The following is a 144,179-nucleotide window of genomic DNA, read 5'->3' as shown; positions in this document are numbered from 1 at the left end:
GGGGGTATGGGGAAACCCCCAGGGCTAGAGGATTAAGGGTGCAGGGAAACCCCTGGGGCCAGAGGATTGCTGTAGGGGTAAGTCCCCCCTCCTCTGGGGTGTGGAGAAACCACTGGAGCTGGCGGATTGGGAGTGCAGGGAAACCTGTAGATTTCTCACCCCTCTCAAGACCTAGGGATTGTGGCTGCCACAATCCCTAGACCCCTGGACCCTGGGGATAATGGCTGCCATGATTCCTAGGGCTCTGGGGTTTTATGCTGGGCCTGGTACACCCTTGCGGCTGGGAGCCCCATCAACTGACAAGGATCCCAGCCACAGGGGAGACCCTGCTACACGTTTAAATAAAAGCTTTATAGCAACCAGCTATAAAGTTAGTACATATTGTTGAGGTCTAACTTTATAGCTGGTTGGAGCTTTTTATGGCAGGGCAGCTACTTTGCATGTGTAGCTGGTCTCCAGGTAATTGCACAATATCTGTAACATGTAGAGAGGGCCTGTCTCTCTTAAACTCCCCAGCATAATATGCTCACTATCATACAATAGGCCAGGAATTACCCAGACCCTTCTCCAGCACTTCTGTTAAGGCTGGTCCCTGGGCAGCCAAGAGAGAGAATTGTATGGGGCCAGAAGGAAATAAGCCAAAGGGTGTGTGACTCGATGAGATGAATGCCGTGCAGAAATCTCCTCACTATACTGCCATATATCTATTTTTTGAGGTATAACTTTATAGCTAGTTGGAGCTTTTTATGGCATGATAGCTGCTTTGCATTTCTAGTCAAGCAGTGCTGAGGGAGTTACTTAACTTCATGGCTCATGATAATTTACCCAATCCCTTGTAAACTCTTCGTTCCACAGGTGGTTAACAATGCTTTCTTCTTTTTAATGGTCCTGATGTTCCACCATCAAGCTATCCTTTGTTCCATAATTCTGCTGCCCGTTAGCTGCTCCTGGTAATGAAACTCCTGTTTCACAGCCTTGCAGATTTGTTTTTAACTCATTCTAATGAGTTTTTGCTTCAATCTTAAACTGAATAATACAGCTGTAAATTCCCAGTGTATTAGTAAAGCTTCTTGGTTATTTTTCACTGGAGGAAAATGTGTTATTTTATATATGATGAATGCACCTCGCCATTTGCACCCCCTGTTTTAAATTCTATATCCAGCCATGGGTATGGTAGTTGCAGCACTATGATGGAAAATCAGCAATGCAGATTTAAACCTCCTCTGGATTGGCAGGAGGGAGGATGGGTGACCTGCATCCTCTGGTTCCTTGGCAAATGCCCAAACTACTTAACCATTGAGGCTAAAACATGGGAGAGTTCTCCTATGTTAATATATACTTGTCATGTATTTCTGGCAGCCTATGCTTCTGGGCCATAGAGGCTGGTATAAGTCAGCACAGGGCATGCATGTGTGGCTGCATATATGCTTAGCCGGTGTGTAGCCTACCAAACAAGCTCAGTCTGTGTGTACACACTTACATGTCCACACTGCTAAGGAAATACTGCTAATAGAAGAGTCCACCTATTACTTTCTATTTAGATTTTTATACTATGTCCATCATAGTGGCTGCTGAGTGTCTGCAAGCATCCCACCACTCTTTCTTTCCCATTTTCCACCATTTTCTTCCCTCATTAAACTAATCTGTAATCACTGTAATCACTAACAACACTGCCATAAATTGCAGGAGGAATAGGACTGGATTTAACTCTAGCCACTTTTGGATCTTGAAATCTAACATGGAACCTTTCTTGGCCCTCTGTTTTGGCTGATGCTCAAAGACAAAGAAAATCATGATATCTTGTATCTATTGCGGTTTATGGTAAAACTCCCATTGATTTCACCGTGTCCAGAATTTCAACCCAAATTTTGAAATACGCTATTAACAAATTGGAAAGACAATAAGCTCAGTGAATGAAGAGACCTCTTCAGAGCTGACACTATAGGGCAGGACTATACAGTTGGTCGCCTATTACTCCCTAAGCTTGATACACTATTTCTTTTGATAACCTTGATACATAATTATTTTTTTCTTAGCATTGGCTCTTGTGATTTGTCAGATTCGTCAGATTCTAGTATGTATCTTTGATATGTATAATGTAACATGTCATAGCAGGCAGCGAATTGGACATAAATTTGCAAGGCAATATGGCTACCAAGACTCCACATTGACTGAACTTCATGGAGCAGAGAAGTATTAATCTGTTACAATTCTAGCAAGACTCCTTCTGGAAGACTACCTTTATCACTTCTCTACTAGACTGTCATAGACAAATTGGAGGGAGTTCAGAGACAGTGACAAAACTAATTAAGGGGCTGGAGGGAAGGGGCTAGGCTTATGAGAAAAGGGATAAAGAACTAAGGCTAAGTACAGATGTTCAAAAAGCCCCTGCAGAAGCTCTCTAATTTATCACGTTTTGCTTAAAGCATGATATAAGCTTATAGTGGGAGCCCAGTGAACAGACATTCGCTGTTTGGTGGGAGAGGCTCAGAGCCTGCCCACACTGGTCAGTAGCTGAGGGCCTCCCAAGACTCCTCCCAGGAGGCTGCTGGAGTGGCTCCTCTCCCCACCCCACCCCTTGCTGCCTGGTGGCAACTGTCAGTAGTGGTTGGGGGAAGAGAGACCATGGCGTCCTTCCTCTGATGTAGCCCCAGCTGGGCAGCAGCACACCACTGTAGAAACATAGACTCTGGACCCCTCCTCCTCTCTGGCCAGCCTGCAGCTCTCAGCTGGTGAGGAGGAGGAGGCAGGGCCGGGATCAGAGGCTGTTGTTGACTCCAGGGCCAGCCCAGAGCTCAGGCAGAGCAGAGAGCTCTGCCTGAGGCTAGAGCGCAGCCCTGTGCAATGCAGCCTGGGATGGGAGCAATTACACCCTAAGTTAATCCTAGATGCAACCTGGCATAGATGTTTGATAAAGCACTTTCTGTTAGAGTGCTTAGGATAGTACACATCCATTGAGGGTTAACTTAGAGCACAATCCACCATTTTTGAAGTGGTCTAAGAGTCATAAATGTCTGTTCAGTTATAGTTTTAGATCAGTTTCTGCATGTTATAACACAATAGGTGTAATGTCTGTACCTAGCCTAAATGTGTACAATTATCTAAACAATTCTTAAGGAGAAGACATGATAACAGATGAAGGCTATAAACGTGAAGAAGAGAAAAAAATATTTGGTGTGGGATAATGAAATACACTAGAAGCATAGGAGTGATAGTGAAAAAAGGAAAATGTACACAACAGAAAATTTTTCCAGAGAGTGAGAGCTATATGACCATGGAATAGTCCTCCAAGTGAATTGGTGGAAGCTCCATCTCCAGAGATTTATTTAAATCTGGACTGTACAGAACATTAGAATATATTAAAATACATTGTAGGGAACAATCCTGCACTGTCAGGGGATGGACTAGATGACTTAATGCATCTTTTCCATTTCTAATTTCGATGATTCTATGGCTCATTAATTGCATATCTTACAAATGCAGTAAAATTTGATGGGAACTTAAAAAAAAAAGTGCTCACATTGTGAGAGAGCTGTCAGAATGAGAATAGACAATTTCATGTTCCTAAAAACCTGGGATTCGAGTACATCTCTGCTCAGTGTTGTTGTTGTTGTTGTTAGAATTATTCCATTCACATTTTTCTTTGAGATTTTTATATTGCATGTAACTGAGTGGAGGGGGACTGATAGTTTCCTGTGAGCGTGTCTCATGAACTGATACATTTCAGTGTTTTCCTCTGGAACACAAAATACACCCGGCACATCCACACAGAGATCTACTTGGGTAAACGTAGAAGACACCTGACTTTGCAGCAGTTATTACATGGGCCTCAGTCTTTTTTTTCCATTGAAGCCTATGATCATGCTATCATTGACTTTAACAGGAGTAGGAACCAAGTCCAGAGGGCTAAACAGCTGAGAGACCTGTCTCTGATGGTTCAGTCTTGCACCACTAAGTTCTATAGAAGGTTTGCCGGTGAAAGGAGAGCAATGCCTTGAGAAAACTTTGACTTATCCGATAAAGGATGAGCAAATCTCTAATCCTTCCTTTTACATCTATGATTAAAGTAAGGCTGTGGTGCAGCTCACCCTTGCATTCCAGACATACCACAGAGGGAACTTTTGGAATAATAGAAAGGCAGGGGTTGACTCTGCTTCCTAAAGACTTTGCTGTTGAGATTTTACACTGGAAAACGCTTGTTAGGCAGCTCATGCTTCTTTTTTGACCTTCTTGTCTAGAATACTGTAATAATGTTTAAAGAACAGCACAGTTAGATACAGCTGGCCAGTAACTCAGCTTTATGGTATCTTAGCAGAAAATTGAGTAAGGAGAAGAATCAGGCTGTACTAGCACATATACATAATATATATCATTTCACTAACTGCTCACTAAACACAAACCAAATCTTTTTCTTGCTGTCTAAACATGGGGCTGCTGAAAGTTAAGTCTCATCCTCCTAAATTTTAGCCTCAGTCTGTTAACTGCCTGTGCTCTGATCCTTCTCCCTGCAAACAGCAAAACACTTAAAAACAATTAGCATTTAAATTTGAACTTTTATTTGTATTCTTTTATTTATTGCCAAATGCTGGTTTCTCCAATATATTAGTGTTAAGGGCCACCTACTTTGTGAGAAGTTTTATAACACGACTATAATAATTAGATAGTCTTGAACCTGGCTAAAGATCTTTAAGTAGTGGGTAACTTACTTAGAGAGTCATATCTCCACAGTTTTTTTTGGTATTTTTTGTACTAGTCATTGAATAGAACAGCAACAACTGTATTAAAAGGAAATGCTCCTCAGATATGGTATTTTTCCACATAAATTAAATGAACACATGTAACAACACAGTTGGCATTGAATGAGGGACTGAGACGTAAGAAAAAATGCATGGTGTATCAGTCAGAACATACAGCAGAATGGTTGCTTAGAGACGAATTGGTTCAAAGGCATGACCTTTTGTAGGCTGCTATCTACTTCATCAGAAGCCATTTCAAGAGAAACCAGAGTTTCTGACATATCAGCATAACCCTCATCTCATACAAATCTGGTAAATTACAATTGGAGAGTCTTGCCCCTTGGTGCAGTGGGAAGGTTTATATGTTCCAGTGACTCTGAGAGCTGTCTTAGCAGGAGTTTTAGCTTCCAGTAGGGGCACCTGCTGGAAAGATCAAAAAAGATAGATCAAAAAAGGGGCACAGGAAAAGTAGATCATTGTCCCTCCAGGTTGGGGGTTGAGCATTAAGCCAACAACATAGAGATTATAAGGAAGTCACGTCAGGAAAAAGCATGGTAAATACTTGGCAGAGCCCTGTTTATGCCTAAGACATGTCTGATGGTGTGGGAAGGGTTCAGTTTCAGAGAATAGTTGAGCATCATAAATTAACATAAATTATGAAGGGAAAGACCCATTTATTTCCTCCCTACTTTCAGGACTGATTCCATGCCCCTGGCACTTGATGGGTTACTCTACTTGTAAATGTGAAGGTTCATTTCTGGGCTTTGAAGCTTCCTTGATTGCTGCAGAGCATTGTCCATTTTAAATTGTGACCAGTAGCCTAGGGCAGGCTGGGATTTTGAATCGGCTTTGAACTTGTACTTCCTGGTTAATTATGTACTGTATTGCAGGCTTGCTACTGGACCATGACTACTACATGTTTTAATATAAAACAACAGTAAAGTAGCACTACTATAGCATTGTTCACAAGGGCACTTTTATATAGCAACTGGTTTCAAAAGGTTTTGATGTCCTGCAAAGATCACCCTTGGGGGTGGAGTTTCTAATGCCTATTTCCAGCTGAAAGGTGAATTCCTTTTCTATTCATTGTTCTTTTCCATCTTCTGGGTTGCAGCAGTCATCACTCATCTGCTTCCTCCTCACTCTTCACATGTGAATGTACTGGCCCAGCCATAGTCTGCCCTAACTCTTACCTACACATGCTGGCATCAGTTTAGAGCCCATCTCCCTGACAGATGAAGTGAAGCTTTCAGTGGAGCTTTTCCACCCATAGTCTGGACAAATCTACCAGGGAACTTTTGCAGTATAGAGGCATTGCATATGTCCTCTGGCAAGAGGTGAGTATCATCTAGTCCAGGGGTGTCTAACCTTTTTGAATGTGGGGCTGGATCATAAACTTTTTATCACCCAGTGGGCCGGCAAGCCACATTCAAAGACCTCACAGGGAGCGGTATCACATCAGGAAGTGATGTCATGCGACCTTTGACACCAGTGAAGTTGCAGGAAGTGACAATGAAATGGGTCTGGAAATGTGGTTTAAAATCCAAAATAAAACAATATAAAAGGAACAATGAAATAATACCAAACACTTGACTAAAATAAACACTTTTGCATAATGCATAATGAAAGAAGCATAACGCAAGTTGACAGATCAAATGTGGAAAAGGTATCAGCCAGAGTGGAAACTAATCAAAGGTGGAGGGATGTGTCTCGGCGGGAGACACCTGCACGGTGCTTTGCAGCCTCCACCGCTCGCTGCCTTGGGGGTGGGCGGGCGGGGAGGGAGCGGGGGCTCCTCAGTGCATCTAAGAGGCTGCAAGAGAGACTCGCGGCTCAGCTGGGCATGGCTGCAGCTGCAGCCGGGCATGGAGCAGAGCGGGGTGGGGAGAACCGCTGCCATGTGCGAGAGCCCCAATCCAGGCTCCTCCTCGTCCTCCTGGCCGCAGCCTCCCGAGGATGTGCGGAAAAGGCTCCCTCCACTCCACTGCCGCCTGCTTTGCTGCCCCGGCGGCCGTGTGTGCCCGTGCCGCCCCCCCGCTCCTGCTTCAGCCCTGTGCAGCTTCGCTGCTGAGCCCCGGCCCCACGCCACCGCCTGCTTTCAAGGATGCCCAGTAAGTCGTCCGGGCACCAGGGAGCATATGTGTGCCCTGGCACTGCCGTGGGGCACTGCTCGCTGCGGGCTGCGTGTGAGAACCTTGTCCCTTCCCAGCCCTTCAGCAGCCATTAGGAAGCTGCTGATGGACTGGGGGAGGGACAAGGGGTGGGAACAAAAGTAAACTCTTTATTTTCATTTCCCATTGCAGCACCTTGGGCCTCAGAAAACGGCTTGGCAGGCTGCATGGCGGCCCGCGGTCCATATGTTGGACAAGCCAGATCTAGTCTACATCAGCATGTCTATTTATATTACCATAGTCTGTGTATGTATGAGTACTAGACTCCAAGAATCAGCTCTGAGGACTGAGTAGCTGGAGGGAATGACACAGATGTTGTCCTATCAAGAGAAGTCTTAAATGCAAAACACAATGTAAATGCAATTGTATTATAATATTTTATATACAACAGACAGACAATTCTCCCTATGTGTGCATGCACCCATAGACACATATATTTGCTGAAAATTCAATAACAGATACAGAATATTAAATACTTCATAGCCTAACCTTGCAGTTCGTGGTCAGTCATTAGTCAAGTCACCAATGGAAGTTTTGTCTGGACAGGGATGAAGTTTAGATTGCAGGATTAAGCTCATATCTACAAGTGAACTAAGTTATTTTGAGAAGCTGAGGATCCAAAGGGCTGGAGTCCTTATATAGACATATAGGAGGTATAAGGAGGGGGAGCCTCTCTATATCATGGAGCTCATATAATGTCCAGACAGATCTGCACTCAGAGGAACACAGGGATTTCTCTGTCAAATGGTACCTTAAAGAGAATGGGGAAGTGCAGGGACTGATGGAAAGAGCCAAGGCCCTATTTCATCTATGTGAGAGCTGACAGCAGTGGTCAACCATGTGGTGGAGGAATGTGAGTATATTGCAGCTCTTGGAAAGGGTATTACAATTTGTGTGTTGCCCCTGAACCAGGGAGCTCATTGATGTCCTTTATACTATCTATGTAAAGGCTGTGCATACAAGGCATGATCTAACACAACAGTGTAAAACCAGGAATCGTTCCACTCATCAATAATGTGCTACAAACAATATTGTTTTAAGAAAAAAAGTTAGATGAAAGATATTGATGCCATTTAAGTATTAGGAAGGCAATCTGAGACTATATTTAATATCCGTTTTCCTCTGAGGGACCCCCATGGCTGAGGAGATTGCCTCTGCCACTGCCAAGTTGCTCTGCATATGGGAAGGGGAAGGGGGGGCGGGGGGCTGAGGGGGCGAGGGCTGACTTCCCCCTTTGGGTCCCTGGCTCCAGGCATGCAGTCCAGGGGTGGGCGGCTGAGCTGGCATGGGCACAGGTGGCCACAGTGCCTCTTTCTCCCCCCAGGCCCTCCTCCCTGTCTAGGGCTTACTGGATGGGTGTGGCAGTGGTGAAGTGGTCCTGCTGCCTGCAGTATCCTGGGGCATGGCAGCATGGCACCTAGCTGCCTGGGCAGTGGTACTCTCCAGGAATAAGCTGCAGCTGCTTGTCACAGCATCCTTGGGCTGGTCTCCCCACTTGGAGCACACAAATGGAGTTGGCAGGGCAGGTGTCAGCCTGGGTTATCTTTACTGCCAGCTGAGGCTGAGGGCAGGGAGTGCACCAGGTCCTGCCACTGGTGCCCCAAAGCAGCCTCCCCCAAAGTATCCTTGTCAGCACTGGCCTGCAATGCTGGCTCCAGCAGCCTGCCTGTGCTGGAGTACACATGGCAGCCCTCACCAGGGTCCCTCACAGCCAGGATGTGGTCCAGCTGCCACATGAAGGGCATGGCTTTGTAGGCAGACTCGGACTGCCAGTTGTGGTCCATGATGCAGATCCACTGGACCCATGGGGCCTTGATCTTGATGGGGCACTGCTGCCCAGACCACTTTTGGTCTTGCTCCTGCATACGGGTTACAATGGCTTAATACATGTGGGTGTTTGCCTGGGTGCCCAGGGACCAGGAAGCTGGAGGTACAGCCCCCGAAGGTTAGGCCAGGGGTCTGAAGGTCAGCCTGGGCCAGCTACAGAGGCATCCCTGCCATGTGGGTGGAGGAACTCCCAGCCACGAGGCCCTGCTCCAGGCAGCAGGCTGGCCCCCTGCTGGTGTGGCTAACTGGGAGCAAATTTGCTCTCAGTCAGCATCTACATGTGTGCTACTGTGCGGTAGCTACTGCATGGTTAATCTACAGGTACTAGCTAATCACTCAGTAGACTAACTTACTGTGCAGTAAATGCTGTGCATGTGTACCTGGTGATGCTTTACTGCACATTAGTCTTATGCGCAGTAAAGCATCTCGTGTAGATGTGCCCCAAGAGTAGGGTCACTGAAATCAAGGGGTGTATGCAGAATCAGATCTGTAATGCAATTGTGTACCACTATAGTATACATGAGCTCTGCTCATCCTGGAGGTATTCTGGATGTATCTAGCACAGAAAGAGTCTTTGCAGGGGGAGGGGGTTGACTCTTTTGCTGGTAATTGAAAACTGATCAATTCACAAAGGGTGTTGAACTGAAACCAAAACCCAGTTTAAATGGTGTCTTGCTGGAAATTGGCAAGTCTGTCTACCCGTTTCACATCAATGCCTCCCTACTCAAACACTGTCTTTACTTGGCAGCACTACAAGACAGAATGAAAACATGCAGCTCTTCCCAAATTCCTGCCTGCTTTAGTTTACATATAAGATTAAATGATTTTTTTTTGTCCTGTTGTTGTACCTCCTGGGTTCCCACAGTACAGGATGTTTTATGCATAAATCATTTGTGGCTGACATGCTACCTATAATTTTCTCCAGAAACCAGTAATTTCTGAGTAAATTCACTATAATTTATGGCACAAAACACCTTGGAATGCTACAAATAACATTCTTCACTTGGAGTCCTAAACTGTTGGGTAGTATTGCTTTGCTGTACACTTATGAAACAACTGCTGTGTTTTTAGCTTAAAAGTGGTCACATTTCCACTCTTGTAAAATGATTAAACCAAGAGCCTTAAACACCTATCCACCTAGTTTGCAAAGTGCTGTAGAACATTCCAGACTGAAAGAGACTTCCTCTGGTCTTTCTTTTTACTATATTTTGTTCATAGACCTGAAGTGACCTGGTCATCCCACTGGAGTTAACCTGCCTTTATTTGCTGCAGTTTAACTGATTAATAAAAAGAAACTTCCTGTATGCCACAAGAGAAGTTTATTTGAGGAGATTAATAACTTTTTCAGTCACATATGGTCAAGTTCTGTTTACTTTTAGCTATATTTCAGAATTCTCAGGGGCTTTTTTGCTGGTAGCCTGTCAAAAACCACACATTTCATACTGATTTATCTGAAAACCTCTCCTGCTGGGCCTGGGGCTGCTCTTGTGTGAGTTGTTCACTTATCCAGTGACACGATAAGCCAAAAGCTTTTAACTTTTAATAGCTGGCTATATATAAGCATGTGCTACCCATATCCTCCACAACACGCAATAAGCCCAAAGTTCAGGGTGATTATATCAAACTGCTGTCCTGTTTTATATTGTTATCCTAAGATGTGCTAATGGCTATCTAAAATGGAGCTTTTGCATTCAGAGATCATCATGAATCTCCCACGAGCAATGGATATGCCAGGCACCCTCCTTCAGGGCTCCACAAAAAGAGCATCAAGCCCCTTTGTGTAGTAAAGATAACTCTAAACAAGGGAGGTTATGGAAAGGCAATGGGCTATGTGGTCAGAGATAAATAGGGATGGCAGAGGTAGTTCTTTAGTTGGAAATGGAGTGTGTGCACATGTGCCTGTGTGCGTGTGTGAGACCCTCAATGACAGACGGAGACTGAGCTCAGGAGCATTGGTTCAAAGAGCAACCTGAGCATGTAGCTCATGTCAACTTACAGGAGGAGAAGCTGGTGCTACCAGTGAAAGGCGACGCCCACTTAGTGACTGAGGCTGCCTATACTCATGCTGGCTCGTGTTTTAATTAGAACACAGCAGAGCAGACTCGATTCATCTAATTAGAACACTCCAGCATAGCCTCATTGTCACATGTATAAGCCCCTGTGGGTTTTTAAATGGCCGTTGGGGTGCTTTATCTAAACCTGATAAAGCACCCTGTCAAATGAGGTTTAGATACAGCATCCCATGAACATTTTTTAACCCACAGGGGCTTAATACATGTGATCATGCGACATTTTAATTAGAATGGCTCTCTGGGAACTGGTTTAATTAAAATGCCTCTCTCCACCTCCGAGCACATGTATAGGGACCCTGAAAGAGTGCTGAAGCAGGGGGATGACACAGACTGTTTATTTTTTGACTCCTGTACAAGTCTTAAGTGTGCAGGTTTTGTACAATGGCTCCACTGGGAAAGAAGAACAACATGTCCTCTGCTTCTCTCAGCAATGGATCACTCTTTCCCAGAGCTGCTGCTGCACACCTGCTAAGAATAGTGTTTCTGGCTCATCATTTTCCATAAGGGTGGACTCATTGGCGAAACACTTCCTGTACCTCTCTCCTTGTCTTATATAGGGGGGATTGGAGTACCACCTAGTTCCATGCTGCACCTCATGAGGCAGTTTGCATTGCTGTAAAGCATAGGTGATGCATGGGGGGGGCACATGCCCCCCCTGAGAGCGTTGGTCCCACCCCCCCAACAACAAGTGCTCTGGTACCCCCCTGAAATTGGCTCCACCAGCACTTCCGCCGCCACTGCCATGTTGCATGCAGAAGTGCTGGCACTTCTGCAATGCTGTGCTTGGTGACACGCCCCTCCCCCCCCCCCAGTTGCCCAGTTGTGCCCCTCTGGTGCCCCCCAGACTCGGGAGGCACCAGTTGCCCATGCTGTAAAGCATTTATCTCTGACTGCCAGGAAGGGTAGGGTCTTGTGCATAGCTATTCAATATCTGGCTTTCCTCACATAGGGGCATTATGCCAGTTCTGTTGCCTTTTGGCCTTTTTCATCTACTTTCAGCTGTTCTGCCAAACCAGCATCCTGTCCTCATTTTGTTTCTCTTGCAGGCCACTTCTTCCATAACACCTTCCATAAATTACAAGTCTTCTAGTAATCTATTTCATTTCTTTATCTGATGAACAAACTGCTCATTTCTGTGAAGGGAGGTGGGGAAGGGCACCAGAGATGAAGCTGGGAATCAGTCACTGAGAAAGTCAAGAGGACCAAATTGCAGATGGAGAGTGGGGGAGGAAAATTTAGTGTGTTTAACTTACAAAAACATATAGCCATACCTAACAAATAATGTGTGCCAGGCACAGTACTGCTGACCAACACCATTTTAATATTGTAGAATCATATTAAAAACAGGGCTGCAGGATCATCCTCCTCTGAACCATCTCATATAAATGCACATCTTACTTGTACTTAAAACTTCCAATGATGGAAGTTCTACAACCTGTCTAGTAATCTTTTGTTTAACTACCTTCCTGGCTAGAACGTTTTTTTTTTTTTAATTTCTAACCTAAATTTCCCATGTTGCAGTTTAAGCTTATTTCTTTTTGTCCTGTTGCCTGTTGACATAGGACATGGACAGAAGTCCCTTTACCCTTTATACCAGTGTAAACAGTGGCTTATTCTTCTTGGGTGCCTGTACACGGGATTGGGGTTTAGTCCCCTAAATTGAAACAGTGGGTTTTTAATTGTTCCCTGCTATGGCAAGGGGCCTGACCCTTTTTTTTTTTACAGAGCCTGCCCGCATCTCCTGTGGCTGGGGGGTGAGCTGCCAGCAGTCTGAGCACCCCCTGAGCTGCAGGGGCCCCCCAGTCCTTCTCTCTGCAATGGTGGCATCCCCCAGGGATGGCTGGGATGGCTGATAGCAGGTGGGTGCTGCCCCAGCTCAGGCTCAGGGAACAGTTGGATTGGGCTGGGTGCTGCCTGAAAGCTGGAGCAGCACACACCCACTAGCTGCCTGCCCAGGTGGCCATGGGTGCACCACCTCCATGGAGGGAAGAACCAGGGCCCCCTACAGCTCAGGGCCCACTGGCAGCTAGTCCCCGGCCATGGGAGAGGCAGGCAGGCACTGCCACAAAAAAAGAAAAAAGAAAAAAAGGATTGGGCCCCTTGCCTCTTCTTTCTTCAGCCCACCTATTCTGCTATGGCAGGGCTGGAGGGAGCAAGTTGTTAAAAGGGTGCAACACTACAAATAACTATGTTGCAAACTATACTACATGCAAATGTGATTTAGTTTGCAACGCAACAAACTCATTTACATCGGAATAAAAAACCTGTATGTGTAGTGTGACACAATTAAACTGCAAAAATGGGTAATTTTCATCATATGTACAAGTACCCCTTGAGTGTTTGGCGGATGATCTGGTGCAACTATTTTATCTGCCTGCCTACTCTTTACCAACAGTAAGTAAAGCTTAACTGCAGTACTTTATCTCTGAATAAAATTACTGCAGTTTAGTTTCCCTTACGGCTGTACAGGAGCAGATAGACAAAACAACAATATTCTGTTCTTCTGCATAGTGGTAATATTTGTCATGTTTTCTGAGACAATGAGGCCTGCTAGATTTGGGATTTGAACCTAGGACCATTGTGATAAGACTGAAACATTCTTTTGCAGTAAATATTCCTGGTGGATCCTTACGTTCTCCAATCAGGAAAATTCCCCTTTTGTTCAGTTATCTCTTAAATCTTGGTCTGCTCTGAATTCTCTTTGGAGTCAGCTTCTCTGACTGTCCAAGAGCTTAGCCAAAATGATTAGCCAGTCATGATGGGTAGTCTGCTTATCTTCTTCACTTCCTCACCAATTCATTCATCTTATTTCCTATCCTACTCTAGACAGTTTTTCTCTCCTAAACCACACCACTTCCCATTTTCTTCTGCTTGGAAAACATCCCACATATTTTGGGTGCTATTGCAAAGAATGATTAGGATTTAATGCATTGTGCAGATGAAACATTTCCAGTACTCATCATGTATGAGCACATTTATTGATCATACATATTTGCTAATCTAAATAAATTTAAATTTCCCCAGTGGTTTGGATTCATCAGTTATAAATGCACATTAAAGGCATCTTTCCTCTCTTTCTCCTGATTTGTTCAGCAGTGCACCCGTACGAGATAAAAGATTAAGCCAACCAAAACAAAGAATCAGCACTAGAAAGAGCTAATTAGATCTGTTTAAAATTAAAATATATATGTATAGTTTTCAAGAGCACTTCTGAGATCGCCTGAAATCCCTTTAACCTCAAGCCAAAGGCAAGCTTTGATTGTATAATAATTTTTATATTTTGTGTACTTCTCACCATTTACCTTAACATATATTATACTGGGTTTAACAGTCGTTCATATTTTTCATGATACAGTACTTGATTTAAAAAAAAAACCAGCAGCACATTTAAGAGCTTTGTAAATTTGGTTTTCATTAGCATGGATCTTCTCCATACATAAATACAATACTTTAAAAATGGACTTCTTAAAAGGAAATACAAGAGTTTTGATCAACATTTAACTGGTTGTTTAACACTAAGACTGCTGTACCAGTGTTTACCATGTTATCAAGACAAGTGATATCTCTTCTAAAGAGCTGTTTTCCTGCCTCTGCTTTTGCAAAAGCTGACATCTCATACAGCAGCTATGAAAACTCAGGCCTGGTTTATCCTTAAAAGTTTAGTGGGTATGGTTTGTCAGCTAGGAGTATGAAAAAATAACACTTCAACCATAACAGCTATGACAGTAGAAGTCTGATTATAGATACAGTTACCACCATAAGGACACATCTAAATGTGTATATTAATGCACTTGAATAAACTTCAGAGCTTATTGCCTCACAGTTTATTGCTCCCAGGCATGCGTCTTCATGTGCCCTAGGGATTGCAGCATGTTGAGCTGGGTCAGAGTAGCCCTGGGTGGCAGGGGGCTCTGGAGGCCAGCCTGCTAGCCTGGGGCTTCTCCCCACCCCCCAGCTCAATATGCTGAGGAAGGGCTTGCTGGGACACAAGGGTTCTCCATTGTGGGGCTAGCCAGCAGGCAGCCCCTGCACTGAGGCACCCTCATGCCCCAGACAGCCAGGGCAGCCTCTACACGTGTGCTGCTGAGGACACTTTTACTCTGCAGCAGGCGAGTACTTGTAAATTACTTTACTCCAGCCTAATAGGGGCACATGTGTAGACGTGCAATGATTTACTGCGCAGCTAATTAGTCTACTGCACAGTAAATGTCTCGTGTAGACACACCCCAAGAGTCCTTTATCAGTATAGTTTATTTTATTTGGAGAAATGGCCTAAGCTGTATTGGTAAAGGCAGCCTATCTACTAGGAGGGTTTGCCAGTCTTGTTTTCTAGTGCAGACAAGACCGTGATGATTTATGCACTACTCCCCAAAATTCAGATGCATCATAGAATCCGTGACCCTCACTGCTATCCCACATGACAAATCATTGGCGATTTTGTGGTCTCAGCCTTCCAGACAGCCCTGGTGTTTAACTTGGCAGCTCTTAAAGTTCTTAGTGGGATTCAACTGTTTACCAGCATGTCTACCACATGTAAACCCTTCAAAATGTCAAAAGTCACAGATTTCTAAAAGTGAAATATGGTCATCACAAAATTTGTGACTCCTGAGGCAGCTGTGACAAAAATGCAACCTTAATCACACACACTTCTTCAACTTCAAAGAAAATACAGCTTAATGATGGGCTAATCCTTTAGTAGGCGATTCCAGATCAGGCATTTTTCTTGGATCTGTTCTTGGAACATGTTTAAAGAAACCTTTCTGCTCTCCCCATTTGGAAAATGTTCTACATTCCAATGTCAAGACTAAGATCACTGCAGAATCTCTAATGCTATCTGGAGCGCAGTAATAAATGCCACAAGGGAAGGGATAAGGAGCTAGGGTCTTTGACCTAGCCTGTTTCATAGGATGGTTTGTTTTTTAAATATGTTTAGTATAATATTTATATGTTAAATGCTGAATATCTTTGTCTTCCGTTTCTTTCCACATTCTTTCAGGTTCTTTCATGGTTTTCAGGATCTGTCTGTGGTAAATAGGAGCAGAGGATAGGTGTGAATTTAAACTTATTTTTCCCTCCAGCCTCTCTCAAAACTGTACACTAGGACACTTCAAAGATGAGCTCATATTTCTTTGTTAAAGTATTAGTTTTTATGTAATACTTTACATTGCATGTAATAGTCTCTAAGATGCATAAGGAAAAGAAGCATTTGTGAACATGGAAATCAAGATTTTCAGTAACATGAGGTAAAATTTAAGCTTCTAAAGCCACAATTAGGCATTTTCATGTGGTCTACTTTTAGTAGTTTTGAATATCAGGTCACTTATTTAGGTGCCTAATAGTGAAATTTTCAGAGGTGCCTAAATTATTTGAGGACTTCCTTAGCTGCTTTTGAAAATCTCCCACTGAATTTGGGTGTAGGAGGTTGATATTTAGGTTCCTATTTCTGAAAATATTGGCCTGATGGTTTTCCCTTTCCTGACTGCAAATGGGCATGCTGATGTTTTATGCAGGTAAGTATTTGGATCATTTGGGTGTGTGGAGCTAATCACCAATCCACTGACAGCAGGGTAAGAGAATGGTGATCTGAAGCTATAAACAGACATCATCTTTGGAACAGGATCAGCTATAGTGGGATGTGTTGTGGCACCTGCTGCAAGCGGGGGACTACTGCAGGGACTTGCAGACATGGTCCCCAAATCAGGACACAGCAGCAAGATAACCCTGGCAGGTATCTGCAAACATGCCCTGGGAATTCTGCTTCAGGGGAATTCCTGTGGCATGCAATAAGAAAACACGTTTTCTCATTTAAGATGTCACAAAACTATGAATATCTTTAGTTGGGAAAATTTTTTGGACACTTGGGCATGTCCCCATAAGAGCATGTGTGTGGATTGTGGCTTCACAAACCTATCTGCGGTGCTGCAAAACACATGCACCGCACATGGAGGCATTCACTGTGCTGCTAATTAGCAGCATGGTGGGGTTCTTTTGACCCTGGGAGATCCCAGAGTCAAAAAAACTCATGCCAGAAAAAAACATTGTGGTGCACATGGCTCCAGTATGTGCTGCCCAAAATTGGAGCTTGGTCAGCATGAGCCATGCTCCAACTGCTGACCAGGTTCCACGTGCCTAGATTGTCACCTCTGCAGCCCGGGAAGGCCCCCAGGATCCCATATAAGGCTGCTGGGGCCAGCCCAGGTGTTGGCCCCAGCTTCCCCCACCCCACCTGGGGCAACTTGTCAAACACGAGAGTATGCATGCAGGGGCATTCCCCAGGGACTACTTCTTGTTCCTGGGGAATGCACATTCCCACTTGGAGTGCAACAATGGACTAGGATGTCTATTTGCTCACAACTTGTGCAAGCCACCATAAAAATGTTTATGGTGGTACAAGGGCAACATCTGTTTGAACCCTGAGTTTATATTGCTTAGATCCTGATTCTACAGTGGTGACTAATCCCTGGTGAAACGAGATAAGCAAACACTGGTTCAGCAATTGATTCAAAGTACCAATTTGGCCTGAGCTTTGCTGCTGGAGACTCCCTGGGTTACTGTGTCTGGATCCACATGCAAGGACTCAGGATTTGAAGATCCTTCTTGGTTTAGTTTGGTTCCAGGCACTGTCTTTTTCTTTGCCTAATAGCCTCACTCACTGGGTGTCGACTTTCTGTGTGGTACCCCTGCTTGCAATTGGGATCCTATGGTCCAGCCACACAGGCCAATAAGACCAGTGCTGCACCTGCCAATACTCTTCAGTAGCTTGTGCACCATTCCTGCATTGCACCCTTATGGGTAAGGGCCTACTTAAATCACAGTGAAACTAAACAATTTTCATGGGTTGTGTCATGACCCAGAGGTCTGATTTTTTTGTGTGTGCGCTTCGGCACTAAGAATTATCCCCGTGGGTTTACAACTTGGTTGCACGGAGGAGTTCTGCTGCGCGGAGAACCCGCGTGCAGGGAAGTGTTCCCGCCACTTTGCAGCAATCTTTGCAGGGTGCATTTCCTTTGCAGCACAGAAATGCACGGTGCAAAGGTTTCCCGCTCGTCGTATGCAAATTCGTGCCCCGCAATTGGCTAGTTCTAAATTATTCACACGTGGCGGCTAGCGATTGGCTTGCTAGCCGTATAAGAGGCTTGAGCAGTTTCCGCCCAAGCTGAAGAGGACTCCGCATCCATCTCGTGGGGACTCTGGGTGTGCGCGGCAGGGTAATAGAAACCCTGTGTGTCGCTCAGAGGAGTTTGGCGGCCTGATCCACCGCCCACCTCTTCCCGTCTTCGAACGGAGCCTACTATAAGACGGAACGACGAGTTTAATGCGCGCTTGTCCTGGACATCCGGAGTTTGTCTGCGTGGAGCCTAGCAACCTCCATGTGATTGTTCGTGTTCTGTCTGCGTGGAGCCTTGCAACCTCCACGTGTGTTCGTGTTTTTTGTTGTAACCGCAACTCAAGCAAGTTCTCAGCCTACACCACGACCATGTCGGTGTAAGTAAAATAATCTTAAAATCAACCGTTACGTGTTTGTGCCTAATTCTAGCTCGGCGCCCGCCCTCTCTGACCCGGCCTGCCCAGGCTGCTGGCCACAGCCCGCGTGCAGAGCGATGTAAGCGACCCGGGGTCTGACCCGGCGCGCACAGGTTGGTTGCGGCATAAAGAGCAAATTTCGTGGATATTTCCTGGATGTGCTCCACCAGCCCTGCCCCTAAGAGCTGATTGGTGGAAAGGCCCTGGTTGGGGAGAAAGGATGAGGTGGTAGCCAGCATCTTGTCTGCTAACTACCCTTCATGTGGCCCTGCCCTTTGATGCTCATTTGTGGAGAGGCCCTGGTAAGGTGAGGAGGGATTAGGGGGTAGCTGCCATCTTGTCTGCTGCCCTTTGTACTGCCCCACCAGCTGGCACCGTCCCTCCCCCCTGGGTGGGCTGCAAGGCTGGGTCATGGCAGTGAGGACCACTGGCTCCCACTGGCGAGCCAGCATTTTATTTTTATTAAGAGCTTTTTAGTTGGTTTTGTGAGCAATCCCAGATTTCACAGTTTCCACAAAATCTGCGAAATCTGGAATTGAGTAGCTACTACGTATGGGTGCTCTGTGGCTTTGTTTACCCTGTGGCACTAGCATGTACTGGGGAGTCTGGGACTGAGCACATCCTGTGCACCTGAGTATGCAGGCATTCTCCAGATCCAGAGGTTCATCAGTGAAACTCATTCTTGGTGCCTGCCCATGGGTATAAAATTTGTCATCGGAGCTCAAACAGCCTCACTGGCAAACTTAAGACTCTGGCGTGGGTCAAAGGACTCAGGGTGGGCAGGGCATGGTCATCCCCATCCTCCCCAAGGCTCATGGGTGACAATATAGACACGCCCAGTTTTTATAATTTAACTCTTCAGACACACGATGGCTGAAGCAAATAGGAAAGTGATTTTATACATTTTATATTTCATAGGAGAGACAGATCTGCAAAATAAAAACACCTGTAATCAATTCCCTGCCTCGGTCTCTTTGGCATTCTCTTGAACTTTCTTTGAATTTACCTTCCCACTAAGGCTTTCCTTTCCAGTTAGTAAATCTGATGCCAGAATCTGGCAACTTGCTCCCATCAGCATCAGCTGGTCCGACACTCAGAAGATTCCTGCGACCTCAGAACACATGCCTCCTTGCCTGTCCTGAATCTCTGACCCTCTGTTTTTTTTTTTTATCTATCCTTTGTTTCTGACACTGCTTTTTTCCATTTGTCAAAATTCTGTAGGCAAGTGAGAGAAAATGGGATTTAGCCAAGTGTTACCACCCATTATTCTGCCACAGCAAGGCCTATTCAGTCATTAATGATCCGTGATGACTGGCCTATTCCAGAAGGCAGGGTAGATATGCACCTTTATAAACTAACTAAATAAGATATAGCGCAAGCTTTGGTAAACCCAAGTTCACTTCATGAGATGTTGTGAAAGGACAGGACATGCAAAAAGGGTATAAGAAGGAGAGAGAAATTAGAATACAAGAGACAAGTTTGGGGGTGGAGGGAGGGGAAAAGAGAGAGAGAGAGCTGGGAAGAGTGCAGTCTAGGAGAGAAAAGCAAGCAAGCAGTAAACTCATAGGAACAAAGCGGGTTCCAAAACTAAATCTAGGTAATGACAGAAGAATCCATAGTTTCTCTTTAAACCATACTTAACACATGACCAACAGCTTGTGGATGGTTTCTTGGTGATGCTTTACTCTGCAGCTAATTAGTCTATGCTGCAGTAAAATGTGTGTGTAGATGGGCCTGGGTGTCTTTGCATCCTGCCCCCGCTTCTTGTAGCCCTTTGGTAGGCAAAGCTTCTTTCTACAATGCCCATGCATTCCAGTACTGAACATACACCTCTGGAAGGAAATGTGCCTAGGTGCTTTTGTCTCTATCCTTGACTGTAGGTACTATGTCTGCAGGGTAGATTATTGCTATAATTTTTTGGCTCTTTTTCTCCACTCCTGCCCTATTTGTTTCCTGTTACCTGCTCTCACAACATCCCTCACATTCTTTATTCTCCTATACCCTCTTTTCAGCTCCTCATTCTTTCCTCCTCTATGTCTCACTCTCTATCCTGCCTTCTTTCTCACCCTGTCATTGTTTCTCCATTCTTGTCCATTTCTTTGCTGTATATACTCCCCTCCTCTCTTGTCCTTTATGCCCAATTGCTTTTCTGCATCTTCTGTTTGCAGACTTTGGATCTGCCCTTCCTTAATGTCACTTTTCTTCCTCCTCCTTTTTTTTTTTTTATCTCTCCATGACACTTAATTCCACTGTACCTCATCTCAGCCCATTTCTTTTTGTGTACTGAATTTTACCAGTCTCACTAGTGGCTTGAGCACCAGTTGCTTCTTTCAAAAGTTTTCCCCTCTCTCCGGCTTTTCACTCCCTGCACAGGTTAGATTGCCTGCACTAAATGGAAATCCAATCTTCAGTCATGTATCAAACCAAAATGTAGCATTCTGGGAGCAACACCTTCCCTCCACACAGGGTAAGACCTTTATCACTAAAGCAATATTAAGGGTTTCAGTGAGAATTTAGAACTGCAGGATGCCTTCCTTTCCCCTGTTCCTTAAGACACAGGTTCAGTCAAGTGGGTCCACAGCAGAACTGATGATCAGTAAAAGCTGTGCCTTCCTTCTTTTTGTGCATCCACATCTAAGTCTCTTGCCTGTAATTTCCTGGTCTGTACCTAAGCAGAAAATTGATCTCTCTTTCTCTGCCCTCATGCTATGGTAGGTAGAGCATCATGCCATTGTCTGCTCTAATGAATCCTTTGCCTAACAAGCAGGCTGACACTAACATTAGGGCCTGTCAAAGTTATGCATAAAGTTTTTAATAAACAGTAGACTGAAGAGCAGATTGATATATTATTTTACAAACAGTGGATTGACATTATGTTCTCTGTTTTTATGATGACACAAGTAGTTCTCCACTGTACATCTTGCCTTTACTTCTTACTCTTTCCCTTATGACAGTGGTCACCAACCAGTGGATCTTGATCTACCAGTAGATCTTCGAACCTCTTGTGGTAGATCTCAAAGCCTCTTAGAGTTGATCTGAGGCTGGGGTGGGGGCTGAGTGCCCATGTACATGCACATGCCCCAGCCCAGCAGGTCATTCCTTGGGGAAGGAAGGGGCGGGGGCTAGATTGAGACCCCCATGGTGAGGGATAGTGCCACAGAGGCATGAGCAGGGGTAAGCTGAGTGAGGTCCCTGCCAGGTGGGACTTACCTGCTGGGGAGGGTTGCCCCCAAATAATTTTTTATCCCTCTGCCTCAATCTTCCCCCCCCCCCTGCACTTCCGTCCTATAGACTTACCTGCTGGAGGGGAGAAGGGGAGGGGAATGGCGGTGGTGGATGGTAGATCTTGGGTTGCTTTTAAATGCCAAAGGTGATCTACTTAAAAAGGTTGGAGAACACTGCCTTATGATGATCCACTTTGTGCTCTGGAAAACCAGCAGGCAGCAGCAGAATAATCTGGAGTGTATCTCTTGCCACACTATGATTTGGGAAGAAGATTCTTTATGAACCCAACCCTCATGAGTCCCCTTGCTGATATAAGGGAATCTACTTAGGCTTTAAATACAGTAAACATTTTAACCTATTGTTTTATACTGGCCCCTCAAGTGGCACTCCTTTTTCTACTGATCATGTATATTTTAGACTCTAATGTTACAGTGAAGTGACGCATTGTAGGGGAAATTCCAGTTACATTTTTTCAGTTGGTTCCCACTGGCTCCAGCTGACATCTCGGTTAGGGAACAATACACAGTGTCTGTACCAGGTCTCCAGCAGAGACTCCATGGAAGAGTTTAATGGTTCTACTAGGCTAGATAAGAAAAATATTAATCATTTATTTTTCTAAGCAGCAGCAACATGAGCAATGCTGTGTTGCACTGAATCCAAAGTACAGGCAGTGCCTCTTTTAAAGAACTTGTATTTCAAAACAAGATGGACAGATTTGACTACACAGGATGTACTGAGAAACCCAGAAGAGTACTTTAACTTTGTTGTTCATTTAAGTCTGTTGTAAAGAAAAAACAGTACTTTGGACATGGCAATTACTTACAGAATACTAGTGAGGCTACTAAATGAATGCAAATGATAGGGCTGATTTCTGGGCTTTTGAAGTAAACAAATGAGTATAATACTGAATTACACTATGTATATAGAAAGAGAGTCCAGTGGAGGGCAACAAAAATGGTTAGGGTGTTGAGGTGCATGATTTCAGAGGAGAGGCTGAGGGAACTGGACTTATTTAGTCTGGAGAATATAAGACTGAGAGGGGATTTAATAGCAGCCTTCAACCACCTGAAGGGTAGTGCCAAAGAAGATGGAGCTAGACTGTTCTCAGGGGTGGTAGTTAACAGAATGAGGAGCAACTGTGTCAAGTTGCAGCAAGATAAATTTAGGTTGGATATTAGGAAAAACCTTCACTAGGAGGGTAGTAAAACACTGGAACAAGTTAGCCAGAGAGGTTGTGGAATCTCCATCCTTGGAGGATTTTAAGACCCAGCTAAACAAAGCCTTGGCTGGGATGATCTAGTAAAGGACTGTTCAGCTTTCAGCAGTGCGTCCTGAGCTCCCTTCCAAACCTAACTTTCTGTGCTTCTGTGGTATATATGTGTGTATATCCGCACACACTATATATTCCTTCCACACGCACACCCTATAAAGAGCATAATACATTAGAAAGTTATGAAAAATTATAAGCAGACAAGGTTCTTTGGGTAAATATGATATCACATTTACCCAAAGAACCTTGTCTGCCTGTGTCCTTAAACCAACTCGGCTACAACCAGCACCCATGAAAACTATAATACACAGCTATCTTTTATATACTGCTGTCATTTTAATAAAGCCCAAAACAAAACAAAATCTGACTAAACCCTGATTTTCAAATAGCAGAAAGCAAACAAACTTCTTAGCAATGCTCTACATGTCCACAAAACTTCACTTAGCTGTCAATCTCTTCTGCTGTCTGTTTGAAGGACCCTTTGAAATGTATGTTGATGTTTTCTGCTGATTGGTAGGGACTATTAGAAGGGGGAAAAAAAAGAAAATCACTTGGTTCTGGCTGTGGCAAATAGTTTGAGGCATTGATATGCAGCTGGAACTTTTTGCTATACATTTTTTTTCTGTACAGCTAAATACTAATTATTCAGCTGAGCTTGGCTTTCCATGCTACCCAGTTTCTATGCCCCGGGGATGAAAATGATAGCTCTCAATGTTTATGACTAAGGTAATGTGGCAAATTGGCTTGGTAAAATTGGTCAATTTTGCACCTTTTAAAGGTATTAAAAATGTTTCTTCACGGTCATATTGGGACTATAATACACATCTGTTCTCTTGACCAAACTCCAGCAACACATATCAGTCACAGGGTTCAAAGCCTGCTTCCTGTGTACGATCTCGGTGGGAAAGCCACAAGATATCCACACAAGCCAGTTTTCTTTTTTTTTTTCATTTGGCCCCAGCAGTAACTATTTACTGTAGAAAAAGGATTTTACATTCTCAGTATTCTATGGGTTTAATGCTTCCATGGGAAAAATGTCAAGAGTAGGGTGGGAAATAAAGGCACAGGGAAGAGAGAAACTGAGAGATCTTATGCTTACTTTAAAAGGGATTGTTTTCATCAGAAAAACAACTACTGGAGGGCATGCCATGAATTGTGGGGGTGGGTCTTATCCTAAACTTAAAGGCAAACATCTCATGAGTTGAACTCAAGGTGCGTGAAATTCATGCTGAACTGCTGCTTTTCAAGTCTGACTGGATAAATTCACAAGGAGTGGGAGCCCCAAAAGGGATGGAAATATATCAAACTTAGGAGGAATGCTAAAAGGTCAGTGATTATCAGACATGTATATACCTGTGTGTTTTTGTGTGTGTATAATACATATATTTGGTACTGAAACAGATTTTCCATAATACAATAAGACAAGCATTAAGAGCTGAGAAAAGTGATGTCAGAAGCAGGCAAGAGCCCAGAAAAAAATGAAAAAGAGTGAGAGAGAGAAGAATTTAGAAAAAAAAAATCCATGGAACTTACACATTTAATCTGTACTTTAATTAGTATTTTTCCCATTTATTTTAATGATACGGAGAGGTAGTTAGCTGTGTTAGACTGAAGTCAGGAGGAAGAGAGGACAGGGTTGCATCTTGGAGGCTGGTTCAATGAAACATAAGCTTTCATAGGCACCAGCCTTCTTCATGTGATGTTATGAAGAAGGCCATCTCCTATGAAAGTTTATGCTTCTCTGAGTTATCTTTAAGGTGCCACTAGTTCTGCCTTCTTTAGTGATACAGGTGTAAGAACAACTCTGTCAGGAAGAGCGCTCAGGATAACACCTTTCTTTCCGTTTGTTGAGTAATTAACTTCCAAGGAACTCAAGCTACTGTATTAACATTAACAACTTCTCTATCAGTAATATTTCATACCCGCTTAATAGATTAATAAACTTGGTGGGTCAGATTTTTCAAAAGCTACATCCATCTTACAGGGGCAGGTAAGTAGCTAGTGGGCAGATCAGGTGCCTGTTGATTTTTAGAGGTCCTACCTATGCTGGAGAATGGTAGCATGTTAACTTCAGCATTGTCCTGCATGAGTGCTGAAAATACACATCATATTCACAGGTACAGTTGATCTGAAAAGAGTACAAGTTATTACCTTAACGCATGGGTTGCATGTGCCGTGAGCCATGCCATCTATTTCCATGAAAATCTCCATGTATATAGTACCAGCACAGGAAGCAAGATGTAGATCTTCAAAGATCTTTAATTTCAATGGGTGTTAGGTGACTGAATATCTTGGAAGATCTTGGCTCAGGTGCTGATGTGGCAGCCGCAACTGTACAATTAGCATGCTCCTTGCTGCCCTGTTGCTGGTTAAGTTTCTGTGTTCAATGGTTAAGTGTCCCAGGAAACTTTCACTACTACACTGGGCTGCACATATGTTAAATAGTATTATGAGCCTTCTTAATAAAATGTGTGTTATCATACCATTTTTGGAGGACAGCTGAGAAGAAACTATCATGGGCAGAATTCTATTTCATTTTTTGCATAATCCCTAGAAAACATATGGGGAGGAGGCTGCCAAAGTGTTAGCCCAATAGCAAGAGCAACTATAAACATGGGAGTGATAAGAAGGCTCTCACAGATAGACGCTGTAATTCAGGATGCACTGGTTTTGAGTGGATATCCAAGTATCTCATTCAGCAGATCTCTGGGAAACAGCCTGGGAGACTATAAACAGTTTTAGGGTAAATAGAAGGCCCAGGTTTCAAACAGGTTCTGGAGGGCAGAAAACCTTTTCCCTTGTTGAAGAATGGCGAGTAATTTTAATATTCTTGATCAATAGGGATCAACTTAATTTACAGGATCACCATGGTATCAAAAAATATGCAGTTGAGAGACAAGGTCCTAGCAGAAGTGGGTCCAGGATACATTTGAAATTATGTTGGGATGTCCAGACCCCTTTAGGAATTCAATCACTCCAGAGATAATAGGGAGACTCAAGTGATTTAGGAGAAGAACCCTGGAGATAAAAGGACTGGCCATACATCCTGCTTCTGCTGGGATGTTCCCATTTTAAACACCTGTCCCAAGCGCCCCGGAGTGATTTCAGTGTGGATGTGGGGGTGCAGTTCCACTCCCCTTTGGCTGTGCAGCACATGTACAGTGAATTATCTGAGCTCACTGGTGGGTCAGCATAGCTCTGAAACAAATGGGGTGAATGCTGCTGCTGCTTGCCTCAATTTTGGTGGCAGGCAATTGCAGGGGGGGGGGGGGAATTGAGCAGCAATAGCATTCATTCATGGGATTCAGAGCTGTGCTGTGCTGACCAGCCGGTGAGCACAGAGAACTGTGCATGCATCACACATCATACAGCTGAAGGGGTCTGTGGCAACCCCCCTACTCCAGGATCTGCCCGTGAACAGGACCAGATTAACACATAGGCAAACTAGGCACATGTCTAGGGCTCTGAGCTGTAGGGGCCCCTGGTCCTTCCCTCCACAGTGGCAGTGCGAATGGACCCATCTGCCTCCCTTCCCTTCCCTTCCTTTCCCTTCCCTTGGCCTTGCCATGGTGGTGGCTGCTTCCTAGTGGCAGCTCCAAGTCCCTCTATCTGCAGGTGGCAGTGCCCAGGTGGGAAGGGGGGTCTCAATTGGCCTGGGGCCCATGACTTTTTTGCCTGGGGCCCACTAAAGGGTTAATCCAGCCCTGCCTATGAGCATCCCATCATTTTCTTCAAACAAAGGCCTTTGTCCCATTTTTTGAAACCTTCCCACCAGGGGAGTATTCATTTGAAGAAACCAACAAGATGCCCAGGACAAGTGTTTAAAATGGGTGTTTCCCTCCTCTGCCACCCCTGACTCATCTGGTTAGCTCTGGCCGTCCCACAGCCCCAAGCTCATCACTGCATGCCACTAGACCCAGCTAGAAACAGCTGTGTGTGCTGGAGAGCAAGGGAGGGGAGGGGAACCTGTCCCATTTTGAGATTCAAGAAATATGAAAGGACATATATGTTATTTATTGGTATTTTTTCTGTAGGGGAAACTATTAAGCAAGGGGAAATCCTCAGGGCTCCTTAAGAATGCAGAGAATTTCGGCTTGATTTTCATGAGAGAAAAATAGAAGTACTAAACAGAAATAGAAATACTAACATATTATTCATCATTGAATTTATAGGGGAAAAAAAATCACATCTGCCATATTCTGTGCTAGCTCAGACTTTATAAAGGTAAATCATTATTTTCTACATTGTGGCAGGCCCTACAGCGTTTACCCTTAGGATTATACACAATATATGTCATGTGTATTTAGGAAGTGAGGTAGCTGGAGAAAATAGCTTGGACAAACTGTAGTATAGTGCAGGGGGGTTTTTTTTTTCCCTATTTCCATTTTCTCACAGAGTGATATGCTTAAAGCTCCAGTTGAAATAGTGGCTTTGGAAACTCTTGTCTTTCACCTGTGTGACCTGAAACAAAGTTCACTCTTGCCCTGAGCAAAATGATTTTGGTGATCTCTGTTCAGTCCCCATTAAACCCTGATTCATGTCATAAACCCACCATACATAATTCAGCAGCATTTGGCATGGGGTTGGGGGGGAGGCGGTTCACTACAAGAGATGCCCCAGGCTATGCTTGTATAAGACACCGAGTGAATCAGTTTGACCTGCAAAAATATGGTGATGCCATGAAGGAAAATCTGAGCCCAGCATAATAGAGTCTTTTAGAGCTGAGTGGGAACCCTTGTGATGTAGTCCAACAATGAATTTGCAACCAGATACCCCAGCCTCCTCTTTAATAACTGCTTGTATGTATCTGTGAAGATGTCTGTGGTATTGTGATGAATGTGCCTTTAAATGTGAATGCATTACTTCAAGGGAATCGTTCCCTCTTATTAGTATTGTGAACTTTGTCCTCAACTGCTAGACGGTGCATGAGTAGCCAGAAAAAGCTGGCCATATGTGAAGCCTGAAGCAGTATATTTCATTGTCTACTATTTTATATGTTTTGAGTTGTCCAGTTCTTTTGAACAGTGTATGTGATAAACTAATAAACCATCAGCTTTATATTATAAGAACCTGGAAATAATGAGGTCTTGGTTTTATGTATTATTTTAATGCTTGGGTGATATTCCAGAAAATCAGCACTATCCAAAAAAGGAACAAAATCCCATTTCCCATGCTACATATATGCCTGCTCATGAGTGCATATGTTCATGCACTGTGGTTTATTTAGAAGTTGTACAATTGCCTCTGGATGCAGATAAATGCTTTTTCTTCAACTCAGAGAATCTTAAAATCTGTCCCCAGTAACTATTCTTTGGGTATCTGTACATAAACTCAAGACTGAACTCTGACTTAAGTAGGAAAAAGAAAATGGGAGCATCTAGGTTAAATACTGCAGCATTTTCTGCTGGTCTCAGCAGAGCTGCTGCTTTACATGAACAGAAGAGCACTTGCTTCAAAAACACCTTAGTTCTAACTCGAGCATTGGCTTCCCCATTGAGTTAATTAATCTCTTAGGCTTGGAGATTAAGTGAATTTGGAAAGTGAGCAGAATTTGGTTCTCCTAGAGTTGCATACATTTGCCATTTGTGGTTAGGAAGAGAACCCTGAGACTGTTTATTCCATGATAGGAAAAACAATTTTTACTTTTCTTAAACATTGCTAGCTAGTTTATGATTCCTGGCACAAGTACAGTAAGTTTGAGCAACTAGTTTGTTTGTTCTAGCTAATTTATAGACGGGGGATATCCATTTTCTTTTTTCCCTTAAAGGGGTACTGTCATGTAATTTAAGCCCCAAATAAAACATTGCTTAAACCTGATAGAAATCAGGCAGAGAATATTCTCCAGACTCCAAAGAGCCAGGCTGGGGGTGTGCTAAATCCATCACTTTAGTGACAAGATATTAAAAGCAGTAGCTACTGTCATGTCTCTGTAATACTTTAGTTATCCAGCACAAGAGGCCCTTATTCAGGCAACAGAAGGGGTCTAAGATAACTAACAAATCTCATTCCAAGAACCAAGCCAATGTTATTAAACAAGCTTTTGACAAGCTCAGGAAGTAACTAATAAGCCATCCTATTGGCTTGTGCTAGCAAGAAACAGAAGGATAAAAATGCCATATTGAAGTAGTCAATTAAATTAAAATTAAATTAAAATTTAAGGCTTTACAATTTCAGAAATGGCCATAGAGATTTATTCTCTTCCATCCTTTCGAATTCAGCATATATGAGGTGAACTCCACCATGTGAATTTTTTATGGTTTTCCTTATTTTTAATATGCTTATTAGAAATGGGTGTTTTGGGTAAGAAGATAAAAGCTTTGGAAACTTGCAACTGGCCTGTAGGCAGTAAATAGTAAACTGGCCCTGCTCAGTGAATAGTATCCAAAATGGACTCTCTGTCTCTGAGGATTCATTGGTCACTGGAAAACCTTGTAGTTTATCTCACCTGCCAAGCATATCTTTCATCTTACCATATGGTATAGCCCTTTCATGATTACTTAAAGTAGGCCCAGATTAGGATACCCTTTGTGATGATAATACGTAGATGAGGCTGTGAAATAAAAAAGAGAAGGCTACAGAGTTTGCCTGTATTCCACAGTCAGAATAATGCAGAATCCATATGTGCTCTTTGTTACTCAGTTATGGCTCTTCTGTACTGGGTAGGACAATGCAGACAGGGGTGAAGGGGGCTTATTTGTTACTATGCAATTCCATTGAGTTACATAGTGGTGAATCATAGGACCACTGGAAGGAACCCCTCATGGGTCACTGAAGTTGCAGACAGAAGTGACAATTTTCACCTGATCTGGTCCCTGAAAGTGCTCTACAGCTATGACTGAACAGAAGTGCACAGATGCAAAGTGCTTTAAAAGGGTCTGATCCAATAAAAATCTGAACCCTTATTGTATGAGGGTTCAGATGAAGACATTTCAAAACATAGAATCTTCTGTAACTTCTGTCTGCCTGCTTCCCAGCCGTGAAGCTGTTTTCAGAATGGGAGGGGGGGAAAGGGAGAAGAGGGTGTTCAGTCTAGGGTTTTTTCAGTTGGTGCTGGGGGGTGGGACTCCAGTCAACGCTTCCCCGTTCCAGTGCTGGCTGGGGAACCCCTAGAACAAGGGTGGGCAAAATACAGCCCACGGGCTGAATTCGGCCCACCAGGCCATTCTGTCTGGCCCACACGGCCCCTAAAAAATTTAGAAAATGTTTATCTGCTCCTGTCAGCCTGTTGACAGGACAGGTTGCCTGTCAGCTGACAGGAGCTGGTGGCAGTAGGACCCAGAAGGAGCCTCAGCATGATGCAGCAGCCAATCCCTGTCCTATCCCCAGCCATTTCCCTGCCTTCCTGCCCCTGTGCTGCTCCAGCACCATGTGGCTCCCAGCCACAGCACTGAGGTGTGGGTGTAAGGAGGGGCTGTGTGTGTGTGTGTGTGTGTGTGTGTGTGTGTGTGTTGGGAGGGGCTGTGTGTGCATGTGTGTGTGTATTCATAGGGTGAGTCCCACATGCACACCCCACCATACACATGCACTCTTGCCCCCCTTGCACTGCCATACATGCAGACCACCACACCCATACCTGCTTACACACCCTAGCCACCCTCCCCACACACACCTCCCCTGACAAATCCCATATCCACCCACAAACCCCCATCCACCCAAGTGCAGGGGCAGGCAATTACTTCAGGTGGAGGGCCGCTTACCAAGTTTTGGCAAGATGTCAAGTGCCGCATGGGTAGCCCCACCCCTTGACAGGTGCCCTGCCCCCTGGTCAACATCTTGTGACTGGAAGTCCTTCTCCCTATCTCCTGACCTTTGCCACTAGACGTCCCTCCCCTTGCCCCCCAGAAGTACTCCTTTCAGCAAGGGATTTTGCTATCTTGGAACCAGAAAAATACCAAATTATATTAGAAAAAGTGAACATCTAAAACATGCCTTGATTTGATTTCAATTTTTTTTTGTCCTGGTTTACAGGTGTTTGTGTAGTGTATATAGAGGTGGTTGTATATAATAACTTAAAATTAAGTCTTACTCTTGTATATTGTGGGGGGTAGGGGGTGGGTATAGGTTTGTGGGGGGGCTGTGGGTGTGTGGGTATGTGGAGTGTGGGAGAGGGTGTGAGTGTGGGTGTGTGGGTGTGGGGTGAGGGAGCATGTGGGTGTGTGTGGGGATATGTGGGGTGTGGGTGGATATGGGATTTGTCAAGGGATGTGTGTGGGGGGAGGGTGGCTAGGGTGTGTGAGGGGGTATGGGTGTGGTGGTCTGCGTGTATGGCAGAGCAAGGGGGGCGAGGGTGCATGTGTATGGTGGGGTGTGCATGTGGGACTCACCCTATGAACACACGCATGCATACACACAAAGCCCCTCCTTACACACACACACACACACACACACACACAGCCCTACCAGCATGGTCCCATCCTCCCCAGTCTGGTGTTGCGGCTAGGAGCCACATGGTGCTGGAGCAGCGCAGGGGCAGGAAGGCAGGGAAATGGCTGGGGATGGGACGGGGATGGGCTACTGTGTTGTGGTATGGGTCCTTCTAGGTCCTACTGCCCCTGGCTCCTGTCAGCTTTGAAAGGCAACCAGGAGCAGATAAATATTTTCTAAATTTTTTTAGGGGCCCCATGAGCCAGATAGAATGGTCTGGCAGGCTGAATCTGGCCTGCAGGCCATATTTTGCCCACCCCTGGGATAGGGGGAAGGACTTCCAGTCACAAGACGTTGACCAGGGGCAGGGCACCTGTGAAGAGGCAGGGCTACCCATACGGCCCTTGACAGCTTGGCAAAACTTGGTAAGCGGCCCTCCACCCAAAATAGTTGCCTGCCCCTGCCCTAGAACAAGCTCTCTCCCTCTTTTCACCACTGCCCCCATTCTAAAAGAAGTGCCCTGCCTTGTGGGGGAGCATTGCTAAGGGAAACCTGCAGCTGGTTCCCCAACTCCCCCTCCCCCCTGGACCCAACAGTGAACTTGTGTTTGGTTTGGGGGGATCATTGTATAGCAAAAGCTTTGTTATCCGACACCTATGGGGAATGGGGGGTGCTGGATAACCAAGTATGCTGGTCACCTGAGAGGCCCAAACAGGAGTCTTTGCCTTTGCGGGCTGCCAGCCCTCCCTCTGCGTCTGGTGTGCCGCTGCCCCTCCCTGGTGTCAGTGTGCTGGGGGACGGGGAGGGGGGCCCCATGCAGGCTGCTTTGCCCTGGACCATGGGGGCTCGGCGAAACCGGAAGTACCACGGTGGGCACTTCCAGTTTCGCTTTTGCTGTGTTGACTGGCATTTCAGTTAATGGAGCATGCCGGTTTCTAAGGTGCTGGATAACGCGGCATTTACTGTAACTCAGAACACTTCCTGCAAAGCATTAAGAGTTATAGTGGGGAGCTACGATTCCCTGCTGTCATTACAAGTGACTATATTATGGTTAAAGGAATCCAGAATAGGAGGCACTGGCACTGTTTACATGCACATATGCACACCCCCCGTAATCTTGTGGGTGCCAGGAGCCCTGGTGGAGTGGGACAGTGTGGAGACCTACAGCCAGCCTCTACCCCCTGCATGCAGAAGCTGGACCTGGCTGGGAACAGCCTCTCCTCCTCTCCACCAGCAGCCACCCTGAGCCACCAAGCACAGCCTGGGCCATGGCAGTAGCTACAATGGCAAGGCACAAAGCTGCCAGCAGTGGGCGGTCACCCCTGCTCGCCCCTCACAGGAGCTCGAGCCCGAGCCCTGGCCTGCACCACTCCAGCTGATCCCCACTCCAGCCAGGAGGAGCATAGTCCAGCTAAGCCTAATCTCTTGTCCCTAGCTGCTGCTCAGCAGGAGCCAAGCCAGGCACTGCAGCCAGCAGCAGCCTTTGCCTCTGCCTACAGCAGCTGAATTTGGGACTTTAACTTCATTTTACACCAACTGGCCAGGACGCTGGGACAGCCTGTGAAATCGGGGGTCCCGGCCAATCCAGGATGTATGTTCACCTTATCTATCACTGACACTAACCTAGAATATTTAAAAATTCTTTATGGTAGCAGTGGTTCTTAATTATGAGTCTGTACTTGTATTATTGTAACTACAGGCTCTTTCTGATTCAGGTAGAGGTTTTTTTTTGTACTTCCTGAAATTCTGTATATGGCTATTGTGAAGTAAGGCATAGATTACTCAGACATAAATGCACAATGGATGCATGAATAATAAATAACTAGTGTCCTCAGTTTCTAGAATTCTTAAATTAGAAGGCAGTTCATTTTTATATGGAGTAATGTAGTCACTGCATTTGCAAACAGATCCATTGATGACTACAAAAATCCTAAACTTGCATTAGATATGGGCTCAAATCTGAATACTCTTTTCATAGCTGAATTGCCAAAATGTAGCCCCAAATCTACCAGAATCTTCCAATTAAGGTTTAGTTCTATGATGAGCCATCCTAGGATCCTAAATTTGGGTGCCCTTGAACTTTTTGAGGAAAGGAGTATATTATCTACACTTAAATAATAGTTTTGAAGCCCTTTCTCATTCACACATCAAAAAGGGCAGTTGTGCCTCTATTTTAGTGATTCTCAATTTAAGTACTGACAGATCTTTAGAAGGGTGATGTGGATAGTGCATGAGAAAGTAAATGCAGGCTTGTTTCTGCCTGACCACGCCTCTTTCCTCCCATCCCCACAGCCCAGTTTTTGTACAAAGAAGTAAGCACTGTAATACAGAAATTAGTTTTTGAAATGGGGTGCTGCTTAATTTGTAAAAGTTATGGGCAGGTGCCTTGAGTCTAAAAAGGTTGAGAACCACTGCTTTATTTTTTTCATATAATCATGCATTTTGATGGTATATATGTGGGTTTTAAAACAGCCAAATAGATGTACATGCATTCTTAAATTTCCACTAAAAAAATTGCCTCGGAAATCTTACCTACAAAGAACCATAAAATGATAGATAGCAATGAAAGAAGACCTAACATTTTATAGAGGGACTGGATTCAGTTACAGAAAAAGGCATAAAGGGGTTAAAAAAAAGTAAAAGGTGGCTATTTACCAAATTTTCTGCAAGGAATTTCTTTTGTCTCCCACTTGCAAGATCTCAGATCTGTTTATTTATTTTATTTATTTATTAGATTTATATGCCACCTTTCCCAACAACAGCTCCGTTGTACTTCTGGTCATGAAACAGGGCCCATCTACTTTTATGGACATGTGGGAAAAGGTTGGTTTCAGATCTGAGAACATAATGGTTGGATAAAGGGAAGGCTGGTTTGAAGAAGCACGGTTGATGAGTTTATTTATTGAGGATTTATTTTGTTTTCTGATAATGTGTCCTAAGTGCTCTACAAAGTACCCACAGCAGTGGAGAAACATTTAAAACTGTATTTGAATTAATTAATTTAATGAATGAATGATAGGAAGATCACATCATTATTGTTATTTTTAGTGATAAATGGGGGGAGGGGGGAGTAGGAAGCAAAGAAGTGCTGGTGTAGCTGGCTCCAGTCTAACACATGTTTATTTAAGTGACTATACAAACATAACCCTGTATGTCAGTTAAATCAGCAACATGTCAGTCGGCACTTCTGGTTACAGATTATTTCAGAGTCATTCATCATTCATAGCTATAAAAGACATTTACCCTCATTCAGCCAACCAATCAGGAGGAAGAGAAAATGGAACAGGAAAGAAGCACTAATAATTGTCCTTAGTTTCCTCTGAACTTTAGATACAACAATTCAATACATCCTGTGTGGTGGGATAGTGGAGAGTTTTTGCTGAACTAAACAGCTTCCTTCACTAGGTCCATAAGGGCAGGAGGAGGGAGAGAAAAAAGCAGAAAGGTAACCCTTTGTGTACCACTCTCTCTTGATCACCTTCTCTCTCTCTCTCTCTCTCTCTCTCTCTCTCTCTCTCTCTCTCTCGCTTGTGTTTGCAAGTTAGTAACTAAGGTTGGATTGTTTATGCTCTGATTTCAATCAATAGGGCCAATTTCTGCTTCCACTGAAGTCAATGCATATTTTCCAGTTGGCTTATACAAAACCAGGAGCTGGCTCCTAACAGAGAGTTGAAGCAGTGCAAGTAGGGTCTTGTGAGCGATTTCTACATTTGGTGATCCTCACCCTCAAAGAACAACTCCTTTTGTGATGATTAATCTATGTTGACTTTCTCTGGATACATGCGATTATAAAAAAGCATAGCATACTTCGTAACTTAGTGTTTTATCATACTGAAAAATGCTGGGTGGAAAATAGCTTAGGGGAAGTTATTTACTATCTAGCGGTCCCATGTGATGCCCAACTCCTGTGAGTTCCTTCCCATTTGTCCTGATGTATGGTCTGACCCTGCAAACTTGTATTTTCATGAATGGTCCCATTAAGATTAATAAGACTACTCACATGAGTGGGAGTATGTCCGACCTCAGAAGTACCTAAATAAAATGATCAGCCCATTCTTCTTTCTCTTTATAGTTAAAATTCTAAGTGCAACACTGCACCAAAAATTAGAGAGTTATCCAGGGTGTGTTGTAAAATGGACATATCTATTGCGATGTGATTGTCTTTTACTATTCTCTTTTCCTAGTGCTGTATGTATTCTCCATAGCTAAAGTCCTCCCTCATGTTTATTATTAGTTAACTATTTCCTAATGAACCCCTTCATTTATGAATAAAACTCAGCAGCAGTTATAGTCCCAGTGGAGACCAGTACAGTGCCCATCTGCTCTGGCACTTGCTTTCTATGCTGGCACTCTGTGCAACTCCCAGCCTCTCTCGTCCTAACAGTCTAAGGATCAATTTTCCAGTGGCAGCTTGAAAATAATAGTACAAAATGTATATTAATACAGAAATATATTGTGAAACTGTCCTTAAACAAACAAATGAGCCACTTTAAAATATTACAGCTATAAATGACCATGACAGTAGCACAGCACATATAATAAAAAATAACTACTGAAGAGAAGCTGCTGAATTACTATAGTAATAAACCAGATGTGATTATTATCATTTAACACGGTCATTGAATACCATGAATCCCTGAAGCCATTAAAATATTTATGATTAAACATTTGCTATTCCTTATAACAGAACATATAGTCTGGTACTAAAAAAGTGTTAAAGTATTATTTTGGCTAATATATGCCAATGCCATAATAATGGTCAGCTAACATAGGTCAAGCTTTCTAAAAGAAACTAACAGCTGGCTAGTTTACCCCCATTCCCATTATATGGTCAGCTACATCATATAGACTGGTATTATAAAATTATAACACCTATATACACCCCAATATGCTGAGATATAAGCAAGCAAATGCAAATATATGATATCATTTGTGTGGAAATGGGGATTTTTGGCTCTAAGGAACAGTAACAAATATTTAATTGTTCTAGGAAAAATATACTTAAGACTGGATAATAATCATATGCAAAAAATAGCCTGATTCTTTCCACAATTTTTAACTTGTAGTCATTATATGACTTATCTTCCACATTTTGGTTTGTAGGCATCATATATTTCTCTCTCAGAGTCCTAAGGGCTTTCATGCCTGTCTTTCTTATTTAAAAGTGCTCTGGTGAGCTCTTAAAGTGATATCAAATATTGTGAACTGCAGGTGAAAGATTCCCAGTATTGGTCTAAAGAGTGTGTGAAAATACTGTAATGAAATGGAGAGTCTGTATGTGCACTACTCCCCTCCGCAGGGAAGAGCTCAAGTTGTTCCTATGTGTTTCTTAGGGCTAATGGAGTTATCAGCTAATAAGATTCTCTTTTAGCTGAAGTGTGAGAGGTTTCTGTACTTTTGTGTTCTAACTTCACTGTCTCAGTGTGGCAGTATAGTGACAGCTGTGAATTCCTACATGGTCACAAATTTGTTACAGCTCTTTAATCTGTATTTCCTGATAAAAAGGAGGATTCCTATATGTATATTCTAAGGCAACAGCAGGAGCACTTTTTCCTCTCAACAAGTGACAAGTCATTATTTTGTTGGGCATCTCAGTACCCAAGCTTAGGAGTCTGTGGATTTAGCTGGGAGAGCCAGGTACCTAAAAGTTAGGTGGTGTGATGCTTAACAGACTAGGTTTAGGTTCCTGAAGTGGAACTTGGCATTTAAGCACTTAAGCTCAAAGTAATAATCCTCCAAATCCCCACCCTGCTGCTGTCTAGCCCTGAAGGCACCTGAACTCCAGAAGCACCTCCTTGTTTAACCTTAAAATTCCCCAAATGTACTGAGCTGTGCCTCTGTGCACTAGGTACTGCCCCATTTTGATAGTTCTGAACAGCCCATCCTCTGGTTCATGTCTAAGTCCAATCACAGCCACGAAATAGACAGTCTTCTAACTATATTCCTGGTAGGTGTTTGCAGAGAACACCTAACAGGATCAAACTTGACACAAAGTTCAGTGGCAGCTGCTGCTTTGTTTGAAAAGGGGACTGGAGATGGGGTAGTGCCACCTTCCTTATATAGGCTGTGGGTTAAAGCAAGATTGTTAAACCCATTTGGTCCCTCAGGCTGGATGAGTGGGATGGGGTTGGTCCCTGGGCCAAATCGGGTCCTATGGACACCCTGCTCCCCCCTACATGCCTGATCCAGAGCATGCAGCACCTGCCCAGCTTGGTCCAGGATGTTGACCCAAGCAGGTGCTGCATGTGGTACAGCCCGGGACCCAGCCCCAGTGATCAGTGTGAGTGGCACAGCCTGGGACTGACCCCAGTGAGTGCTGTGGGCAGCACATGTCCCAGGCCCTGCATGCAGGGCTGGTCCAATGCAGTGTTGCAGTCAACAGGGGGCAACACTGGGGTCCAGATTAGGGGGCTCTGTGGGCTAGATCTTGCCTGCAGGCTGCAAAACGGATACCTCTGACTTAGAGTAGTTGCCCAGGAAGTGGGAGAGCTGAGATTTATGAGATAGACACAGCCCTGAAACAGGTGGAACCTGAGGTCTGGCCCATATCTCAATGGGACTGAAGGTATCTCATTGCTATTTACTCATTCCATCCAATGAATATTAAATTCAAAGTGCAAAAGCACCATTGGGGGCAGGGCTGGAAGCCAGGGGCTCCCTCCTTTCCAGAGCAGCATCCTTCTGACTGAGCCACACTCTCTCTCATTTGCTCTGTTTCCAGTCGCACACATTTTCTGCTTTCTTTCCAGCCACACATACCATCTCTTCTTGGTTGCACAATAGGCCAGATTCAACAGAACAGGTGGAAATTCTTTTGGTAATACCTAGTCCATGACCTGGCAGTTAGCTCAGTGGGTTTGAATCCCTGTTGGTTGAGGATAGCCTAAAATATGGATCTCCCTATCTCTAGGCAAGTATTTGAACTATTAGTTTATTTGGCTAAACAGGTGGGGGTGGAGGAGGTTTTCCTTTGAAGGACCTAGCAAGTTGCATATGGGGAAGCAGCATCTAAAACTGCCTAAGTGACTGAAAATGTAATTTACAAAGCTAAAGCTAGCTGTGCAAATGCTGTTTGTCCATCAAAAGGAGAGTCAAAGTTAGACTCTTGTTTCTGATCCTAACCACCTCATAGTCAAACAAGGAGGCACTTATGAAGTTGAGGTATCTTCAAGGTTAGGCAAATCTAAGCAGAGGTTTGCAGAGGTCTCAAAATCAGATTTAGACACAAAATTCCACCTAAACGCCACTTTAGGTACCTCTTTCCTTTATTTGATCTCAGCCTGAGAGCTGAAGCTAGATCAGAGATCCATTGTGGTAGGCACTGTGCAGACATATTGTAGAGATTCAGATTCTGATGATCATGATATCCCTTTAAAGATAGCTTAAGGGACAGAGAATGTCTTGGGCAAAAAATCACTTATACAGATCTCAACTCAGCAACACGTTTTGTACCACACAGGAGATGGGGACAGAGGTAATAGGCAATTGCAAGCAAATTATCAACTGAATTACTTCCCTGAGGCAAACAAGCCAAAATCAGTGTTCCATGCATAAAGCCTGAGCAACTGAGTTTTGATGAGAACAGTAGGGGACCCAACCTACAAAGTATTGAGTAATTGGATCTGGATCTAGCAGGCTGCTTAAGTACATGCTTATCTGCAAGCAGGTGTATAGTGCCACTGAAGTCAAATTGCATGTGGTGTTTTAGGACTGCTACCATGGATTGATCCAATAGCCAGCTCCTTCCCCATAAGCCCTCTCAACAGATGCTTTGGGGATTAACAGAGAGGTACTTCTATACAGTGCTTGAAGAGGACACTGTCACACACCCATACTCAAAGTGATAGTGTCAGGAACATTAATGGGCCAGTGGTTTTCAGAGTGCTGACTGCTTTACACTAGAAACTGGAAGATCTATGATGTTTGAAAGCAAAAAAGCAGAGGCTTGATCTCAAGGCAAAAGAAGAAATAGACCGGATAAGAATGGAGCAGTAGAGGGATAAGAAATAAGCCACGGAAGACCAAGAAAACTATTGAAAATGAGAACACTGCAAATCAGTGCTTTAAACGTTGTAAAACAGAACATTTAGAACTTGTGAGAAGCTGTAAAAGTCTCACTTAATTTCAAACGTTATGCTGTGTCAAAAGGAAACTACACACACACATACACACACAGCTAATGCTAACATTTTCATAGATTTTACTTGGGCTGGTCTGTTTAGAATCGATTTAGGGCTCAATTCACTTGTCCTTACTCAAACAAAACTTTTGTTTAAACTGAAGGGAGCTTTTCTTGAGTCATGACTGGAGAGTTAAGCCTGTTAAGGGTAGGAGTGATATGTAATTAGCCATATTAGTCTGAAGTCAAATAGAAGTCAAGGTAGATTTGCACGTTAGACCAACCAAAAGGTAGGAGTGCAAATGTTATATGAGTACAATGCAATACCATAAGAGGGGTTTGAAGAGCACAATAAATAAGTTATCTGTTCTTCAACCTTTTAAATCTGTGTACCACTTGAACTCTTATGGATATCGTCCCAAATCCATATCATGCTCAGTCTCAGATTATTTTATTCCACAGACCATCAAGCTTACTCCTCTGGACAAGGGAGACTGTTCTAATAAGAGTGTGTGTGGCATTTGATTTTTCTTCTTCCTTTCAACCACCTGAAATAAATAAAAAGATGGTTGTAGGCTATAAATTAGGTATATCCCAGATTTTCTGGGACAGTGTTCAAGACTGAAACAGGAATATGATCAGGTTATCGCTGAATGGTGCTGAAGTCTCCTCAGCTGTTCTTGCACAGGTTCAGCACAAAATTGTCATAACTTTATTGTTATCAGCTGTTCTTATGACATTTTTACCATGAACCAAATTTCATGAGTACTTGCAAGATTTCAATTGCATTTAAATGGAAAACAGGCCCTTTCTAGTCACAGATCCATTCTGGAACCAGCACTGGCTCAGAGCCAAAGATCTGAATCCACTGCAAGACAAAGTTACTGACCATTGGCCCACTTACCTGGCATAGTTAAGACATACCAGTTTCTGTAATCAATTGCAGACAAGGAAATGATGTGGCCAGCATCACATCTGTCCATCTTTGACTCCCCTGCCTTTCCCTCAGTATCTAGTCCTTTACAGCTAGGATGGCATAGGCATCCTTTGGCATGCATCCAGAGCATGGCTCACTTTCATGTCTCTGGAAATGTAGTAAGATGCCTTAACTACTGTGCCCCCTCACCCTAGCAAGCCACCCCTTAACACACTAAAAGAGCTTGAAGTCATTTTAGGCTCATCTAAATTAAAAATAAGGCACAAAATGTTTCTCTGCTGCACTAAATTGAAGTCATTTAACTATCCCTAGCTGCAAATTTGATGTAAATGTAACCCTTCAGCTGGGCACCAGTCAGCAACAATAAGAGTTAGGTTCACATTTTGGGATACCCTATAAATTATACCAGTGGCTCAAGCCCCTACCCAGAAATCTGGGAACACTAAATTTGCTGGGGCATCCTGCATATACAAAACCCTCTCCTCGCAAGCAGTGTCAACACAAAAAAAAAAATTATTACAGAAAATAAAGGCAAAAAACCAAAAGAAAACACTAAGTATAATTTAAAAACATTATTAACTGCAAAGCAAGGTCAATAGGTGGCATGCTTTTGGGGAGGCTTCACCCATGTCCAGGAAGTCTGAGACTTGGGGCTCCCTAAAGGGTTGTTTTGTGGGCCTGCACCCCTATACCTGCCTTTCAGCAACTGGCTAGAGGGGGGGGGGGCCACACTGGAGAGTCCTATGAATTGCTCCTGGGGTTCACTGCACCATGGGGAGCTGCCTGAGAGCCTGGGTCCTTCTGCGTTGCCGGGGCCCCTCATTGCTTCTGGAGAAATGGTGGAGCGCCGACCTCCACTTCTGCATGGTAGCTTTGCGAGGTTAACTGCAGCTTTCATCAGCATACCGCACCCCAAAATTCCTAGTCCCAATCCCAGCTGTGGTGGGCACAAAGCTGCAAAAGAACTTGGAGAAAAGATCAGGCCTATCTTGGCTTGGGCATGAACTACAACTAGTGCCTGTCCACACTGCTTGGTTGGGGCATACACTACAAAAGGGACAAAAGGAGGCCCAGACCTATTTCAGTGGGCCTGGACTGGGCAGCAAAAGCCAGCCAGGCCTATACTGCACTGAGGCAGTATACAAGTGCCAGGTTTCACCGTGGCTCAAACCATGCCAGGCTCCACCCTGGCCCAAATCTGTCAGCCAAACATGGGTGGGGCTTAGCCACACAGCTAAGCTGAAATGCAAGCTGTGAAACAGCTAAGCTGTGAAACAACAAAAAGGGCCCAGACTTATGGCTGCAGTCTGGACATCTGGTCTCAGCTACACCACTCTACTGAGACACTACAGTTACAAAGCAGAGGGGGCCAGGCCCATCTGGCCAGTAATTGCCAGGACCCCATTCCTGACCAGATTAACACTCCCACGGTATTACCCCATTCAAGAGAAAAAAATAGAAAGAAGAAGGAAACGGGGGTCTCAAACTTTGAGACAGACTTTCTCTCCCAGTACCCGAGGGTTTCCCTTCACATTGCTTTCGCCAACCTCTCCAGCAAAGATGGGGGAGACCCCCACCCTGGGGAGAATTTTTTTCTGGTTCCCAATTCAGCTGTGCAGCTCTTAGCAGTCCCAGGAAAAAAGAGAGAAAAAAACAACCCTAGTTGAGTTGTTCTTATGGCTCAAACCGTGCCAGGCCCTGTCCGATTGCCATGCTCCAGCCTCTCTCGTACTCAGCCTGCCTGGAGAATCTTCTGATTCCTCTGGCCAATTAGGCCAGAGGATTTTACATAGCTGGCCAAAACAGCAGGGGCCATCTTGCCCACTTTAAAACACACATGCGCGCGCACGCACGCACACACACACACACACACACACACACACACACATCCAAAAGCACCCACTTTGCCATGCAAAACCTAAGTGTGTGTGGGTGTTACATAAGAACTCCATAATTTATGCATTATTACATTTAGAAATTAGTTTAAAGTTTGAAGTATAATGATAGATTCCCATATTTTATATTGTTTTAGTAGTCCGCTCCACTGTCTGTTTCCCAGATCGTCCCCTATATTGGAATTTGTTTTATGATAGTACTAGTTGCAAGATTTGCTTCTCCTTTTGATTCACCAGTTTTAAGACTACATAAAAACTTCTTGGAATTAATGGAAAATTAATTTGAAAAAATAAGTTGATAAGCAAGGTTTCACTCTTGAAGAACAAATTGTGGTTCCTGCTGTTCCAGTAGTGTTTCTCTTAGGTGCAGCAATCCTTCAACATGCTAGCCTTTATAGGAGGAGGGGCCTTTGCTGGCAAAAAAAATTACCTCGCATTTCCAGCCAGTGGCTAATATGTATGCATAAGTTCCCTGACCTACTCTACTATCCACCAGCCCAAGGACAGAGATCCAATGCCATAAAGTTATCCAGGAAGGGAATTTATACTGCTGACAAGCCTCCAAAACCATTCCTCTAGCTGAGGGACGTTGCTAACTGGAAGCTGCCCATGTCATGGGTGCACTTAATCAGGATACATCCTAATTGTAACTTTGTTGGCGGTGCTCCCTCCCCCTGCCCGGTGACAGTTAGAGCTGCCGCTCTATAAAGTAACACTCAAAGGACAGCTGCAGTGGAAGTATCACCTGGTCAGTTCTTGGTCACAGCAAGCCCCTTGTGCCTTCCTGTTCGAGGATGCTGAATTTATTCCAAGATCTGACTGCTGTTTTCTGACAAACAGCAACACAACAAAGATACTTCCAGTGGGAATATTCAGAAAAATTCAAAATGTCTCTCTCTGTGCATTTGGACCAGAAAGCCTGATTTTAATTGGCTTTTATTCTCACGTGGACAGACAAGGACATACCATATGGAGCTGGGTGATGTAGTAACTAGAAATGAGGAGGAAAACTTTGACAGACTATTCTATGCCAGAAAAATGCAGCTTCATCAAAATGAAATGGCTCTGTGAAGTCATGTCAATTTGGCTTAAAATCTGTTCCTGACCAAGAAAAAAAAGGAGGGAAGGGGTCAAAAAATAAGAGAATGTCCAATTTTTATATTTTTGGCATTAAACAATGCAGGTTTTTTTCTTTCAAAATAACTCTTTGGGTCAAGTGCTATCTTCTGTCAAAATCAAAATGAGCTGTGTTTTTTATTGACCTGAACTGAATTAAAAAAAATTTTTTTTTTAGAATTTGGGTCTTCAGTTACAAATCAATATGAGAACAAATTTAGTTTAGAAATTCGCTTGAAAAGAAATTTCCATTCTCTATCTAGATCTAGTAGAAGCTCTGATTATTGACAGTAGCTTTAAGACTAAATATTTTTGATGTATATAGGGGAGACTCTCAGTTAGTATAAATTAGTATAAATCATTGGCTTAACTAGAGCCATGTTGATTTGCACCATCTGACTTAATATCTGAGGTTTTGTCCCCGCATTTAATTCTGCAATAGGATGGTAAGCATTAAAAAAAATATCAAAGAACAATAATATAAAAAACTGGTGGATCCTACCATTTATTAATAAGGTTTTTATTTTCTGAATTACTTTCAGAGTAATTTAGAACAGGTAAGCTAGTGTCCACTGAGAACTGATTTCCGTGACCTCAAATATTATAAGAGAAAATTATAAAAGGAAATAAACCGTTAAGTTATAAACAGGGAAACATGAGATACAATTACTTTCATAGCATAATTTTATTCACTCTAGTTCTGAAAATGAAGAGATAATACTGACCTGAGCACCTCAGTTCTGAATGAAAACTGTACAATCTATTATATTAAACAAAGTCAAAACCAATGTGAAAGATCTTAAATCTATTCAAGGCATGCACCTCATTACAGACTTAGCAAATTAAAACACAAATAGGATTAGAAAAGAATAATGTAACAATCTCCCACTATGGTCCCTGGAGCATTAAGTCATAAATTGGGTTTGCATTAAATTGTGCCTGCAGTATTGAATTCGGGGAAAGAGCTATAGGCTGAAGATAAACCTTGCTGGGCTAGCCAACTTTGGTATGGCTCTGTGTTTTCATAAACATGAAATAAATTTATTAGAATCTAAGAGGACATGCACAAAAAAATGAGTATTTCATATCTTAATTAGAAAATGCTGTTAATGTACAGCAATCATGGACTGCAGAGATGTAAACACAGGGAAAACACAGACACTTGAAATATTGCTGCTTTGCTAAGTTTACCTGAAGATGGGTGTGGGTGTTAAATATAGTAGTTAAATACTTCTCATTAGATTGACTCGTATTAAAATATATAAGCTTTCAGGTTTTCATAAACCCCTTGCTATATTGCAAGCTTCTGTTGAGTGCAAGCAAAAGATCTTACACAAAGCAAAGAATTGGAGAGAATGAGTTTCTAAATGTATTCTGTTGTTATGGGAACTAGAGTAGCTACTGATGTAAAAAGGATTTAAGCTAACAAAGACTAGCTTTGTGATGTTATGGCAATGGCCAGATGAGATGTAACTAGGTTTCAGGAGAAAGTGTTACATCTTTCACAAGAAGATGCAGACTTTTGAGAAGTGTTACCCATAAGCAAATTGGACCAAATTAATCCATGGTGCAAGTCTGGTGAAAGTTACTGAGTTATACTAGGGAAATAAGTCTATTATATTATTATTATTATTACTATTACCTAATAGTATGCTATCATTGAGAAGCAGAGCTGGAAGGGGCTTTGAGAGGTCATCTATGCTAACCCCCTGCCTCAGACAGGATCATCCCTATCCAAACCTTCCTATACAAATCCATGTTTTGGTTGCCTGAAGTCTTCCATGATAAAGGTTTCTTGTGGTTTCTTCTTCTTACCTTTTTGCAGCAGACTTGGCATTTGGCACAGAGAAAGCTCTCAGACAAGGGAAGCACCTTCTCTTTGTCTCACAAAATGTTGTTGAGCCGTTGCTGCTATAAACCATTAATAATTGCCATTTCCTCCTCTTGCTTGCATTGCACAGGAAAATATTGGCAGCATGCCAAAATGATAACTAAATATGCTAATATACTAAGTCTAGTCTCAAGTCATTGTCAAAGCAACAGACATTATAATGGAAACACATAGGATCTGCCAGCATAGCTGAGAAATGAACCGGGCTGAGCACAGTAAGTGGGGCTTGTTAAACCTAGTGGGCCATATAAACTGGCTGGCAGCAGGCAGATCAGCCTGGATGGATATTTCCTCGGTGGGCAAGAATGTGGGGAAAAGTATGGAAGAACTGGATCCCCTTTTGCAAATGAGGGCTGCAGACATTCCTGAAGTCAAGCAACTCTATTTGTTAGACTACCTGCTCATTTCCAAGTATCCCTGCACAAATACTGGGCCAGTCTTTACCCCCAGCTGAAAGGCAGTCCTGTAAACCTAGGACTTCAGTAACTTTATGCAACTCTCGGGCAGAATGGAGCAAGACTCAAGGCAGGACTTGAATTTCTAAGGGCACATCTAAACTGTGCTCAACCTTTCCCGCACACAGGCCAGATAAGAGGACTGATTCTTTGCACTGGATCTGGCCTGCAAATCAGTCCCGTGAACCAGATCTGGGGCTATGTGTTGGGTCTGACATCACATCACACACTGGATCTGGCTATGGAACCAGGTCCAGAGCCAGGAACTGATGTCTCTCCCAACAAACTAGGTCCAGGGCTATGTACCAGTTCCATGGCCATGTGCCAGGTTTGGGCCACACACTGTCACAACAATCTGGTATGTGAGACCATGTCATCTGGCCCATGGGGTTTCTAAAGGTTTAGAAATTTAGCAATGAGGGAATGGTTTATTACTGTGAGACTCCCACAGCCACAGCAATTAATGTTAGCACTGCTCTCCCACTTCCAAATTTCCAGACCTGTGGGAAGTCCCACAGGTCAAATGACTCAGCTCTGCAGATCTGATGCGGCCCCATGGGCCATCTTTGAGCACCACTGGTCTAAACTGCTTCCATACCACTCTTCCATGTTCCGTTCTAGAGAAAATCAGACCACCCTGCTCCCGCTCGCCCATACCCAATGCAGAAATGTGGTGGTGAAGCCTCTTCAAGGTGTCTCCTGTGTGGCCATTCATAAGATCTATGCCTTGGGCATCCTTGAGAGCAGCCATAGAGGATGCCCTCAGATGGCTACCCCGTTACTTTTCTGGAGCTGGGATAAGTGATTGGGAGTAGGATGTACCCATGAGTGGTGTAGACACATTCTAAGTGGCTTTGCTGTGGAGCGTTCCTTTATTCTCTCAGTTTGCTAGGGGGAGAAATCTCTGGCTGAATGAGGCTGTCTCTCCTCCTTGTCTGACAACTCCCTTTTGAAGAAACCTTTTAACATTTTTCTTGATTTTCTTAAACAGCAAACATTAGCCACATTAAGAACAACAGCAGCAAAATCATTAAGCAGTGTACCATTCTCCTAGGAGCCAGCCTTATCCTTTAATCAGGTTATGGAAAATTCATTCCTCTTTCAGCCATTTATCTTCTTTGCTTATGCACACACCAAGTGACCCACTTCTTAGCATAAAAAATAATAACAAAAAACAACCAAAGACACTTCCTTCCTTGTGGATTTGTGTGCCATTATTTTCTTTTCTTGAAAACTAAATAATCAAGTTCATCCATATCAATTCAACTTAGCATGTGCTAATTATCCATCATTTCTATCCCCAAACCTGGTTCTTTCCCACTTAAGTCAATCTGAGTTTTGCCAATGACCTCCAAGGAAAAAGATTTGAGTTCAGAGTTTTTGTAACGAGTGCTTATTTATATTAACACGGAGGATCATAGGCTGAAATAATTGTTGCATTGGCATCTGAATTGCCACACCCTTCTGTTATGTTAGTTCAGTAAAAAACCTCTGCATCCTCATGAAGCTGATCCTGCTGACATGTATGTGCAACTGCCTTACACTCTATCACTTTCTGGGTTATGATTAAAGACCCCATCAAGTCAAATCTGGCCCCAAAATTTGGTGCTGAAAAAATAATTTTTCCAAAATCTAGGACCAGTTGAAATGTTTCCATTTGCTGTTTAAAGTTTCAGTGGAAACTTTCTCACAAAAGCATTTTCCTGTAGAAGCTCAATACTGAAGAATGGTAGTAATGCAGGAGAATCTGATTGGTAACTGGGTATAAATAAAAATGAAACTGATTATTGACCCAAATTTGATAAATGTATTCAACTCTGAAAAGTAAAGTAGAAGCTCTGAAAAGTATGTCACCTTCAGTAATAAAAAAACTGTTAATTAGCCAAAGCAAGGATACGTCTTCCTTCTCATTTTTTAAATATAACAGCATCTTTTTTTAGTTGAATATGATACAGTTTCCAATTTCCTTATTCCTCAAAACTGACAATGCTCATATAATTGAAATAGAAATAATTGTAAATATCATAACATTGAACCCCCCCCCCCCCAACATCACTAGCATGGCAAAAATTCCAGTTAAAGTGATTGTTTTGCCTGAGAACAAATTTCTGTTGCCTCTGGTGGTGGTTTTGACTTTCTCTTTCTTTTACAGGAGCTGATATTGGATTATTTCCCCCTCCATTTCCAAGTTTTTTAAATATATATAAAAAACATAATTTAAGCCCATCTGACTGTTAAGTGTGACATGGAAACCCATGATTAGTCAGATTATACTATTTAGAGCAGCTGGAAGGGAAGAACAATAGGAGAAGGGTATCAGTAGGGAAAAGTAATAGGTCAAAGAAGAATAAATAATAAATAAAGAATAAAAAGGTTGCTTTTGTTACCATCTGTATTCTAAGTTTGCATTAGCCATAGCTGGTCACTCAGTAGAAGACTGCATTTCCATGTCAGTAATATTACTATCACTTAAGCTTTTCTTATATGCTTTATAACAGAAAATCCCCAGCACCATGTGCATTTCTAAATCTTAGCACACAGGATGGCCAAGTATTTGCCCATGGGGACTGGACTGGCAGTGGCACAATCAGTCTCTCTCCTCTAGCAAAAATTTGTCATTTTGAGATCCAAAGAGGTTTCAAGTGGGTGTATTTTCTATTTTTACTCCCTGAATTATTCCTGGATATGAATGTCAATAATAGATAAGCACATCACAAACAGACTCAGCAAGTTCTCCTTCTTCTGCCCCGGGAGAGCAACCACTCAAATGATATCTCAGCTAAGGTGACAGTTCTCCCGGGGGGGGAGACAAATCCCTTCCACTCCACCAAGTCCTGGCCGGAACCATCTGATGAATTTATAGTCTTCAATACAGTTAGGTGTGCATAATTCAGTGTATTGCTGTAGACCAGTTACTGTATTTTATAGCTGACATTACAGCATATGGGTTTTTTTCTGCAAAATAAAACAATATTTGTTTCCTGAAAGGGAAATATGTCCCATGTAGCTATCAGCAACCAGCAGTTGCTGTTGAGTGGAGGTAGGAAAATAAGAGTTGATTTTTATTTTATTGAAATCAGCAAGAATAATTTGCTATTTGTAATGTATTTGTGCATAGTAGGGAACATTAACATAGGACTGCTGCATTACTGCAACATATTAAATGACTGTGTGAAAAATAAAGGTCATAGAAGGTATCATGACAAGTGTTAAGCACTGCAACTGAATCCAGATTACTATGTAAATAACATCTACTGTCCTATTTATATAGTGTTTTCTGGGCCAGAGTCTGGCAAGATGTCAACACACACAAGATCAAGATCCGGCTCTGTATCTTCAGAGCACTTTACAAGTGCTAAAGAACCCTTACAACCCTACTGCCCGTGGAAGGGTGGAATAAAATAATTTTATCCCCATTTTACAGATTGGAAAGCTGATGAAAAGTTGTGAGGTGACTCACCTGGTAGAGGCTAGAGGCACCTGCAAGTACACAGTGACATGCAAGAGTCCCTCAGTAATAGCATGTAAAGGCTGGACTACTTCTGAATCAGAATCATATCACCAAATGCCTGCTTTCAGGGGCTTGCTTCCTTGTCTTGTCCAAGACTAAAGCAGGAGTCAGTATTCAAAACTCACACAAGTCCTGTGCTCTGAAAACATCTCTGTAGCGACTTCATTGATTACTGTGAGATATTTTGTAACACAAACATACTTTCTGTGAACTACACTTAAATGCACAGTGAAAGTTATAGACTAGTTAATGAATTAATTCAAAATGGCTGTTGTGATGGAGCAAATCCCACGAACTGTGCTCTCAAATGGAAACTTGCATTTGTTCTCTGTTTTGTGGTGAGGGCACGTCTTTATTTTTTTTCAATGGATAAACAGCAACTCTCCCTGCCCCTGAGAATAAATATAATAAGACATTTCTGTTTTCTACATGGTATATATTTGATAGGAAGGAAACAGATAAGAATCTAGAGAGAAACCCTTGTCAGTAAATAAAAAGAAATACCAAAAGCCTATCATATTTGGTAAGCTTTTTATTTTTGATGATTCCAAAAACTTGTCTAATATCTTTCCAACCATACAGTTGGTCCAATAATTTTTTAAAAACCTTGTTTTGCATACACTGTCTTGTCTATTGCAGCTACAAAAACCCTTCAAATCTACAACTGTATTGGGGTCATTGTGATAACACGACAAATCTGTGCAACATTATTAAAAGGAATATTTAACTATCACTATGCTAGTAAGGAAGGCAGTGTGTAGAAAGGAAAGACAGCATAGCCCAGATACCTATGCCCATGTGGCTGCTTGGCTAAAAGTTACAGGTCTCCCCTCAGGGGAATGACCCTGTTCCTTCCCGGGAGATGCATAGCTCTCCTATTCTGTGTGCAGCCATAGGTACTTCCAGGGCACATAAATCCTGAACAGGGAGCTACCTAGAGATGGCCCATAAAAAATTCTAGGTGTGGGGATATGTGTAAATGCCTGGTCTTCAGGTGTCTGACATCAAGTTGTGCAAGGTATGCTTCAGGATTCAAATCACCCAGAACACAGGCACTACCCCAGCCCCTTCACCTTTTCTGGAATGACCTAGTGGTTAGGACCCTTTCCTGGGACATGGGAGACTTTGGCAGCCCACCAGTAGCCACCCATGTTCACAGAGGGAAGACGATCTGGTGCTAAGGAGGCTCCTGGCCCAGGGCACCAAAATTCCTAGTTGTGCAGCTGGAAGTGGAGGCAAACTATAAATACAAGAAAAATGAACCATGTGAGAGCAAAATCTTGGCATTTGAATGCTCCAAAGGCTTTTCTTTGAACTTCTGTCACTCTTTCTTTTTACAATTTATTTCTCCTGTACTTTATGCTTAATGAAGATGGGACAGTCTACAACTTTATGACAGATCCATTTATTTTTACTGTTTTCATATAAACCAGTACCACAAACAGCAGTTGCTTCTACTGCAGCTTGATAAACGTCAGTATTAATTAAAATTGTTGAGCAGGGGTTGGTTGGGGTTTTTTTTTCCTTCTCTCTGAGCCAGGCTGGCAGAGAAGGAGCAGCCTGACTGGCAGCTGCAGCTGCTGAGCTGTTGACTGGAAATGTCGTCACTGAGAATGAGGCAACGAAGCAGTAGCAGCCTCTTGACAAAGCATATTGGACACAGTGGAAGCATTTTATCACTTGCAATGTGCTGCCAGTCAGCACGATGTGGGGGAGGGCGTCAGAGCACGGGTCTTGAACTTAATCCTTTGCTCTCTCTGCTGGGAAGTCTGTAGAAGCAGCTGTTCAGCCCTCACAAAGAGGGTACTCCCCACCATCAATATCTAATGGTGCTTTTCAGACTGGAAGAGTGACATTGACAGGCTCTGAGGAAAGCCCTTGACTCAGGACAGAAGGTCACAAAGCCTGAGGCCTTTAGGGAATGCAAGAAAGAGTACAAGGATGCCAGAAGACTCCTACTCAGCTCCCCCACCAAATCCATTTTGTATTTAGGTGCACTTTCCCTTCATAGTAAACCTGTACTGTATACAAGACCACGAACCCCCAAACTCTTCTGGCTTTAGAAGACTCTAATAGCAACTGAGGCATGCTTTAGCGGTCTCAACTGTGCTCAATAAGCTCCCATCTCCCACTGGGGCAGAAATGGTCACTACCAAGGCAGTGATTTGGTGGTCTCAGGTCTTGGCTCCTCATCCTTGTTACCCCTATGGACCAAAAGGAACCATATAATCACTATAGACGCTCATCTCAGTTTGTGACTTTTTTTTTTTCAAAATTTATTAGCAGAAGATAATGGTCATTGAAAAGTGAGAGAACACATACTGTTGCTTTTTAATTGGGTGCACTCCTCTTAAGTAATGTTCTTTTGAGCATTTCACAAGCAATGGTTTTCTTAGTGAAGCAGCTCGTTTTGTAGAGTAGGAGTAACACATCTCTCGCAAAATGCTTCTAAAACATTTTAATGGTTTTGCCACAACATTTTAAAAAGCATTTAATTGATTCTTCTGCCACTAGGAAATTGAAAGAGAAAGCAAGGGGGGAGATTAGAAAAGACAATAACCTCTAGAGATCAAAGGAGTCATTCTAAGAGCTATTGAACTTCCTATGAGATTAACAAGCTAAAGGGTGCTTAATAATGAACAATATTTTTTCTTAAAACATAGTTTTGTTTGTGAGATATATATATATATATAAGCTTCATGAGGTGCCTTTGGGAATCTCATTTTATATACACACACACCCACCCACACATATATATATATGTGTGGGTGGGTGTGTGTGTGTGTGTGTGTACATCTATCTATCTATCTATCTATCTATCTATCTATCTATCTATCTATCTATCTATCTATCAAATGAGATTCCCAAAGACACCTCAGGAAGCTAAGTATCAATGAGTGGTAGACATCAAACTCCCACAAGTACCTATGAAATCTCATCCAGAAATACTGTAGTCTAATGATAGTACTAATACAGCTACTGTTGAGAACAGTGTTATCATAACAGCACAGATTCTCTGTTGTATTGAGCTTTTGCTCAGTTTCCTTTTTCAGTGTCTAGCATCTCAGACCTGGTTCTTCACCAGCATGTAGTGTCACCTCTTTGGGGCCACAGAGTTTATTACGTGTGTTTTTCCCTATGGTTGGTCTATAGGTGAACACCTCTCAAGATTAGGCCCTGAAGAGAGCAGGAGGATCTCGCTGCTACTAAAACATGTTGTAGAGGCCTGTCCCAAATGTGTAGTTCCCTGCTTTAACCACTAAAGAACCCTGCTTCCATGCATTAATAACACAAACAATACTACTTGTTGTCTAGTTAAAAACAGTTTTGGATGACAAAATGGAGTTCAGTTGAAAAAAAAAATTACTTTTTAAAGTATTTATTTTAAAAAAAGACATTGGTTGCATCAATTCCATTGTGCAGCAGTCTAAAAATATATTTCTAAATAGAAATGTCTTTTGCCAGATGAAAAAAACCCAACAACCAAAACACCCCCATCAGTTTTCATGATCTAATCTTACAATTGGTTAGAGTTTCTGTCTATTGGCTCAAGAGAAACTTGGTTTCAGTAAATTTGTTTTTAATAAAAATGTGTTATCTATGATAAATATATATTGCTTGGGTCAAATGAATCTGATTGTGAAAACATATTGAGCAAAAGTATTGGGAGGATTTAATTTCATTGCTTTAAAAAAACCCAGCTATTGAATGCTGGTTTGAATTAAATTCTATTTGTTTTAATAAAAGTGTAGTGGCCTGAGTGTACATATATTTGTTTTAGTGGCAGTGCATTGGATCCAATAAAACTATATTGGCTTCACTGCTTATGTCTCCTTTTTCAGAGAAAATGAATTGAATGGAAAAATGAAACAGGCATGAATCAGCCAGCCCCGAGGTCTCTGCTCAACTCCAGCATCCAAATAAACCAGAAAAAAAATACATTATTACAAACATTGCCTTTAAATTTAAATATGTTTTAATGTCAAGGATGCACATGAGAAACTTAATTGCCCCATAAAAGACTGCAGTTTTCAGAACCAGCCTTTGCTGTGAACTAACTGCAGAAAGCTTACGGCTGCATAAATAGAAATTCCTCAGGGATCCAAGTAACAGGGCAGCTTCTGCTCTCATGTACCCTGGTGTAAATCAGACTCAATCTTCCTTATGCCACAGCTATTAGCACCCTTTAAGTATTTAAAATTATGTATATTGGGTGTCAGAGGGAGCTACATCTCAAAGTGTAGGCATATACCACATGAGTGAAAAATCAGGTGTGTGCGCACTAAGGGCTCACACTAGTGCAGAAACACTTTTGGCTGAAACTCTACTACAGGCAAGACCAGAGTTCAATTTTTAATTTGAGATCTCCCCTAAGTTTCCCTACATAGCCCCTAGAGAGAAACAGTTATACTGGCTAGAAACAGGCTTGCACCCATCTACCTAATTTTATACCCGATTTAACTGTGAGAGACATGTTTGGTAGTTTGGGGGTTTGCTATATAGCATATGTGGCACATTTTGCTACAGTCAGAATGGCATGTGTATACAACAGCTCTAGAGAATGGTACCCCATGCAGAAGAGAGAGAGTTCACTGATGCATGAAAAAGAAAATAGACGTGTTTTTACTTGTTTTTCATTTCTTAAATTTATATATATACATACACACACACACATACACATAGATACATACACACACACACACATATACATACATACGCACACACACACTTTTTAACTAACTTTAAAAGAGCCAAATCTTAAAGAATTTGATCAGTCTAGCACATTTTGGCTTAGCACATTGGAATTTCTATAAAAAGGAAAAAGGAAATGAAAAATGTGTCTTTTTCCTTTTTTTTAAAACTACATCAATTCATCTATTTTATCAGCAGATCTACAAAAAGGGTTTAGGCATGGTGCTGCTGAGTGTTTACAAATCTAAGTTAGGCACCTATATTCTCTGTCCAGTGAATGTGGTTAAGCAGCTAAGATTGTGAATCCTAACAACCAACAGAGAAAGAGGGGAAGAAGCTTAAACCATGTAGAAGAAAATGCTGGAGAGAGGGGTGGATCTAAAATCTACCCTTTCTCCTGAGCTTGGACATCTATGAGCAGACCTGATTTAGACACTTTTATTTGAAGGGAATTCACTGAAATCTTCCCGCTATTTGTATGTACCTAGTTCATTTCTGGGGGTATGAAATAACTTTTTCCTTTTAATATACAAACTGTGGTTGAGGTAATCTTTTAGGCTGGGGACAGATATTACACATAAAATGGTATAAATGATCAGAAACCAGTTCAGATCTGTAACACAACAGAAGTTCAGTGCACATAAACCACTTTCAAAATGGACAAAACTGATTTAAGATAAACCTGGATAGATGTAGTATCAGACTTAACTGATTTAGGTTAACTCTGTTTACTGAACTTCTGTCCCAGATCCCCTCCAGATTCAAGTGAACTCACAGTCCCCCAGCATCCCATGATGCTTTGTACCTCCCCTGCAACCCCCCTCACCTCCCTCACAGAATGGGTGGGCTAGCCTTGGCCCAAGCTGTCTGCTCCAGCTGAGCAGGAAGTGTGCTCTTGCACCCCCTGACTTCTGGCCTGGGCCACTGCAGGCATGTGTCTGCATTTCTGGAATCAAAAGTGAATGTCCGTTCACTTGTTTATTGGTTCAGTCTATACAGCTTAGACTAACCTGTGAAGACTGAACTGACAGCCTCAGGCTTTTTGGCTGTTTGTACTTAGCTTTAGACAATAGCCTAGAAGTTGGAGCATTCTATATTAAAGATTCATTGAATAAAATGCATAAGGAGTCCTGGCTGTGGGTAGAATTCCTATCTCCTCCTTCACCTTAGCCTTAAGATTAAGTCACGAGAAGCAGCAAGAAGGAGGATGACCCATCTACCTGTTGGGCTAGTGTTTTTTCAGAGACTCAAGTGAGGTGGAATAGGATGACACTTGGTGCCCAAATGAACATAGGCACTCAATAGCTGTACTGGGGCATTGTGCACTTACAGACCCTCTGGAGGTCACAGGAGAGTGTGAAACACACTCTTGGACTAAAACTCCATCTAGAGCTGTATTTGGTCTTGACCCTATGATTCCACAAACACATGACCCTTACTTCTGTCAGAACTGTCACAACCCAATGTTGTGGTTTTTGTTTGTGTGCGCGCTTCGGCACCGCTAAATTATTTTCCCGCTGATTGTAGCTTTCTTTGCACGGTAGAGTTCTCTGCTGCAAGAGAGAACTCTGGTGCAACGGGGGATTTCCCACCAAATTACAGCTTCTTTGCAGGGTGCATTTCTTTTGCATACTAGTGATACACACTGCAAAGGAGTTCCCGCCATTTGTATTCGGATTTGCGCCACATTATTGGCCAATTCCAAATGTAGGCACACGTGGCGGCTAGCTATTGGCTTGCTAGCCATACAAAAGGCTTGGGTAGTTTCCGCCCAAGTCGGAGGGGGAGAGAAAGGAGAGAGGCAGAGAAAGGAGGGGAAGAGAAAGGAGGAAAGAGAGAGAGAACTCTGTGTGAAGATCTCCAAGCGCTGCGGACACTTGCGGACCCAATGCGCCTCCCCTAAGCAGGCAATAGAACCGAACCTACGGAGCTTTCGCTTCTAGCCTCTCCCCGTAGCCGATCGCAATCCCAGACGTATCCCTTTCCTGTAACTTCGGACCCGCGGAGTCTCAACTCCGGGGAACCTTTCGAACCCAACCGAACCAGACCCGCGGAGCCTAAACAACTTCGTGGGAGCAATCGAATTTATCGTGGTCCTCTAGTGAGGATCTAAGCGGGAGCTGTGCCTGGAAACCTGTCCAGCCTACACCACTGCCATCTTTGGGTGTTAGTAAACAATCTTTTCAATCAACCACTACGTGTTTGTGACTAACTCTAGCTCGTTGCCGGCTCTCTCCGACCCTGCGTGCCCGGGCTGCCGGCCACAGCCCGCGTGCGCGAAAGACGGGCTGCGGATCGCCCCTCCCGACCCGCGCGCGGCGGTGGGAGCGAGGCCCGGCCAGCACAAGAATAACCTGAAGAAGTTTGCAAGGGGGTGTCATCGAGTTTCTTTTGCATTGCAGTTTGATCCTTATATAGAATTGCATGCGCAGCATCAAACCACTGTCAACCTCCAATCCACCATGAATAAAGCCCTGCCTGTAACCTTCCCCATTAGCAGAGGGGAACCAAGATTTTGCCTCAGTAAGATTTGCTTCCTACAGCTCCCATTGAGGCTGTAGGAAGCAAATCTATACCAAGTCTTGCACGTCTTCCAGTCTGGAAGCCACTCCTCTATCTGCAGTGCCTGGTGTGTAGACTGACTCACTGGCAAGTACTGGAGAGGAAGAGACAAAGCTCTGCTCATTCCTTACCTCTGCCAGCCCATGTTTAATTCACTTACATGGGTCTGAACCAATGGAGGTTCAGGATTTATGGGTAGTCCAGGCTGGGGCCTTCTGCTTCCTTACTCTCCTGCACACAGGGGGCATGTCCACACATGCAACCACGTGCGCTTGCAGCAGCTCAAGTAGAAGTGGTGCAGATTTGAGCTCAGGCTTTCTGCCTCAGTGCACGTGCTTGTTTTGGTTGTTTGGTTGTTTTGGTTTCGCTGTTGGGATGCTGGGGTGGGGGGGGATGGGGCTGGGCAGGGCAGAGATCAGGGGCCTCAGGGGGGCAGGCGGGGGATGGGGCTGGGCAGGGCAGGGCTGGGGGGCTGGGGGAGTGGGCAGGGCCAGCAGGGGTCCCTCCCATAGTCCCCTCCCCCTCCTCCAGCCCCCCCCCGACCCCTTACTTACCAGCACTGGAGCCCTGGTGCTGCAGCACACTGCCTGGCAGGCCACATGCTTCAGCACCAGGGCGAGGGGCCAACTACAGAGACGCTGGCAGCCAGAGCGTCTCCATGGAGGACCCAGCCTCTGGTTGCCTCAGGGCACAGACTGTGCCCTACCCCGCTTTTTTTAAATTCCAGTTTTTTAGACCCCTGGCATGGATTAAATTTTCTCCCCACGCTGCAAGTTCGCAGCACGGGGAACATCTTCTCGTTCCCGCATGTGCCTCTTGCCCCATCTGAAAGGGGTTTGAGATGGGGCAAGAGGCACGTGCACGCTCATCTGGACGGGCCCAGAAGGGCTGTCGGTGCTAAATATGTATTACTCTGACTTGGATTATAGGTTTTTAGAGAGGCATTGTACATGCTAGATCTCTTAGATCTCTCTTTTCATTGCCACAATTACTGAAGTAAGCTGTCTGAACAAGGAGCTCTTTATAAATTAAAAGGAACATAATAATATCACCACGTTATTGTTAAGGAGGAAAATCTTTGTGTAAGTTGCCTTACCCCTCACCTCAGGTTCTTTGTTAGTGGCCAATACCTACATCATTTTCATCTCCTCACAAGATGCCGACTGATTCTGCACCAGAACGCTGGATCTTAGGTGCTTTTTTTAGTTAGTTATGATTAGTGGAGCTTAAAGCAGCTCTCACTCCAATAAATAAAATGATGGTGACATCTGAACATTACCAATGCAGAGCAGTGAAAGGTTCTTTCCATTATAGCGAGTAGAAGGCTCATGGCAACAGCTCATATGACAGGCGTTCAGTAATTATTGCTTTGTGTCAGTCAGCAGCATGCATCATATTTTAGATATCTGTGCATAGGAAAGTATTTGGATAGATGGCAAGCTTCATAGAGTGATGTTTCTTTGCTTGCAGGTTTCATGATCAATTTAGCAGGGGAGGGAATGTTTATTATTACTGCAGTAGGTCATGACAGAGTGTAGATTAACACAACATGTCTGTTAAAGGAATTACAGAGAATAAATTACAAGGAGCCTTTTATCTTGTCCATTTAAGTACACAAAAGAGAAAAGTGATGACAAAAGGGATTGATACTCAAATGTTAAGGCAGAAATACTGAGATGGTGCCTGTAAGTGATACAAGTGACTAAAGATGAGCCTAGATGCAGGGAGGGGTTTTGAGGGACAGCTGTGAAGAGCTTTTTCCGACACTGCTTCTGGCAGAAAGCACTAAAACAGTTGGGCAGTGCCTCTGTTTCAGCCATCAGTTAGAGTTTCTCTCACCCAGCACCATCCAAAAGTTCTAGAAGAACAGTTTGCCTCTCAGTCATCATCAGACTAATAAGCTCCGAAAGCTGTGCTGGGAACACCAGAATGCTAGCATGGAGTACAGTCAAAAAAGCCTCAGTCAATTATGCCATGGTAATATCAAATCAATGAATTCACAGTTTGACTGCTTATGGCAGATGGACGAACACTTGTCGGTTATCTAGTGCTGAGCGAGAGTCAGATTTATTTCCAGAGCTTGTTTCTATCATTTCTCCTGACTGATGCTGCAAGGCAAAGTATGCATCTGTGATTTTTCAGATGTGAAAGATCCCCAGCTATCTTCTAATGAGCTACAGTGAGGTCCATCAGCAACATACTATCTAGCTTTTAGTTTATTTTTGCTGAAGAATAGTAAGAAATGAATACTAATATCTGGCATTAGAGAAGATATTTGCAATAGTATTTCTCCATGGCAATAGGGGCTGTTTGAGTTCACAAGAATGTGAGCTACCAGATCTTAGCCACACTGTGTGCACATGTAAAGCTGGTTTTCTATTTATAATGTGCACTTGGATTTGCCCCATGAGGTAAGGTAAGCAATCAGTTTGGGGCTAAGAGATCTGAATTGTAATCATATAGGAAAATAGGACTTGCCTCTCTGGATCAGACAACTGGCCCATCTAGTCTGGTATTGTTACCCTGGCAGTGGCCATTATCACTGCTTTACAAGGAAGGTGCAAAAAGTCCATAATAGTTATTCATTCTTATTGAGTCAGGCTGGGTTCCAGTAGAATAGTAACATGCATGTGTACTAACTTCCATTTTTGGTCCAAAACGTCTACATTTTGTTATCTGACACTTGTTCAGTAGCTTCCATGAAAGATCAAAATGATTCCTTGAAGAAGCTTCTACATGAAGAAAACAACAGCTCAAGAGATTGCACTAATTTGAAGTATTTATTCTTTTTGAATGTATATAGCCTAAACTTTCCCCATAGACTGAAATAGCATAAATGTTTCTGATGAGCCAGAACCAAATCCCACGACTCAACCAACTTTGATCTGCACGTATCTAACTTTGAACACTGCATCCTGTGCCAGTCTCAGTCATGTAGGCATGCATAGGTCAAGACTGGCCTCGATATTACAAGTTTCCCCACATTGGTATCTGCTTTTTTTTCTTGAGAAAAAGTAGAATATAATCGAAATGGTAACATTTCATGAAAATGTATCTATTTCAATGACTATTTTCCATTAAAAATTCTAGAATTATTTGAAATCAAATCAAATCAAGGTTTTTATTTCATTGTATTTCAAGTTCTTCATTTATTTTAGGTTTTCCTTTGATTTTGGCAGTTCATTTAGAGCTTAATATTTTTTTCAACTTGTGGTGCAGGTATCACATCTTGCCCTGTGGGCTTTTGATTGGCTAAGTGCATATTGTTTCACAAAGGATGTAAAAAATAATTAGATGAAATATTCTGGTAGGACTGGAGTCATGTTTTAGCCCTGATGGTCCAGGAATTATGAGAGAGGCAAGAATTTTTTTCTGGGTGGTATCTTTTATTGGACCAACTTCATAGCTGGATAAAGTTAGACAAGCTTTCAAATGCAAAACTTTCTTTTTCAGGTCACCGGAAGATACCCAATTAAAGATATCACCCAAAAATATCATGTCTATTCCATGAAACATTTTGACATTTCAACACAAAATGTTCTATTTTTATATTTTTTTTCACATAAATCCTCCATTTTAACATTTTTAAATGGAACTTGTCAAATGTCAGGATGGAAAGTTTGAACCATTTTGGAACAAATATATTTTGAAATTTCCATTCCTCCAAAGAATTTGGAATTTTGTATTTTAATCCCAAATCCAGATGAAACAAAGGTTCATAGTGGTGACATATTTTTCACAAAAAGGAATATTCCTTTTCAAGCCATTTTTAATTTCAGTTTGGAATTTTTTGGAAAGGATTTTTTTCCTAGAATAATTTTGTTTCAGGTAATCAGGAAAAATAAGCATGGCTCACATATCTCCTGTAGGAAAAGCAATCCTGTTCATGTTCAAATACTTCAGTCTTATACACTAAATAGAACAAAAAAAAATGCTACAAGGAAAACATGTCAATATAGTGAAGTTACTGCAATGGTCCTTCTAGGAAGGACCATTTTGGTAGAGAAAATATAGTAATGGATTATGGAGATCTAGGACTTTTAAACTGGCCATGTTGATTTTTTGTGTTCCAAAAATGGGTCAATTTGGTTCTCTTTGCATTCCTGAGTTGAAATGTTGATGTGCATTTTACTAAATGCTTGCAAATCCTTTTGTAAAGTTCATTGGTCTGTGGCGCCACATACCACACATTCAGCTGTTCTCCACACTACAAGGGAGCAGCGTGTTTTTTGTGGGGTTTTTTTTACCCCTGGATATGCAGGGGTCAAAAAAAACCCATGCCAAAAAAATAGCAGAGAGGTGCACACTCAGGCAGTGTGTGCTGCTCAAAACCAGAGCCTGGCCAGCCAGAGCTATGTTTCAGCTGTCGGCCTTGCTCCCTGTGGCAGGATCACCACTGTTGCAGCCACCGGAGATCCCAAGAGCCCCAGGTAAGGCTGCTGGGGCCAGCCCAGTGCTGGCACTAGCCTCCCTTACCCAACCTAGGGTAACTGGTCATGTGCCAGAGGGCGCATGGCACAGGTGGTTCCCCAGGGACAATTAGCGGCAACACAAGATGTCCCGCTACTAATTGTCCCTGGGGAACAAAAGTCTACACTCATGTGAACGTGGCCCATGGCTCTAATTCTGCACTATATCCAAGAAGAACTCAATGCCCCTCTGGGGAAGGTATGAACCAACGTGTCTTTAAGGCACTGCTGTACTCCCAAGTACTAGGGTCATTAAGGTTCAGGTTACTAGTCTTCAGTCTGCTCTAATTTGTATTAGACATGAGCAGCCAAGGCTCAGTTGGGCTTATTTGGATTTGTTTTATTTCCTATGCTGGTAGCTGAGAGGCTAGAGCCTCTTCAGTGACTTTGTATAACCTGAAGTTTCCCCATTCCATAAGATTTTTTTTTCTGCACCTCCCATAGGAATCCTCCATTGTCTGGATTTTGATATCAGGGGTTAGGGTACTTTGCTCAAGGGGGGCAATGCCTAAGAAATAGTAACAGTGATAACACTAGTTTTACTGAAGAATCTTCTCCATTTGTTATTTTTTCTCAAGTGCTCCTGAAATGATGGGCAGCATTATAAAACCACTATATAGGTAGAGTGAGTAAATTATTTTATACCTGTGCTCAAAGTTAATTAAATGGCATATATGCTAAATAATCAGGCAATAAGAGCAGAAATGAAATTTCTAGCCTCAGCAATGTTCCTTTTATAGTGATATCCATATCTACCACAAAGCATAATTATCCAGATCATTTTCCTCAGTTCATACATACTAAATTCAGTAAACAGTTTAACAGACTTACAACGTCTGGTGTATACTGCCATCTTCAATCTTCCCTTACCATCACATCTGCAAATAAAATCTTCCTTTGTGACTCAATTCCCATCTACTTTGGGTTTCATGTATATTGTGTGAATCTATTCCGTCAACCACAAATGTTAAGAACTAAGTATCCTCTATGGTTAAAAATAAAACGTGGAATGCAGAGAATGCCAGCATTTATTATACTGTGTAACACTGTTACTCACTCGAATTGACATTGAGTACACTTATTTCCATTCTCTCCTGCTTTCATTTGTCATTGAGGAAATTCAATCCACTGCTGTGTCATTGTTATAATAATCTCAGACTTCTGGACACCAGTCGGATTATGACGGTCACACAAAACAAATGTCCCATTCATCTTGGACAGGTTTTGCTTTTGAGGTACGTCTTCATTTGCAGTTGATCTGTTTTGCTGTCTACTGGCATGTTGACTTCGAATTGCTATTTCCTGTTGCATAATTTTAGGGACATTCTGCTCTAGAAATACAACCCATGAAAGGGATGTGGTTAAAGTATGATTATTTATAGTGGTTGTATTAAGGTTGTAATTTATAGTGCAGGTGGGTATTAACTGTGTTCCCTCACCTGGTTAAAGCCTTGTCCATGTTATAACCTGATCCTATAACTTAGCTGTATTTGTAGTGCAGATAGAACCTTGTATATCCCCCAAATTGAGTAAATTAAGCATAACACCTGATTTCCATATTCCTAAAACAAAGAATTTACTGTCATTCTATGGTTTGAACAGTAGAGGTCTGTTCACCGCTATATGCAGTTAACCTTTTATTTACCATTTCTTTCCCACAACATTTTAAAGATCTTTTTTCTTTTCACCCCCACAGTTAGAGCTCTCATAATCTCCTTTTGCTCTTTTTCCCAGCTTCACCCTGAACAAGCATATTGTCCCTTCTGGTCCATATAAAATGCAGCTACTCAGGACATGACAACTTACAGATAGCAGGCCAGATCCAGCCTTCAGAGCCTTTGGATCTAGCCCCCTGAGCTCCCTTCACCGTATTGCAGTGAGCTGCCTCAAACTTACTCATGGCTCCAACTGTGGACTACAAATCCCAGAGGCACCTGGAAGCAGGAAGAGGAAATGATGAGCAACCATGTAGAGTTCTGCTGCTGTAATTCTGGACTGCAAATCCCAGAGCCCTTGGGAGCAGCAGGAGGAGGAAGCAAACACACAGCCCATGCTAGCTATATGCCAGAGACCCACACTCTAGCATCCCCCAATTTCTGGCCTGAGACACTACAGGCATATGGCTGCATTTCCTGAATCCAAAGTGACTGTCTGTCCAGTTGTTTCTTGATTTAATGTCTGCAGCTTAGACTAACCCACCCCTACTCTATCGCATTCTATTCTTGCATTCTAGAAACCTATCATTAATGAGCTAAGAATCCCTTGCATACACATTCATTGTCATAGATGTTCATTTTTCCCTTGATTAAGATTTCACATTTTTTGAAAGGGCAGTCCTGTAATATTTTTTTAGAATCTATATTTTGTCTGTTGGTTAAAGGATTCCATATGACTTGTTTACTTCTCTTCAAGAGATTGATATTTGGATTTGTTAGGTGGCAATGGACGGATGCTGTAAAATACTTTTTGGCAATCTACAAATGAAATCACTTTTCCTGCGCTCCCGCCCCTCTTTCTGTTTGCTTTCTGCAAACATTAGAATGATCGAGTTTTACTTGCATGGATGCTCATGGAAAGCAAATTTTAAGCTTGCACGCTCGAATACTGCCATATAGCAGAAGTGCCAGGTTGAGATGACAAAGCTATGCTGGTGCCTTGAGCCTAAACTTGCTTAATGAGGGACAAAATTCTTCACCCACTGCTGCTGCGACCATTTCTCTTCATTGTGCTCTCTGCAATTAGTATGTTTAAAAGGGACAATGCTTGCCATTCCTAGGGGCAGAGTTTTCCAAAAACTCTATGGCCCTGGCACATGGGAAATTACACAAAGATCTGATTGTGCCTTTAGCAACTATAATTGTGCATGTACATCCAATTTTTTGAGGTGAATGTGACGAAAATGAATAATTCTGCACCCAGACAACAAATCTTACAGAACCATAATGTTGGTTGGACTAAAGCCTTAGGTAGTCTGTCTAGCCCTCTTCTGCAAATTATGAAATGTGGTGATAGTGCTTATCTGGGAAAATCTATGCCTCTGACTTCTCTGCTTGAAAAAAAAGTTATGCCTATCTGGTTAGCTGCTGGAAACAAGGGAATGTGGTTTCTATCATTGTTTATAACTAATGTAACCCATATTTTGAATACTATGCAGCAAACATGCAGCAAATTGTTTGGTCATCTAAGAAGTAAAATAAATAAATAAACTGGTCAAGTGCATTTGAATTGCAGATAAATCTGAGGAAATCACAGTCTATATGCCTATATTCAGTGAACAGAAGAAAAAAGCTGCACAGGATGGGCAAATTGTCAGGTGAGAATTAGTTACTCAGCTCTGCTGTCAAGAGCGCCTGGTGTGTGTGTGTGGGGGGGGAGGGGGGGAGGCATTAAGTAGGTACTTTGTCTGCTGGTACAGGCTTCTAATCCTGAGCATCAATCTTCACTCATTAAAATAAGTAGCAAAGCCTTTCCAAATATACTTTATTCAGGAAGATGTTTTTTGAGGATATTATAGGAATTCTTGATTTTCATTTGTCTTCGTCTGGGTCTGTGAAATAAGTCTGCCATATTGTCCGTTTCATGCTAATTTCAAAATATATTCATATATTCCTTTCAGATGTGGAATCTATGAAGGACTGTGCTTCCGAGCAGACACTGCAGTTAACGATAGAGATAAACAAATCTATTGAAGATACTGCAATAATTTTTTATATAAGAATAGAAAGGCTACACTTATTAAAAGTAAATGCATATGAAATGAACTGTTTTTTAGGCTCAAGTCACTTAAAATATTTATAAAATAATGTTTGTCCTGTGATGGGGGAAGATCATGTGGCCAGTCACAGTGCTGGCCCACCTCTTTGTCTAGGGAAGTCCTCCCTGTCTCGCCTGCCATGACTTGCTGTTCAATAATACAAGATGAAATAAGCGGGAGGCTGCCCATTTATAGTCCCAATGCCATGGAGTCTACACACAACTCTAACCTTCCCTTACTGTGTCCCATGCCTGCAGATGGCATTCAAAATTATTAGTTGCTCCAGCCAGAAGCCGGGCCAAACTCTGCCCCTTGCTGGGCTTCTCACACACTACACATATACTCTGCCCCATCTCACAAAACCTCATTCACTCCACCCTCTCTCACAGGGCCACTACCAACCTGCCCTGCTTCTCTTGAGTGGCCCCTTTGGGCTATCAGGCTTGCCTACTTTCACTCCTAGTGATCCCTCTGCAGCCCTTTGGGTGCCTCCTGCAGCCTACTCTATGGGTGACAGTCCTTGTGCCTAACACTAGGCTGACTAGCCATTAGCCCCTCACCAGGGACTAGACTCTTCCTGCCCTGCTTTCTGGGGACATTCTCTACCCCCTCCTTGGGGCTAACTCTATGCCCCCTTCCTGGAGCTTGAAGTCTTATACCCGAGGGACTCAAGTGCCTTTCCCTTGGTATGCCTGGCCCCACTGTGTGTTCTATCACCACTGAGTAGTGGGGGCTAGGTTTATAAGGCACTCCTACCCACCTTGCACCGGGGAAGCAACTGGCCTGGCATTTCTGGGGAGCTGCCTTGCCACAGGCAGCCCCACCAGGCCATCCTTCCCCAGCAGGGTGCAGTTTCAAGTCACACCGAGGACAAGGAGCCTCCTGCAATCCCATAGTTCTTGCCCTTACCTCCAAGATGTTCCTGAGCAGCCACTCAGCCAGATGTTGTGCTGCCAGCAGCAGACTGTTTGGGCAGCCTTGAGGACCTGAGCTAAAATGAAGTCCTCTCAGCCCTCTTCTCCAAGAACATGACTCTCACTGAGTCATGTGAACACCTCATCAGGGCTGGCCTCCACCTGCTGGCTGCCCTGCTGCCACTCAAAGCCCTTAAAGTGACAGGCACCAAAGGTGCTCTGTCATGTCCCAGCAATGGGAATCAGGAGAATTCAGTTCAATTCTATGCCTTGGCATTCATACAACAGTCACTGTGGGCAAGACACAAAATGTCTCTGTACCTCAGATTTCTGGAAATCAAGAGGCAAGTCCTGATTCTGGTCCTGACAGTTTGTGTCACTTGACCTTGAGTGAGTCATTTAACTTCTCAGTGCCTCATTTCCCTACTTGTAACATGGGGATATCAGCACTTGGATCTCCCAGTGATTTGGGGAGGCTGAAGTCATTCATGTTGCTGGTAGTATGGGGAACAAGCAGGAGGAACTTACCCTCCTGCTAGCTGACACCAACCCAGACATAGTGGGGCTCACAGAAATGTGGTGGGACCCAACGCATGACTGGGCGGTGAATATCAAGGGCTATAGGCTATACAGGAGGGATAGGACAGGGAGGAAAGGTGGGGGTGTGGCACTCTACGTCAAGGAGGAATACACATCCTCAACAAGTAGCATTGGGTCAGAGGAGGGGCACACTGAAGTGCTCTGGGGTAGAATACAAGGAAGTCAAGGGGAAAGGGACTTAACGGTGGGGGTCTGCTACAGACCACCCAACCAAGGGGAAGAGCTAGACTGGAAATTCTTAAGTCAGCTCACGGAGGTAGTTAGGTCAAAGGACATGGTCATCATGGGTGACCTGAACTTTCCAGACATTTGCTGGGAAGAGCAGTCAACCAGGTCTGACCACTCACGTAGGTTCCTAACTGAGATACAGGACCTCCATCTAACCTAGGAGGTGCATAGCCCCACCAGGGGAGACACCTTGTTGGACCTGGTCCTGGCCATGGGCAATGACCTGGTGAGGCATTTGTGGGTGCTCGACCACCTGGGCAACAGTGATCATCCCCTGCTGGAATTCACCATCCAGCACAAGGTGGCAAAGGCCTGCAGCAAGGCAGCAGCCCTCAACTTCAGGAGGGTGGACTTCAATGAGGTAAGGAGAATAGTCGGGGAGGCACTGAGATCCTGGAGGGGAGAGGAGTTGGGGGTCGACTCGGTCATTTCTTAAGGAGACACTCCTCCAAGCCCAAAAGGAGGTAATCCAAACATGGATCAAAGGGGGCAAGAGGATGCAAAAGCCCCCATGACTCACCAAAAGCATACGGGAACATCTCCTGGCTAAAAGGGAGGCGTATACCCAATGGAAGGGAGGGGCCATCACCAGGGAGGACTATAACTCGGTTGCTCGGGGCTGCAGGGGGGTGGTCAGGAAGGCCAAGGCAGAGATGGAACTGGGACTAGCTACCTGGATTGAGGACAACAAGAAGTCCTTTTTTAAATATATAGGAGGTAAAAAGAAGGTACCGGGTAACGTGGGGCCTCTGCAAGACACACTAGGAAATCTGGTCGTCACACCAGACGACAAAGCAAACCTATTAACAATTTCTTTGCCTCCATTTTCCTGAGCAGGGACCGGGTCACCCCCCACACCGGGACCTCTGTAGGCCCCAGGGGAGGTGCACCCAGGCCTAGGATCAGTGAGGACCTAGTCAGGGAACTTCTGGAAGGACTGGACGTATTTAAATCAGCTGGTTCTGACGATCTCCACCCCAGAGTGCTGAGGGAATTAGCAGAGGTCATTGCGGGACCCCTGGCATGGCTTTATGAGCACTCATGGTGCTCTGGTGTGGTGCCAGAGGACTGGAAAAGGGCCAATGTGGTTCCCATTTTCAAAAAAGAGAGGAAGGAGGATCCAGGAAACTATAGGCCAGTTAGTCGTACCTCAATCCTGGATAAGCTTTTTGAGAGAATTATCATAGCGCATGTCCATGACGGGCCAGCAGGGGAGATTATGCATAGGGGCAACCAACACAGGTTCATTAGAGGCAGGTTCTGTCAGACCAACCTGGTGGCCTTCTATGACCAGGTCACAAAATCCTTAGACGCAGGTGTAGCAGTGGATGTAGTCTTTCTGGACTTTAGGAAAGCCTTCGGCACGGTCTCTCACCCCATTCTCATTAAAATACTAGGGGACTGTGGCATCGACACCTACACAGCCAAATAGGTCACTAACTGGCTGGAGGGCCGCACCCAGAGAGTGGTGGTGGACAGGTCATTTTTGACCTGGAGGGATGTGGGCAGTGGGGCCCCCCAGGGCTCGGTCCTCACGCCTGCACTGTTCAACATCTTCATCAATGACTTGGACGAGGGGGTAAAAAGCACCCTGTTCAAATTCGTAGATGACACTAAGATGTGGGGAGAAGTGGGCATGCTAGAAGGAAGGAATAGGCTGCAATCGGACCTAGACAGGTTACAGGGGTGGGCGGATGAGAACAGGATGGGTTTCAATACTGACAAGTGCAAGGTGCTGCACCTGGGGAGGAAGAACCGGCAGCATACCTACAGGCTGGGGAACTCCCTTCTTGTCAGTCCAGAGGCAGAAAAGGATCTCGGAGTCCTTATTGATGCCAAAATGAACATGGGCCGACAGTCAGGAAGGCCAACCGTACCTTGCCATGCATCCACAGATGCATCTCAAGCAGGTCCAAGGAGGTGATCCTCCCCCTCTATGTGACACTGGTCAGGCCGCAGCTGGAGTACTGCGTCCAGTTCTGTGCACCGCAGTTCAGGAGGGATGTGGACAACATGGAGAGGGTCCAGAGAAGGGCCACTTGCATGATCAGGGGGCAGCAGGGCAGGCCCTATGAGGAGAGGCTAAGGGACCTGAACCTGTTCGGCCTCCACAAGGGAAGGCTGAGGGGGGATCTAGTGTCCGTTTACAAACTGGTCAGGGGGGACCAGCAGGCAATGGGGGAGTCCCTGTTCCCCCGAGCACTCCCAAGAGTGACAAGAAATAATGGTCACAAACTAGCGGAGGGTAGATTTAGATTACATATCAGGAGGCACTACTTCACTGTCAGGGCGACTAGGATCTGGAACCAACTTCCAAGAGAAGTGGTGCTGGCTTCTACCCTGGGGGTCTTTAAGAGGAGGCTAGATGAACACCTCGCTGGGGTCGTTTGATCCTAGCACTCTTTCCTGCCCATGGCAGGGGGTCGGACTTGAAGATCTGCTCAGGTCCCTTCCGACCATACAAACTATGAAACTATGTTAGTAAACTGCTTTGAAACGATATCCTAAGGGCCTGATCCAAAGCTCACTGAAGCTAATGGTAGTACTTCTGTTGACTTCCTTTGATCCAGAGCCAAAAGAATGGGTTTGAAACAAGACCTAAAAAAAGGAGTTTATAATGTGAGTCACAAGAAATGAAGGCCAAGCATGTAACAGAGATGTAAAAAAGGTACCCAATATGATGCAGGTGTCATGCTAACACGTAGGCAGGGGGGAATATTTTCATTCTTTCATTCCTTTGTCTTCCAACTTTACATCCACTCAGGATTATGGCTGAGTTCACTGTGGGTCATGCCAGGAATATGTACTTTGTCAAGCACTTTTCCTGGGAATTATGCCAAAGTGTAGGTGACTGCAACAGCCTGCAGAGACCCACAGGAATACATACAAACAGCAAAAAGCTATAATCTTTCTTGTTTCTTCTTATGGCCGCAGGGGGAAAGGGAACATCAGTTTTCAGGAGGAAATGGTTTAAAATAAATGTCACATGGTGAGTCGAAGCTGGAAGGCAGATACTGAGGTAAGTCCTGATGGAACTAGTGGTCAGTGAGATGAATTACTGCGTAGCTTTAAAACCGTGTGTAAACATGGACCTGCTCTGCAAGAAGCAGGACACTTTATGCAAGCCATTCAATTCTCCACTCTCGTGTGCACCTCAACTAAGATACTGGGGAAGCCAAGGACCAGGACTTAAAAAATATGGGCTGATCTACACCACAGTGCATGCCTACACCACAAACTCAAACATGCTGTATTGTTCCATTCATGCCACCTCCCAGAAGCAGTCACACAAGGCTCTGTGAGTGGTCTAATTAGCTCTGGTAACTGACAGGGCTACACTGCTTTGCATTTCATACAGTCGCATGTGTGGATCAGTGTAGTATGTTTGAGGACACTGTTGCCTGTACAGTAAGTTTGTGGTGAAGACATTTCCTTAGGACTCTCTCTAGAGCCTATAGGGTAACTCACCCTGTCCATTTCCATTATGAAAGATCATATGGGAGACAGCTAACATTGTGAGGGAACATGCCAATATGTCCACAAAGACCTACCTGTCTCTGAACATAATACCTAAGAATAATATTTTATTTTATAAGCATTATTATTTTATTATCTAAGTATTATTTATAAGTATTTAAGTATTGCTATTATATAAGTATTGGTATTTTATTATATAAGTATTGGTCTAATAAAAAGGTATCATCTCTGAACCAAGAGTCTTAGAGTTTTGCATTTCTTTCTGAACATAATAGGCACTATAAAGCTACGCAGGTAAGCAACTATACGAACGGCAACAAGTTTGCATTAGCTACATATGGTACTTCTCTCTGTTTTCCCGTGAACACTATTGCTCTGAAAAGAATAGGTCCCAAATAAGAGGAACCAGTAAAGCAAGGGACTATTGGGAATTAATTCTGAGGAAGCTGCTGTGTTTATTTTTCTGTTCTGCTAAAAAAAGCAAGATGAAAGTGATTTGTGTCTTGCACTTTGTAAAGCTATTTGTTTGGTAACAAGGCCACAGTATGCATGACTACAGCCCCCAGTGTTATGGGCTGTTGCATTTGTGAATTTTTCATATTGGGTCTGACAGCATGGATTTGAAGTTTGGGAGTTAAAGAGATTTGGATTACGTTAATTTTCACATGGTCAAATTGTATTGTAAACCAGAGGGCAATGCTAACTTCTCTGGATTTGTATATTCTTATGGGTTTGATGAAACGTGAAATATCGCATGCCTTTTCTAGTAAATATGGTTCAAAGAGCAAGTTCAAAATTTCACCCAGGTAAAACAAAATAGATTTCAGAGTTCATGGTGCACTGTAGTCTTGAACATAGCATCTGACAATTTTATTTAACTAATGCTAATTTTCAGTACCACTGATGTTGAACAGTTTCTTCTGTTCTACTGCCTCCTTGAAGAATGCTGTGAAGAGGCTATCTTACTTCAGGACTACAGGACTACTCCTTTGAATTGTGTGCAGTGCCTACAAACCATTGCTGTCTTCACAGCACTGCATAACTAGCAACACACAGCTAGGTTTGCTAACACTGCACTAGCTTTGTCTGGAGTCAGGATTTTCTTCCATGCATCTCATTAATAGCAATAGGATATGATGATGATACAGCTGCCAGCATTAGGGTGTCAATTTATTCTTCAGTTTCTGCTTTTTTCTACTTATCACAAAAATATGGATCAAATCCATTTCCACAATCAGAAAGGAACCCTTTTCTGGAACATCATGCCATAAAAGACATCAATACAGAAAACAAATTTAAATGGTAAATTAACCCCTCCAGCCAATGTACATTCTGGCCCAGTGCATCTACATCCAGAACAAAATTTTCTAAAGGAATCTGTATGGGAATAGATCTATTATCTGAGATATAAATAATGGGCTTCATCAGTCATGTTTGTGCATAAGAGAGAGTGCAGAAGGGGGAAAGAGTGGACAGAAACAGTGTGAAAGGAAGGGTCTCTATTAAAAGTGTCTCACAGGCAGCCAGATAATGTGTCTGCATGTAAACCTGAGAAAGCACAGTTCATCAGATACCAGTAGTTTAAATGTCCAATGTTAATGAACAGGGCATGTATGTGTGTGTATGCACACTCGGCGCATGTGTGTGCATGTACAAACGAGCATAAAAAACTCAAGGATGTCTGGCAGATGCACTGAATTTACTCAAATGCAAGACAAGATTTGTTTTTTTTCAGTCATTATGAGGAAAAAAGGCTTCAGATTAATATTATGCATAGTTTGTACTACTACATACAATTAGGTAAAAAGTGCTGCTTAGTGTGTTTATGGAGTACCTGTGCTAAACCTTGAATCAGTTTATCAATTCAGGATAAACTAATTCTGTGGGTACTATGTTTAATTTCACGGTAATTGTTTTCAAAGTTGTTCCTCACTTCCATGTTGTCAGGGAAAGCAGGGTCTGACATAAGGAGAGCTGTAGGGAGAATAAGTTGGGAGTATGCAGGGGGTAAGGGAACCAGCTGACCTCCCAGATTTATTTTTCCTGCGTAGCAGGGGGACAAATTCAAGATGAACCTCCAGTAATTAGATTCCATACCAGGAAAATTATAATAAATATATAAATTTTCCATATATTGAATCTAATTATTGTGGGGGTCATCCTATTTGAGTAAATATGGTATTGTATGAAAGCCCTTGTCTGAAACAGTATCATCAACATTCCTACCTCTAAAATTGTGTTATGATTTAAATCATGAGGGCCAAACATGCCTTGGATCCATGGTGGAGGTGTGTGTTCATGTGGAAGGGTTAACATGGCCTCTCTGCTGTTCGGCATGTAAATTGGTGAAGAAGTGGCAAGCAGCAGCATTGTTAACCCCCGACTGGCAGCTCCAACAAGGAGGCCCTGGTTTGGATCTAGCCCACCATTTCACCCAAGTTTGACACAGCGTGACAGGGGGAACACTTGGGACCAGGTCTCATGCCAGCCCGCCCACCTGTCTCTGTGGGGCAGTCCACCTAGTCTCACCTGCCATTACTTTGTTGTTCTCATAACTGATAGAAAATGAGGGAGACTACCCATTACATGCCCCAATGCCAGGGGGTGCTATCTGTGGCTCCAAACCTTCCCTACTCTGCAGCCCATGCCTTGCAGATGGCATCTGCAAGATATTCGCACCCCACACCATGACTGGTGCTCCTGCATCTCATGGGGACTCTCATTCCCCCCCCGGAGCAGCAGGTCATTGTGCTCAAACTACAGGTCTTACTTTCGACCCACACTCAGCCTCCTAGCAGTAGAGGACTTATTGGGTTTAGGACTCACCCCTCACGCTCTGGCTGAGTGCTCCCTTTCTCAGCCTCTGGCTAAAACTACTCCCTTGGCCTCTGCAGCCCCACCTGGGGTTTCTACTATGCCATCTTGGGGTCCTCTCATCATCCTCACAACTGACTCCTTCTCCTGGGGGTTGACCCATGTGCTGCCCTTCAGGCTGTCCCACAGCCCGACTCAGCACACCCCCATGGGCTGTGCTTCAGGCTGACCCTCAGTCCTACTCAACCCACTTCCAGGCCCTCACTACCACCCCCTCCATGGAGTTACACATCTATCCCCTTCCTTTGGGGCTCTAGGGTTTCCCTCCTTTGTGGAGGCTTAGGTGGCCATAGCCATGCCTGGCCCCCTTGTACCCACAGTGTTGTGGGGGTTAGGGGTTAAGGTGCCCCAACCCACCTTTTACTAGGGTGGTAACTGGCCTGGCATTTCCTGGGGACTCCTACACCACCAGGAGCCCCACCAGGCCACCCATCCCCAGCAGGGTGCAGTTTTAGGTCATGCCCAGGACCAGGAACCTCCTGCTCTTACCTGTGAGATGTTTCATACAGCCTTTCAGCCAGGCAATGTTTCTGCTTGGGCTGCCAGCAGCAAACTGCTGTGTTTATATAGGCAGCCAGCATTTAAAATGGCTGCCGCAATCAAGCACCTGCTGGCTACTTGACTCATCCCTTAAAGTGGCAGTAACTGCAAGTGCATTGCCACAATCAGATTTAAATCATTGTGTGTAGAGTACAGTGGCATCCACATCTAAGTGCTGAATTGACAAAGTTCATGCTTCAAAGACTTGCAGTCCAATAGCACCCTTCAGTATTGTAGGAAACCACTGAGGGGTTAGTCAAGAAGTTTTGTTAACATGATAAAATTCCAGAAGTTGGCACACAGGTTTCTTGCTTCTGATACAGCATCAACTTTCCCCTGTCTCGAGGATTTGCCTGGGAAACATAAATCTTAAACTTTAGGATTATAATAAAAGACAGCAGTTCAGGCAGTCCTCAATTTACAATGTTTCAAGTTACAACGTTTCGCACTTACAGCGTTTCTAAATTGACACCCTGTTTCAACTTTCTGATGTCAGTTTCAACTTTACAACGCTTGATCTGATGTGATGCCACGCCAGTGAACAAGTTGCTGTGTCACCCATCTCCCTGGAGAACACCTGTCCAAACTTCCTTGGATACTTTCTTTAAGAAAGCAGACAAGACTCCAGAAGAACCTGCAGCCAAGACTCCTGAGAAGACTGCAGCCAAGAGCCCTTCAAAAAGTCCAACCAAGAGCCCTTCAAAAAGTCCAGCAAAGTTACCTCAAAGAAGTCTTTCCAAATCAATATGATTGCTATTTACAACATAAATACATTAATGTAGCTATATTACTCATCTATAATTGATTGAGTACAAAATTCTGGGTTATTTTTTATGATAACAGGGTATCAGGCCTTGGCTCAAGAACCAATCCCCAATTTATAACATTGTTTCCTATAGGAAAATCAGTTCCGAGTTACAATGTTTCGACTTAAGATGCCATTTTCAGGAACCAATTGTGTTGTAAGTCCCTTGACTGCCTGTAATCTGGTTTGCTGAGAACGGAATTAGAAGTCACAAACCTGGATTCTCTTCTAATGTATGCTATGGAACAAATCCTTTAGGCCTAATGATCAAAATGCTCTTTAATTTTAGACAGTTTTAGTTCTTTTTTGAGTGCCAGTTTGAAGAATCTATTGAGCACATGAAAATGGCTTCAACTTTGGTCTCAGTTTTCTGCTCCCCCCCCCCGCCCCACAACACACACACACACACACACTCTTTATTCAAATCCAAAATGAAGGGCTTTCCCTCCAGGCTGAAAGGGAAAAAAACCCACCTCATCTTTGATTAGAGTAAATACAGTACACACACGCGCACACACTTACAGAGTATATAGTGGTGAAGAATGCTTCACATTCAAAATCTTGTCTAAGTCTATCCCAACCATGCAGTTGGTCCAATAAAAGATATAACCCACAAATATCCTAGTCTTGTATAAAATTGGTATGTGTATGCACACATACATGTTACATTTTAGATATTTTAATGCAAAAAAAAAATAATGTATAATTTAAAATCCACATTCTGCATTATCAGGAAAGGAGGTGTGAAATACTCATGTCTCCAGGATGTCAGCACATTTGAATCAAAGGATTAGCGTAGTTCATGAGAATGAAATTGCATATTCAGAACAAAATGACTTGATTTCCCTCCAGACTTGAGTCATTTCGTGTGACACCAGAACATCAAGGTGAAAAAAATAACTTTAAAAGTATTTTGATTGATTATAGATATTTTTGGCATGGAGCTTTTCCCCTTTCCCCTTTGGAAAGCAAGTCAAAATGGGGGTGGCCATAATAACCCTTCTTATAAAAAAAAAAAAAAAAAAGAAAGCATTGTGTTCTGTTGAAGTAGTTGACTTTGATTTAAGAAGCTGGTGAACCGTGGCTTCAATAGGTTTTTAGAAACCCTTGGCATCTTGCCATCAGCAACATGGCTTTTCTCCTTCTGTGATTCAGATGTGGGAAATGGGAATCCAATAAGAAAATAAGACAGTTCATTCATGTTGCAGTGTGTCATAAACTGACACCAGTGAATATCGTGTGACAAGCCCTAAGTGACATAATGCGATGTGATGCATCAAAACTACATCATGTTCAAAACCCAACAAAAATGATTATCTGCAACAGTTTGAATTAACTGTGGATGGATAGAATCTGTGAGTCATTTGCCAGAGCTATGACTTTATTAGAAATGTTGCTGCTCCTATCCAAAATACTCAGCTTTCAGTATGATTAAAGTTGAATAGAATGTATGTGATGTCTGAGGTTTCTGGTTTTAGGTTAAAACCAAATAATACCCAATAAAGTGAAGAAAAAATATGTTAGATTTTCAAAAGAATACATTGAAAATATCCCATACGTATCATGTTTTATTCCAATGCTGAAAATTGTTTCTAGAAGGAACCAAAAGCCCTGTATTATGCACACCAATTCATCCTCAGGAACATGGCCCTTCAAGATTTCCCTCTGAAAATTTACAAATGACACCATGCAATTTAAAATATGTATTCTGCATTATTGTTGAAAGAGATATGAAATGCTCATGTAGATTTTCAGCACAATTGAACCAAAGCATAAGCAAAATTTCCTGGGTCTGAAATTGCAGTTTCAGAACAAATCACCTGACATGTATCAGTACGGTACACACTGACAATTTTTCTTTTTTTTAAGAAAAACAGTTCACAACAGTTCGCTATGTTATGTTTTTCTACCAGTGGACAATGACAATCAGAGTAACCCTCAAAACAGAATTCCACTGTCTGAAAATGAGTTGTGAGCCCTGAAATGCATCTACTTTTGTGAACATAGCTCTCCAGTGTGGGACCACTGATATAATGAAGTGGTGAGTCAGGCCCTGTGAGACTTGCTTTCTAACTTGTAACACTTGTATAGAGAATATACTATCACTTGTTTGCCCAAATCCAAAACCTTTTGAACTTATAAACAAGAGCCTTTTAAATATTGCATACTTGTAGAACTGTCATTACCTCTCTATTCTGGCTGGGCTCCGTGGTTGCAAAAGAGTGATGAAATCCTTAGGGGTTATTTTATAGCAGTGGTTTTCAACCTGTGGTCTGTGGATCCCTGGGGGTCTGCAGACTATGTCTAAGGGGTCCACAAAAGATCAATCAAAAGTATGTGAATACCGACACTTACAATTCAAAGGGGTCCACACCTCCATTTGAAATTTCCAAAGGGGTCTGCACCTGCATTTGACATTTTTTTAGGGGTCAGTCTGAAAATGAAAAAAGGTTGAAAACCACTTGTCTATAGTCCTACAGCCCAGACTAAATCCTGTCTTCTCTGTTATGACATTACCCTCACAACCTTATATGTAGGGACCTACCAAATTCACAGGCCCCAACAGCCAATCACATGGCTGTAACATGGCCAGGGCCCTTGATTTCATTTCCGTATCATGGCCAGGACTGCCATTTTGAAGGTGGGGCAAAGTACCCCCTCCCTAGCCCTCTGATTGGCTGAGGAATGCTGCAAGTCCCACCCCTCCCTGGCATTGAGTGAAAGCCCTAGTTGAAGCTGTCTGGATTGTTAATTCAGTAATTATTACCCTTTTCAAGGGGCAGAGGACCATAATTACTGAGTAAATAAACAGTTTAAGTGTGGCAATTAAACAATGCCCATACCAAATTGAAATGTAAAGCTAGCTACCTGGCTAGCAGGAGAAAGGGAGTTTTGGTGGGCTTTTCCCTGCTCCCCTTCTCCTCCCTTCCCCTTCTGGAAACAGAGAGATGGGAACTTTTCCTGTCTCTCTCTCCTCTCCCCGTCCCCCTCCCCCTTCCTCTCCCCGTCCCCCTGCCTGCCTCCCTCCCGCCTCCCCCCCACTTTCAGGAGATGGGCAGTCTGCCTTTTTTGCCCCTTTGTTCCCTTCTGCCTCCCCCCGTGCTTCTAGGAAACAGCTTTTTGTCAGCTCTTTACTAGCTTTTTTAACATAGCCAGTTCCCTGCACTTTTTCACGGGGAACTGGCTATTTCACAGGAGACTGCCAATTACACGATTTCACAGAAATCGTGTATTTGGTAGGTCCCTACTTATATGGTAATGTGTGAGTCTTGTAGTACCTAGTGTTCTTAAAGCATCACTCCTTGGAGATAAATGTTGAAATGAGAATCTCAGTTTTAATTAGAAAAGGAAATATCTAGATACCACAAGTGGCCTCTAAAGGGTTAAAAACCTGGGAGTAAACAGAAAGAACTCCAACTTAAAATAATTTGCTGATTTTTTTTGCCAATCTAAAAGTGGAAAGACCCATTGTTGATTCAGTAATCTCTCTATCTTCATGTTACAGTACAGAATACAATTCTCCCCATGTAAGCAACACCTAGTAAAAGGTTGGAAAAAATGAATGACACACAGAGAAAGTGAAGCTGCCAGACAGCTCCAGAACAAAAACAATCTGTTGAGTAATATGGGCTTGTTGTGGGCAGACACAATTCTAAGGTCCCTCAGGGAAACTGGAAATATAGGTCAGGAAGGCACAGGACATAGCTTGTCAGGACACCTGTAAGTGCTCCAGACCACAAAGGATATTTCTGTCTCATCCATCCTCAGTCCTCTCTCCTTCTTTTCAGTAGACCTGAGGGCATTAGTGCACTCCCAAGGATTTTGTATAAATCATAATTCTCTGGAGGTCCTTCACAGGGTGTGGGGGGAGAGAGAGAGAGAGAGGGAGGGAGAGAGGAGGAGGAGGAGGAGGATGGTTTGGGATCAGCAGAGGAAGTTTAGGGAATTCTTTATGCCATAGCTAGGCATAGAGTGGCTCAGCGGTCCTCTGCTAGGGGAGCCTGACCATCCTGAAGCCCAACCAAGCCACTATGGAATCTCTATCCACAGCAATATAGTATTAATGCATGCCTAAAGTTTTAAAATTCATATTGTTCCTACCAGGTTGACTTAAACACTGCATAACCACTATCAAGGTGAAACTAGTTGCCATGTGCATTAAGGTGGCTACATTGTTTTTGATTTGGGGGTTAGCATATGTGGAGCAGGAATGACACACTCTTCTAAATTTATCCCTGCATCCACTCCTGTTCTTGTGCTCAGATATGGCTAAATAAAGGCCTTTGATTATGTGTGCTAGTGCCCTGAAATTGTCATGGGGTTGGGCCCTGGTTCTGTGGGCAGCAGCTCTTCTGAGCCCACCCTTAGGTACTGACACATGGAATTCAACCAGCAGTAACCCATATCTATGGACCTGGAGGGAGGCAGAGATCTGAAACCCACTGAAATGCCCTGGTCCATGTAAAATGTCCGGGGGTGAGGCAGGCTGAGTATTGCCATTGCTAGGAAGGGTGGGAGTGGGAGGTGGATCAGGTTTCCACTCACCGCTCTGCATCTGTGAATTAGGCCTTAACTAGGGTTATTTCAAACTGGCTCAGCCACTGAGCACCTTAATTGGCCCATCAATCCTTAACTGGGCCACTGGCCCATACACAATTGCTGTGGTCCAAGCACAGTGCCACCAATTCTCACCCTCTGTTGTACAGAACAGAATGCCCCTTCCTTTCTGGTATATTCCAGGGTTGAGGGGCTATCTGTACTGATTGCCAGCCCCATACCTGAGCATTTCTCCAATCCATGCCCCACCCCTATAACACCAAGTCACCCCTGAGCCATACGCCAACCCCAGGGCCATGCACCACCCCAGAGCTTTGAGCACTCAACCATCACCCTTTCCTCAGAAATTGCTGAAACTTACTAATAACTGGTGCTGGGTTGCCTGTGTCTGCCTGCTCCATGAGGGTATCGTCCAAACTGTCCCCATCTTGTGTGTCCTGGGTCTGAGTCTAGGTAGAGAAGAAGGGTACTAAGCAGCATCCTCATGCTCCCTCCTGGCCGTTTCAGTAGCAGGTGGCAGAGAGGGGACTCCACTGTCATTTTTTGTCATCATTGTCATAGCATCATTGAAAATGAGGATTGAAAGAGACCTCAGGAGGTCATCTAGTTTAACCCCTTGCTCAAGACAGGACCATCTTCAACTAGATCATCCCAGCCAAAGCTTTGTCTAACCAACCTTTGTCTTAAAAATCTCCGAAGATGGAGCTTCCACCATCTCTCTGGGTAACCTGTTCCAGTAGTGAGATTTTTTTTCCTAATATCTAACCTAAACTTCCCTTGCTGCAACTTGAGACCATTGCTCCTTGTTCTGTCATCTGCCACCACTGAGAACAGTCTAGCTCCATCCTCTTTGGGACCACCCTTCAGGTAGTTGAAGGCTGCTATTACATCCCCTCTCAGTCTTCTCTTCTCTAGACTAAATAAGCCCAGTTCACTCAGCCTCCCCTCAGAAGTCATGCGCCCTAGCTCCCTAACCATTTTTGTTGCCCTCTGCTGGAGTCTCTCCAATTTATCCACATCCTTTCCGTATTTAATTTTGGGCCCTCCATTACAATACTCCAGATGTGGCCTTGCCAGGGCTGAATAGAGGAGAATGATCACTTCCCTTGATTTGCTGGCAATACACCTACCAATGTAGCATGGTATGCCATTAGTCTTCCTGGCAACAGGGACACACTGCTGGTTCACATTCGGCTTATTGTCCACTGAAACCCCCAGCTCTTTTTCTGCAGAGCTGCTGCCCAGCAAATCGACTCCCAGCCTGAACAGGTGTGTGAGACTGTTCCATTCTAAGTGCAAGACTTTGCACTTGTCCTTGTTGAACAGCATGAGATTTCTTTTGGCCCAATCCTCCAACTTGCCTAGGTCACTCTGAATCCTAACCCTACCCTCCAGTGTATCTACTACTCCCCACAGCTTGATGTCATTTGCACATTTGCTGAGGGTGCACTCTATGCCATCTCCCAGGTCATTGATAAAGACATTGAACAAAACCAGCCCCAGGACTGACACCTGGGGAACTGCACTTGATACCGGCTGCCAGCTAGACATTGAACCATTGATTATTACCCTCTGAGCCTGATGCTCCAGCCACTTTTCTATCCACCTTACAATCCATTCATCCAGCCCATACTTCCTTAGCTTGCCTCTGAGAATGTTGTGGGAGACCATACCAAAAGCCTTTCTAAAATCAAGGTATACCACATGCACTGGTCTCTCCATGTCCACAGAACCAGTCATCTCATCATAGAAGGCAATCAGGTTGGTTAGGCATGACTTGCCGTTGGTGAATCCATGCTAACTGTTCCTAATTAACTTCTTCTCCTCCAAGTGCTTAGAAATGGATTCCTTGAGGATCTGCTCCCTGAGTTTTCCAGGGACTGAGGTGAGGCTGTCTGGTCTGTAGTTCCCTGCATCCTCCTTTTTCCCTTTCTTAAATATGGGCACTGTGCCCTTTTCCAGTCATCCAGGACCTCTCCTGATTGCCATGAGTTTTCAAAGATGATGGCCAGTGGCTCTGCAATCTCATCAACCAACTCCCTCATCACCCTTGGGTTCATTCCATCCAGCCCCATGCACTTGTATATATGTCCCATGCTGCTTTTTCTAAATAGTCTTTCACCATTGTTTGCTGCTTACCTCCTCCCCAAACTGTGCTGCCAGGTGCAGTAGTGTGGGAGATGACCTTGCATATTATGACTGAGGCAAAAAAGGTATTGAGCACTTCAGCCTTTTCTGCATCCTCTGTCACAAGGTTGCCTCCTCCATTCAGTAAGGGACCCACACTTTCCCTGACCCTCCTCTTGCTACTGACATACTTGTAGAGACCCTTCTTGTTACCTGTCATGTCCCTTGCTAGCTGCAACTCTAATTGGACTTTGGCCTTCCTGACTTCATCCTTGCATGCCTGAGCAATACTCTTATACTCATCCCTAGTTATTTGTCCAAGTTTCTACTTCTTATAAGCTTCCTTTTTGTGATTTAGTTCACTGAAGAGTTCCCTGCTAAGCCAAGCTGGTCTTCTGCCATACTTGCTAGTCTTTCTCCATATCAGGATGGTTTGTTCCTGCACTCTCAGTAAGGCTTCTTTAAAGTACAGCCAGCTTTCCTGGACTCCTCTTGCCAGTGCTGCCCCATCAGACTGCCTTCCCAGGGGATCCTACCCATGAGTTCCCTGAGCGAATTGAAGTCTGCTTTTCTGAAGTCCAGGGTCCTTACTTTGCTGCTTTCCATCTTTCCTTTCCTCAGGATCCTGAACTCGATCATCTCATGGTCACTGCTGCCCATGTTGCCATCCACTACTACATTCCCCACCAATTGATCCCTGTTTGTGAGCAGCAGGTCAAGAAGAGCATGGCCCATGTCATAACACCATAGCCCCCTGGGCATACAGTTTGTGGTGTAGTGGGGAGCAGTGGTGCAGTCCTCCCCAAGGATCCTTGACAGCTCTTCACAGAAAGGGACCCTGGTCTTTATGGCACCCAAGACATTCTTTGCGTCCCTGACCCCTGCCCTGAACATACTGCCAGTCCTGATGGTGCCCGAGTCACCGAGCCACCATGCATAGATTATCTGGTTTTGTTGGCTATCCTTCATATCCTTGGCAGCGGTATCAATGGTTCTCTCCTTACCCCAGATCACAATGAGATCCAGCACTTCACCCTAATGACAGTTCATGACTCTCCTGTAGGGCTCTGAGAAAGGCATTCTCTGGTTCAGAGTGCACTGGAGCACTCAAGCAAAAGTGGCAGACCTTGATGAACCTTGCGGGTTTCAATGGGTGCTTGGGGTGGTTCCATGGGGGCAGGAGTTACACCCCCCTGGGGAATGTAGGCACCCATCTTGGGGCTGGTACCACCTGCACAAGTACTGGTACCACTCCTGTGGGTAGTAGAGTTCTGGAGGGTGGATAGACAAGCTCTTAGAGCAGGAGAAGGAGTAGGGGGCTAGAAGTGGTGCATCCTGAGATGCTGGAGGATAACAGATAGCTCTTATTATCTCCATAGAGTAGGCTGACAGTAGCTGATCATGTGTTCCTTAATACAATTTAGAGATACAGGAGACCCTCGCCATTCATGGGAGATACGTTTTCGTATCCCCCATGGATGGCAAAATTAATGAATAAGGCACTGTGTTCATGAATGCAGTGCCCTGGTTGCTGGGGGGGAGGGGGCACGGCTCCGGCAGCAATAGCGGGAGCACAGCAGCAGGAGCCTGGCGGCAGCAGCAGGAACCCAGTGGCAGCAAGCGCGAAGCTCCCAAGGAACTCCTGTAAGTGTATAAAGAGTACTTAAAATGCAGTTTTGGCATTTGCGAATATTTGAAACCGCTAATGCCAAACCTGTGAATAGCAAGGGTTTCCTGTACTCCTCACCCGAAAAGTCATAAATTTGCTATGATAAGAACACATTTAGCATGTGTTTTATTGCTTGAATGTGTGGTTGCTCATGTTAAAATGCATTAAATACATATTAAAATCCCATGGGACATGACCCATAGTTGATGTTATCTTAGCTTTGGTGTACCCAGCTATGTTACAAAACCATAGCATAGCTTCTGACTATGCTACTACTATCTTCATGTCTATCTTAATTAGGTATATTTGCCCACTTTTAAGACAAGAAACCATTGAAATTTACTATTATATTAATAATCTTCATGCCATTATTTTTTGTAGGTCTCTTGTGAGCTTTTTCTTTTTTTAACCTCAGATCATCTTTTACTCCTTAATGGCAAGTAGTTTATTTTGAGGATAGAACTGACTGAGTTTTGTTTCCATGCACTGTATACGATATCTAAAAGACCTGATGCAGATGGATCGATAAGAGCTGATTTTTATTTATTATCCCATCTTCTTCACTTTATTTTTATGACTCTTAAAGATGTTCTATCATTGATATATCATTTTTGACTGTCTCCAAATAAAATGTAGTTTGGACAACATTGCCATTGATATTTGTGTAAAATGCTAGAGCATTAAATAGCCCAGAGGACTGGAGTAGTCAGTCTTTCATTTCTTGAGCACTTGTTTGAATCCAGGCCAGGTTACTACTGTGTAAAATGTGTTACCATCTAGCAGATGTGAAATGAGTCGAATCACAGTTTTCTGCATTGATATGCTTTTGTGTGTGCTGGAACTTTCTGGTTGACGACATTTTAATCAGGAATTCCCAGGGGTTGTTTTGTAGGTTTTTTGAAAACTAAATGATTCTGCTATGGCTTGTCTTCATTACGAAATGTAATTGTGTTTAAACACAACTCCTAGGCGACAGGATTCTGAAGCAGGTCAGTGCAGATAATGGCAAGTAGCATTCAGTATCATCATGACCATAAAAAATGGTCCCGGGAGATATACAAAACTAGACAATCCAAAGCTTAATAGGGCTTATCCTTATCTACAATAACCAGGAAGTATGTCAACTAACTTTTTTGTCAAAAATTTAAACTTTTTTGATTGATTAAGGATCCAAGACTAATATACCCTATGTCTTGGGCAGCTTTTACAGCCTGTGCTGACCTCCCTGGTCCTATAGCTAGACTGCTATCAGTACCCAAAGCTGCCAAGTTTAAAGCTATACTTGGGTCTATACTAGAATTTCAGCTGAAATAAATAAGAGGTTCTTTCAACCCAAACTTCAGAATTTTTCATTTACAATTAACTTAAAGTTGTATAAATGCTTAAAATTTGTTGAAAGACAGTGATTTATGTAGACTTGAGCAGCAGTACTATGATGCCATGCTTTCTGCTATGATGTAGAATCATAGAATCTTTAACCTATTCATGTGGCTTGCTTTCTTTCTAGAGCAACATGATCTTAACTAGGTGTTTTTGAGTCAAGTATCACAACTGTCTCTATACATTTTTCTAACCCCCCCCCACTGAGATATGCCTTCTTGGCAAAACACTCGTGGCATTAGGCACATTTTGAAAAGCAGCCATTGAGCTGAACTGAGCATACAAGGCATGCATCAATTTGATACATATATTATCAAACTGCTGCATGTATTCCATACAGTTCAAAAGGATATATGTGTGTATAGAATGCATGGGTTAAGCCTTGAAGTGTTCTGCTGTGACTGTATTACTGTGATGACATCTTCAAATATCTACACATTTTCTTCATGCAACTCAGACATTATGAAAAGCACACATACTCAACAGGAGTATTTTGGAGAAGAAAGGGTTCAAGTTTCTCCCCTGAATCTGTTTTAAATTACATTATGATGACAACCAAAGACATTAGGAAAATATTGGAAGAGTAAAATCACAGAAACATTTTAAACTTCTGCATCTGAGACAGCATGTGCAACTAACCTCTAACATAGCCAAAATTTTAGACTTGGAATAAGATGTACCCTGCACATTTCAAGAGGATTATTTTGGTTTTGGTGAAGTTAATGGCAAGGTGAAGAGAGCTGAAAATTGGATCAGGAGGGTAAGATTTTCAAGAGAATTTCCTTCAGCTCTCTCTCACAAACAAAATAAGGCCAAGATTTTCAAAGGGCTCAGCACCTACTAGCTCTCAATGTAACACTATGGGAAGATTTTCTTGTGGTACCTAAATGGGAGCTGAATTCTCTCGAAAAGATGTTCCCAATTGTGGGTAATTCTGCAAATGTGATTCATCTGGGAAAGCTTAAGTCTGGTCAGACTCGCACTCTTCTGCGTTTGATATAAGGAAAATGAATCCTGTTGCATTTAAATCTTGAACAGGCAGATACAGTTTGAGGGCCAAGACCTTAGAATGGAAGAAAATATTGTTCTAGTGACTCAATTCGCTAAAAACAAATGGTGTGGCATTTAAAATGGAGACGTACCTAAAACAGCTGAATGTCTTTAATCAGTTTCTCACCTTTACATTTGAATGCAGCAGAGACTGAGGTGCTGCATTTACAATTACAGAGGATGACTTCATCCCTTTAAAATGACTTAAAAGATTAGAATTCATAGATTATTTATTAATTCTTAGTGAATGTTGTTTTTCCAGGAATGGAGACAACACATTGCATCAGTGTCGGTTCTATGTTTAACTGTTTTAATTAATGGGAAAATGTACACAGCTGTAAAGGACTCAGCCCACAGACTGCTATATAAGGCTTTTTTTCTTTCGTGTCTCCTTTCTAGTGCAAAACATTTGGTCCTTTCAAACCTAGTGTTAATAACAATGATCATAACACTGGAATCTTTTTGTGATAGCTTGTAAATAATAGTTCTAGGAGAAATAAGGCCGTTTGGCTGAACCATCTGATACAGGCAGCACAGCAGTTTAATTGAGCTGTTTTGGTAGCAAACAACTGATTCAAATGTTGGCAGAGAGATTTGTGACAGAGTGGCACTGGCAGCTTAACCCAAACACTCTTGCTGCCTAGATAACAAAAAATGTTTTGTGTAAGTCTATGACAGCAACTGCAGCACATCCAGAATTGTTTTCCTTCATTGTTGGCTTTCCTAGCAAATCTATCCTCCACTAAATCCTTCATCTAGCCCTTGGATAGTAAAACAGCATGCCTTAGAAGAGGTATAAAAAGGGGGGAAGAACATAAACATTGTGTTCCAGATCTCCAAACAAGGTGTCAGCGCAGATGAATTATAAAGCTGGTATCTACTGTTTAAATGGACGACGTTCTCCAACAAAGGCTGGCAGAGGTCAAGTGGATCGGAAACCAGACTTGGATCCTTTTAGAGGAATGTTAGTACCTTCCAATGAAGTATGGGAGGAGACACCAGTAAACAACATCTCCAAATGTCTGGGACTGGCTATTGAGAGCCAGCAAGTGACTGAACGAAGCTAGAGCCTTGTTTGGGAAAAGGGGAAATTAAAGTCAGGAGGCTTTGATACTTTGCCAATGGGCTGTCCCAAAAGAAAACCTTAAACATTATGGGTATTTCTGTACTGCCCATAATGAGACGCTGCTTTCCGCACATTGACTGCCAACCCAAAAGTAGGGTAGCTGCCGTCCTGTGATGTTGCATGGAAACTAATAAACTCTACAGCCTCCTTAAAGGAAGGATAATCTAATTCTCAAGGTGCCAGTCAGAAAGTCTGGTATGGAATAGTTCACAGATGAAGTGAAGAATGGAAGCTTTTAAAAGCCATGCAAACAAAACCTTTCTGAATGCTATTACATATGCTTTTTGGAGAGCAAAATGAATTAAAGCAAGTTTGTTTAAAAAACGCTATTTAAATATTCTTAGGTTCAATGTAAAGTTTGATTATAGAAAAGACAGGGAATAATTCCAATCACTCATACCTCATGGTTCTGTTTCTGTAGGTAACTACAGTTTTATAGCGCCCTCTCTGTGGGCATGTCTACATGTGAAATTAATTTGACTGAATAAACTGGCACAGTTCTTGCCTGAGTTTATTGTTCCTTGGTGTAGCATTTACAAGTGTACCCAGGACCACAGCATGTTGAGCTGAGGCAGCACAGCCCTGGCTGGCAAAGGATTAACCCCCAGGGATTAGCTTGACAGCCTGCGGCTGCTCCAACCCACCTCAACATACTGTAGAGGGGCTGGCTGGGGCATGAGGGTGCTTCAGTGTGGGACTAGGTGGCAAGTAGCCCCCGCACCGAAGTACTCTCATACCCCAGCCAGCCCTTGTCAGCATCTACACGTGTGTTGTGGTAGAGTAAATAACTCTGCCATAAGATAGTACTTGTATATGACAGTACTAACCTATGGTGGAGTTAATTATTTTACTCCAGCCTAATAGCTCTGCACATGTAGACAGGGATGTTTTACTGTGGAGCTAACTGTTCTAATCTGCAGTAAATGTCTCATGTAGATGCAGCCTTTGTGTGGTAAAGTGAGAGTTGTAGAAGGCTTATATGCTTTTGGTGACTTAAAAGTCATAGGGCTAGAATGGATCAGAGCCATTAAGTCCAATTCTTTGTTATCACTATGGGATTTATACTCATAGATCACTTGTATACTTTTTATTAAAGTACTGTATTTTACTCGTAATATCATAAAATGAAGTGAATAGGCATGGCCAAACTGGTTTGCATAATAACTCTCTTCAGCCTCACCAAACTAAGCAAGAGCCTCTTTCATGGTCTGAAAATATTTTAACATTAAAAAAAAGACAAGATTCCTTGCAAAAATCCTCTGTACTTTCAAGTCTCAGCCAAGCCATCAAAAGCATAAAAAATAATGGGAGAAAACTGTTCAGCGGTGTTCAGCTTGCATAGCTGCAGGTTTGGGTCTGGCATTTGAGGACTAGATATGATATTTCCTGTTTAAAACCTAAAAGTAAAGGATATTGCTCAAAAGTTCATTTGAGGTTTCCTACTTGCTTTTTCTAGCCCAGAGACATTTGTATAGGTTTGGGTGGTTTTTTTGTAGCCAAACTTTTGGATACTTATTTGAACCAAACTGTCAAACAATTTCAGAGGTTAGCCGTTGTTAGCTGCTGTAATGAGGCTAATTACAATTATAAAAAAGGTTAATTACTGTTAAAGAGAGGTAAACACGGGTCCTGATTTCATTTGCTTCAAACATGAGTCGTTCTATTGGGTTATCAGGGGTGGGCAATTATTTTGGGCAGAGGGCCTTCTACTGAGTTTCAGCAAGCCATCAAGGGCCACATGACAGGCAGCCAGGGCAGATTAATATTAATTTTCTAAATATTTTAGGGGCCCTGAGGGCCAGATAGAATGGGCTGGCAAGGCCACATCTGGCCCCTGGGCCGCATTCTGCCCTCCCCTGGGTTAGATCCTGAGATCCTTTTACTCAGGCCTTATTTCAGCAAAATGCCATTATCTTTTGTGCTTAACCCATTAAATTTAATGGACATATTCATGTAAGTGGATAATTAAAATCACAGAGAATGTTTAAAAGAAGCCTTTACCTGTTAGTGTTTGTTGTGCATGTTTAATTAAGGATCTTAGTGGAGTTGGAACAGTTTTTCATCTGAAAATGACAACTTGTGAGAATTAAAGCTTTTATTGGGAAACATTTTCATCAGGAAAAGTTTCTTAGGTCCAGAATGAAATTTTTGGTCAAAAGCAGTGAGAGACAGACAGAGAATGAATGAGCATTCTGGGGTGGATCTTTCAATTTTCTTTGTTGGAGTCGTCCTCTATATATAAATTATAACAATTCATTGAGACAGATTGTCTATGTCTCTGTAGTCTAAAATTCTCTATAGTTCAGTTCTCTACAATCAAGATGGCCCAGATTCAAGTCTCTGCTCTGAACCAGGCAGATTAAGGACTTAAACCAAATCTCTCACTGAAGCGAAGTCCCTCCAGGACTATTGGTTATTTTGGAGCATTGCTTGCTTTCCCCTTCCTGGGGCAAGAACACCAATTCCTGCCTAGCTGTCATGGTAATAGTGGCTAGGATGGTCATTCATCCGGTTTTATAGAGGACAGCCTGGTTTTCTGCTACTCTGTTCTCTGTCCTATTGATACAAAACTGGATGCCTTTATGTCAGACTGGTGGAAATCTGCATAGGAAAATAAAGGACATAAAGGTGTCCGGTTTTGTATCAATAGGACAGAGGACAGAGTAGCAGAAAACCGGGCTGTCCTCTATAAAACCGGACGAATGGACACCCTAGAAGTGATCTTATTAACCTGTAGAAAAATCCAGCCGTGTATGTTAATTCTCCCTTTCAAAATCTTCAAAGTTAAAGCTCAGGCTGAAGCATTCTTACTACTGCTCAGACAACAGCAGATTAAACAGGATGAACTGATCAGCCATACTTCTTGTAAAGTTATCCCTAGAGATAAATGTACAATGTTGTTATGGAGGCTGTGGTGGTGTCTGCAGTGTAACTAAGGCTGACAGACTGCTTGCATGTGGGTGGCTGTCTTCTTTCCAGCTGTGACCAGCTGAATTATATCACCTGTCCCACTTGATATATTAGGATATGCCCAAGCTCAAGATGCATGTTGCTGCAATAGGGAAATTAATGTCCACCACTGGAGGCAATTAATAATGATTAGGAGCAAAACAGCAGGGTTAAATCTGTGCATTTAACAAAGTGTTCATACAGCTTTCTTATACTGTACTTCAGCCTGGGAGTTCTCTAATATTTCTACTCCTTCTTTGGGAGGTAGGATAATCTTACCTTAATTAATGTATAAACTTAGCTGAAATGTCAAAGTTGTTTCAGTGAGACATGTTTATTCATTAGCTCTTACCTCAGAACTGGTACAGTAAACCATCAAACACACACATGTATGGTATTGTAGCATTCAGTTCTTTGTCCACTTTGATTCACACCAAGAGCTCCATGTACTCTTGTTTGAAGTCACTGCATCTTTTATTTCTGGTTTTTCAGCTAATGTACTAAAAAGTAGCAGCAAATTGGCACATGCAATGCTCAGTTTAGTGCAATGCTTTAATTCCTGTATAAAATGGTGAGTGACAGCTTATTAATGTCTGTCTTTGTGACCAAAGTGTAGTTTCCAATATGAATATTGGGAGTCTTGAGCATTTTAAGCATTATGAATATAATAAAGCTCTAATATGTGAATGTTTGGAAATACAGGTGTAGAACTGATAACTCAGTGTTCAGAATTGATGAGTGAGGCACCTGAACCAATGAGATTGACTTTAAAATATGGGATTTGTTTTATCTCCATATATTTGGGGGCTTTTTTTGTTTGCCTGTTGGCTTTGAGGCTTCAGGGTACAAATGGACCACATTTTTCCCTCTTCTTTCTTGCACTAATATGGGAGCTAAAAACTTGCTTAAAAAACCCAAAAGCTGAGATTCTTACATAATCTCATGACTGCAGGAGCTAGGGATTTAAGAAAAATATCACTTATTAGATTAATGATAAACTAGGGGAGTTTGCAACACTGCATAATGTTGGGTGAAGGACTTCATTTATCTCATGCCCCAGGCCCATACATTCTTATGCTTCCCTAGCAACTCAGCCACTGCTGTGAATTGAGCTGCAGCCACCCTCAAAATGGAGGAACTTCATCCATGGTTATCAGTGTCCCCACAAGACTGCTGTGGACAGCAGAAAGAGTGGGGGAACTAAACACTGAAAGCCTGTGTATAGTGTTTAGCAAGGAATCACTATGATCAGCTTTCAAACCTAGCAATTGCTTTACCTTTCCAAGGTTATTTGGGCAACAGCACTTGGTTCTCCATTTCCCCCAGTAAAAACGGTTTAGCCTGAACATTTACAGAATCCCAAGAAGGTGGCTGCAGCTCCTCTGCTTTATGAATGGTGCATAGCTGGCCTTTGAAATCAAAGTATTAAAGGCTCAGTGCTTTCATGATCCTAGTCTTGTGTATACATCAACTCTTCATTGTGTAACTCACAGGCTACACAGAAATCAAAATATATAAGCACTCACTGGTTGCAGAGAAAGAATTACTAGAGCACTTTGTTAGAAGTGTGCAAAATATTTAATTAGACTTAAGGCGTGCACACCTTATATTTTCTGCTGCAACCTAATGAGAAGCAGGTAGATCACTCTCCATAGGTCAGAAATAAGCATTATAGGTAATTTTGAATACTGGTTATTTTAGTGAGATATTATTTTGTATAATCTGTGTTTCTTTATCTGCTGTATCTACTTGTATTTGTTCCACCTTTTAAAGATAGGGCCCAGAAGGAAAGGAAAGAAAATAATGGAATATTTATAAAGCAGAGAAAAGGCTTCAAATTAGTTGATGAATGTATGCTGCTGGGAGGCCAGAGCAGAAACGAAATGGCAACAGGCATTAAGAAATGGAATTTAGATCTGTACAGCAGGCCAGGATACTTGCCCCATCAAGCTGACCCTATAGAAACATTTTCTAATAAAGGTAGATACTTCCATAAACATGGTTGTAATGATTGTTCTGAACTGGTTCCTTTGCGAGGTGGGATTTGTAGGGCTACAGCGTAAGTGGGGCCATAAATAGTATTTCAACATCAAAAAGAAAATCTCCAAAAGAATGAGGAAGTACACAAAGGTACTTTCTTGTATGTGAAAAGGTTTATTATCTCAAACTGTCTCTAAGTCTGAGTTGTCAACTGTAATTATTAAAAGCAATATAATTGTCAATAAAAAAGAAATCTGTTGCAATTAATTATCTACAGTGCACTAAGTTCTAGCAGACTAATGGATGTTAGAAGGGAGCTGACTAGGATATAAAAAAAAATGAATAGAAGAAACACAATTCTGGAACATATGGAATGAAATTTTGAATTGTTTTAGCTATTCCCTCTAATTATGTGGAACTCTAAGCCTCCCTGCTGAAGCAGAAGATACAACAAGGAAAAGCTGTATAAATCTTAACAACATCCCTTAGTAGTAGTAGTAATAATAATAATAATAATAGTAATAAACTAAACTTTTGCTTAGTTCCCATTGATCTCAGACAAGACATGGCTTTTGTGACAGTTATCACCATGAATCCACGTGCTGCCTGCTGCTTAACATAAATTGTATTTTTCAGTTGCTGAATTAGTCTTTGGTGTACAAATGAGAATAGAAAAAACTATTTTTTTTTGTAGTCTAAAGTTAATTTTCTTTGCTATAATTATTTTGACTTAGTTGACTTTTAGCAATTATTTATGCAGGCATATCTTTCCAACCTAATCAGGTTCAACACATTTTTCTCCAACACTCAACCTTGGATGGCAGGAGAAAAGCTATTATTTTAGATGCTGCTTTATAGGATGACAATAACAAGACTATTGGGAATAATTGCTTAATCTTGTTGTTGGTTTTAAGATATGAACTCTACCACAAGGGGCTGGACGGAGGTGGGAGCAGACATCTGTTTTGTGGGTCCTCGGGCTGGATTTGCCTAATCTTTCTTTCACCACAAGGCCTTGATCTAAGCACGAGGATTTCTGTGTGCATTTTAAGAATGAAAACAGCATAATATTTTCTTCTTTGTCAATTGATTTGAACAAATTGTGCCCAGACCTGAGAGATTTTAGTGTGTCATGACAAAACTCACTGACATTTATGTATGTTTGAAAGGTAGCTAGTTTCAACAATTATAGTCTATTTTTCCAAGGGAGATGAATATGGCATATGGATACATTTTAACATTTTCAAAATATCTGATTCCATAGCTGGATTAATGATGAGATGGACAGCTAATGCCTGCATTTGGGTGATTTTTCTAAAAATAAAATTACACCAGATGTTTATTTAGAAGCCAGGAGAACAGACTGAAAGTAATTCCAGTTTTTGCAACTGGAAATTGGAATTCATCATTTTGGGCACTAAATGATCGGATGCTTTTCTGAGGTTCTTAAATCTATTTCATTTCCATGTTGACAGAGATATTAGACAGCTGTTGGAAAATCTGTCCTTTCTTTCAGTGCTGAAACAAGAAAGCTTTTTATTTAACTGTGAAGGGTCAATAAAGCTCTTTAATGTAGTAATCAGTGTAGAAGTGAACTGTAGAAGAGCATAAGAAAACCTTTCACTTAGATTTTGAATGAAATTTACTTGGCGTTTCCTATATGAGAGCTTACACTTGGGGATTTGTACCAGTTACTGTTGTCCATATTAGTGTTGAGACAACTGGAGGATTGAAGCCATGTAACTTTTTTCTTTGTGGGCACTCACAGTCCTGGGATATACCCTGCATGCCAATCTTGGCCATGCAGACAGATCAGCAGTTTGTTCTCATTCTCCAAGAGTAGGCAGGCACTGGAAACTATGAAGCCTGTTTTTGGTTACAAAAAGTGTCTAATATCAGGATCACAGTGACAGGGGTGCAGCCATACCCACTTAAGCTGTGTGGCACATGCAAAGGGAAGAGACCTCATTGCACAAGCTGCCAGACTGCCAAAGGGGATGTGGCTGCAACCCTACCCTGTGATTCTGGATGCCAGTGCTCTCAGGACTCACCGGCATGTCAGCACAGCTCCTGCTGGGAGGTCTGCATGTACTGCAAGCTCTATGAGCTCAGTGCTGGTCAGCACAGAGTCTTCCTAGTGCCTCTGCTTTCAAGCAGCTCTGGAGTCTGATGCTGTTCACTCTTCCCCACCTTACTGCCACCCACTCTCCCCCACCCCATGAAATTCAGCAGAAGAGGAAAGGAGGAGAGAGAATGAGCAGAGACAGTGCACAGCCCCTGGGCTCTGGCTCCAGCTTGAGATGCAAGAAAACAGAGGCTGAGCATTGCTGCCAGCCTCACATTCCCTTCTTTCCTCTGCTGCTGAATTAAGGGGGTGGAAGGGGAAAAGAGAACAGCAACAGTCTCTGGAGCTACAAGGACTCTGGGCGGACCCTGCATGGACTAGCTGGTGAATTTATAGTGCTTCCAATCCATGCAGAGCAGAAGGAGTACTGATAATGCTGATGAGCTCTGAGATTTCACTGCACAGGCAGCTTATGGCCAAAGGTGGGTGCAGCTCTGCATTGCATCTTCTTTGGATCTGCCATTGGGTTATAGTGCCTATTCCCAGTGGTTGTCCATGAAGTATGGTGAACGATGACTGTAAATGTCCCTGGCTGGTACTGAAACATTTACCTCTCATCCCCTTCTTTCCTCTGCTGCATTTACCTCTCATCCCCTTCTTTCCTCTGCTGCTGAATCCAGGGGGTAGGAGGGGAAAAGAGAACAGCATCAGTCTCTGGAGATACAGGGACTCTGGGGAGACCCTCTGGGCAGACCTTGGGGTTTCCTGATAGGTCATGAGAGGTTCCACAAAGAGATCAGGGGTATGGTTGAGTGGGCCAGGAGGCGGGGTGCCACGATTGTTGTGCTGGGTCACCTGGATCCATGTCCCCTAACAGGATAGTGGTAGGGGTTCCATGGCAGAAGAAGTGATATGAAAGGCTTCTGTGTGACTTTAGGAAGTTTAAAAACAACCGCTCTACTCTCTTTCCACCATCCGTTCTCACAGATCCTTCATTTCCTCAGAGATATGTTTAAGTCAGGGGCAACCAAGGGCTGCCCAGTTAAGTTTGTTCTTCGAAGAACTCAAGAGTCTCGGAGTCTTTCACAGTATAAATTACATTAATAGAGAGTGGCCTCTGAACGCCTCCCTTCTTATTTGCAATAAGGCAACATCATCATAACAAATGCTTATATGGAAGAGCAATATTAGGAAAGTCTATGTGTACTTTTTAACACTTTAAAATACTGTGCTTCCCATGGCATCAGAAATAGAGCAAATAGACAATATCTAAGTGTTGGATACTGAAGGAAGGAAGAGGTGGAGAAAGACCTCAGCCCCTGGTGCTGAAATGCTAGCTAATATTGCTATGCTCAATAATTCATCTCAAAAGGGATTTTCTTTTCTTTTTGCAATTGTAATTCTTGCAGCCACTAGAAGATGAGTGATCAATTCCTTGCGATTCTTATCAGGTTCTCAGGAAGATTCAATAAGAACACTAAAGCATTATCTGATAGCTGGCATCCATGTTAAATTGTTACTTTAAGTAACACTGTAAGTGTTACTTCCCTCATCAGCTCTCCAGCCTTCTTCCAGAACATTTTGATTCTGGGACATGTCCACCATATATGGTAAAATCCTCCCAAATTACCATACACCCTCCAACATTTGTTTGTTTCTGTACCATAAATGCATGTAATTTTAATTGGGCGAGGTACCATTAATATAGGATTTCAAAATAAATTTCTTTTAATACTGTGAAGTTGGATCAGAAAGGATTTCCAAAGTCTTAAAATATATTTTAGCAACACCCTAGGATAAGTTAAGTATGTAGCTAAAATCATGAGTTTGTTCCACAAAAAATTGCATGTACACTGCTATTTACTGAAACCCCTTAGCCAAGATAGATTTTAACACTGTATACTTGTCATCACTGATAGTCTACAGAATATTTGCTGGTATTTCATCCTTTTTTCCCCTAGAAAGGAAATCGCTGTCTGCTCTTGTGCTTCATGTGAACTCTCATTCTTATCTTTTTTTGATTTCTCACTTCCTCAGGCCTTGCTTCTTTGCAAACTTACTAGTTTCTTCACTCTTCTCTCTGCTGCTTTCCTGTTTGATTGCCTGCTTCCTGAACATGTTGCAGGGTTTCCTCCTCAATGGACATTCCACTTCTAATAGTTCTGGTCCCAGTGGCTACTGCTGGATTTTCTTTACACTGAAGAGCCTGCATCCCTACAGATGCACAAAAAGAAGAGGAATTAGTATTGTGCAAGCTGTCAGACTACCAGTAAGAGACTTGCAGACTAGCAATGATTGTAAGTGGACTGTTTACTGTTTCCTGAGGTTGTCAATGTTTAGAACATACATGATGGTCTTTTTTATGTGAATTATTTATTTTAAATACATACATGGTTAACATGAGACATAGCTAAAAGTATATTTGTAGAACACCAAATTCCCATTTGAGATGCATTTTTAAACCTAGAAGGGTTGACCAACATAACAATATGAAAGAGGCCACATATTTCCTCAGTCTCATAATCTATAAGCCAACACCCAGCTATATTTGTTACATTCCCTAGATTTTCTTTGACATGGAAAGCAGTAATTTTATACTGCACAGAAGCCATGTTCAGATAAGGTGCATTCTCTGACAATCTAGTGTTTGTCCTTTTTAACACCTCCAATATTATATGTATACATTATATGTTAAATTATAATATTATATGCTATTCTATTATTGATATATGGATGACTATATATAAAATGTGGTATCATTATAGCTAAAAAACTTTAATTGATGCAGTTCTATTGACAATTGTAAATTCTGGTTTTGAACAGAAGTTACAGGCTTTTTTTTTAATACCTTGTGATGGGATATATGGACCTGAGAATCAATTATCTAAAACAGCATATTAAAAAAAATTAAATACTTACTATTGGTGTAGTGAATGAGCACACCAGTATTCTGACCTGTGTCTAAAAGCTTTGCAAATGTGTCCTACTTACATTTTCAAACAGATTCCCCAATAGCATAAAATATTTGGGTAAAACATTATAATGTGTTATCATTTTAGCTTTTATAACATAATGTGAACTCAGACACATGGTTATATGCTAAACTCTTTCCCACTTGCATGCCTCTTACACTGATTATAGAAGGAATGTGTTATAGACAATAAAATCTGTGGGGAAAAAATTGTCATCCCATTTCAACTACGCCATTAAGCACAAAAACAGTGATGCTGGCCACTGCTTTGTAAAGGAAAAACAAGTTTACGGTTCCTCATTTCCCATGGTAAACAGATTGCTTATTTTAATTTTGAAAATAAAGAGATGGAGGCTATGTGGGTCTGTAAATAAGAGTGTGCATCTCAATTTTCTGCAAATGCTTAAGTGGTTTACATCTGTTTCCTCCCAGTTGTATTTCTCAAACATGAATTTCCATTTTAAAAAGAGTCATAAAATCACTACTGTTTCTCTGTGGATCTATTAGCAATAAAATAGCCTACAGAGGTTTGCACAGCCATGGAAAATGTACAGTGATAATAGGCTGTCCTGCTGTTACATGGCTTATGCAAACTTTACATTTATCACTGCAGAACCGTCTATCCGCAGGGTTGGAGTACAGCAAACAACTGAATAAAAAAGACCAAAAGAAGGAAGATGATACAGAAAGCTCTATATACACATCATTAATCAGACATGATGAATTCTCAAACTTGAAAATGCATTTACTCAAAGCCAACCAAGGGAAAAAAAATGCTGATCACAATCTGAAATGTAAAACTTTACATAAAATTAATCTCCTGCAAACTGGTTTTGCATTTTAAAAAAGCAATAACTTATTTTCATATTTGTCGATTCACTTTCATTGTTTTGCATTTCAACGGAAATAAAGACTTAGACTTTAAGCAATAAACTTTTTAGCTAGCAAATACTGGAGCTTCTCTACTGATAGTACCGAAATGCAAAAGGTAAGAAAGGTAACAGAAATGTGAAATGGCAAAGCATTACAGATAGAACCTCAAGATTGTCCTGCCCAGCCTAACAGTGCTCACAACAGCTAAAAGGAGCTGAGACACAGCAGTATCTTGGCCATCCTTTTTTTTGGCCCTCATCCCAAGAAGTTTGAGAGAGATGGGTAAAAAAGTTCAATAGTAGGGAAAAGCTCCCCAAACAATGATCAGCGTTGGTGCCTCAGGTTGCAAATTAGCATTCTGTGACCACCAACTATGAAACTGCAAGACTTAGATGTTACATGAACTATATCTGTACATTTCCAAGAACTCCACTTTGTCCAGAAACAGGTACCAGATTTGATCTCAGACTTGATGTAGTTCATGCAAAGGAAACCCATGTACATTATACTCTCTTAGGGAGCGTACACATCATTTTTTCCTTGGTTTTTATCTTTAGTCTTATGCAAATATTGGTCAGACTGGAAGTGTGTGGTTCTACCTTGTATCCAGCAATGGCACCATACAAGACTTTGTGGCCAGAAAAGCAGCTGAACTCAGTGCAGGGGTAAGGGTAGGAAGAAGAAAGAGATAAAAACATGGCTCCTAGAAAACTCTGGGGGACCTGTGATTGAAAAAAAACAACCCCACACACATCATGATTAATATTGCTTCCTTCCATTATTTTAACTGCTAGTGTCACAGCATGAAAACCATAAAACATAAAATCCAAACACAAAAAATTAATCGGGTTCCCTAGATGGTAAAAAGGTGAATGAAGAAAAATGATACATCAACAGAAACACAGTGCACATATGAGCTCTGAATGAGCAATGACTTCTTATACACTACCTCGGAATTGAATTCAAATTGCCAGAAGTGTCATTATTAGGGTCAGTATCCTAGCCTTTTTTCCTTATATATGTATCTTCCTTTCCCTACCATGGATCGTCTATGAGTCACAACAGTAGTATTACTGCCTGCTATTCAGCTGTAAATTGGTACTTTCAGAACTACTGGTCAAATGTGTTCCTTGTGTAATTCTAACTTGGTGGAATTATGCTGTGGTTGGATTTGGCCCCACAAAAACATCTGAGTGTTTGTGGATTTCAGCTGAATGTCTGTGCAGGCACAAATTCACCTCCAGGTATGGGGACTTTTAATTTTATGCCGTCTTAGAAGAAAGACACACATCCTAATGAGGACAGAATATTTTACATGGTTTTCAAGACCAGAGAATTGGTTTCAATCAGAGAATGGTGTAGAAGTTGTGGGAGAGCGCAAAAAAAGAATCCCATCCACTCAGACGATATCCCTGACAGTTTCACTTTGTTTGGGGTGTTCTGCAAATGTGCTTCCTCTAACCACGCTGCTGATGGTGCTGCTGGGTAGTGTGATAGCTTGTGTGTTTTTGCTGGACATGCTTAAGTTATATAGTTATTTTAAGATAGATATTTTAGGAGCTAATTAGGCAGGTTCCTAACTTGCAAACACAATAATTCCTATTTTCAACACTATAAAATCTAGTTCTGAGAAGAAACAAGTTCATGAGTATTATATTTTCACTGATCCAGGACTGATGACTCTGTACCTCAGACCAGTGTGAGGCTTTTGCTGTTAGGGAAGTTCTTCATTTCGAGAAAAAGATTAATGTGGCTGGGTTGCTGGGGTTTGTTTGGGGTTGGGGGGGAGAGAGGGGCTGGAGAGCTGGTTTGTTTGTTTTGTTGTTTTTAGGTAGCTGTTTGAAGCTCTTCTAAGGTAAGTATATGAAATCATATAAATTAAACTTACACTGTTCAGGAGATTTCCAACATTTTCAAGGAGCTTCAGGATTTGTTTTCCTGCAAAAGCATTGTCCGATGCAAGAAGAGCAGTTTCCTGTTTAATAATGAGCAGGTATTCAGAGAACCTATGGAGAATATGGATTTGTGTTACTGGCTCTTTCTTTTATGAGGCAGAACATGCAGTATCTTTAGAAAACTGTTTCCTTACGGCTTATTTTGAGTCATAGGGATTCTTTGCTTAGATGATTCTAAATGGACATTTGCTAATGTTAGTTGGTGTCCTGGGGGGTTTAGAAGTGTCAATACAGGAAATTGTACTGAAACCCTACTGTATATATCCTGGAAGATATTTTTGATTTGGTGAAGAGTTTTATAAATGAAAATTCAATATGAGAGAGCTGGTAATTTTAAAAGATTCCCAAGATCTGAGGAAGTCAATAGCAAGTGGAGTTTTTTTGGCTAAGGAAAAGAAATGTGGTAGCATCCGATTTGACAGTGAAATGCCAGTTAATTTACAGGTGCTCTCAAGGTGGGGCATTGGGACTTAATATGTGATATTCTCCCAGCCTGAGCAAATCACAACTAAACCACAGCTTGAGCTATGTACGGTCTTTCAGTTGTGATGTAAAACCAAGGCTTGGGGGCAAAATCTCAGCCCCAGTGGCCATCTCCAGATGTGTTTGGTTCCCCGGGGACAACAAGCAGCAATGCACCTTAGGCCACCACTAGTTGTCCCTGGGGATTGCCTGTGCCACATGTACTGTGGTGTGTGGGGGCCTCCCAGGACTACAGTAGCAGCAATACTGCCGCATGGAGCCTGGCCGACAGTGGAGAGTGGCTCCAGCCAACCAGGCTCCAGCTTTGAGTGGTGCATGCTGCTGCTGCATGCAGCACTCCACTATTTTTTTCCATGGGTTTTTTGACCCTTGGATACCTGAGGTCAAAAAATCCTTCTGCGCTGCTCCCTTTCAGTGCAGAGAACAACTGAACATGTGGTATGTGGCACTGCAGACATGTATGCGGCACCACATACTGCACAGCTGTGCTTGTCTGGACACAGCCAGTGAGGTCAATACGAGTTTTGCCACTGATTTCAATGATCCCAAGATTTCATCCTTGATTATTGTTGAAATCCTATGGCACAGTTGAAAAAGATTGGGAATACTAATTCCTATGTCTATATGCCAACTCAGGTACAAGCTATGATTGTTTTTCTAGCTAAGAATCCCACTGCACATTCAGCTGAATGCAGTGCACAACACATCCCATCTGAAGCTTTAGGGGAGGTTCACTGTGCACTGCTAGAGAAATGACACAATACATTTCAGAAATGGCTGCATTTCACTGGTGGGCATAGTGATTCAGAAGACTGAAGTAATTCTTTGGTGAGGCAGAGAGCCCTCAAACCCTTTGGATGAAAAATTCCATAAAGGCAAAGGCACCATTATTGCCCACTGTGCAAGAGCGAGAAAGGGAGGGAAAGTTCAGCTGAAAACAGTGCCCTTTTTCATGACAATTGTTTTCATACCTATTTGAAAGACTGACTTGAACAGGAAACTAAGGGATGAGGGGCCAAGGCAATCAAAGTCCATCTATGATCTTTTAAAAACACAAACTCCAGAAGACAGTGAATGCTGCATACAGACAACCCTCACTTAACGCTCTTAATTGGTTCCTGAAAAGCCAAGCATTAAGCAAAACAAGTGTCAAGCAAAACTGCAAGTACTTGACTACCCAAGATGGCAACCACAATTGTTTTTAATGACCCAACATGGCAACAATGAGCGTTATAACGAAACTCACTGAGCTCTAAGTGAAATTTCAAATGAGTGTTATAGAGAAAGCCCTTGGGGCAGGTGGCTGGATTAGATGATCTTCCAAGGTCCCTTTCAGCCCTAATTTCTATGAAACAGTGCTAAGTGAAACAGCGTTAAGCAGGGGGTGCCTGCATATGGTGGAACAGCCTATGTGGGAAGAGCCAATTCCCTGAATGAGTCAAGAGCCAAGAGCTGTGGAGCTGTTCAGGTGAGGACAGTTCATTTCAATGAGCTTTTTGTCTGCTGCCCAGCTCTATTGTTTTTTGCCCTGTTGGAGCTAGGTAGTTGACTTGAGCTACTCCCAAGATGGGAGTAAGCCTTTCTGCAGGGCAGTCTGTTCCTGGACCTCGGGTTTGGGGGTTTTTTTTAAACAAAACCATGACAAAGCATCAGCTGCTTCGAGTGCTTATCCTGGGCTTGCTCAGACAGAATGGGTTCTAGCTTTACAGAGCTGGTGCAGAATCCACTAGGGGCTTTGTTTGTCACATGGGCATCTTTTGGGAAGCAGCAGGTGAAATGTCAGCCAGATGGGGCCTTCTTTTTTCCTTCCTTGGCTCACTTATAGTCAGTCAGATACTCAGGGACTAACCATACCCTTCAAATTGTACTGTGAATCACAGGATACGTCTTAAAATCCCAGATACATTAGTCTCACTATTACCTGAGAATCTCAGCTTTGTTTTTTTAAGTTTCTAACCTTTATGGTTGTAGTGGAAAGTTTGAAAAATACAAACCAAAAGTGCATCAAAAGGAGCCTAACTTTTATTATTTGTGGGGCTTGAAACAGACACAGTTTTAGGGATGCATCATAGCAGAAGCTGCAGATTCTTGGCTCCAGTAGCTTCCACTGACTTCCAGGTCATTAGCACTGCTGTAAGCATCTCAGGGCAGGGACCTGTCATTGTAGGCTAATGGTGCTGTATAAATAATATTTGTACTCATTAAACTTTAGTTAACAAAATCTGAAGAGGGAACATGTATGTGTTTGAATGAAACTAGTTATCTGAAAGTTTCTGCCATGCTCTTTGCTCCTGCAGTGAGCAGTATCCGAAGGACACAGCTTGTGTGTTAAAACAAGTGAGGGTATCTATCATTTCTTTCCCAAGAATCTTTCCACTTTTTTTAGTACTCAAATTCCAGAAAGAAAAGGAACAAGTTTAAAAAACAATTAGCGGGCCATGTGGTGTTCTTTCTTGGCTGAAACTGCATATCCTCATCTGCCTGAAAATACTCAGCAGTCTTTCATGAAAAATGTTTTTTGAACTAATGAGGTAGATTTGCATTCCCCTTAGAACAGATTCAGAATTTTTCATCTATGCTGCGCCATGAAAAATGGATGTGTTTTTCACAGAGGTATTTTGAACATAAACCACCGCATCAATGGAAAGACAACCTTCGCAGAAACTTTTTAACTTAGCACATTCCATTTGTTTTCACTGGGGAAGGTCAAAGTTACATGAGGGATGTAAATTTCATGCACAAACCTAGATGCTGATGAGATTTGTTTTTGTAGATAATCTGCAGCAGAGAAATTTTTCATAATGTCACTGCAAAATAAATTAAAATGTTCATCTTCATATGGCTGCTTCCATTGCATTAAAATAAATGTTGCAAGCTCATTTAATTAGTATAGTTAGGAATGTCTCTTCCCTGCTTCACTGACTCTCCAAATCACAAGTTAATTTGTCAAAATCAGACCATTGTTTTTCCTTCATTCTTCATTACTGAAAAGACAGCCCCATTTAAATAAATGTTTATGCTACAAAGAGCAGAGCAGTGAACAACCCCAAATATTTTTATAAGCCAATGCTAGAAAAGTTTAGAGTGCAGAGAGCTATGGTGCTTTTGTGTGTTGTTGTTATTGGATATTTGACTAGCTGGAAAGGTACAGAATTGAGCAGTCTGCTGTAACTGATGATGTAGTACATACCATCTCTCATGCTGGCGGCTACATGCACTTGGAAGCAGTTTTCTTCTATGTTTTCAAAGACAAATGATGACAAAAGATACAATCTCTATAAATTACCCTAATCAAATCATTCTCTTCAAGAACTCTTGGTTAATCAATTAGTCAGCGTTCATGATTCTTATGAATATATCTCCTGAGCCATCCGCAGTGTTGCTTCCCTTCAATGGCAAACACTGAGATGTATTTTATTTTTAAAAGAAAGCCACAGCAAATAGGTTAACAACTTAAACCATCATATGGATTTCTAAATGTGGGTAAAACAGTAATACAGAATAAAAACTTCAGATAGACAGATATTGGTGACAGAGTTGATAACGATAAAGACTAAAGAGAAATTTGTTTACTTGATTGGCTTAAGTATTATATATGCAGAGGTGTTTTTGGAAGGCATCTATCAGTAATGAATAGAAGAGATTATCAGATAATCATTAGAGCCCCATACTAATGTGATGTTACATTGCAGCAGCCAGACACTCGTTCTGTGGAAAATGCTGCAGTACTATTGTGTAGCTTCATTGGAAAGCTGTAAGAAGTATTGGACCATACTTCATATGGCTTTAACAGAAGAAGCCTTGGTCTCACAATCTTCTTTCTAACTTAGAGGAGAGAAATAAAGAAGTGAGGGGACACCTCTAATTTTTCTTATCTTGAGCTTTCTTCCCATTTACCTGTCTTTCCCAATTTGTACAACTTGCTTAGCAAATAGCAAATTGGAGCAATAACAGAGAATTCTTTTCATTAGATTGTTTGACATAGCAATATTTAAAATCTGTTACCACTGCAAATCTGTTGGTTCTGTGTTAAAAAAATCAATTCTATTTTCTTTTTGTCATAAGATCTTGTTTCATTAAACTATATAATTACCAAGAAACTTTAATTGCAGCAGCACTTCATGGATTCACAATAAAAGCATGTTATGCATTAACGGTTCGCATCTTGACTTTCAGAAATTGGAACTCTTGTGAATTACAGAAAATTAACATCTGCAGCTGTTTGTTAGAAAATCTTTCCAAGATTATACAGCACTCTATGCATAGAAGATGAGGAGATCTACAAGTTAAGACAGGTTTGATTAAGGCCAGCCAGGGTCCTGGGTATACTTCCATAAGGGACACCTGCTGCTTCACATTACCTTGTCCCTTCATATTTAAATTAGTGGTAAAAAGGGACATCTATGAGAGTGGAGGGCATACTAGTCCCTTACGTTGGACCATACTTCATATGGTTTTGGCAGCCACGACCATTGGATTCATCTAAGAGAAGTTATCTACTAGAGCTTGAAGCTCTTCTACCAAGCCATCACTTCTTGTCTTTAGGTAACCATGAGTTCTTTCTTTGAGCAAGAGGACTCAGTAGCCTCTGCCTGAGGTTACTGAAGGGCCTTTCCACCCCACTCAGCTGAGGGCCCTGTGTGAGGGGCGAACTATTTGTTATCCAAGCTAAGAGTCCTGAAGACCCAGCTAGAAGACCCAAGTAGAAGGCTCTGTGAGGGAAAGAGAGGACACAGCTCTCTCTTTGGGCAGCGGTGTCATTGAAAGCCACTGAAAAGCTCCTGGAAAAGCTCCTGCTTTGGAGCCTAAGATACTTCTAAGAGCTAGAGGTCAACAGCTAGGGAGAAAGAGACATCCTCCTCGATCATGCTAGAGGAGAAAGAGGGATACCCACTTCTCAGTTCCTCCTTAGTCCTTTGAAGAGAAAGAGCAATGATACGAGTTAAGGAAGAAGTCTGTTAAGAGGACCCCAACAGCTGACTCTGGGAACCCCAAGCTGTCCAAGCTGGGGAGGCATCAGGTTTCCCTCAGCTGTCTGGGCACAGGAGAAAGGGGTCTAAGCATCACAAAAAGCAGCAATGGAGGAAGCTGCCTGGCTGCCTGCAGAGGAGGGTTATAGTGGTGACAAAGTATTTCTTACATTTTCTCTCACTTCTGTGTCACTGTAGTTGCACACATGAACTTTAAAACAAAGGATTAAAAGAAAAAAAAACAGGCAGCTTTATTATTCTGTCATAATTTTACATTTGATAGGGAATATTATAATAAAGCAGATATGAAGGACAGAGTTCACTTAGTGGAAAACTATTACTGTAGCTTGCAATCAACTGTGAGCTACCCGCTTAAAGTACAGGAGCATTTCTATTACCCTTGCTTCTGGGTGTGTATCTAAGTGCTCCAGTACAGTAGGGACAGTTACATGCCCAGAGGTGAAACAGAATTCTGCCCTAAGTCTGCATCTTCAAGGCTTGAATCTCCTTCAGTGTAACTACAAAGTAACCACTGTACTGTACTGAAGCTTGTAGCATTAGACCTGTGTAAAACTTGTCTGAGTGAATGGAGAATTAGGCCTATTATCCTGCATCTGCAAATCAAGTAGTTATTCACAAGCTAAAGTACTGCCAACTCTTACAATTTTAAGGGGCTTTCTCTTGATTCCAGAGCTGCTGAACCATGAGAATCAACTTTAATTTAAAAAGTAAACTAATTCTCATGGTTGCAGAGAAAGAGTTGAAAACATGAAGCAAACTTGTCTTAAAAGCTCAAAAGGAAAAAGACAATTACATATTTCTCAGATTTTAAAAATCTTGTGATTTTTTTAAAGCCAATCTCATGATTTTAAGACCATATTTTTCAATGTTTGAGGGGGGCAAAATTGTAGTCATCCAGACATTTGATCTGTACATAAATATTGAAGGAGTGGTATGGCAAAATTATGCCTTTGCAGGCCAGTTTGAGGCCCCTTTAAAATGCTAGACTCTTTCTATCTCAAGTGTAAGTTAAGTAAGAGCTAAATGTAATGTGGTTTTCCTTAAATGAAGCAAGAAAATCAAGACTAGCATTCTCCTGTCCAACATTCCTAATGTCTACATGTGGTGTTCATACCAAAAATGAGGACAGAGTACACCTTCAAATGAGCCCTTTATTTCTCACATCCATTTTACCCTCTGTAGTACAGAAGCAAACTGAATTAGATAAAATAAACTTCTCACCTTCCTTGTATTTCCCAACTGAGTCCCTATAAATCTACACCCAGAACTCAAACCAGACCTTGTTAAAGCTCCAAAAAATGTGATTAGCCTTTCTTCCTTTTAAAACTTATATCTGGAAATAGATTCTGTTCTGCATCAATGTCCATGGACATGGTATAACAGACATATAAGAAAGGCTGAACAGGATTTTTTACACAGTGGTGTCATAAATAGCTTTGTACAATAAAAGTAGCAGAACAGAACACAGAGCACAACCTCACTATTATGGGAAACCATATTTATTTTTAAGAGCTTAGCCATGGCTCTAGTTCTTTTATCACAGGTATAATACACAGAATAAAAACTCTGAATACGCTGTAGAAGTGATTCAATAACAGATAAGCCTTTCATCAGTGTTATTCCTTAGAACCCTGCCCTTTCCACTGCTTTCTAGGACCAGGGGAGGCCTCAAAGCTGAAGCCCAAAGATGAGGCCAGGATTCAGGAAGACCATCAAAGAGCCAGCATCCTTTTAACATTGGCTGGTCTCTTCCTGCATCCTGATGTGTATAGTGGGTCTGTGACTATGCTGATCTACCAGCCTAACTCACCATGCAGATTCATATCCTGGAAAGAGGATTTCTTCCTTCTCTCATCCGTGACTGCCACAGAAGTCCAATTATTTGAGATTGGCCAAGGGATTAAGATTTGCTCTAAAATGCTCTAGAGCACTTAGACACCTAAGACTGAGAGAGGGATCCACTAAAACCTCAGTTAGCTGCTTGGTGCCTCAAAGTCCATGCGGGTCGACTTAGAAAAAGGGTACTTAGGCACACGAGGGGAAGTTTAGGCAACTAAGGCATTTAAATACCTTTCTCTCAATCTGTCCCTTGGTGCTTAGGTTTTCACTAAAAAATGTAGCTGAGTGCCTATAGCTCTGCAACTACACACGCCCAGAAGGGCCATCAACCTAGCTGATATGAGTGTCTCATGGCCTATCTTCCATCTAAGCCTTTTTGAGATTCAAACTAGAGGCCCATGCACCTAATAGGTGCTCAGTTAGTAAATGTGCACTGCACACCTACCACACCTCATAGTATTCAGCAGTGGATCCAGAAACGGGGCAAGAGGTGTGCAGCCCACCTACTTAGATTATGCCACGCATGTACAGTGAGCTCTGAGCTCACTGCCTGGTCAGTGCAGGTTCCTGCTGGAACTCTGCAAGAGCACTGAGCTCACCAGCTGATCAGGGTGAGGTCTGGCCAGGGCCCCTGCTTTTGCATAGTTTTGGAGCCCAGGGGATGAATGCTGCTGCTATTCACCTTTCCTCTCTCTCCCCCTTCCTGCTGAATTCAGCTGAAGGGGGTGAGCATTGGCAGCAACACTCATCTGCTGTGCTCTGGAGCTGCACAAAAGCAGGGATTCTAGCCAGAGTCCATGCCAAGACCCTACCTGTGACACAGCCAAAGATGGAGTACAACCACGCCACTGCACTCCCAGGGAATCCACCCTAGTAGCATTAAGGTCAGTGCAAAGAACAGCCATTTTCATCCAAAAATCCAGCCAGAGGAATTGGTGCTGATGCTTACCTTTTAGAGGACTTTCTAGGAAGTGTTGGGCTCTAGGCTCTCGTAAGCCTCTATCCTAACTACACTGTCAAGCAATCTCCAGCCCCAGGGAAACCTGAGGCAGGTGCACTCTCCACCCCTCCTGTTTGAGCTGTCACCTGTGCAGGAACGAATTCTAGTCTTATGGGGCCAGGAAACAGCACAAGAGGCATGAGTCTGTATCCCAGTGACAAAGGTGCTTACTTGGTTGGGGGCAAGATCTGGGTTCTGACCATTGCTCCAGGAATTTATGCATTTTGCCCAGAAGAGCCATTGGCTAACTTGCCTACAGAGTGCTGAGAGCAGGAACTACAACCATGAGCTGCAGAAACATACCCTATTTATGCTCTACGCTTCTAATCCCAGGATTCTGGAGTACTTTGTTGCACTGTTTCAATAGGAGGGTGGAGAGTGCTCCTCCACACCAACCTTGCCTACAAACTAGTTCCTAATCATGTTCCTGGGAGGTGCAAAATGTGGCTTAAAACCCCAGTGAACCCATCTTAGGCTGTGCAAGCTATAGAACCTATGGTCCCATTTCCTGGGTAAGTGCTATAACTAGTAGGAAGTATAAAGTGGGCAGTTATATCACTCTCTCTTCCTCCAGACATGCCTTAAAAGAGTGACTTGTTCATCCATATCCAGAGGAATGACTTTGCTTAAGTGCTGTGAGCCCTGCTTTTGCATAAGTGCCTAACTACAGGTCTGAGTTAGATGCCTAAATCAGAGGGGGATGCATGATATCAGAGGATCATAGGAAGGGACCCCAAGTCCAGACCTCTGCTTGAGGCAGGATCATCCCTGAATAAACCATCTCAGCCCAGTGTCTGTTTAACCTGCTCTTAAATTTTTCCAAGGATGGAGATTCCACTTACATCACACATATTTCCCACTGGCTATCCTAGGCATCCCCCTGCTCAGGGTTCTGGCTCAAGGTTGCGAGTCCCAGTCCCAGCCATATAACTCTTACTCTGTAGGGAACTTAGGCATTTAAAGGCAAAGATAGGTGACCAATTATAATAAGATGCTGTTAGACTTACCACAGTTCAGTGGAATCCATGGTAACGGTTTCATCTGTCCATTTCCATCCTACAGTAAATGGATACCACCAATTAAAACTGAGGTAGGTTACTGCAGTTTAGTTTCCTTTACTATTGGATAGGAGTAGATAGATAAACCATGACAACAAATAAGCTGACACACTCACAAACAGGAAGTCCCCTCTTCCATTTAACACAGTATAATTGTTAATTTGTCCAGCTCTTAATTTGGGTTGTGGTTTTCACTTCCTCATCTGGGTTCTATGCTTAAGTCCACTTACAGATCTTCACAGAAGAAATCAGTAGGCTCAGATTTTTAAAAAAATGGTATGAAAGGGTTCAGTTCCTGGGCATAATTTAGCCTGTGTGTAAACAAAACCCTGAGCATAAAAAATGCAACACAACACACTAGCATTTCTAATGGATGTTTTCTAGTATTCATTTTTGAGTATTGCCAAAATCTGGAAAGCAGAGGAAACTGGGCACCTACATGTAAGCTCCTAAATTCACACTTAGGCTTCTAAATAACCATTCTGCTGTTCAAGTATGGTGAGCCCCCGACAGCTTTTACCAAAATCCAATAGAGCTTCATTTCATTAATGTTTGTTAAAGTTATATTTCAGCCCTGCCTAGTAACTCACATACCATAAAAAACAACTAATGGAAAACAGTGTTGGGTTCCTTTGCCTTTAGTGCTTTGCCTCATTTCGTGCTCATTTCCAGGCTACTCCTTGACCATATGCTGTTGGAACAAACTTTAGGCTGGTATGTTTCATACTGGAGAAATACAGATCAGAACAGTTTCTGCAGGAGTTTCTGCTTTGGTTATTAAGAGCTATGCACGAAGGTAATATTGCTTTTTTGGGGTAATATAATGAAGTGTAAAAACAGGGTATGCCCTATAGCAATAATGCCTTCAAGGTTTGTATATCTAGATTTTATGTGGGCTACTGTAAAGTTTTATGAATTTGAATCTGTCGTACTGTGATGGCAAGCCATGCCTCCTGCAATTTTATTTGTTTAACTTCAGACAAAAGCAAACATTCTTTCCACTAAAGTTCCTTTCAGTGCTGTAATAGAGAATAATCTCTTTTCATTTGTGCAAAGCAGCTCTTGCTATTTAATTCTGGCTTGGAGCTAAGGGGCAGGAGACAAGATTGTACATAAGTAAACTGCTTTACCAAGAAAACCTGAGTTAAGCTGCCAGTAATAAATACATTTATTGGTTAGATAGTAAAAAGTACTGAAGAGTTTAAAATAAATTCAGAGTTATTTAAACTTAATTTATGACCAGGAAAATAAACCCTCTTTTATACCATTAATGTTTTTTATCTGGGCCATCAAATGTCACACCCTACTGATTTTGGATGTAAGGTCACTGGAAACAACATATCAGAGGTGTCAGCAACACAAATCAAATGAAATTCCCCTAAAAATAAAAATGTCAGGAGTAAAATAATAGGCAATAGTTATTTCATGGTATGAAAGACTTGTAATATATCAAGAGTTCACCTTTTTCTATCTTTATGATATATCGCTTAGAACATTAAATATACCTCCATTTAATAGATTTAAAATGTAGACAATGTATGTAACAAAAATGAGAGAAAATTTAAATAAAAGTGATTATTTGGGTTCAGGTAAACATTTCAAAATGTTTCCTAATTTATTTCAGATGACTAAGCAATAACCCTGTGAAAAAAAATGAAGCTTAGTATGCCAGCATTTCTAATATATGCTTTCTAGTATCATTCTTATATATTGCTAGAGCCAGGAAAGCAGAAAAAGATTTTTGATGAGAGTTGGGAAGAAGAATAAAAAGAAACAGCTAATCAAGCTTGCTCTAATTCCTCAATTTGGTTTGTATCCTTGTGGCTCAATTTAGCCCCAAACACTTTAATATGCCCTTGTCATTCGTTGTCTCTCCTTTCTTATTGCAACGCAAATGTGTATTTATGATTGTCCATTTATGCTTATTATTAAATTCCTTCCAAAAGACAGGTTACCAGTTTGGCTTTTGTGATCAGGTTTAGTTATAAATATACAAAATGTTAGGGTGATACATACCTGCTGAATCATACTGCACTCCATGTCATAAATATACAAAGACAAATACTCAATTATATGCATGTGTCCTCAAGCTGTAGCAGCACAGAACTGTCCATCAAATGCAGGTATTATGGTGTCTTCATTTCTTCTGCTAAGAAACAGAATCTGTCACCATTTGGATGTGTGTGGGCTGATAACAGGTTATTGTGATAGAATCTTGGCATTTAGCAGTCTGATGCCTGATGACTAAGCCACAGAGTCCCTGGGCTTATAAAGCGTGAACAGACTGACCCTATCCTGGAGCCTCAAGACAGTCTTTTGGGCAGCTTGTCAGTCTTCTGATAGCTGGGACCTAACGTCCAACTCCCTGTCCCCAGGGTCTAATACTGATTACTCAGATTCCTCCATAGTGAGTGCATCTATACATTTGTTAATGCGCTTCTGCTAACACGCATTAAATTTAATACCGCTAATGTGAGGTACAAAAGGGCTAATGTGTGCCCCTAAAGGGCTGCCCTACTGTGCAGTAGCAAAAGCGCATGCTTTTTTAGTGATACTTAATGTGCAGTAGCCTATTTTTACAGCACATTCATATATTAGAACGATTTTTCATGTGACACTTTAATGCACAGTAAAATAGGCTACTGTGCATTAAAACGCACATGTAGACACACCCAGTGTAAACATACCTTTTCCTATAATCCTTCTGGTTTACAGTTTATCTCCTTAGGAATCCTTGGCAGGTACAAGTAAACTGAGACCCAGCAGAGACAACACAGGTCTGCTGCCCCACAATTAATTTTGTGTTCACAAAAAGGCATTCAGTAAATAAAGCACTTTGTCATAGTAAAATTGCAATCACCTTATTAAAATAAGTGATAATTTATAATTTGTACATAGCTTCTCAAATCATTGCAGTTCCCCTCCCACCACCTGCTGTATTTAGAGCCAAAGGGAGCTGGGGTCTTCAGGTAAAGATTCTGGTGGCATAGGAAGGAGAAAGGAAAATGCCAATTCTCACATGGAAGAGTTAAAATCAAAGGTATCCAGGGATGAAAAAAAACCCCAAGACCTGAAACCAGAAGCACTTTTAAAAGCCTCAGAGGTGGACTGAAAAAGGAACTTGGAACACAAGGAGAAGAGAAGGTCCTCCATATGTGTGCCTAACAGGAATGGTGGGGAAAGAACTGGCATACTGGTAGTGACTGGTGAATTGGTAAACTAGTAGTACTGGTGGTGAACTGACTTTAAAAAAACACGGACTTGATTGTGATAGCTTCAGCCAGTCCTCTTATAGGAGGTTTATCTATAAAGCTTTTCTGAGGAGACAACATAACCAAACAATGACCAGTCACAGAAACAAGGCCAGCAGACAAAGATGTAAGGCATTTCTTCTGAGGTTTTAATTTTTTTTTTTCTGGGGGAGGAGGTGAGTAAGGGTTGCTCTTTAATTTGTGAAACCCCTGTGTAAGAAGCTACCTTGTCCATAGATTTTCACTTCACTCTGCAATACGAATGAAGACTTGATTTTCTTTAGTGAATTCCTATGCAGCTCTACATCATTTTACACAGAGGGAACTTTCAGGAGGCAAAAGCACTGACAGGATTAGGAGCTTGCAAGTGCTTTAGGATTTTACTGCTGGCAGCTCTCTTCTGCAAAGCATACAAGTTCTGCAGCTTTCCTCTTGGAAATTTCACTTGGAAAGAAACTTACAGGAAAGTCAAGGTAGTCAAGAATAAATTCACTCTAACATGCTTCCATGTTATTTTTGCAGTCTGAAAAAGAAGCTCACTGTGGACCCATACACTCATCTTCGTGAACTGATTTGTTGAGCCACTGTACTGTCTGTCCTCTCTTAAGTCCTTCATCTAGGTAACGATACTAGCGAGCTCTTACATGTTCTGCTGACAGGATGGTTTTCTGTGCTACAGAAAATTTTGACAAATATTATTTGATTTGGAATTGTTGCCATGTGCTTTTCGCTTACCAAGTATGTGGACTGGGAGGAAAGGGGAAGTCAGCAAGCATGGATCAGGGCTTGAAGCATAATCATTTCTCTCACTTCTTATCGTAGATGGCTCCAAAACCAGTTCGGTTCAGGTTCCTGTACAAGGTTCATCATGAGGATGCCTGAGCTCCTCTGCGACATCAATGCTGATTAAATTTCTATTTTCCTCCTGGTTAAGACTCAAGCAAAATGACATGATGTAACTCCTTTCAAGACGTTTCCTTTGAATTTCATATTGGCACAAGGGCACACAGAATTTCCTCCAAATCAGCATCTCTGTCAGGCGAGATGACTTGGATTTCATCATGGTGACTCATCCTAATTTGGATCGTTAGGGTTTATCTTAAGCTCCCCAAAGTCCACCTTAAAATGAGATATTCTTGAAACATTTTTTGTCATATAGGCCAACCAAGGATTAAGATATTGACTTTGATGAATTGTGTGCATCATCCTTTCCATTCCCTATAGTACTGTAAAATATAGTCCTAGATTCCAAAAACGGTGAAATATGTCTAATGAACATGACTTTATTCTTCTACATGTTCAGATATCTCAGTTGTTTCTTATTATGATGGACTTCCTCATTATAGATTCAAAATTTATCTCGCTCCTGTACTAACCTGCTGTGATCTCATCAGAAATATTGAATCATGAAACTGAGGGTATAGACAATGTACTTAGGTTAAATAATGATCTCATGTAATTTTAAGCTTTGTACTTCAATATTCTTTCTTTTTTTGTCTATTTTTTGTCATTTTGTCTTTCACAGCTAGATATGAGTAGACATAGAGGTATCCTTCTTTTATAATAAATATATTTAAATTTAGGAAGGATCTCTAAGCCAATTCTGTTTTGAGGTTTTCTCTTCACTTGGCACAGGACATAAGTTTATCAGTGCTGAGGGATGAAGTGTCCCTGAATAATACCATAACTGCAGCATGGTATTATTCTGGACTGTTATAGGTAGGCATGGCTGTGGCTTTTTTTGAAAAGATACATCAACCTTGACCTGCAGAAACCAATCTTGGACTCATTGTGTTGTCTGTATAACACACACCCTGTGTCTTTCACTGTGGAATGTAAGCTGAGACTACTAAACTTACTTCACTTGGTAATTCTCTCAGCAATCTGATCAGAATGATTTATGGTCACTCTGGTCAAGGCTGGATTTAATTCAGGGTCACACAATGCAAGATAAAAGGTCACTTTGCTGGCCAACCTCTATTTATCTCAGGATTTCTGTTATTAAAGGAATTAATCTGATATTGTTTCCATAACCAAGACATTAATTATTTATATTTTTTATACAAATTACTTAAAGCAAAGATTAGGATTAAACCTTAAACTGCCAGCATGGTATACAGGGATTTAATTCTACAGTGTGGCCTCATGAAGATCAATACAGCTAAATCCCTCTGAACCTATTTGAAAACATAGGGTGACTTATGCTCTGAAATTCTGGGGTTACCGTACTATACATGATCAGACTACTTGCACACAATAGTACATTTTCTCTATAAGCACAAAGTGCAAAAACAAATCCAGTTTTGCAGAATCTTCTCAGCTCATGTGAAACATTTATTGAAGTGTCTGGTTTCAGAAATGATTAGACCTTTGTAGCTCATTTTGAGGTTCAGAGTGACAGATATTTAAAACAGAATATAATGATACAGCAATTTTATTCATTCTCCCTAAGTTTGAGGGGCGCTTTGTCTGCCTTGAGGCACTGAATTTCACTCAGAAGTAATTTCTAATATTGTTTCATCCTATTACTTGTAAATTCAATATAATTAGAGGCATATTCAGTTCATTACCAATTTGAACTTTTGCCCAGCTTTTTTTCAGTCTGATGCTTTTTCAAAACACTTTATTAAAAACTTGTTTTACTGTCACATGTTTTAAAAGAAAATCTCTCACAACTAATCATTTATTAAGATAAAACAAACATGCAATGTAGGAAAACGACAATGTAACATCACTTGAAACAGATGGAAAGAAAAATATTTGCTTGGTTGCACATGAATATTTTGAGCTTAAACTTGAAAAATGTATCGGCTCTATTTTCATCTCAGGAGTGATAAATACAATATTAGATTGAAAAACAATTATTCTTTTGCTTTTGGGTGTACAGTACAATATTACCTAGACTCATTTATTGTTTCAAATAATGTGTTCTGAATTTTGATGTGTTTTTATTCTCATAAAGGTCTATTAAAAGAGACAAAGAAAATCTGAGCAACATGTGAAAACTAATTCACTATAATTTAATATTTTATCATTTTCTTTCTTTCAGCTACCTCCTAGAACAGCTGTCAAGCTCATTTATTGGAAAGCTAGGAATTTCATTTTTAATGAGAGACAATGGGATAGGGTATACGTTTAGGACTGCATATATCCACAGCATAACTGCTTTGGATGTCAAAGGGAGTTTTCACAGAGATCAGCAATACAATATGGTGTATATATAATAAATGAAACGCTAGCTATTATTTATTCATTTCATTCTTGTTACATTCAGCATCATTCAGTGCAGTGTATGTGATTGTCTATATGACCATGATTATTATGGCCATTTACCTCCCTTCCTTTTTTTTTCCCCCTCCCTCTGTCTTATCTCCTTGCCTTACCTTTCCCACCCCCTCCCCGCTCCTCCACACCTCTTTCCCTCAAATAACTGACAATTCATACCTCTCTTCTACCAGAGGCTTTACTCCTACCATCTCTCCTCCTGTTATACAAGCAGCAATTAAATAACTAATACTGGCAAGTGAACTATCACAAGATTTTATTAACATCCCAATATGTGGGGAGGAGGGGGGGTTCATCCCTCTGAGACACTTAGTTGCAGCCTGTTTGCAGACTCAGGAAGGCACCACTGCCTGAGCTTCACTCAGTCCATATTTTTCTAGGTAAATCTCACAGCCCTAATGGCTACAGACTTACTGGTGTGTTTATAAGTGGAAACTGAGACCAAGTAGAAGCTGAATATGTCGGGCAGGCCACATACATGCATCACATGGTCTAGGACTATCTTCTGGGTGAGCTGTTTGAAATACATATTTTATCCTTGCCCTGAAACAAAAAATGTGATTCTTATGGGTTTAAGAAATGCAGGATTAGACCACAATTCTGACTCGCCTCAGTGGCATATAGTGACAGAGATATTTTATTTTCCAACTTGTGGCATGCTATGAAGAAATAATAGTGGCATACAAGCACCAGGACTAGGGATTGTTTTCAAAACTCATTATATGACTTGGGTGCACAAGTCTCATTGATTTTTATTAGGATTTTTGATCTTAAGTTACCTGTGGGTTTTTGAAAGTCCCACCCTTTATCCTTTGTAGGCTGCTACTACTAGAGAATGACAGGATATGTTTGAACAGGTCTGTGGCATTCCATACACTGAAGATCAAAGTACATGATCACCATGTGAGAGGACAGATGAATAAATGTAGCACAATTTTATTTGATGACCTATATTAAATAGGAGGATGATCTCAATAAAATTCTCAGTGGGCGTGGATCTACATCACAAGTGGTGGGAAGAGGAACATTGTTTGCACACTCAGCAAACCAAATGAAGACTGAATGGACCGGCTGACTGAATTCTCTGACCTCAAAAAATTGTCCCTCCAGATTAGCACTGAGGCACATTGACTGGTCAGTGAGGTTGGCTATTTGTTTTAGAGTCACGGTGGGCCTTGGACTATCAGAAAATTACAAGCCTTCCTCAGTGCTTAGAGGGAAGTCACTAAATGTATAACACCTACATTCTTGAGACAAATGATGATACAACAAGAATGGGTGTACAAGTCAAAGGTGAATAACTAGAGTGCCAAATGAGGACACCAAGCACAGAACCCTACTAGCATCCACAACCCATTCAGAGTCCACAGCTACCAGCTGACAGGGCTCCCAGCTTCAGGGGAGACCTTGCTATATGTGCAATTAAAGTGATTTTAGTAATATATAGATTGTCCAGAAAATCAACTCAGAAATGGCCTCCCTTCTTCTGTGCTACTTTAAAACTTCCCCTAAAGGTAGCCTCTTCTCCCTGCTGCCCAAACAGTCTATCCTAAAGAGGGATAGTTTAGTTCAGTAGCCTGGGACTTAAGTGACCTGGGTTCTAATCTGATGAAAAAACTGGCTTATGGGACGCACCCAGAGAGTGGTGGTGGATGGGTCAGTTTCTCCCTGGAGGGATGTGGACAGTGGTGTCCCCCAAGGTTCTGTCCTTGGACCAGTACTGTTTAATATCTTCATCAGTGATTTGGATAAAGGTGTTGAAAGCACCTTGTCCAAATTTGCAGATGACACTAAACTATGGGGCATAGTAAACACACTGGAGGGCTGGGAGTGAATTCAGGCAGATTTGGACAGACTGGGGAAGTGAGCAGATCAGAACAGGATGCAATTCAATAAGGATAAATGCAAGGTGTTGCATCTGGGAAGAAAGAACCTCCAACACACCTATAGACTGGGAGGTACCATTCTGAGCACCACAACAACAGAAAGAGATCTCGGAGTCCTGGTTGATGCAAAAATTAACATGAGTCACCAGTGTGATGAGGTAATAAGCAAGGCTAACCGCACTCTTTCTTGCATCAGCAGGAGTATCACACGCTGGTCTAGGAAACTGATAATTCCCCTGTGTGGCAGGCCAGTAGGGGGTGCTCCTGCATTAAGCCACCCATCTCACTGCACCTGACCACCTTCCAGGCTCCAAGTGCCTTCCTGGGGGCGCCTCACGTCTGGCCAACCCCCTTCCTGGAGCACACCCCCTAGCTTGGGGGTTCCACTGCCATCACCCAGGGCTGGGCTTGATTCTGGCTCTGCACCCCCTGGGAAACACAGGCCTAGTAGTCCTCAAGGGTACTTGATTCACTTCAAGAACTTGGGATGCTTCCCTCAGTCAGAAGCACAAGTAGCGGTCTCCCTTAGTCAGCCAAACCAAAGGGACCCCAAGGCATAATCTAGACCCACTCCCAATAAGTCTCCCACACTAGGTACAAAGGAGAACTTTATTGGTTACAAGGGGTAGGGTTGGAATAGGGTACATGATAGAGCAATATCAGAGAAATCCCATAGAGCAAACTGGCATGGCTGGGTAGCCTTTGATCACGCATCTGAGTTACTGCAAGCTATATATCTAGTTAGATCTCAGGTAGCTTACTCACAAGTATCATCCAAAGGCAGGTGGAGATTCCCTCTGGAGGCAGGCAGTTCCTTGATCATGAGTTTTGAGAGAGAGAGCAAGTTTCAGATGGTTCAGCTCTTCTCTCTCTCTGAGTCTTCCTCATGGCTACTGCCCCCAGTCCTGGGCAGTCCTTAACTTATATAGCCCTTATCACCTCATTTACCTGGTCCAATGGAGGCCAGCGCCTGTTGGCTGTCAGCCAACCAATTTGAAATGCATCACTAGTTGCTGGGCAGACTGAGAGTCTCTAGCTCCCCAGGGAGCAAGCCCCTCACCCAGGTACGTGATGTCAGTCATGTAGGCAGAGGGAGCAGATTTTCCCCCTCCCTCAGGCACGTATCCAGCTCAGGTTACCTAAAGAGATATGGTAAGGTGTGTATCCTCTGCTGAGCCAAATTGTCACAGAGCAGAGTTTTTGGGGAGAAACAGAGGTGACCTTCTGCTACACCCTCTGTGTGGCATTGGTGAGGCCGTAGATGGAGTACTGCATTCAGTTTTGGGCACTGCACTTCAAGAAGGATGTGGATAACCTTGAAAGGGTTCAGAAGAGGGCTACTTGTATGGTTGAGGGCCCACAGGTAAGACCCTCCGAAGACAGACTGAGGGATCTGAATCTCTTCAGCCTCCTCAAGAGAAGGCTGAGAGGCAATCTTGTGGCTGCCTACAAACTCATCGGGGGCGGGAGCAGGGAATAGGGGACACACTGTTTACCAGGGCGCACCTCAGGGTTACCAGGAATAATGGCCACAAGCTAAAGGAGAACAGATTTAGATTGGACATAAGGAAGAAATTCTTTACGGTAAGGGTTTCCAAAATATGGAATGGGCTTCCAAGGGAGGTGCTGCTTTCCCTGGAGGTGTTCAAGAGGAGATTAGACAGGCATCTGGCTGGGATTACCTAGCCCCAGTGCTCTTTCCTGCCTGGGAGCAGGGGGTCAGACCCAATGATCTACCAGGTCCCTTCCAACTCTAGAAATCTATGAATCTTAACTGTGCCATTGTCATTGGTAGATCACTTGACTGTGGTATGCCTCCATTTCTTAATCTTTAAAATGCAGATATATTAATTATATCCTTCTTAAAGTAATTGGAAATTTGCAGGTGAAAAGTGCTGAGTAAGAAAAAGAAATTATTGATGTGTCTCTACACCTGCGCATGGTTACTGTACATTAAAGCTCACTAATTGTGAGTAAATTGGCTACCTGCAAAGGCAAGTAGCAAATTTACTTCTGATTACTAACTGTGCAGTAGCACTCATGTAGGCACTTGACCAGAAGCAAATCTGCAGCGCTGGGAGTTCCCTGCTGGTGGGGGCTGGGGAGCCTGTTGCCCACCTAGATCTGTGATCATGGAGCTGAGCAGAGAACAAGCTCTCCAGTCTGTTCCCCACCCAGTCCACCATTGCAGAATTGAGCAGGGAACAAGGTTTCCAACCCCCGTACCACAATTGTGGAGTGGGGGCTGGGAGTTATCCCAGTCAAGGGTAGGTCCCAGCCCCATGCCCCAGTTGGGTAATCGAGGCACAGAGCTTGGATAGAGCTGCAGGGGTAAGGTAGTGAGTAGTGAGTCCCTGGCTGCCCTGTCCCCTACAGATCTTTCCAAGTCCCCTGCCCCAATCAGGAAGCTGGGGCTAGGAGCTCTCTGCTGCTGGGGCAGGGGGGGTGGTACAGGGAATACAGAGTGTGTCAGGGGGGAAAATGACGGCAGGGACAGAGTGGAGCGCTGCTGGCCTCCCCCCTCCCCCCCAGCCCTGCTCCTTGGAGGCGGTGGTGGTACGGGGTGGCGGCAGCGCGGCACTGGCCTTGCCCCCTCCCTCCATCCCTGCTGTCCCCAGCAGCAGCAGCAGCAGCAGCAGCCACCTCTGGGAAGTGTTTTGGGGAAGACTCCTGCACAGGTGTGTATGTGTTCCCCCCCGGCTCGGCTCTTTGAACTGCAGGGTCCCTATCCTCCCCACTCTCAGAACTGCACCCCACCATCCCATGCAAACCCTGCTTGTTATACTACTGTCTGCTTAAAAATAGAAAAATTGTCTGCACAATAGCCCAGGCATCTGAGTGAAATGTCATGGCCCACTGCCCAGAGGAGTGCCAGCTGTCCCTGGAAGGAAAAATATTTTAGAGGATTTTGAGACTCATGAGGAATTGGGATTATGCTGGTGAGGGTAGGGGCTGGCCTGAAGGTATTGTAAAGGCTTTCTGTGAGGTGGTCACTGTCTTTTGGATGTTCTCAGGCTTTGGAGGAGTCCAGGTCCCCAGCAGTCAAGGTTAGTAGGATCAGCAAGAAGGCTAATCTCTGAAATTACTGGCAGTTTTCTCTGAAGGACCAAGTGGTAGTCAGATGAGAGCATAAGAAACTTTACTCGTCTTTTTCTCCCGTCTTCAAATTTATGGTCAGTTTTTCTTGTATAATTCTTTTCTTCTATATAATACATCTTTATGTTGTTTTGTTGCCTTACTGATTGCCTCTGGTAGAGTGGTCTCCTCATGAGTGATATACCCGAGTAATCCATTCTACACAAAGGAGGACCTACGTTTCTTTCACAGTCCCAAGGGAATCCACCTAGAGCTGGAAGAAAATCTCTTACTATAGCTTTGAGGCCTAGTATAAGGACAGTGGAGCTGAGGCTTGTGGGGTTAAGGAATTATCCCAGGGTAAACCTTGGCCTGTTCCTTGGGACAAGCTGCAGGACAGCAAGGAGAAACTCAGGGCTCTGGGGATTCCCCATGGATGGAATTGTGACATGAGTACCCAAGTCTGCGTGGTGTCTTTGTTGAGATCCATTTTGATGTTGCAGAGGTGCTATGCACCTAAGCCCATAAAGAAATACAATCCAATTGGCATGTTCAGAGTATGCCTAGCTAGCATCAGTAACACTGAATTCAGTGAAAAAGCTGCTGCTGTTGATACCCTGTTTCTGTGCAATATCCTGTGGCTGCAACATTTGCTCTGTGGTATGGGCACACTTCAGCCAAAGGGGCTTAATTCCCACACCTATCACAGGAGGGGTGTGCTTGTGCTCCCTGGTGCTTAGGGATGTAAATATCATTTAAAAAATATTTGTTTAACCTCTTCTAATTATATCGGTTAAATGATTAACTGATAACATAGCAGTTGGGACACAGCCGCTTGGGGCCCTTTGACTAGGGGGAGAGGGAAAGGAGACAAGCCCAACCAGACAACACAGCCCAGTGAATCCCTGCCCTGGAAGGGAGCACCTGTGATTGAGCAGCTAACTGCTTAACTGATAAGCCATTAGGCTGCTGCTGTTAGGCTAAGGTACTAGTCCCCCTCATCCCTCCCCTCCCCTTTGCTCCTCCCTGCCTTGCTACTTTCTGATTCCTGCTGAGGCACTGGGTGGCTTCCCTCCCCTGCCAGACTGTGCTGGCCCAGAACTAAAGGATAACTGGTAAGCTCACTGGTTACTAGTGCTAGGATACACCACTGCTATCATATAGACAGGCCTGTAGATTGTTCAAGACCAAACTGGGTCAGGCCAATTGCTCTTAGTTGTGCAGCAAATGCCAGAGATTTCATGAAGTTCACTATAAATTTCATTATCATTACACATCTTATATGGAAGACAGTCATGAAGGATGGAAGGAGAATATAAAACCTTAAGATGGGTGAACAGAGAGGGAGATAAAGATAAAGATAGCATGCTATCCAGAAACCCTTCTAAAAAGGAAAGCATGCTATCAATAGTGGAACAATATATTAAAGGGAGTGATGCTATAATCAATAGGTGGGCTGTAAAGAGTAATCTTTACAAATTGCTCTGAAAAAATCCTTATGGTCAAACACTGCCAGCTTTATTTTCTTTTTGGAGTTTGAGAATTTATAGCCTTTCTCTTCAATAATCAAGAGAATATCAGAATCTTTACTAAACCAACTATTAAGGTCGACAACAAGCTTTTTCCAACGGGAGTGTAGGCCATCAAGAAGTTACTCATTTAGGACTCAGTATTTCTAAATACTTCTAGCACACAGCTACTGAAGAGACGAATTACAAGGGTTGTATCAGCAACCAATGTTGCCCTGTGCTGGGATGGCTATTGTATATATCTACTATCTTAACTACCTTTGGCTTAGAAAGGAAAAAAAGGCTAAGTTACTTTAAACATCTGAATCAACCGATGAAAAAAGATCAGTTTTATTTTGCCAGGTGGGGAGAAAACAATACTTCACTATTTCCAAGCATTTATTAAATTTTATCCAAAGAATTAAAGAACGTTAAAAAATAAACTTATAGATCATTATTAATAATCCTGAAAAATGTTACCATAAGCCTTTCCCTTTATCACCATTGCCTCTTCCTTCATCACATTTCCCACCATTTGCTTTCTTTCCAATCCTGTTTAAATGATGGACTGTCTCTAAGGGCATAGTCTGCTCTTGGTGCTTTTGCCATTACATATACAAGAACAGTTGCTGACTATATTGGATCCTTGGTCATGTGAGGGACTTACTGGCTTATGGAATAAATAAAGTACTATGGGACTTTTTGCCTTTTGGGCACATACTTAAATATGGCTCAGGTCTGTCTGACTGAGTGCTATTACAAGCTGAAGATTGGGTCCTATAAACTGATGGTCTCAGCGCTAGAGATTGTGTATGTGTGTATGTGTGTGTGTTCATAGGTAGATTTCCCTAGAACTGGACTAACTGGCATTGTCACTAGCATTCTCTGTGGAGAAGCTAAAGAATTACTGGTAGCCTCCTTAGTTAATTCTTAATGGGGCTTGAGAACTGGGGATTGAGGGGTCAGAATGGGAAAGGTCAGGATTCACTACATATGGATCACACAAATCTGTCAGTCAGCTCCATTTCTATCAAGCCACTCACTGCAGTTTTTCTTGGAAGTCCAGGATGCTAACATAGCCTTGCCCCCCATGTGGGTTAGGCTACATGGGGGGGCAAGGAGAAAGGGATTTGGTGGTAGGGGTCTGCTACAGACCCCCACACCAAGGGGAAGAAATAGATGCGGGGCTCCTGAGGCAACTCTTGGAGACCATAAAAGCTAAAGAGGCGGTAGTCATGGGGGACCTAAACTACCCGGACATCTGCTGGGAGATGCAGACAGCAAGGTCCCATCGCTCATGCAGGTTTCTAACCTGTGTACAGGACCTCCACCTGATACAGGAGGTGCATGGTCCCACTAGGGGGAATGCCATACTGGATCTGGTATTGGCAACAGGGGATGACATGATAGGGGACCTCTAGATCGGTAGCCATTTGGGAGACAGTGATCACCTAATAATAGAATTCAACATAAGACGTCGAGTGGGTAAGGTAACTAGTAGGGTGAGAGCGCTAGACTTTCGGAAAGCTGATCTCAATGCACTCAGGCAATTAGTCAAGGACGCACTGTAGAGTAGGAGTTTTGAAGGGATGGGAGCCCAAGAAGGGTGGCTGTGCCTTAAGGAAACGATCCTCGGGCACAAAGCAAGACGATCCCCGAGCGAGGCAAAAGAGGGAAAGGGGCCAGAAGGCTTCCCTGGCTGACCAGAGAAATCCAGGGCAGCCTAAGGGCCAAAAGGGGAGCACATAAAAAGTGGAAACAAGGTGAGATCACTAAAGATGAATATACCTCCTCTGCTCGTGCTTGTAGGGAGGCAGTTAGATAGGCCAAAGCTACCATGGAGCTGAGGATGGCAACCCAAGTAAAAGACAACAAGAAATTGTTTTTTAGATATATTGGGAGTAAAAGGAAGGCCCAGGGAGGAATAGGACCGCTGCTAAATGGGCAGAAACAATTGGTGACAGACAGGGGGGACAAGGCTGAACTCCTCAACGAGTTCTTTGCCTCAGTGTTCCTAAGTGAGGGGCACAACAAGTCTCTCACTGAGGTCGTAGAGAGGCAGCAGCAAGGCGCCAGACTTCCATACGTAGATCCTGAGATGGTGCAGAGTCACTTGGAAGAACTGGATGCCTTTAAGTCGGCAGGCCCGGATGAGCTCCATGCAAGGGTGCTGAAGGCACTGGCTGACATCATTGCAGAGCCACTGGCGGGAATATTCGAACGCTCGTGGCGCACGGGCCAAGTCCCGGAGGACTGGAAAAGGGCCAACGTGGTCCCCATTTTCAAAAAGGGGAGGAAGGAGGACCCGGGCAACTATAGGCCAGTCAGTCTCACCTCCATCCTTGGTAAAGTCTTTGAAAAAATTATCAAGCCTCACATTTGTGAGAGCCCGGCAGGGCAAATTATGCTGAGGGGAAACCAGCATGGGTTTGTGGTGGGCAGATCGTGCCTGACCAATCTAGTCTCTTTCTATGACCAGGTTACGAAACGCCTGGACACAGGAGGAGGGGTGGATGTCGTATACTTAGACTTCAGGAAGGCCTTCGATACGGTATCCCACCCCATACTGGTGAACAAGTTAAGAGGCTGTGATGTGGATGACTACACAGTCCGGTGGGTGGCGAATTGGCTAGAGGGTCGCACCCAGACAGTTGTGGTGGATGGGTCGGTTTCGACCTGGAAGGGTGTGGGCAGTGGGGTCCCGCAGGGCTCGGTCCTTGGACTGATGCTCTTTAATGTCTTCATCAGTGACTTGGACGAGGGAGTGAAATGTACTCTGTCCAAGTTTGCAGATGACACAAAGCTATGGGGAGAAGTGGACACGCCGGAGGGCAGGGAACAGCTGCAGGCAGACCTGGATAGGTTGGACAAGTGGGCAGAAAACAACAGGATGCAGTTCAACAAGGAGAAATGCAAAGTGCTGCACCTAGGGAGGAAAAATGTCCAGCAAACCTACAGCCTAGGGAATGACCTGCTGGGTGACACAGAGGTGGAAAGGGATCTTGGAGTCCTAGTGGACTCCAAGATGAACATGAGTCGGCAATGTGATGAAGCCATCAGAAAAGCCAATGGCACTTTATCGTGCATCAGCAGATGCATGACGAATAGGTCCAAGGAGGTGACACTTCCCCTCTATAGGGCGCTGGTCAGACCGCAGTTGGAGTACTGCGTGCAATTCTGGGCACCACACTTCAAGAAGGATGGGGATAACCTGGAGAGGGTCCAGAGAAGGGCAACTCGTATGGTCAAGGGCCTGCAGACCAAGCCCTACGAGGAGGAGTCTAGAGAAACTGGACCTTTTCAGCCTCCGCAAGAGAAGGTTGAGAGGCGACCTTGTGGCTGCCTTTAAGTTCATCACGGGGGCACAGAAGGGAATTGGTGAGTATTTATTCACCAAGGCGCCCCCGGGGGTTACAAGAAACAATGGCCACAAGCTAGCAGACAGCAGATTTAGATTGGACATTAGGAAGAACTTCTTCACAGTTCGAGTGGCCAAGGTCTGGAATGGGCTCCCAAGGGAGGTGGTGCTCTCCCCTACCCTGGGGGTCTTCAAGAGGAGGTTAGATAAGCATCTAGCTGGGGTCATCTAGACCCAGCACTCTTTCCTGCTTATGCAGGAGGTCGGACTCGATGATCTATTGAGGTCCCTTCCGACCCTAACATCTATGAATCTATGAATCTATGAATCCAAGAAACCAGTCCAGTCCTTTTCTCCCATTCAGTTTTACTGCTTTTTAAGGTTAAGACCACTGCTCCTGCAAAAACATCTGGCCCCTCTGTATGGACTGTCCAATTGTGATCTGGTAGTCAAATTCCCTGGAGAAAGTATTTGTTTGGGCCCACTGGCTGAAGGACATGGTAGGGCAGGAAAGGATACAAAGAACAGTGTCTGCACTCTGCCTGGCTGTCTTCAGTTCATAGATGCTTTCACTGGGATCACTGGAAGCTATCACAGGCTAAAGTCCCCAGGGCAGGAGATGTACCAGGGCACATAGACAGGTATGTTAAGGCAATAAGGGACAGTGGTGACTGCCTGGGAAAGCACCCTTTGATGATACTCAGCAGGCACACAGTTGCTTGGGCACCTTTGCCAGCTAACACAGAGTAGAGCAACTTGTAGGCTGCACTGTGACTGTGGACTGGGCAGGGAGCTAGCTGTCTCCTCCCTTTTGCACCTCTCTTCTCTGCTTTAGATAAACTTGATGAGGCAGAGAATCAAGTCCTGACTTTTCTTAGCATATGGCCCTTCCTTTCAGCCTCACTACAATCCCGCTATTTTGTAGTGATTGTATTGTACCATGTCCCTAAGTTTTCATAATGTGTCTGCCACCAGGGTATCACTATGTTAGATCTAAGTAGACCTGAGGTTTTTCATCACTCCTTTCCTGTAAATTGAGGTTTTAGCAATGTAATCACCTGTTCAGTAGGAATAGGTTGAATGCCAACAGCTCTATTCAAAATCACAACCAAAACAATATTAAGTAATAATGGTTTTTGATTTCAATTGACCTGAGTCAGATACACTCTATGACCCAGAAGTACAAAGTTCTGTATTTTATTTGCAAGCTCCTAAGGTATCCACAAATAAAAGATGACAATGTAACAAAACCTTTCCACTCTACATTAAAAAACACCTCTAGCAAAATTTTTCCTGGGAATGGTTTAGGCCAGTTCATCACAAACCTTTCTTTCAAATGTAAGAGCTGATATCCATGTGAAGGTAAATACTTGCTGCTCACATACTAAATTTAGACTCTCTTCAGAACCTAAATTATACCAGAGGAAAATGCTTTACAATGGCCTTTACTTAATTTGACATATCCCTCTTCAAATACTTCCACTACAAAATCCTTTTGTGTTCTTTTAAGTAGGACAGCTTCTTTCCTTTGTGTGATTTAAGTGTGGTACAAAGAATCAGGAGCTACCCATTTAAAATACACACACACACACACACAAGGAAAGATAAGAGAAAACAGGTCTTTAAACAACCAAACTGCTTAACTCTGCAAAAAAAAAAAAAAGAATAGAAGAACAGCACTGAGAGTTGAGTAACCTTTCTCTGCTCCTCCTCAGACTGGAAGGATTTATATCATCTTCTAAGCTCTGGGTCTACTACTCAGTACAGAGTTGCCATTTTTATAGAGGCACTTAAATATCTTAAAAGGGTAGATCTTATAACTCAGCTGATCTCCAGCGTGATTTCATCCTGTCACCATAGGACAACCCATATGGATCTCGCTGCTTCACATTTTTGTGAAAGCTCTTTCGGCCAAGCAAGAGGATATTTAGAACTCTGGTGCCTGGATAGTTGCATTTCCTCTCAGGTTTGGGGATATTCATGTAGGAAAACAGAATCATAAAAATTTAGGTTGGAAGGGACCTCAAGAGGCCATCTAGTCCAACCCCTTGCTCAAAGCAGGACCATCCTCTACCACAGTGGTTTGCAACCTTTTTATGGTGAAGATCACTTTTTGTAAGTAAAGGGCACCCTAGGATGTACCACCCCCACCCCACCCCGCCCTGCTCTGCCCACCAGCCCTATTCCCCAGCCCCCAGGACAAGCTGCCTGGGCTCTGACCCCACTTACCCAGCCTGGCCCCAGTGGCAGGGGGTTTGGCTCAGCCCAGCCACGTGCGTCCTGTTGCTCTCGATCGTGGAGCCTCTGATAGACTGAATCAACTGTCAGAGGCTCCATGATCGACTGGTTGGTGACCACTGCTCCACTAGATCATCCCAGCTAAGGCTTTGTCTAGCTGGGTCTTAAAAACCTCCAAGGATGGAGAGTCCGCAACCTCTCTGGGTAACCTGTTCCAGTGTTTTACTACCCTCCTAATGAGAGTTTTTCCTAATATCTAACCTAAACTTCCCTTGCTGCAACTTGAGATCATTGCTCCTTGTTCTGTCATCTGCCACCATTGAGAACTGTCTAGCTCCATCCTCTTTGCAACTCCCCTTCAGGTAGTTGAAGGCTGTTATTACAACCCTCTCAGTCTTCTCTTCTCCAGACTAAATAAGACCAGTTCCCTCAGCTTCTCCTCTGAAGTCATGTGCCCCAGCCCCCTAACCATTTTCATTGCCCTCTGCTGGACTATCTCCAATATGTCCAGTTTTTCTTTCAATAACTGCATGTTTCAATTGTTCATTCTCTACCTTGTTATAATTCCGAGTTAGTGCCATCAGTACTAGCTGCTATATAAAGCATGCTGATGTTATAAACAACAGATTATGGCATTGAAAGAATAAGAAACAAACTTCTTAGACCACATGCAAATGTTCTTGGTAATGAAGATAGAAACAACTCCAGAAAAATGTGAGTCATGGGCTGAAATATTATTAAACAGAATATGTTTTAAACATTTCCAGAATGAGTTTATTGGTGTTTAATTCCTTGACTATGTGTACTGCACATCTGTTCAATTTAGTGACTAAAATAGTCTTTTATTAGTGTTTTTCTGGTAAGGACTGGAGCAATTAACATAACTGAGAGTGATTCAAGCCATGTCTATGCAGCCTCCCTGCTGAGTCCACAACCACTGCCAAGAAACAAGTCCCACCATCTCCCAATTTATGTGGGATTAGGCAGAATATATGGCTTACAGTGGTTCTGAGCACATGTCTCCAGTGTTACTCTCAGGATGTCCTATGACAGATCCTTGTGAGTTGGCTTCTCTGCATAATCATTGAGCTTGGATGTGTATGGAGTGGGAGTCAGTGAAAGGGGCTTGTTTCTTGGCAGCAGCCTCAAGCTTGTCAGGGAAGCAGTATAGATTATCTTGTGTCCCACATACCAATAGAAGCATTAACTTTATTTCCAAATACATCATTATACTGTGCCCTCAGTTCTACCTGTTCAGTCCAATTGATTGGTGCCTTCTGGTGATAGGAGCTGGGACATATTTATAAGCCAATCTCCATCACAACTGGGAGGGAAGGACAGAATACCAGTATTTTTTCCAAATAGAGCACTGATTTGAAGTCACCCATACATATCTTTTATAATATTGAGACTTAGTTAAAATTCAGAAGAGGATTTGAACACATGGTGGAGGACAAGACAGAGGAAGCTGAGGAGTTATGGATTTACAGAGACCTACTGAACAAGAGATATGGAAGGCAAATCACTAAGCAAGGAGAATGACTTGTGGAAGAATGGCCACAAAGAAAGAGAAGAGGAAAGCCCAGCTAGTGAAGGAGAAATGAATTGAGGAACAATATTGATGCACTAACAAATGAGGAGGAGGAGGAGGTAAAAGGTGTGTTTCAAAGAGAATGGCACCCACAAGAAGAGGAGGAAATGAGAGCCCTTGGATGAGTAAAAACAGCACACAAGTGACTCCAGGAGAAAACAGAGGACAGTGAGGACAACATGAACTTCAGGGAAAACCTGAAGTTTACTCTAACACTGAGAAGCAAGGGGGGTAAGAGTGCTCAGAAACCCCCTTGGCTCAGCAAGGGCATTCAGGAATGCCTGAGGACTAAAAGGGTAGCATACAACCAGTGGAAGGGAGGGGCTATCACCAAGGAAGAGTTCTCCTCCTTGGCCCGGGAGTGTAGGAGGGCTATTAGGAAGGCCAAGGTAGAGATGGAACTCAGGCTAGTGTCCAGTATTAAGGACAACAAAAAGTCCTTTTTCAAGTATATTGGGAGCAAGAAGAGGGCACCAGGCAATGTAGGGCCCCTGCAAGACTCAAATGGCTCAAAGGGCTATGCCAGATGAGAAAGCCAATATTTTTAACAGTTTCTTTGCCTCTGTTTTCCTGAATAAGGACCGGGACATCCCTCCTACCAGAGGTAGGGACAAGCTCGGAGATAGCTCTGTCAGGCCTTGGGTCAGCGCAGATGTAGTTCGGGATCTTCTGGAAGGGCTGGACATTTTTAAATCTGCAGGTCCAGATGCCCTCCATCCAAGGGTGTTGAGAGAGCTGGCAGGGGTCATCGCCGAGCCCTTGGCCTGGCTGTATGAGCATTCATGGTCATCTGGTCAGGTGCCAGGGGATTGGAAACTAGCTAATGTGGTCCCCATTTTTAAGAAAGGGAGGGAGGAGGACCCAAGTAACTATAGGCCCATAAGACTCACCTGGGTCCTCAGGAAGATCTTGGAGAAAATCATCTGTGGGGGGCCAGCAGGGGAGATCATGCCCAGGGGCAACCAGCATGGGTTCATCAAAGGCCTGCCTGACCAGCCTGATTGCCTTTTACGACCAGGTCACTAAATCCTTGGATGATGGTGTCGGTGTGGACATAGTCTTTCTAGACTTTAAGAAGGCCTTTGACACTGTCTCTCACCCCATCCTCATCAATAAATTAAGTGACTGTGGCATTGATGCCTGCACAGTTGGATGGGTAAAAAACTGGCTGATGGGGTGCACCCAGAGAGTAGTGGTGGATGGGTTGTACTCAACCTGGTGAGATGTGAGCAGTGAGGTCCCCCAGGGCTCAGTCCTCGGGCCTGCACTGTTTAACATCTTCATCAGCGACTTGGACGAGGGGGTTGAAAGCACATTGTCCAAGTTTGCTGATGACACTAAGATCTGGGGCGAGGTGGGCACACTTGAAGGGAGAGAGAGGCTGCAACTAGATTTAGACAGACTACAAAAGTGGGCAGATGAGCATAGGATGGGGTTCAACATAGACAAATGCAGGGTGCTGCACCTTCGGAGAAGGAATCCACAGCATACATACAGGCTGGGGAGTTCCCCTCTTAAAAGCACAGAGGTGGAAAGGGATCTTGGAGTTATTATTGACTCCAAGATGAACATGAGCCGTCAATGCCAGACCGCAGCCAGCAATGCCAGCCATACCTTGTCATGCATCCAAAGATGCATCTCAAGCCAGTCCAGAGAGGTGATACTCCCCCTCTATGCGACTTTGGTCAGGCCGCAGTTGGAGTACTGCATCCAGTACTGGGCACCGCACTTTAAAAAGGATGTGGCCAGCCTGGAGAGGGTTTAGAGGAGGGCCACCTGTTTGGTGAGAGGGCAGGGCCCATGAGGAGAGACTGAGGGACCTGAACCCATTCAGCCTCAGCAAGAGGAGACTGAGGAGGACCTAGTGGCTACCTACAAACTCATCAGGGGAAATCATCAGCAAATAGGTAGAGCCCTATTCTCCCCAGCACCACCTGGGGTGACGAGGAACAATGGTAATAAGCTAATGGAGAATAAGTTTAGGTTAGAGATCAGGAGGCAATATTGTACAGTCAGGGTGGCCAGAATCTGGAACCAACTTCCTAGGGAAGTGGTCCTCGCCCCTACCTTGGGTAAATTCAAAAAGAGGTTAGATGATCACCTGTCTGGGGTCTTGTGAACCCAGCATTCATTCCTGCCTGTGGCAGGGAGTTAGGCTAGATGATCTGTTCAGGTCCCTCCTGACCCTAGCTACTATGAAACTACTATAAGAGGCATAACTATACGACTCAGGAGTCCTTGTTAAGAATCAGACAGAAGGCTGCCTGTCAGGAGCAAGGACACAACATGGGGAATATAAACCTGAGGCTGAGCAGGGAAACTTTCTCTTGTCTTTTATATCAGGACAAATAATGCTGTCAGATTCACAATGGTACAAATTGAGGATGGCTACAAGCTAAAAAAGATACCCAGAGAAGTCCTTAGAGGAGGAAGGTGAAGATATGACAATATCATGAAGATCAGCAAGTGGCTCAAGGTAAGTTGAGAGGGAGGAGGGAGATTCATAAAAAAGTACGATGGGTAGAATTCACCTGAATACCTGGAGTACGGGCCTTCTGGAATCAACATTGGGCATGAATGCTCAGAAGAGCTGTAAACGAAGAAACAAGGCGGGAAGAAACTCATGTAATCTCCATCTTTGGTTTAGTACACAGGAAGAAGAAAGCCAGATACCCAAGGAAATGACAACGGATAAAGGAACAACAAGGTAAGAAGATGGGCAGCAGAGAGAAAAGAAAGTTCAATTATTGACTTAATAATCAGGTGGGTAATTAGAGTCAGGAATTATCTCATTATGGGAGGCATTAGAGTGGGGAACAAATACTACTATTAATGGTAGAGTCCAATTTTTCCTGGATATAAAAGTTGACAGTTTTCTATCAAATAGTAAGTGAACCAACAAGAGGCGATGACATTTGAGCAATTGGCTTTGGTAAATAATGAGGACCTTATAGATCATCTGGTCATAGATAATAACCAGGGATTGAATGATCTCAACTTTATCTTGAGTATAAGGATAAACAGAAACAGGTCTGTAACTAAGTTCCTTATTTCAAAAGGACAGACTTTTGATAAGTTAAGGAACCTACTCTGTGAAGTCCATCTAGAATGGAGAACTTAGTCTTGAATGTGGAGTAAGCCTGAATTCTCTTTAAGTAAGAGGTACCAAACAACCTGAATTCTGCATCCCAAGCAAATAGGGAAGAGTTTCAGACTTAATTATCTAAACAACCATATAAGAAGGGAAAGTAGAAGCAACCAGAAAGCTCACAAGGAATAGAGAAGGGATTGATCAGCAAAGAAAGCTGTCTTAGAGATCAGAAAATGTAGGATAAGGTGAAAAATGCCAATAGTAAAGCTGAATTAGACCGTTCAGAGGAAATGAAATAGTAAACGGTTCTTAAATAAAATAAGAACAAGAAAAGAACTGGGGTTACTAGATAGTGAGGATGGGGTTGGTATTAAAGATGACTGGGGAGGGGGCGGGGAGGGGGAGGGGTCAAAAACTTTCCTTCCATTCTCAGTACAGAGGATAGTGTGAATTAAAACATGGGGCAAAGACAGGATTACTATGGGAAAGATAGTATGAAAATAAAGATGAAGACATCCAGGTGGAATAAAACTCAAAGAGCTGGATACACTCAAATTGGGGAAACTGGATAATCTTCATCCCAAAATACTGAGACAACTGGGACACAAAATTATACATCCAATAGCACTAATTCTTAATGAGTCTGTCAGGTTGGGGTTGGTACCATATGCCTGGAGAATAGCAAATATACTGTAATACTTACAGTTAAGAAGAGGAAGTGATGCAAGGAACTACAGACTTGTTAGTCTGCTCTCATTAATATGCAAAGTTATGGAACAAATTTTGAAGGAAAGCCTAATTAGAGCTGGCTTGTCATATGGTACTGAAACTATTTCCAGCTGCTAATTTACATTAAAAAAAAAGCACATCAAATATTTTTCTAATATAATGTTTCCATGTATGCAGTTGTTGTAATTGTCACAGTGGTGTTGATCGTGAGTGGGAGAGCAGGTATTCATTAGCTGTTGCTTCACACTATGACACGGCTTAGAAACCCTTGGTGTAAGCTGCTATGTACAGGTTTCACCGTGACAGGAAAAAATGGAATTCACTGTTAAGGGCCCCCCTCCCAAATGATCTAAAACAGATTTCTGTCCACCAGGGTTCATGACACCATCTGGCTAAATATAAATGCTTTGTGTATCACTGAACAGATAGGATTCCCATCTTCTTAGTAGATTGCTGTATGTGTTTGCTAGTTCTGTGTGTTCTTTGTTGGTGTAAGAAAAGTGAAGCATCAGAACTTAAAACTTCTAATTTATCAGCTTTGAAACGTATAATTTTGTAGAATAAGAAACATTTTGGAAGGTCTTTCATTTGTGGTTAGAAAGTGGCGTTTTGTAAACTGCCTTGGCCTTTGGAATGCTGGGCATGGGGCTGACAGAGATGGAATGTCAAGCAAAACACAGGAGAGAGGTCAACATTTTTTTTTGAATTTTTGAAAATGAATTATGCTAATTTCAAATTAATGTAATGCTTATGAAAAGTTAGCAATTGAACTGGGTCTCCACTGAACAAATATAGTAATGAAAGTGACAGAACTGCAGCACCGACTTTCTTACATCTGAAATTGTACCTTGAATGTAAATAAGAAGAACTATCCCATGTGAGTGAGTGGTAGTTATTTCTTGTACTTTTTTGGCAATAGGTAAAACTTCTATTTTTTCCTTACTGGTACAGTGCCTAATAGGGCTGTGTGAAGCTTCAGTCCCTGATTCGTTTTGGTGGAGATTCGGCCTGTTTCGGTGGCTGAATCTCTGAATCTGAATCATAGTTTCATAGTTGGTAGGGTCGGAAGGGACCTGAGCAGATCATCAAGTCTGACCCAAATCAGAGGACCCTATAATCTCTCCAAATTGAATCAGAACCCTCCAAATGAATTTGTAGAGATTTGGAAAGATTTGGATATTTGGACATAGATACAGCTTTAAATGTTTTTTCTACATACCTCTAGGTAGCAGGTGGCTCATGAATGCTGTGATGCTGGGGCACCTGGAGCGTCCTACAGGAGCATGGGGACTCTGCAGCATGCTCGGCAACAGACCCAGAAGTGCACCAGAAGCACTTCTGGTCCACTCCAGGTCTGCCAGGGACCGCATGGGGGGCCTCCCCGCACTCCCCTGGCTTGGTGACTAGTGCCTCCTGGGTCTGACGGGGCACCTGGAGTCCCCCTGAGGCTGATCACCAAGTCGGAGGAGCATCTGGGGTTCCCCTGTGGCCGATTGCTGAGCCAGGGAGTGTGGGGGCAAGGGCCTGTGCGCTCCCTGGTGAACCTGGAAGTAGACTGGAAGCATGGCCCCCCCCATGCTCCTGTGGGACGCTCCATGCACCCCAGCATCGCAGCATTCACAAGTTGCGCTGGTACCTTGAGGTATGTAGAAAAAACATGGGCAACTGGTGCTACCTTAGTCACAGGGGGCACATGGCCCCCCTGTGACCACTCCCTCAGACCAGGGGGAGGCCCCCCATGGCCAATCTCACTGCCCGGGGGAGGGGGGCTCCCCTGCAGCCAATCTTGCTGCCTGGGGGGACTTCCGCAGATGATCCTGCAACAGCTGATCGCTGCAGCCAATCACTGCAGCCGCTTCTGGGAGTGGTTGCGGCTGCTTCTGGGAGCAGCTGTGGCAATCAGCCAATGCTTGCGGTGGGGGGCACCGGCGCTCCTGCCTGCCCCCCACGCATTGCCTAAGTGGTGAGCGTGGCCAGTCAGGGGGTGCACCGGTGCTCTCAGGGGGTGCATGTGCACCCGTTACGCATCACCACTGAAGCTGTGTCTATTTCCGAATCACTGATTCTCCAATTGGCATCGAATCTTCATATTTGGATTTGGCCGAATTGAATCAGGGACAGTGATCCAAATGAACAAATTGAATCACTGTCCCCGATTCGGGCCGAATCCAAATAGAATAGGGCCTGCTTCATGCACCCTTAGTGCTGAACACAATAAGGTCCTGGTCCAAAACTTCTAGGTGGTATTTCAATAAACATAAAAGGAATAACTGTTTAGTTTTAGGCGTTAGCTGCCACTGGTGTCAAGGGTACCCAAATTACTGTGTACTGTGACAATGATCTTTTTCTTCCAGCAACTAGACTGAGACAAACAACATGTTAAACATTATAGCCTACTGAACAGTGCTTACATGAAGGGGAGCTCTGGCTACTGATGACTGCGTCATATTTGTGACAGGAATCATCTAGTGAGATTATTTGTATTCCTGTACCAATCCTCCGCTCTATCCAGTTGCAGATCCCAGCTACACCTTACTGTCCTTGGTTTTATTTATTTTTTCACTCAGATGCCCCTCCTAGGACAATAAATGGCTACCCAACACCACTTCAACTCAAATCGAACAAAGACTTCAAGCCTGTACTTTGTTGTAGCCAGTAATTTTAAAGTTATAAAACTTTCTAAAAAATGTACCCTAGAGTGGATACATGCACCAACTGTGTGGGAAAATAGTTTGTGTGGCTCTACACCTGCAGGTTATTTTTTGTATGTATATCAGGTAAATGATGAATTACCCTGTCAGTCAGTGCTTTCCATTTCAAGAAGATAAAAACTGTGCCTGAATAAAAGTTACTTATTTTTAGTTGTCACTTATCCATGTGTGGATGTGTGACAACTTACTCATATGAGGCAGCCCCTATGGCTTGCATGAGGGGTTCAGAGGCTGCCACATCATAGCTGCTGGGTAAGATACTGGGCTTTTGTGGAAAACCTGAGTAAAAGGGCTTTGGGTAAGATCAGTGAATGGGGTGGGCAGGACAGACCCCCTTTTTATCTCCAGCACCTAGAAGCAGATGCAAGGCAGCTGTACTACAGCCACTAGTATAGCTCAAGATGTAGTATGAGTCCCAGACCATAGTTCATTGAGCTTGTGGTTAGTGGATCTAGACAGACAATGAACTAACACAGCAGGCTGTGAACTGTGTGGAATGATTTGGCAGAAACAAAACACAGTAAGCAAGAGTCATATTTCTAACCAGAAAGCAAAACAGCTTAAAATAAGAACAGTTGGGTAACTGCCCCAGCCTGGGGTTCGGCCCCTCCTAGGATCCCACATGTGGAGCTCTGACATCTCACAGGCATTCTCTCTTCTGCCTCCCACCCTGAACACCTGTGCAAATGGGAAGCTTCTGGCTCCTGTTTTAAAACAGGAGCCAAGTAGTGCCCCAGCTCTTTGTCACACCACTATCCCTCAAACCATCCCACTGGCATGCGCCTGAATGCCCTCCTCCATGAACCCTAGGCAGAGCTGTTGTGGTGTTCTCAATTGCACTCCACTCAGAGTGGCAGCATTTTTACTTTCCATCCTCACTTGTGTAGTAGAAATGCAGGGGTCATGCTTTTATTAGTCATGAAGGGTTGGTCCCCAGATATAATGTTACAAGCAGGTTATTGATCACAATATGGTCAAGTTGACTCCCTTCAAACCAACATGCATAATATTTATTTATAGTAAATGATCTCCTATAAAGAAGGACTTGGAACTTGAAGGAAACCTGTTCAACTCTTACTTTATTTCTACTGTACTGCCTAATAGATGTTCTGTCAAGTTATACATTTCTTGCTGTGACAAATTATTCTTCTTCTCATGACAGGACCTCCAGCTGAGTCCGCTGTGCTCAATTAGGAGAAAATGCATATTTTAATCCGCCCCATGGTGCAGTAACATTTCACTCTGTGGCCTTGGCAAAGCAACCATTTAACTATTTCTGTAGAGGTTTCATTTGCAGCACATTATTTTAATGTCAGAAGCATTTCCCTTCATTCTAGTTTAGCTGGCAGTAGTCCCCTAGGCATCAGAATGTGGACAATTAAAGCCCACTCCATCATGTTGGGAACCAATGATTTTCTTCCCTCGATACAGTTCATCACCACATGCCAGCTGCTCTTATCATCACAACAACCTTTCCTTCTCCAAGAGACTGCAGTATCCTGTTCAGCTGCTGCTACTAGTCCACCATTTGTTTGCTGGCTAGGGGTGTCAGCCCAAAGGGTTTCTACCTTCATTCCTATCATGATGTGTTAGTGCTCTGTTAGCTGAAATAATGGAGCTCCCATGATTACTACAAAGCCTGGATCTGCTATTATATTGGGCAATGGGTTGATATCACACCTGTAGCAAGATATCTGCATTAGTGGGAAAATCCTACTTTTTTCAATTAACTATCAGAACTTCTAGAAGATGTCTTGTAGCTGTGTAGTAGCATTTGAAAGCTACATACACTTGATGGGAGTCACTGAGAGCCAAAAACCCTGGAACCCCAAAATGTAATTTTTACAGAACTGTGCTTCTCACTGGCTGTGTACACGTGAGATGCTGACTGCATAGTTGCTACTGCGCAGTCATTTAGTACTTGCATACACTAGGCTAGGGGCAGAAGTTACACATAAACCTCTTTAAGTGATCGGCAGAGATCCTGGTTGTCTCTGATTTTCAGTTAAAACGTAACTCCAAATCCACATTTTTCCATGATTTAAATGAAACACCACTAATGGATATATGTATAATGGTGTTTCGTTTTAATCATGGAAAAATGTGCATTGGGGGTTACGTTTTATTAACTGAAAATTGGGGAATTTTTTAAATCGGAGAAAACCAGGATCCCTGTCGATCAGAAACTGGTTTAAACCTGTAACAGAACAGAAGCTCAGTGCACATAAACCAGTTTCAAAATGGATGAAACTGGTTTAAGATAAACCTGGCTGAATATAGTATCACCTTAACTGATTTGGGTCAAGCTAGTTTATGAAACTTCTGTCACAGCTCTCTTCCTGGTTCAAGTTAAGTAACGGTCCCCTAGCATACTTTCTAGCTCTAGGCTGGGCTGTGCTGTCTGCTCCAGGAGAGAAAGGGGGGGGGCATGCTCTAGCACCCTCCACCTTCTGGCCTGAGCCACTTTAGGCATGTGACTCCAATTCCCGAATCAAAGGTAAATGTCTGTCCAGTTGTTTTTCACTTTAGTCTCTGCAGCTTGGTCTAACCTGCGAAGACTGAATCAATTCAGCCTCAGGCTTTTTGACTGTCTGTACTTAGACTAAATGACTGAGCAGTAACTGGAGTTACTGCACAGTAGCATCCTCGATTGACTTCTTGGTGACACTGACTGTGCAGTAGCTTGTTACTACTGCGCAGTAGTGTTGCATCATGCTTTGTGCCATGCAATGCTACTGCGCAGCAGTAACAAGCTCCTGTGCAGTCAGCATCTCGTGTAGACATGGCCACAATATACAATGGAACTGATTGCAATTAAAGTATAACTTAAAAAAATCTGATGAGAAAACAATTATCAAACAGAAAAATAAACTAGAATTCTCCTGTCACTGCAATCCTGCAAGCTCAAAGGACTCTGGGCTGAAGAGAATTTATTCCTTGACTGGGATCTTAGCTAACATCAGTACTTCAAGAAATCTGAAGCGCAGCTTCTAAAATTTGGCAGTCTTGCTTTTCAACATTTTATAAAGACTGCACACTGTTTTGTTTGTATGTACAGTCAAATCTTTATTATTCAAAACCTTCCTTTGCTCAAAACAAGCGTATGTCCCCTGACATTCAATGGACTGAAAGTCTCATTAATTATTCGAACCCATGTTTATCTGAATTAATTCAATGTCCTCCATTCAGTTTGGATAACAAAAGATTGGCTGCATTTCTTTTCCTCTTATGGGAAGTGTGCTCTGGTATTACTTACGCTATTTAAAATTGATCTCACCTTTTAATCAGCACAAGCACAACAAAGATAAAATTGGGGGGAAAAGGTTTTGTGAACCAGTTTAAGTGGCAGAAAAAATGTATGAGTCTGTTCGGGTTTTTTTTGGGGGGTGGGGGGGGGAGGTTCAGAACTTTAAGAAACAAATCAAAACACAAATTGGTATCTGTGAAAGGCACTTGCATCTGGACTGGGAGACTTCTCCGTGGTCAGTAGGTCTTAAGCCTGCCTTGGAGCAAGCACTTAGTCCTAAACTTCTCAGCTGAGATTGGCAAAGGTTTTCAGAAGTGACTGATTTTGAGGGCCCAACTTGAGAATTTAAATCAAGCCCCATTTTCAAGGTGGCAGGGGAAGGACACCCTCAGGTCACTCATGTAATGTGAACTGGACTCTCCAAATCACCAGTCACTTTTAAAAATGGAGGTAACTGCCATCAACTGTGATAGCAATTTTTGTGGCTTAGATACAAAGGCATAACAAACATGGTTTGTACACTGGGCAAACCTTGCAGGAGAGTGGGTGTGGGGGAAGGAGGAAGGCGCTGCTGAGGGCCCAAGTGGCAGAGGTTCCAAGAGCTGGAGAAGGACGGGGTGGCACAGCAGTCTTACCAAAGTCAGGGATTCAAAAACAGTCCCCAGCTGCTACTGCCGTTGCCATCACAACTGCAACATGGTCTACCTGCCCCAGCTGTCGTTTCTACCTCAGCAGTGCAGTGTCTGTGCACCCAACAGCTGCTGCAAAAGCTATGTCATAGGGTTGCTTCTCCTGGTTGAGTGGGGACTCTACCAGGGTGCGGGCACAATTCTGTTGTCCTACTAAGTTGGCACCTGGGGCTGGTGCCCTGCTCACCCACCCCTAGTTGCATTACTGAGTAGATATACCTATACTACTGGGAAATGCAAGTTGAGACAAACGACTCATTCCAGATACAGCTTTTCATACAGTCATTACTTTTGTTCCCTGCTGACATGGGCTGGATCTGAACCAGTGTCTTCAAAGGTTAAAGCTCCATATCTCATTAGCAAATTACATTTGTTCCAAGAAACATTTATTTTGTAAACATAAAGCCTTTCATTTATAATTGAAGTGTGCATTTGAGTAACCAGCTCCTCTTGCTATTTTTATGTAATTTGCCAAGGTTACTTACTTTTTTCACTCATTTATATGAGAAAGAGCAGGACCTTTACACACCCACAATTGAGATATACCTTTTAGACAAAGGTGTGTGTGCGTGTGTGGAGTTTCTTTCTTATTATTCAGCCAGCTCACTCTCTCTCTTACAGTTAGGTACCCTCAAACTTTTAATAGTTGTGGCTTACTTCTTAAAAGAGATTGGCAGAGAGGTATTTAATGAGGGTATAAAGCAACTCTTTTTCCCATTTGTATTTAGCACAGGCCTCTTCTCCTCTCCTTCAGTATCATATAACATCCCTGTGGCAACTGCAGCAATTATTTATATGCAGAAAGAACACTGGAATGGTATTTAATGTATTTATGGCTTCTTTCACTGAAATTTAGCAGCTGGAAATGAGGAGAAACAGTATCATGTGACCATCCAGCTCTCTCTAGAAAGGGCTTTGAAAAGAACAGTTAGGAAATCAATGACATATTTAGGACAAATGGCATTCTCTTTCCAATGAGTGACCTGCTAGGTCTAAATGACATAATACCCTTGGCTTTTTTACAAACACAAGCTGAATTAATTTGCAGAAGCCATGCTGGGCTTTGGGATATGTGCAGAGGAAGAGGAGAGGTTTGGGTGGGATCTGTAACATTTTCCACCTCCACCCAGTGGAAACAGAAGAAAGAGAATGTAATATAGAGACTCTATGCTCTGAGGAACCGCTAAAAGGGGTCACAGAGCAGATAGCATCTGGAATGTCTGTGCTAGTTTGGCTGCAGCAAGACAACACTGCAAGGGAGCCAGGTCAGATCATACAAACAGACACAGGGGCCGCATCCAGACGAGTGCGGCCGTGCGGTATGTGGCACCGCAGACCTGGCTGTGGCACCACACACTGCACATTCAGGCATTCCCCATGTTGTTATCCTGGGGTCAAAAAACCCACATGGAAAAGCAGCAGGACTGTGCACATGGCAGCAGTGCGCACTTCCCAAAACCAGAGCCGACTGGTCAGAACCACACTCCAGCTGCCAGCCAGGTTCCCAGCTGCAGGAGTGCCACATCTGTAGCTTCCCTGGCTCCCAGGACCCTAGGTAAGGCTGTTGGGGCAACACAATTGCTGGTCCAAGCCTCTCCTAGCCCACCGGGGGTAACCAACTGCGTGCCAGAGCACGCAGGTCCGCAGGGAACCAAACATCCATGCTCCTCTGGATGTCTCCAGGATGTCCATCTAGATACATGTCCTGGCACAGATTTTGACATTTTTGAGCCAGCCTCTAATTTGTTCCCTATCAAAGCTGAATTTACTGGGAATTCTTCAAGAGAAACATTCTGAAAATTTCTGGATTTTATGTGGGCTTAGGATCTCAGTATCTATGGAGGGGTTTGGCTCTATATTTCCAGATACTTTAGGAATTCAAGCTGCCAATTAAAACTCACTCTATAGACTCACCACCTCCCAAAACAGTGATGACTTACCAGTATTTTCTTGGTGATAGTTGCATGCGACAGAAGAGATGGGAAGTGTAACAAGATGTAACCTAAATATTGGTTTGAACAAAGCTTTGTCATTTGATGTCATCTGGACAAGCTGCTATCTTGCATTAAAAAAATTCATGGATCATGGAAGAAGCAATGTTGTCAAACAGAGACTGAATATGAAAACTAGCCAATACTGGACTTCATTTTCCTAGGTTACAATTAGATGTTATATTTGTCTTGGGATAAACCATTTTATTCCAGGGCAAAGTGCAGTCATTCAGATGTCCAAGTCTGCTGTCCCGGGACAAACACTGAAAAGGTTTACGGGGTAAGAAATGCTAACAATTTGTTCTGGAACATCAGAAAGTGAGTCTGCACAGCTATTGTAGAATTGCATCAATAAAGGTGACAATGCATTCAGCCGCTCACTAAATCCCGATTAGAAATGTGCTGTGTGTACAAGCCAATCTCAGCACATTTCTGTTCTGTGACAAACACAGGCATAACTTGTCTGGTGCCTAGGAACAGATGCAATGATTGTTCCTAACCCTAGAGACTTAAACAAATAGAAGCAACAATAAAAACATCTAGAGCTTTCACAACACGTACTTCACCACTGGTACTCTTGTCTCCCTCAAGTGAGGAAACTGTGACACAAGAAGTGGTGCCATGGGCAAAGTCAGTCAGGAAATCAGTAGCAGATCTGAAAATTAGCCCAGCTTTCTATAATATACTCTTACACTAGCTCCATCTCAGAAAAAGTCAGGACAACTCAATGGCTAGTTATGAATATGCTCTTTGATGTACACTGTGGGCTGCAATTACTATTCTGAGGTGTTTACAATGAAGCTGAGATGGGAGACAATTAAAAAAAAAAAGGAAGCCTGATATTGGACATCTCAGTAAGCCGATGCCCACTAGATATGTAAATGCAAACCAGGTCAGATCAGCGCTTGTCCTTGAAGAAGGACATTTAGCATACCTAGTAACACAACTAATTTTTAAAATTAATTAATTCCCTTAAGGTATTGTGAGTGATGGATTAGAGACCTTAAATGGTGAAGCAGTCTGTAACGTGGAGCTTTTTAGATGAAGGCGTTGAAAGAATACGATTTTGTGGTGTCATTTGGCCAAACGACTTTGTTGAACTTGCAAATGAGCTAATTTATTGTTTGGCAGAAGGAAAGTCTCATTTGAGAGACACTTTCAGTCAACCACTGCAAAAGGAGGAGAGTTGAGCTACAGACTGCAGCAGATTCACTGCTGGTTGAAAACAGATCTTGTGAATACAGGATGAAAAGACAAAACAGTGTCATACAAGAAGGGTGGCAAAGCACGTGGTAACATTTTTAAATGAGTTCTTGACTCAAAGAAATGTGTAGGTAAGCAGAGTGGCAAAGGATATGAAGATTTCATATTTCAATAGAAAAAACAAAGTTACTTCATAAGTGTGTTCTTAGTAAATCTGTTAGTTGTAGATTCTGAGTCATCTCTATCTTAGTATGCAATGCATTACACCACGTAATGAGATTTGAGTTTCAACTGTATTAGAGTTTTCTACACATCAAATATTTAATAAGAATTAGTATTCAGCCATGTACCCTTGTCCCTTCCACAATAATATTAACTGCAACAGACACAAGATATTAGTTTTCAAAGAGTATTTCTGAAGGGTAAGTAGAAAAGTTCTACATATATTTCCAAGAAACTTGTCCTATTCCTTTTTCAAGCCCACAGTGATTAAGACAAAGACAGACAGATAGGGGAAAAGAAGGCAATGTAAACTGAAGCTGTGAAAATAAGCCTGTCTCATTAGTCATTGTGTCAATTACAGTATCTAAGGAACAATTTCATAGCAATAGCATATTTATTTGATATGCTGCTCTATCTACCTGGGCTCACTGTTACGGATGGCATTTGCTCTTAATGCTCAAAGTACCTCTTTAACAAAATGGCACTCCATAAAAATTTAGTGTGTTCCCACTGTAATTAAAAGGCCCAGTCATTTTTGTATTTATGATATAAACTATAATAGCTGTAAAATCCTGCAATTAATTTGCGCCAACATTTCATACTTGAGAAATTCTCATTACAAATTTCATTACTTATTCACTTATCTGTAATTTGTCCTATATAACCTAAAGAATATTAACAAATTTAGAGTCACTTTTGCTCTATTAAAAACTAAATATGAAAGTCTTTCACCTAGCAGGCCAATCATAATAACATTCCAGTATTTCCTCCAAAAACGGTGAATACTATATTCAGATTGTACAAAGAGAAATAACCTGTGTGAAAGAGATGTTGTAAATGTAATGCAAACCCATTTGGAAACTAAAGGATGAATCCTAAACTAATCCGTTGTGGCCTTATTACTTAAAAAGCAGTAAGTGGGTTGAGTGCCTCAGAAAATGGCTGTTGGAGTTACACATGCCGATCTAATGGCAGAATTTGGCCAGAAGGCTATTAGAAAAATCAAGCTGCCCAAGTGCAGTAGACTGTGATTTTGGTTCTCCCTGTGCATATACACTTCAGTTTTATTTTCTACTTCCTGGATTTTACCATGTTGTAGTTTTCCCCAAGGTTCTTCTGGGCTATGGACCCTTTAGAGATGTTTATTCCCATGCTGTATAGCAATACACAATGTATGATATTCTCCTCTATGCAAGTTATTCTCTTTCCAGTGCTTACAGCAGAATGAAACAGTCAAGGAGCTATGGGCAAGCATTTCTTTTTCAAGCCAGGCAAGAGAGGGAACTCTGCTTATTATTATTATACTTTTTTTTTTTGTAGAGCTCAAATTGTCTCTGCTTCCTTATACTTTAAACCTGTGCCTATATTATAGTGCTGTTGAAATCCTTATCCATGTCTTCCTCATAGCTTCACTTGCAATTTCCCTCCAGGATCAGCCCTCCAGGCCTTGGCATGTGCCAAAGATGGTGAAATGCTATTGTGAGTCTTTTCACAAGCATATAAGTATATAACCACATCACTCATCTTCAAGGACTCTGCTAACTCTTTGATCATTTCAGAAGCCAGTTCAAATGTCTCCAAATCTTGAATCTACATCATGGATATTTAAAGCCTTCTCCAGCTACATCCCCTTTCCTGAACCCATACTACTTGACATGGGCCTCCACTTCTTTCCTCCCCATACTGAGATTGCATGATCATGCCCCATAATTATATTACAGCTAAGGAAGTGTCACATCACCGGTGGGGCACAGAAGCTGTATTTCAAAGTTGCAGGAAGCAGAGGCCCAGCAGTTAATGTAATGATCAATTTATTCAGAGAAGGTTGGAGGGCTTGAAAACCAGATTGATCCCCTGGCAATAAATATAATGCTTATTTGGCAAGGTACATATCCTATAGAAAATCCTGCAACTGTGGGTATACAGTTTTGGCAACTGCAATAAATAAGCCTGCCCAAGGCAATTGTGTATGGCTGTGCATCAGCAGTTAGCAACCTATAACC

The 144,179-nt window shown here is 42.8% G+C and overlaps 3 long non-coding RNA genes across 6 annotated transcripts; 1 reads left to right on the top strand and 2 right to left on the bottom strand.

Moving 5' to 3' along the window:
* Nucleotides 1-23,893: 23,893 nt before the first annotated feature.
* LOC109285837 (uncharacterized) lies at nucleotides 23,894-83,028 on the top strand. 4 transcript variants are annotated; one of them, XR_009462614.1, is made up of 4 exons: nucleotides 23,894-24,151; nucleotides 62,571-64,149; nucleotides 69,267-69,351; nucleotides 73,720-83,028. It is a non-coding gene; the product is annotated as an uncharacterized LOC109285837 (long non-coding RNA). The 4 variants fall into 4 exon arrangements; XR_002093721.2 differs by lacking the exon at nucleotides 23,894-24,151 and adding an exon at nucleotides 34,440-34,634 and having other exon boundaries at nucleotides 64,068-64,149; XR_009462613.1 differs by lacking the exon at nucleotides 23,894-24,151 and adding an exon at nucleotides 34,460-34,634.
* On the bottom strand, nucleotides 61,542-73,300 carry LOC132250914 (uncharacterized). The gene is made up of 3 exons (XR_009462616.1): nucleotides 73,173-73,300; nucleotides 62,276-62,770; nucleotides 61,542-62,167 (listed from the first exon to the last, which is right to left on the bottom strand). It is a non-coding gene; the product is annotated as an uncharacterized LOC132250914 (long non-coding RNA).
* Nucleotides 83,029-93,230: 10,202 nt separating the features above from the next.
* On the bottom strand, nucleotides 93,231-110,584 carry LOC109285838 (uncharacterized). The gene is made up of 4 exons (XR_002093722.2): nucleotides 110,118-110,584; nucleotides 108,051-108,099; nucleotides 98,664-98,781; nucleotides 93,231-95,145 (listed from the first exon to the last, which is right to left on the bottom strand). It is a non-coding gene; the product is annotated as an uncharacterized LOC109285838 (long non-coding RNA).
* Nucleotides 110,585-144,179: the final 33,595 nt, after the last annotated feature.

This window comes from Alligator mississippiensis, chromosome 5 (genome assembly GCF_030867095.1).
Source record: "Alligator mississippiensis isolate rAllMis1 chromosome 5, rAllMis1, whole genome shotgun sequence".
Classification (NCBI taxonomy): Eukaryota; Metazoa; Chordata; order Crocodylia; family Alligatoridae; genus Alligator; species Alligator mississippiensis.
The sequence above is the reverse complement of the archived record's forward strand: the minus strand, read 5'-3'. Positions and strand labels throughout refer to the sequence as shown.